Source organism: Pogoniulus pusillus, chromosome 36 (assembly GCF_015220805.1).
Source record: "Pogoniulus pusillus isolate bPogPus1 chromosome 36, bPogPus1.pri, whole genome shotgun sequence".
Taxonomy (NCBI): domain Eukaryota; kingdom Metazoa; phylum Chordata; class Aves; order Piciformes; family Lybiidae; genus Pogoniulus; species Pogoniulus pusillus.
The window spans coordinates 4,867,385-5,000,639 of NC_087299.1; the positions used below are offsets into that span (position 1 = coordinate 4,867,385).

The window sequence follows — 133,255 nt, forward strand, 5'->3', positions numbered from 1 at the left end:
GGGGCCTCAACCCCCTCCCTGGGCAACCCATTCCAGCCTCTCACCACTCTCCTGCTCAACAACTTCCTCCTCACCTCCAGCCTCACTCTCCCCACCTCCAGCTTTGCTCCATTCCCCCCAGTCCTGGCACTCTCTGACAGCCTCAAAAGTCTCTCCCCAGATGTTTTGTGGGGGAAGTCCCTCCCCAGATCCTGGCAGGCCACAAGAAGGTGCCCTGGGAGCCTCCTCTGCTCCAGCCTGCACAGCCCCAACTCTTTCACTCTGTGCTCACAGCAGAGCTGCTGCAGCCTCTGAGCATCCTCCTGGCCCTGCTCTGGACACTCTCCAGCATCTCCACATCCCTCTTGTAATGGGGGCTTCAGAACTGGATACAGAACCTTGGCTGGCACCAGGGACACATCCTTGCCACTGCTCTTTGGCCAAGATGCTACAAGGGAATCCAGAAATGGTCTCCCAGGAGATGAGAATCAGGCTCTGTGCTGGGCTCACTGGAGGCTGCTGTCCCCAGGCTGGCAGCTCCTCTGCAAGGCACCACAGCTGCCATGCCTCTGCTTTCCTCTCCTCAGCAGCCTGCCCAGGTGACAGCAAGCTGGCATCTTCCCACCAGGGTCAGGTCACTCTTGGCCCCCAGAAAGGTGTGGGAGCCCTTCCCCAGGTGGGACCCAGGCTCCTCCCCAGCTCCTGCACGCAGAGGGATTGGTTTTCCCAAGGCTCCCAGGGCTTTCCCAGCTGGAGCAGAACAAACCTTCCCCACTGCAGAAGAGGCTTCAAGCTGCTCAGGCTTTTCTACCCCTGCTTTAGGGGAAGCTTTATGAGGCCACTTGATGGATTTTCCAGTTAAGATAATTGGTGGTTTACACCACAGGCATCAATAAAACTGCAAACACCAACAGGAGAGGCAGAGGCAGCCTGGCATTTCCTGCCTGCTGCTCCCTGGGCTCGGCTGGCAGCTCCCTGCCTCCCCTAAGGAACAGTCACCATCAGTCCAGGCTTGCCTGGGCAGCTGCTCCTCCACCAAGCACCTCCCTGCCAAGCCCCTGCCAAGCGGCAGGGCAAGAGGAGATGGCCTGAAATTGTGCCAGGGGAGGCTTAGGTTGGAGAGGAGGAAAAACATCTCTGCTGCAAGGGATTGGCAGAGGCTGCCCAGGGAGGTGGTGGAGTCCTCATGGCTGGAGGTGTTCCAGGAACCTGTGGCCATGGCACTTGGGGCCAGGGTTTGATGGCCACGGTGGTGCTGGCTTGAAGGTTGAATTGGATGACCTCAGAAGGCTTCTCCAACCCAAACAACTCTCTGATTCTCTCAGCTCCCAGTCCCAATGCCACACCAGTGCCCAGCCCTCACCAGCATTGATGCATCCCTCCCTCCCTGGGCCAGCAGCCCAGCCCCAGGCTCTCCCTGGCAGCGGTGGAAGGAGGCACTCTGTGGTTTTCCACCCTCCCTCCTTCCATTCCCAAGGATTAATTGACCTTTAAAAATGTACCCAGCAAATAAACGACCTCATCAAATGAGTTCTCCTCTTCCACACAGTTGCTCCAAAGGCTCTGTGAGCAGAGAGCAGCCCTAATGAAAGCACTGCAGAAATGACTAATGAAGGAAATAAAGCTAATGAAGAATAATTGATTGGGCATCTGGGAGCATGGGGTGAGGTGTGGGGAGGGGAAGGGAAGGCTCAGCCTAGCCACAAGCTCAGGGAGGGGTTGGCTGGCCAGGAGACCCTGGGTCAGCTCACTGCACCTCAGGGCTTGGGTCAGCTCCAGCTCAGAGTAAAGCTGAAGCATCTCAAAGCCTTTCTGGAGAGGGTTCCTGCCCTGCCTCAGGAACACACTGCCCCTGTTGCCTGCCCACCCACCCACAGATGTCACCCACAGAATGGGAGTGGGACTGAGGAGAGCTGACCCTGAACGTGACCTCCCTGCTGGGTGCTGAGCTGGGCAGAAGGAGCTTCTGTGCTGCCTGCCCCAGCACAGCTTTTGGGAGGGCTTCTGCACTGCCCTGCTGCCACACTGTGCCCCCCACCCCAAGCTGCTCTGCCCAGATGGCTGCATCCCAGCCAGCTGCATCTGAATCCCTGCAGCCAGCCTGCTGCATCCTGAATGGCTGCACCTGAACCCCTGTATCCCAAATTTCTGCACCCAAAAGCACTGCATCCCAAATCCCTGCACCCAAACTGTGGAACCAGAGTCAAAGAAATGCCAGGGTGAGAAAGGGATCCCCTCCCCCAAGCTCACAGCTGTCCTCAAATGCCAGCACACATCCTCCTGACAGCCCCAGCTCTCAAGCACCAAGAGGGTTGCTGAAGGGCAAATTTCCACCTCCAGTGACCATAAAAGTGACATCTTGAATCTCCTCTGGGGCACAGTGACACCAACCCTGCCACAGCAGTGCCCTGCTGCCCCTCCAGTGAAGCCTGAGGGTTTGACCAGTGCAGAATGGTGAAGTTCCCAACCCTAGAGAGCTTTCAGAGCCGTGGAGAGGTGGCTCTGGGGGCCATGCTTTGGTGGTGACCTGGCAGGGTTGGGTTTGTGGCTGGACTGAGTGACCTGGAAGGTCTCTTCTAACCAAAACCATTCCATGAGCAAGAGCAAAACCCACCAAAATCTGCTGGCTTTGCCCCACTTCTGCCCCTCCAGCAGCTGGGTGGGAGGCAGAGAAGCCCCTGCCAAGGGACCTGCTCGCTGCCAGTGTGCTGCTCACTTCACATCTCCCTTCCTGGAGGGTTAGGGACAAGCTGGAGGAGGCAGCCGAGATTGCTGCTGCCTTTTTAATTGCACTTTACAAGAGGGCAGCAGCAAGGCTGGGTGCTGGAGGGCAGCATGTGTGAGGGCAGCAGCAAGGCTGTTGGGAGGAAGTTCTTTGCTGAGCAGGTGGTCAGGCACTGGCACAGGCTGCCCAGGGAGGTGGTGGAGTCACCATCCCTGGAGGTGTTTAAAAGGAGAGTGGCTGTGGTGCTTGAGGCTCTGGTCTGGTGATGAAGGCTGCTGGGATGAAGGTTGGACTGGCTGATCCTGGTGGTGCTTTGCAACCACAGCAACTCACAGTGCTAAGATGTGGTGCTGAGGGGCTTGGGTTTGCCAAGGGCTGGTCAGTGTGAAACTGATGGTTGGGCTCCAGGAGCTTGAAGGGCTTTGCCAATCTAAGCAATTCTGTGGCTGCTTGCAGGGGCTTTGTTGGCTGCATCGTTCACTGCATCACTCTGCACCCTCACTCGGGGGGCTCCAACAACACGGCCCAGCTGCTGACCCCCTCCTTTGCCCTGCAGCACACCAACAAGCTGGGGGGCATGAGCAGAGCAGTGAGCCCTGAGCTCAGCCCTGTTCCAAGCACAGTGCTGATCATCTCCTCAGCCTGCTCTTCTCCTCTCCCTAATCACCCTCCCTGCCTGCCAGATTAGCTGGAGGTGAAGAGAATATTAAAGCTCTAATAAAGTCATCAAGGCTGCTGCCAGGCTCTGATCTCTCCCCCTGCTTTAGCTCTGGGTGGAATTCAGCTCTTTCTAACAGCTCTGAGGTGGCCCAGGAGGAAGCAGACAGGCTCCTGGCAAGCTTTTGGTATCCCAAAGTGCAGAGGGATGCAGCTGTGTTCACCCAGGAATGCTGCCTGCAGAGCAAACCTCTCCTGGGATGCTTCACTGCAAGCAGAGCAAAGGCTCTGACCTCAAGCTGTGCCAGGGGAGGTCTAGGCTGGATGTTAGGAGGAAGTTGTTGTCAGAGAGAGTGATTGGCATTGGAATGGGCTGCCCAGGGAGGTGGTGGAGTTGCTGTGCCTGGAGGTGTTGAAGCCAAGCCTGGCTGGGGCACTTAGTGCCATGGTCTGGTTGATTGGGCAGGGCTGGGTGCTAGGTTGGACTGGATGAGCTTGGAGCTCTCTTCCAACCTGCCTGATTCTATGATTCTAAACCCATCTGCTGACTCCACACAGGGTCCAAATCCCCCAGCAGCAAGACCAGGGCAGCTCAGAGTCTTATAAATCACCCCAGATCTCCAGTTCCCTCCCCCCCAACCACCTCCTCTTTTAGCAAAACGTGGATTTATGAGCACAGGCACTGAGTTATGATCCCAAAAAGGCACATTAGGTAGTTTACAGCAGATTTCATTCTATATTTTTTTTTAACAGCATATTTCAGCAAGTTTCTCATCTCCAAAGAGGCAGACAGTCAGAGGAGGAGAAGAACAAACTGTTCCTCACTAATAAAGTGTCTCTGGAGATCATTGGCAATTTCCTTCCCCTGAACAGCCTGCCCATGGACACCACCACCCCCCAGCCCCCTGCCTCATCCCCACACACACACATCCCAGAGACAATCTCAGGGAGCAGCATTTCTGGGGGTACTTTCCCTTCCTCCTCAGCTCCTCCAGGGTGACAAAAATCTCTATTAAGTGCTGAGCAGAGCCTGCAGCCCACGGCTGTGCCCAGCACCACGAGCTAGCAAGAAACAGCTCCAAATCCACCCTTGCAGTCTGCAAGAGTAAGAGGATTAGGAGTGATGTGGAATTAAATGCCAGCTTCTCCAGGAGATGAGAGGAGCAGAGCTCTGCTGCTGCTTTTCCTGGCCCAGGGGTTGATGCTGAAGGAGGCTGGCTGCTAAAAATGTCTTTGATCAAACAAGGAGCCCAAGGTGATGCTCTGAAGTTTGCCCTTCCTGCCTTTTGGTCCATCCCTCGGCCAGGTCTCACCTCTCCTTCAGTCACAGCCCCAGCTCTTGGCATTGGCAGCCAGGCCAAAGCTGCTCCTGCAGCACAAGGCAACATCATTTGCCTAAAAACATGAGGCTGAGGAATAAAACTCCAAGTGAAGGTCTCCATCTGCTCTAAACCATGACTGACTCGGGACCCACTGAAGAGTTACGGCCTCTGTGGGGAGTCCTGGGGAGAGCAGAAGAGTTGGGCAGGTTGGTTGAGGCAACAGTAACGAGGATTTATGAGGTCTGCCAGCAGTAAGAGCGTCTTAGGACACTTACAGAGTGCTGCTGAGAGAGGGCCATGGATGGAGAAGTTGATGGGGTGGCAGAGAGGGCACTGAGCACAGCCAACAACCAAGCCTGGGAGCAGAAGCTGAACCGCCCATGATATGGAACGAACACCACCAGACTTCCCAGGAGCTTTCCCACTGGAAAGCCACTTGCTTTGGGATCCAGCACAGCAAAGCCCTTTCTGCCTCACGTGTGAAACCCACAGAGCTCCTGCTTGGGCTGCCTATTGCTGCCAGAGTCTCCATCATCGCCCCAGCAAACCAGCAGGGCTGGAAGCTGCCTCCCCGCATGCGGCGGCTGAGAGCATCCAATTAAAAGCAGGGGGAGAGGCTGCTCTGCCGTGGGTGCAGGGGGAAGGAAACAAATGTTTTCATATCCAGGAAGTTTACACCACATATAAATCCCAGTGCCAGCAGCTCTAATGCATGGTGGACAGAAGCTGCTCCATCATTCTGGGGCTATTAAATTTTTTAATCAAACGCTTTCGCTATTAAACTGCCTGAGGTTGGCACCGAGCTCCAGGGCGAAACCCATCACAGGCCAAACAAACACAGCATCCATTTCACGTGCCAGAGGAGCACAGGAGTCAATAACACACTCGGAGTTCCTGGGGGGCTTGGCTGTGCAGCTGCTGCTTCCATCCCATCTCCTGGGAGATGACCTGACACACCCACCCCACCCCCGCCCCAGCTTCAGATCCCTCTCCATGGCATAGCTCTGCAAAGCCCTGGGCTCTCCCATGCTGCCCCAAACACCAGCCTGGCACATCAGAGGGGTGACCTTGACCACAGCCTAGGCTGCCCTCATGTTTTAGCCCGGGCATTAGAGCAGGGAGGAGGAAAGGAGCTGTCACAGCTGCTGCTGCTGCTGGGGAAACTGGTCCCAGTGTGACTGCTGTCACCCACGAGCAGCAGCTCTGCTCTCAGAGCTGGATCCTCTATCAGCCACAGCCAAAATGCACCTCCAAGCACAGCTCCCTGTGCAGCCCCAGCCTGGCACCGAGCTCCAGCCAGCCCAGTGCTGCTGGAAGCCCCACTCCAGGCCCATCCATCACAGCTCTGCCTCCAGCCAGAGGTCCTCTGGCAGCACCCTCGTACATCACTGCTGAGGAGCTGCAGGACTGACAGGCTCTGATAGAAAGAACCAACACAGAGGAAGCAGTGGGAGGAAAATCTCCAAGCCTGGCAGCTCAGAGCTCTTCTGAAGGCTACAGAGAAGATTGGTGATGGGTTGGAGATGGAGAAACTCACTTTGATTAAGCAGCCTGGAATCCGGAGGCTCACTGTGCGCCGCAGCTCTGGCAGCTGGGGCTGAGCCTGATTCCTTCTGACACTGCCCACATTCCTGAGCCGAGGAGATGCTGGCAGCAGCTCTCCCACCTGGAGAGGAGCCTGCTGAGCGACACCACGGGGTAGCCAGGGCAGGAGAGCGCCCATCACATCCAGTGCCTGCTCTCCCAAAATAGCCCCAGGGTGCCGCTGGGGTTGCGGGGAAGGAGGCGGCAGCAGGTGGTGCCCAGCCCCAACTGAGCCTTGCCGCTGCCCTCACACACGCTGCCCTCCAGCACCCAGCCTTGCTGCCACCCTCACACACGCTGCCCTCCAGCACCCAGCCTTGCCGCCACCCTCACACACGCTGCCCTCCAGCACCCAGCCTCGCCGCCACCCTCACACATGCTGCCCTCAAGCACCCAGCCTTGCTGCCACCCTCGCACACGCTGCCCTCAAGCACCCAGCCTTGCTGCCACCCTCGCACACGCTGCCCTCAAGCACCCAGCCTTGCTGCCACCCTCGCACACGCTGCCCTCCAGCACCCAGCCTTACTGCCACCCTCGCACACGCTGCCCTCCAGCACCCAGCCTTGCTGCCACCCTCGCACACGCTGCCCTCCAGCACCCAGCCTTGCTGCCACCCTCGCACACGCTGCCCTCCAGCACCCAGCCTCGCCACCACCCTCACACATGCTGCCCTCCAGCACCCAGCCTCGCCACCACCCTCACACATGCTGCCCTCAAGCACCCAGCCTCGCTGCCACCCTCACGTGCCCAGCATCGTTGCTGCCCCCATGCATGCTGCCCTCACACACTCAGCCTCGACACCACCCTCAGCACCCAGCCTCACCACTGAACTCATGCATGCTGCCCTCACACACCCAGCCTCGACGCCACCCTTGGCACCCAGCCTCACCACTGACCTCATGCATGCTGCCCTCACACACCCAGCCTCGATGCCACCCTTGGCACCCAGCCTCACCACTGAACTCATGCATGCTGCCCTCACGCACCCAGCCTCGATGCCACCCTCGGCACCCAGCCTCACCACTGCCCTCATGCATGCTGCCCTCACACACCCAGCCTCGACACTGCCCTCGCCAGGTTTCCCCCCTGCAACCTTGGATTTGTTCTTTATCCCACTGAACCCCAAACTCTGTCACCCTTCCCAGGGGACCCCTCAAGAAGCACCAATGCCCCCACACTGCTCTCCCCACGTACCTGCTGCTCTGTGAAGCTTCCTCTGCACCAGCAGATGACAACTGGGCAATGCAGGACAGCAGGAGCTAGAAGAACCCTCTGGTGCTCTCCCAGCCCTACTGGGGGTGGTGGTTATGGGATGGACAGGACACACCTGCAGCCAACTCAGGGCAGCTGCTCTGAGTTTTGCTCCTCCCAGCTTCAGCTCCTGGCTAACTCCAAACAGCTGCTGGCCTGCAGGTCATGGCTGGCCTCTGTGTGCATCCCAGCAAAAGCAGGGCAATGGAGCATCCTGGTGAGCAGGAACTGCCTCCAGAAGCAGGACATGTCTCAGGAGCTCCTGAGCTTGGCCACGAGTGCAGCTGGAGGCTGCCTGCTCACCCCTGGAGCTGCCACTGAGGTTCAGGCTCTCACATCTCTGCTGGTTCTCAGCAGTGGCAGTGCCTTCAGCTCAGAGCTTCCTGATTTTCTGTGGAGCACTTAAAAAGTTGAAGGCTCAAACTGAAGCTGTTTTCACTCCTGAAGAGGGCAGAGAAGCTCCTCAATACACAGCCAGCCCTGCCTGGGACTTATTCTGCTCCTGAAGAGGCCAAATTGCATTTTCTATCCCTTATTACTGTTTCACTTTGGTCCAGAGCTGGAGGATGAGTTCCCTTTATGGAAGAGGTTGAGCATCCATCAAGTTGTTCCAACAGGTGAAGTGGAAACTGATGTATTCAAAGAGTAACTGTGAAGAAAATGTCTGTTACCTGGGCATTAAAACCTGCAGAGAGCTGCAGGGCAGCAAGGACTGGGTCTGACAAGAAAGGAGGCTTAGAGGAAGGCTGGGGAGGGACTGTTGACAAGGTCTTGTAATGACAGGATGAGGAGGAATGGGTTTGAACTGGCAGAGGGGAGATCAAAACTAGATGTTGGGAAAGAGTTCTTCACAGTGAGGGTGGTGAGACACTGGCACAGGTTGCCCAGGGAAGCTGTGGAGCACAGAATCACCCAATGTGATCTTTGATTCTGTGCTCCACAACCTCCCTGGAGATGTTCAAGGCCAGGTTGGATGAGGCCTTGAGCAACCTGTTCTAGTGGGAGGTGTCCTTGCCTATGGCAGGGGGTTGGAACTGGCTGAGCTTTGAGGTCACTTCCAAGCTAAACCATTCTATGACTGCAGGCTGAGGATGGGGGTTGCATGCAGCCCTCCCTCTCTTGTCACAGAGCCAGGGGTCAGGAACACCCTGCTCAGAAGAACTTCTTCCTTCCCAAGGAGGCATCTCCAGCAGCCTGGGAGGTGGAACCATTCCTTGCACAGCCCCCAGCACATTTTGCTAATCAGGATTACAAAGAGCAGAGGGAAAAGAGAAGCCTGTGACAACTGAGTCCTCTCAAGGCTGCATTTGCCCTTGGATACAAAGAACAAATTGATAATTATTGTTCTAATTCCTGTCCCTGCAGCTCTGGCTGCATAATTAAAGAAGTGAGCTGGCTCCAGACTCAGAACCTCACTGAGAGGTTGCTGCCTCCCAGAGCACCTTGGCCCCTGTGGCATTCTGCTGGCTCCAGCCCAGCCTGGGTGCTGCTCCCTCCTGCTCCTGTCCGTGGGGTCTCAGTTGCAGTTGCTCTGTGTTGTAACAAGAGAGTAAGTGGTCAGGTGGAGCTGGAGCCCGTGCAGACAGCACCCTCACAGCAGCAGGAGATGAGCTGGGGCTGGGGCACGGTGTAAGAATCAGAACCAGAGGATCTGCCTTCCCCACACCAGTTCCTGCCTGCCTTCAGTTCCTGAGCACTCCCAAGCAGGCTCACACCAGCCCTGCCCCTCTCCTGGCAAGGCTCAGGGTGGATTTTAAAGCATCGTTAGTGCCTTACGAGGCTTTCCATCAAATTGGACTCTGCATAGCTCTCAAATCTACTTTCTGTTAATACCCCTGATCGGGTTTTAGTGCCTGAGCCTACAGATTGATGGGGCTACCCCTGCCACAACTCAGCCATGGGTGGTTTGTGCTTCCAGCCTTTATGTTCCTGGGCTTTGAAGCAAGTTTTGCTCTAGGGCTTCCATTCGAACGTGAAAAGCAAACAGTTCATGAGCAGGGCTCCCTTTGTGCTGGCCTGGAGATGCACAACAGATGCCCAGCTCCTAATGCCCTGCCTGGCAATGGCCAAGTTCCCAGAGGTGCTTTGGGTTTGGCGTCACTCATCCCCTCCCTCACAAATCCCTTACCCCGTGAGGCTGCTCTGAAAACCCAAACCAGTGTCGCAGTGGCACCGCGGTGTCCTCCTGGCTGGGTTCTCAGGCTGGCAGTACCGTGTCCTTCTGCCAAGCCAAAGCTTCCCAGGGACCATCTGAACGTCCTCTGGGCTTCTGCTGCTGCTGCTGTGCCCATCGGCGCTGGGACGGAGCGACCTGGTTATTTATAGCCCGGGAAGGCTGCCGAGAGCCCGGCAGGAGAGGGGCACGGCTTGGGCATGAGAGGGGCACGGCTTGGGCATGAGAGCAATGCCAGCGCACTCTCTGACCTCCCTGACAGCCACAGCCGTCTTCCCTCTGGGTGCCCGAGAGCAGGAGCTCCTGGCTGCGCTCCGGCAGCGCCGTGCCCGCGGGTGCTGCCCGCCGGGCAGGGAGCGCAGCGCGGCCGCGGCACGGAGCCAGGCTGGCGGCTGTCAGCAGCCTCGGCACCGCCGCTCGCTCGTCACACCGTGGGCTGGAGATGGGAGATCTGTTTTTCCTGGTTAATAAGGTTTATTTTTGTTCCGAATGAATAATACATGATTAGTGTCAAAATAAATTACAGTCCCTCCATTATGAACCACTTTGCCGTGCCGGAGCCTCTCCTCGCCCTGTCTTTCTGCTCCTTTCAACTATCCTTCTTTCTCTTTGGCTTCTTCTCTGCCTTTCAAGCTCCTTCTTCCTCTTGTCACCGTCACCCCGCTCATTTCCAGCGCAGCAGAACAGAGAAGGAATGCGGTGCCTTGGGGCTCAGCAAAGCTAAGAGCTTGTTGCATTAGGCAGCCGCTGATTGGCCTGAATTATGTAAGAGCAAAGCGAAGCGGCCGGGAGCTGACTGCTCTGATACCAGCAGCAATCAGCTCCCCAGCTAAGCGCCTGCGGGTCCCATCCCCACTGGGTCCCAGGTTAGGGGTGGGGGGAGTAGGGATGGGTGCTTGGTCCCACCCACAGCCTGCCCTAGCACTGCGTCACGCATGGGTGGGAAGGTCACCGTGCTGCTGTGTTGGCATCTATGAAGCCTGCCCCAGCTTTGCTCTTCACCCACCCCTGCCACACACATCATCCCCATTGCTCTTGTGTGGGCTACAGAAAGCTTGCCCACGGAGGGAACCTCCCAGAGTGCCAGCTCAGCCTTGGCATGAGCAATGAGGAGTGTGGTTCTGCCAGTCTAGGTGATGAACCTTCTCCCTGGCCCACCACTGTCCACCACCAAGAAGTGCCCTCTGCCAATGGTCTCACCCTGCCTGGGCATTGGGGTCACCAGGGCAGGAGGGAGCTGCAGCATGAAGAACTTTGCTGTGAGGGTGGCAAAGCCCTGGAGAAAGCTGCCTAGAGAGACTGTGGAGTCTCCTTCTCTGGACACTTCCAAAACCCACCTGGGTGCCTTCCTGCCACAGGTGACCCTGCTCTGGCAGGGAGCTTGGACTGGATGACCTCCAGAGGTCCTTTCCAACCTTTCTATGGTTCTGTGATTCTGTGGTGATCTACAGCTCTGCTCTGGCAAGCAGCAATTCCAGCCTGGTGCACATGGAAAACCATGGGATGCAGCATAGTCACAGAATGGGTTGAGTTGGAAGCGAGCTCAAAGATCACTTACAGATCTGTGAGCTCAGACTGCCTGGGAGGTGAGAGGCTTTGCCTGCACTTTCCATCATCTCACCAAGGACTTTGGACTCACTCACAGATTCCCAGATTGCATCGGGTTGGAAGGGAGCCTTGAAGGTCATCTTGTCCAACCCCCCTGCAGTGGGACACCTCCAAACCAGATCAGGCTGCCCAGGGCCACAGCAAGTCTGATCTTGAATGATGTCTCCAGGGATGGGGTGTCTCAAGCAGATCCCTAAGCAGATCCCTGAGCAGCCTGTTCCAGTGGCTTACATCTCATCACCTCGGTGTTTGCTAAGCAGGGTAGTTCCCCTTGATCTCTTGTGCTCCGTAAAATAAGGTGGCCCATGACCTTCCCTGATGATCTGGCTTTGATCAATGCCAGGGAACAATGCACATCTCATTGGGTTTTATTGCCCTTCTCCTGCAGTGACAGAAATGCTGTCTCAGATCATTGCACTTAACCCACTGCCAGCCCGCGCAGTAAATTAGCAGCTCCTGCCTGGACCTTTCCACTTGGCAGGGGTCTGGGCAGGCAAGCTCCGTGTCCAGGCAGCCAGGTGAAAGCCAGGCTGGAGGACTCCACGATTGCTTTAACCTCAGCTTGTAATTTACCGCAGCAAATCTTCTCAGCAAGGGAACATCGCCGCGGCCGCCCCACGGCCTCTGCCTCCGCCAGGTACAAAGCCAGGCGGGGGGAAATCTCTCCTGGCTCTCTCCGTGCCAACAGCTGAGTCATTTCAGCGGTGAGATTTACACAGGCGGGCACAAATTGGACACCGGTGCTGAGAACGCTGAGTTGGAGCCAACAGAAAAATCAGCCCCCGATTGTTCCGCGGTGGCTCCGCGATTATGCATCAAGGGCATTGTCTTGGGTGAGACAATTCCTCCTCTGAGCTCATCCCCGAGATGCCATCAGAGAAAAGCAGCAAATTCTTGCCCATTGTTCGGGCTGGCGGCAGCGCACACAACAACCCTGCAGATTGTGGCGCCTCCCAGCTCGGCTGTTTGAGGACCTGAACAATGTGGTGAGAGACAAAGGCTGGGAGCGAGGCTGCTACCCGCACCGAGCCCTCGCCGAGTGCGGCTGCGGGCAGCCGAGCTGGAGCTGCAGATGGCTCTGGCCACCCTGGCTCTGACCGCTTTCAGGATGGCTGCTCTGGAGCTGGGGGATGCACCCCGGGCACAATCCCGTCCCTCCTGCCAGGCCCTCCTGCACTTGGCAGGATGCTGGGCACAGCAGCCGGCACCCTGGGAGGAGTTTTACAGGCAGCGCGATGCCCAGATGATGCTCAGAGGACTCATCTGCAGCGAGGGTGCTGGAGCTGAACTGGCACAAACCGGGAAGTGAGAGAAGCTGGGTCATGGTGCTGTGAATTCCTGAGTCTTCTGCCTGGGCTGCTCAGCAGAGGAGCTCTAATGCCAGAGTCTTGCTCACAAGAAATAAAACATGAGCGCAAAAAGCCCAGGCCAGGGGCACTGATGTGCCCTGCAGCAGTGATGGTGTGAGCAGGCTGCAGGGTCCCCCATGGGCCAGGGCTGGGGGTGCCCACAGACACTGATGTGCCCTGCAGCAGTGATGGTGTGAGCAGGCTGCAGGGTCCCCCATGGGCCAGGGCTGGGGGTGCCCACAGACACTGATGTGCCCTGCAGCAGTGATGGTGTGAGCAGGCTGCAGGGTCCCCTGTGGGGCAGGGCTGGGGGTGCCCACAGACACTGATGTGCCCTGCAGCAGTGATGGTGTGAGCAGGCTGCAGGGTCCCCTGTGGGGCAGGGCTGGGGGTGCCCACAGACACTGATGTGCCCTGCAGCAGTGATGGTGTGAGCAGGCTGCAGGGTCCCCTATGGGCCAGGGCTGGGGGTGCCCACAGACACTGATGTGCCCTGCAGCAGTGATGGTGTGAGCAGGCTGCAGGGTCCCCCATGGGGCAGGGCTGGGAGTGCCCCAGGAACCTGGTGTCTGCAGGGTCTTGTCCTTCCAACCCTCAACTGCTTTGCCCAGCTCTACTCCCCGCGCTCAACATCCTTCATTCCCTTTTCATCACACTTCAAAACCAAGGTAAAGACTTAAAAGCAAGCAGAGGAAGCAGCCAACAAAGACACAAGAGCTCTTTTGATCCTCCTCTGCGAGCAGATTAGGAACCAGTTCCTAATGGAAAACGTTCAGGGGACAACGCTGCAGGGAAAAGCTAGAGAAGAGCTGGGACCAGCAGCAGGAGAAGAGGAAATGGCCTCGAGTTCCACCAGGGGAGGTTTAGGTTGGACACGAGGAACAACTTCTGCCCCTTGAGGTGGTACTGCTGGGTTCATGGCTGAACTGAGTGATCTGAAACCTCTTCCACCCAAAACCATTCTCTGGATCTATGATTTCAGACAGGGAAATCTATGGGGATGGCCAGGAGGTGGAGTGGGGGCCATGCCCTCTGGCAGGCTGCCCACATCACTGTTACCTGTCTGAAGCTGCTTCAATGAGAGTTGAATCTGCATGGAGGAGGAGTAAGAGGAGAAGGAAGAAGGAGGAGAAAGGAGAAGGAGAAAGAGGAGAAGGAGGAGGAGAGGGAGGAGGTGGCACAAACTGACTCTCACACGCACACGGTGGGCACAGGGCTGGTGTGGGAGCAATGCAATCACTGCCAGCTGTCCTCAATGCCCCTTCCCCTTGAGAGCTACTCACCAGCTCTCCTATCTTCCCATCTCCACCACACACAAGCCCCAAGTGCCACCTGGGGTCATGCTTTTGAGCAGCAGGGTTTAGAAGAACCAAATGCAGAAGCTGGCAGGAGGAAGCTGCCCACAGCAGCAGCACTCCTGGGCAGCTGGATGGAGCCTGCCCCTCCAGAGCAGCAGGGCAGCAAACAACCCCAGGGTCTCCCTGCTGCTGGCCAGGCACAGCTCAGCACTCCCAAAGCACTCACAGATGGGAGCTTGCTCTACAGCCACAGAGCTGCAGCTGGCATGCCCAGGCCTGGCACTGGTGGCTTGATGCCACTGCACCTCACACTGAGTGCTGTCAGGGACATCTGAGTGGTGTCAGGGACATCATCTGCCCCTACCCCCCCTTCCCCTCCCCCATTCTGATTTGGCTTCCATCACAATGCTCTGCACAGTGACTCCAGCTTCTTCCAAAGCCACCCATGGTATCTGCAAGCTGCTTTTGGCCCAGGACCACTGTAGGGCTCGTGGTCCCAAGGCACATCCCAGCCCTGTGCTGCAGCTCCATGGAGTCTGTCCCTGTGCCACTCCCCCAGTGCCAACGCTTTCAGCAGTGCGGTGCTGGTTAGCCCCAGCATGCTGCTCCTCAGGCTTCACTCTGCTGGCAAACCCGGGCAGCAATCTTTGCCACCACGTGAGAGGCAGCAAAAGAGCAGAACAGGCTCAGCTGCCTCCTCCAAGCTGAGCCTGGGGCTGAGGAACATGGAAACCATGCAAGGAAAGCAGAGAGAGCTGGGGCTGGAGCTGGCAAAGCCACCCCGCAGGGTGGCGGCTGCTCGCTCAGCACCAAAGGAAGGGCTTTGCTCTGCTGGCAGCCTGGCAAAGGCACCGTCCCCATCACCATGTGCCAGCCTCAGCAGGGACACAGCCAGCAGCGTGCCCCAGCAGCAGGGAGAGGAGCTGCCGCTTCCCCCAGCCTCGCTGTGTGCCTCTGACACTTCACCTCGGCAGCTTGGATTCCAGCACTCACCCAGCAGGACGGGCTTGAACTGGGAGCATCCTGTGACGATTTGCTCAAAGCTGGCTCCCGGGAGGTCAGGACACGCAAATGCCAGCGGGCACCCAGCCAGCACCCAGCCAGCAGCTGCCCCTCCAGCAGCAAATGCATCCTCCCTAGGCAGGGTGAGTCAGCAGGGACTCCATCTAGCCACCGGGCTGCAAATCATCCCTGTCCTCTGCTGACCCTCGTCGAGGAATTACCAACCCCAACCCCCCCTCCCCACTCCTGCTCCAAAGAGAGCTCCCAGACAGACATAATGGCCCAGTTAGATCCATTCATTAGATTATTAATTAATACGTTTGATTGGTTTGGTTAGAGCCATCTCTGCTAATTTTAAGAGGAGGAGGCTTAGCAAAGAGCATTGCATTAAAGCAGCCTGGACCCGAGGGCTCGTTCTGCTGGCTGTGGATGTTACAGCTCTGCTGGGATGGCAGCAGGGAGGGGCGGGGAAGGCATTAATGGTCCCATTCCACAAATGGCATGGAGGGGACTTAATGACTTGGTGCAATAACGCTCTGAGAGCTGGCAAGGGTAAGATAATGGACTGGAAAAATCTCTGGTTATTGACACTTTTTTTTCCCCTCATTGTTTGCATTCCTGCAGGCTTGAAGCTCCTCGGCGTGCTGGGAGGCGCAGGATGAAGATTGAGGCTGTGGCCAGCCTGATCTAGGGTAGGGTGTCCCTGCCCACGGCAGAGGGGCTGGAACTGGCTGATCCTTGTGGTCCCTTCCAACCCTGACTGATTCTATGAGACCCTTCTCTGGTCGCCCACATGGCAAGGAGGGGACTTGGCTCTCACAGAATGGCATCGAGTCCAACGTGGGGTCACCCAGGGCAAGTCACACAGCAACACATTCAGACAGATCCTGAGAGCCTGAGGAGGAGGGGAGGGCTACAAAGATGCTGAGGGGCTTGGAACATCTCTGTGATGAGCTCCTGACCCTGCTTTCTGCTCCCTTGTGTGCCCAGGAGGCCTGTGGACAACCCACAGGCCTGTGCCTTGTGGACAGCCCAAAGCTGGCTCCTTCTGTGCCTGCCCAGGAGTGCTGGCTGAGCCCAAGGGCAGGCAGTATTCAGCAGAGTGTCCCAGCAGCCTCCCAGCACAGTGCCCAGGCTCTCAACACCAGCCTCTGGCAAGCAGAGGCTGCCAGCTCTGCCTGTCTGCAGGTCCTCAGAGCCATCTGATCATCTCCTGACAAAACATTGAGCCCTCCCAAAGACACACTGCTGCAGGCTAAGAAATAAAACCCCAGTAAAGATGCCACGATCTGGAGCTTCATCATCTCTCATTACACAAGGAGATGGCACAGATTTGTCCCCTGGAGCCCCAGATGCATTTCTCAGACCCATTCAGAGTGTGGCTTTATTGCCAGCACTTGTGCCCAGGCTGCATCCCCACAGAACCACCAGGCTCTGCTTCCAGGCTGCTCCTTGCCCAAGCTCCATCAGCAGAAGCAGGCAATCACCAAGCTGGATATCTCCTGCCTGTGCCACCCTGGTGCTCCTCATGCCTTCAGAAGATTAGCAAAGCTCCAGCATCACAGGGGTTATTTTCTAACACACCCTCCACCCAATCCCCCCAAAGGACTCCAACACCACCGAGATCCAGCAGCAGGCACAAACAGGGGCTTGGCTCTTTTCAGCTTCCAAGTGTGGGGTTATAAAGGAAAGAAATTGAAGCTTGAGGAGAGCAGATTGAGGCTGGAGATTAGGTTGAAATTCTTTAGAGTGAGTGTGAGGAGACACCGGCACAGGTTGTCCAGGGAGGCTGTGGATCACAGGATCACAGAATGTGATCAAAGATCCACAGCCTCCCTGGAGGTGCTCAGGGCCAGGCTGGATGAGGTCTTGAGCGACCTGGGCTGGTGGGAGGTGTCCCTGCCCATGACTGGGGGTTGGCACTGGCTGAGCTTTAAGGTTCCTTCCAACCCATTCTGTGAGCCCTTGGCTGCTTCCCTCAGCAGGTCAGTAGCAGCAGGGTCAGGAAATGCTTTCCCAGCCCTGTCTGGGATGGCTGTGGGCAGGAGGCTGTTGGAGCTGGAGCCACCCAGAGCTGTGTGAAAGCAAATGGAGGGGTGGGAGATGTCTGCAGAGCCCCAGAGCTGTTAGTGATATGGCACTTGTGGTAATTGTTCCTTTGGAATCTCATGCACTGGTAATTATTGCTCTGCTAATTTCCTTCCTCACTATTGTGATAGGTGGCTTCACCTCTCTCTGTCTCCTCCTCACACAAACCTCCCATTAGCATTCCCCTAATCCAATTATCCCCATCCTGCAGCTGAGACAAGCCAAGAGCAGCCCGGAGCACAAGATCACGGTGCCATGGCTGCCGTTCCACACCTCCTGCCTTTCACGCTGCTTATGCTGCCACGAGTGGTGGCACAGGAGGGTGGTGCAGGGACCTGGTGCAGCCTCCTGATAAGCTGCAGGACACAGCCAGGAGGAAGAGGAGGGCTTGGTGGGCACTGCTGGTGGGAAGAGTGAAGGAGCATCCTGCTGCCCACCAGAGTGGGCTGGAGGTGAGGCTGTGTGGGACTACATCCAGCTCAGAACGGGAGGTCCTGCGACCTTCTCCATCCAGCCCAACAAAGCCAGCAGCTCCCAGCCTCCCATCCCCTCAGCTTGTTTTGCCTGCTGGAAACTGGAGACAGGAGGAGTAAGGTGGGAGGAGGGAGGGGGCGTGTGGAAGACTAATTGCAGCTCCACCTCGGGACTGTGGGTGCTGCAGGCAGTCGAGATGGAGAGAAGTCATTTCCAACTGCAAATTGGTAAGCAGGTCCTTAATGTTAGCTGCGGAGCTCCAGAAAACAGAGCAGCCTGCCGGGACACCTCCTCACGGCGCTGGGATGCAGCCAGGCAGGGAGCAGGCTGAGCCCAGGTTGCAGCCAGCATGGTGATGCTGCTGACCCTGCCACGGCTCCTGCCACGATGCTCCTGAGATGGTGCCCACAGAGGGCTCCGCGGATGCTCGCAGAGGGTTTCATGCAACTGTTTAACAGCAGTGTTTAAAGAGGAGTTGCCATGGCAACTGCCACCCGGGAGGCTTTTGCGCATGGGTACAGGGAGATGCCTGTGCTCTGCGTGCCCAGCCGTGGCACTGCGGCCCTGCCACCATCCCGCGGTGCCCGCGCTCCGTCATGGGCATACCTCTGGTGGCTGCTGTTGGGGACCTGTGCCCCAGAGGGCTCTTTCAGCCAAGCTGGCAGTGAGGTGGCCACAAGTGACCCACAGCTCCAAGCATGCCCTGCTCTTGCCTGAGTAGTGCCTTCCTCTAGCAAACTCCTGCTTTCTCTCCAGCTGCCTGCGATGGGCAGAGCAGGCAGCAGCTTGCACTCTTCGTTAAGCAGGCACCTGGCTGTGCGTGGTCCAAGAGCATCCTGGTGTAAGGGTGACCTGGTGCAGGAGTGACCTGGTGCAAGGGTGACCTGGTGCAAGGGTGACCTGGTGCAGGAGTGACCTGGCACAGGAGTGACCTGGTGCAAGGGTGACCTGGTGTAAGGGTGACCTGGTGCAGAAGTGACCTGGTGCAGGAGTGATCTGGAGCAAGGGTGACCTGATGCAGAAGTGACCTGGTGCAAGGGTGACCTGGTGAGCAAGGGTGATCTGATGCAGGAGTGACCTGGCACAGGAATGACCTGGTGCAAGGGTGACCTGGTGTAAGGGTGACCTGGTGCAGGAGTGACCTGGAGCAAGGGTGACCTGGTGCAGGAGTGACCTGGAGCAAGGGTGACCTGGTGCAGGAGTGACCTGGTGCAAGGGTGACCTGGTGCAGAAGTGACCTGGTGCAGGAGTGATCTGGTGCAAGGGTGACCTGGTGCAGGAGTGACCTGGTGTAGAAGTGACCTGGTGCAAGGGTGACCTGGTGCAGCTACTCTGGGCACGGTGGCATCAGGTAGGGAAGCGCTGTGACCTCGTGTGCTGCCTCAGTAGCTGAGCTGCCAACCAAGAGGAGATCTGTGGCAGCACTAAAAGCAATCCCAGGGTTTTTTGGGGGGGCTTTTGGCATTTCATCTCCCTTCCAAAATGAATAATTTATCCCAGGCTTTATTGGAGCCCAGAGTTATACAATAAATGCTCCATGCAAACACGCTCACATATTTCAATGTTAATATCTCTCCAGTGAATTTCCCTGGCAGGCCCAGCCAGGCTGGGATTGCCACATTGCTTATTTACGTAAAATATCATAATCTCACTTTTATTTGCATTTCTGAAGTGCCATTAGGGTGATTTGGAGCATACGAACCCAGCCAGTTGATTGCAGCTGCAGCTACTGGTCCAGGCTAGGAAATGACTTTCAGGGCTCCGAGGCGAGAGGTGGCCAAGAGCCAGAAGGAGGAGTTGGCTCCGTGGGAGCACGGCAGGCACGGGGAGGCGGGTGGGGGGTGCAGGAGAGGAGCATCTGGGTGCTTGCGAGGGGCGGTGTGTGCGCGGGGGGCGGAGCAGATGGCGCTGGGAACAGGCTGCGTGGCACTGCCGGGAGCTGCCAGGCTGAGCCATCCTCCTGCCGTGCCCCGGGCAGCGGAGCCTTGCAGGAGCTGGAATCCGAGAGACAGCTCTTGCAAGGAGCAGGGCAGCAGCTTTCAGCAGCAACCTCCACCCCGTGCTCGGGAGTGATTTCTGCCCTTCCCAGCTAGGTGAAGCTGTACCCACCTGAAATGATTTCGCTGCTCAAACCCCACTCGCAGCCTCCCGAGACTAATTACCTTCTTCCTGCGCTCGCATCGTTTACATTCCAGTCAGTTTAGGGGCCCTGTGATGTTTTGGAAGGAGATGGAAAACGGAGAGGCAAAAATCTTCTAAGCAAATGGCTTGGAAGCAGGCTGTGAGAAGATGAGTGTGGTGAGCACAGCCTTTTGGGGCTGGCTTTGATCCTCCTTCCTGCCACGGTTAGGACAGGGAGGGGACAGAGGGCAAAGTGTCCCTCAGGTGGTTGCTTGGCACTGTTTCATCTGCAGAAGAGGAACAGAGGCTCCTCCAAAGCCCCTTTGGAGCCTCCAAAGAGCAGTGACAAGCACCAGCTCGGTGCTGCTGTGCCTGTCTGAGTCCAGCTGTCTGCTGCAGACAGATTTGTGCTCGCAGCAGAGGCAGCCTGAAGACAGGCACAAATGATTTCCAAGTTGTTGCTTTGTGCACTGCTGTCTTCATCCAGGCTGGCTGCTGCTGGGGCTTTCTGCTCTTGTCTCTGTGATTTGAGGCTCTCTTTAAAGCTCAGAGATTGTGCAGCCACAGGTCCTGGTGATGGAGAGGAGAGAAAGGGCTCCATACAGCCAGGATGCCCACTGGCAGGAATTCTGCTTTGCTCTGCTCCAAAGCAGGACATGGAAAGGGTTTTCCAGCATCTGTGCCTGCCACTCAGCCCTCCAGACTCCAGCATTTAAAGCAAGTTCTCATCTGCTTTTCTTCTCTCCCTGCTAACTCCATCTGGAGCCAACGATCCAGTTGGAAGCTTGCCTTGCTCATGTGGCCAGGAGTGACAGATCCACAGAGCAAAGGTGGTTGGGATGTCCCCTGTGCCATGGCTGGGTGGGCAGCAGCCCCCCTGGGCACATACAGTTGTGGGTACCACAGCTCTCTGGGGAGTAGGAACTTCAAATCTCTCAGGTGAGCTCAGCAGGAGGAATTGCAATGAGAAGCAGGAAAGCTTCTTGGAGAAAATTAACTGAATGTGGGAAACAGTTGCAGGTGTGGAGAGCCAAATGCATGGAGGGGAGGGGAGAGGAACTGCTTCAGAGCAGGCCTGGAGTGGCTGCTGCCAGTTGTGCTGCTCCTTCTTCCTGCTATTTTCACTTAAAACTGCTCTGAGTTGGAGAGCTTGTGAGGGAGGGCTTCAGCTCACCCAAAGGCAAGCTCAGAGCCACCTGGTGTGCTCTGGAAGACCTCAGCAGGCCTTGGTTGGCTGGGCAAACCTGGCACCTAGCTTGGTGAGCTGCTTTAATGGCAGTGCTGTGATTTCAGGAGAGCCACAAACTGCTGCTCCTCTGCAACTGTAGGAGCTGGGGCTGCTCCCAGAGCACAGGGCCAAGGTGCTGGCACAGGCAGGGCAGGGAATGTGGGGTCAGCTGGCATGCTTCGTGGGCTGAGCTGGATCACAGAGCCACAGAATCAACCGGGTTGGAAAAGATGTCTGAGATCATTGAGTCCAACCTATCATCTAACCCTTCTAATTAACTAACCCATGGCATCAAGTGTCTCATCCAGCTTCCTCTTAAACACCTCCAGGGACAGTGACTCCACCACCTCCCCAGGCAGCCCATTCCAGTGCCGATCACTCTTGCTGTGAAGAACTTCCTCCTAACAGCCAGCACAGACCTGCCCTGGCACAGCTTGAGGCTGTGTCCTCTTGTTCTGGTGCTGGCTGCCTGGCAGCAGAGCCCAACCCCATCTGGCTACAGCCTCCCTGCAGGCAGCTGCAGACAGCAATGAGCTCTGCCCTGAGCCTCCTCTTCTGCAGGCTGCACACCCCCAGCTCCCTCAGCCTCTCCTCACAGGTCTGTGCTTCAGCTTCCTCCCCAGCCTTGCTGCCCTTCCCTGGGCACCTTCAAGCACCTCAACATCTTTCTTCAATTGAGTGGCCCAGAACTGGACACAGCACTCAAGGTATGGCCTAACCAATGCTGAGCACAGGGGCAGAAGGACTGCTCTGGTCCTGCTGGCCACACTATTCCTGATCCAGGGATACTGAGCAGCATCAATGGATCAGAGGAGGGGCTTGCAACTCTCTTAAACCTCGGGAATGCCTCTCCTCTGCACACTGGGATTTGCAGGGACCCTCACATCAGCATTAAAGGGCTGTGGGAGCTGGGAGCAGCATTCACTGCACTGCAGTCCTCCTGCCTCTTGTCTGAGGGAAACGAGCTGCATTTCCCCCTTTTAATCTCAGGGTCATGCTGGCCATCACTGTCCTTGCACTGCAAAGCAGCTGCAGCCAGAGCCCTTCCTCGGGGGACCCTGCTCCATGCTGCCTTCAGAGCTCTGCTTTGCAAGAAGCACCTCAGAGAAGCCTCAGCTCCAGAAAAGCTCCTCCCACCCCATGGACAGGCAAAGGCAAGAGAGACCTTTGGTGCTGTGCTCACTGCTTGGCTTGGATCAGTGTTTTCAGGCCGTGGGAGAAGGTCCCCACTCTGAAGAGCCCTGCTCTGGGTGAGCTGGGTGGCCAGGGGAGCACTGGAGGTGCTACAGGCTGGGTGGCAGCAGGGCAGGGGAGAACTGCCAGCTGGAGACTTTGGGCAGTGCTTTGCAGCACCCGGGGCCAGGTTTCCTTAGCATTAACATGAGCTGTGTGCAGCTCTGGAGCAAATGAAGGACAGGCAGAGTTGGGGCTGTGCAGCCTGGAGAAGAGAAGTCTGCAAGGAGACCTTAGAGCAGCCTTCCATACCTGAAGGTGCTCCAGGAGATCTGGGGAGGAACTTTTGACCAGGGCTGGAAGTGCCAGGATGAGGGACAACGTTTTGAGACTGGAGCAGAGATGATTTAGGTTGGGCATCAGGAGAAAGTTCTGCACAATGAGAGTGGTGAGACACTGGAACAGGTTGCATTGAGGCTCCACTCCTGGAGACATTCAAGATCAAACTGGATGGGCTCCTGAGCAATGTGATCTAGTTGGAGGCATCCCTGCTGACTGCAGGGTTGGACAAGATGTCCTTTGATGCCCTCCAACCTGATGCCTTCTCTGACTCTATTTTGGCTGCTGCCTCTGCCAGAGCAGGAATGGTCCCGAAATCTTTATTGATGACCTGGACCAGGGGATTGAGTCCAGCATCAGTAAGTTTGCAGATGACACCAAGCTAGGAGCAGGTGTTGATCTGTTGGAATGTAGGAGAGCCCTGCAGAGGGACCTGGACAGGCTGGATGGGTGGGCAGAGGCCAATGGGATGATATTTAACAAGGCCAAGTGCAGGGTTCTGCACTTTGGTCACAACAACCCCAAGCAGTGCTACAAGCTGGGGACTGAGTGGCTGGAAAGCAGCCAAGAGGAAAGGGACCTGGGGGTACTGATAGATAGTAGCTGAAGATGAGCCAGCAGTGTGCCCAGGTGGCTAAGAGAGCCAATGGCATCCTGGGCTGGCTCAGGAGCAGTGTGGGCAGCAGGACAAGGGAGGTTCTTGTGCCCCTGTGCTCAGCACTGCTCAGGCCACCTCTGGAGTGCTGTGTCCAGTTCTGGGCTCCTCATGTCAAGAGAGATGTTGAGGTGCTGGAAGGTGTCCAGAGAAGGGCGACAAAGCTGGTGAGGGGCCTGGAGCACAAACCCTCTGAGGAGAGACTGAGGGAGCTGGGGGTGTGCAGACTGGAGAAGAGGAGGCTCAGGGCAGAGTTCATTGCTGTCTACAGCTACCTGAAGGGACATTGTAGCCAGGTAGGGGTTGGTCTCTTCTCCCAGGCAACCAGCAATAGAACAAGGGGACATAGTCTCAAGTTGTGCCAGGGAAAGTCTAGGCTGGATGTGAGGAGGAAGTTGTTGTCAGAGAGAGTGATTGGCATTGCAATGGGCTGCCCAGGGAGGTGGTGGAGGCACCGTCCCTGGAGGTGTTGAAGCCAAGGCTGGCTGGGGCACTTAGTGCCATGGTCTGGTTGATTGGCCAGGGCTGGGTGCTAGGTTGGACTGGATGATCTTCAAGGTCTCTTCCAACCTGCTTGATTCTATGATTCTATGAAAGTTGCTGCTGTAGTGGAATGAAAAGTTCTCTCCAATCCTGCAGGGATTTGGCAAAGATGCTGGCACAAAAATAGTTTGTAATGAGCTTTAAGACATCTTAATGAAGAGAAGTATAATTATTATTACCGAGTTCAATTACAGCCCTTGGATTACAAACATTCTCCCACAATCCCTCCAGCAAGAAATGCATCTGGGCTCTGCCATTCAATAACCTGCACGTCAAGGGGAGGGGAGAGGATTAAACCAGAGAAGAAAGAATTGCTTCAACTTGACTCTAGTGGCCCCCTCGCCTCCTCCTGCCCAGCTCCCCATGCTCTGAGGAGAAGAATCCCTGCTCAGCACAGTGCACTGGGGAGAACAATACTTGCTGGGAAACTGGTGCTTGGCTCCCTTCCAGCAGCAGTTGCCACGTTACTGGAATTTAATAAACTCCTTGCTGAAATATTGATGGAAGTGCACACCTGGACATTTCTCTTCCCCAAAGATGCAACCTAGGCACTTCTGAAGGGGTTTTTCCTTCCCTGGCTCCTGAGCAGAGGGATAGAAGTGAGGGGGTTGCATGTTTGCCTGCACAAGAGCGTGACGGAAAGCACGGAGCAGGGGGAGAGTGCAGCTGTGGATGTAGAGCTGAGCCAGGGGTCAGGGGCTGGGCAGGCTGCAGGCTGAGTGCAGGGAGCTTGGCCTTGGCCATGCAGGGGAGATGTCAGGCTGTGGTAACAACAGCCTTGCAGAGCAGCAAGGGCTGGTGGAGCTGGCCATGTGCCTCTGAGGAGGTTGCCTCTGGAGAGCTCAGAGGGAAGGGGATGCTGCGTGCTGAGCGATGGGGGCCCTGCATCTCCTCCACACCCGTTAAGGAGAGGACCAACCTGGCATGGATGCTGGAGCCACCCAGGGTCAGAGCAGCATTGCTGGTTTTGGCACCGCTGGAGAGGAGCCTGCTGGTGGCCAGGAGATGCTGCAGGGAGTCTGTGGCACAGCACTGCCACCTGGGCAAAAGGGGCTGCTCCCTGGGCTGCTCAAGGCCAGCCGGAGCAGGGAGTCCAGCACAGCTCTAACAAGGGATGAGGCACTGACTGGATGAGGCACTGACTGGATGAGGCACTGACTGGATGAGGCCCTAACTGGATGAGGCACTAACTGGGTGAGGCACTAACTGGGTGAGGCACTTAGTGCCATGGTCTAGTTGATTGGACAGGGTGCTAGGTTGGACTGGATGATCTCGGAGGTCTCTTCCAAGCTGGTTGATTCTATGCTTCTATGATTGCTGCTTTCAACCCTAACACCTGAAACCCTCCTGAGATCAAAGTGCACCCAGCTGAGCAGAGGAGCTCGGTGCCGTGGTGGTTGCTCCGCAGGGCGCAAGCCCAGGTGAGTGCACGGGCAGGGAGGCTGCGAGAGCAGCGCTGCTGGTACGGTGCCAGCTGCCTTTGCGAGCGCTGCCTGGCAGCTTGGCTCCTTTCTTCTGCCTGAAGCAGGCTGACAAAACCAGCCCCACGCTCATTGTAGCAGCTCCTTAAACATCCCCATTGTCTGCAGACAGCGGTTGTCTGCTGCTCCGGCTGTCTGCGGATGACAGAGCTGAGGGCTGTTTAACTTCCCTCAGAACCTGCTCTCTGAACGCAGCTCCTGGGCAGCCTCAACCTCCTCAAACCTCCCCTCCCTCGCTTGCTTTTACGCCGTTTCAGGGCCGCCTTTTGATCCCGCCGGCTGTAGGAAGCTTGTTCGTGCTGTGAACCCTGTCTCTTTGTTCCCGCGGCCGTGCTCCCCGTGGGGAAGCCTTTGTCCCAATAATCTGAGAGTCCCCGAAGAGCCGAGGGCTGCTGGCTTTGCTTTCTGCCTGCGGTGGCAGCGAGGGTCGTGGGTTTATTCCGCTGCTGGCTGCTGGCTTTCTATTCGTGTAGCCTCGCATCCAATCAAAGAGTCACAACACCACCCCTGGTGTGGCAGCCACAGCTCCTGGCCGCTGCGTGGACATCTGAGGCAGAGGTATTTTTAGTTGAAAGGGATACCCAGCGAGGGTTATTTTGTGAAGCAGGTCCAGCAGGCACGGAAAGAAGAAGCTAACACAGAAACTTCAGCCGGGATCTGACAGGGATGGAATCACAACAGCCCTGCCTCTGACTGCTGCATCTCTGCCCTGGGCCTGGGCTGTGCTGGCATCCCCAGAGCAGGCACAGAATGCCTGGTGCCAGCTCAGCTCCACAGCGCATGGCACAGTGCTGTGGCAAGCAGTGCCCAAGTCCAGAGAGCAGCCTGCACTACCACAGACTTGCCCTGGGTGCAGAAGGAGGTGAGGAGAGTGATAGGAAGAAGCAGCAGTCAAATTTCCAGCTCTATGGCAATGTTTGTGCTGCCAGGACACTGCTCAGCTCTCTCCTAGGGTTTATCTCACTCTGACTGTTCAGACTCTGAGCCCTGGCAGCACACAGATGAGCCCTAGAAACTTGCTGCTTGTGAAGGAGCTCTCAGGTGAAGCCTTTGTGCCCTCAGATGATGAATCAGGCTCTGAAGTGCAGCTGCTGCACACCAGGAGGGGTCTGGGCAGTCCCACCAGAGGCTCTTTGCAGCACGAAGCAGAGTGGGTGGCAAGCAGGCGGCTGACCCTGCGAAGATGATTTCAGCGCTGGGGAGTTGTGTAACGGAGCTGCTCCAGAGGAGGCAGCACACAGGAGATCCAGCCGCCAGCGGGGGCGGCGCCAGCTGCCATGCGGGAGCCCTCGGTCAGCCTGGCACATAGGAGCCCTTGGTCAGGCTGGCATGTGAGAACCCCTGGCCAGGCTGCTATATGGGAACCCTCGGTCAGGCTGGCATGTGGGAGCCCTTGGTCGGGCTAGCATGTGGGAACCCTCAGTCAGTCAGGCTGGCACATAGGAGCCCATGGCTAGGCTGGCATGTGGGAACCCTTGGTTAAGCTGGCATGTTGGAACCCTCAGCCAAGTTGGCATGTGGGAGCCTTCAGTCAGGCTGCCATGTTGGAACCCTCAGCCAAGCTGGCATGTGGGAGCCTTTGGCCAGGCTGGCATGTGGGAACCCTTGGTCAGGCTGGAATGTGGGAGCCCTCGGCCAGGCTGGTATGTGAGAACCCTTGGTCAGGCTGGAATGTGGGAACCCTTGGTCAGGCTGGAATGTGGGAGCCCTCGGCCAGGCTGGTATGTGAGAACCCTTGGTCAGGCTGGAATGTGGGAGCCCTCGGCCAGGCTGGTATGTGAGAACCCTTGGTCAGGCTGGAATGTGGGAGCCCTCGGCCAGGCTGGTATGTGAGAACCCTTGGTCAGGCTGGAATGTGGGAGCCTTCGGCCAGGCTGGCACACAGGAGCCCTCAGTCAGTCAGGCTGGCACATAGGAGCCCTCGGCGAGGCTGGCATGTGGGAACCCTTGCCCAGGCTGTGCCCGGAGCTGGCTGCGCTGCCGCCGCCTGGCGGGGCCGTGCGCGGAGCTGGTCCTGCCGCGCCGCGTTCCCAGGCGCAGCCCAGGCGCAAAGCGCAGCGCCGCAGGACCGCCCGGCGGTTGTCTGAGCGCCGATCCTGCCGCCGCTACAATATTGCTTGCTGTTGCATGAACGGAACATGGCTCCTCTGATTGTTTTTCCCTGCTCTTCGGAGGAGCCCCGCCGGTGGAAGGTGCCCTCCGAGGTACGCTTAGAGCTCTTTACAGGGAACCTCTGGCACCGGCGCTGGATGGTGAAAACAACCCAACAGCCCCGGGCTGTGCTTTTCTTGGCTGGAGCTTGCTGCTCTGATGGAAGGGCTTGGGGAGACTTGACAGGAGGCTGACCTCAGTGGCCTGTTTGTGGTCTTGCCCTAAGGGTTTTCAGCAGTAATCATCTTCTTGCTTGCTTGCTTTCTTGCTGCTTGCTTTCTTTCTCACTTGCTTTCTTGTTCTGTTTCTTTCTCTTTCTCTCTTTGTCCCTTTCTCTCTTTGTCCCTTTCTCTCTTCTCTTTCTCTCTCTTTTCCTCTTTCTTTCTTTCTTTCTTTCTTTCTTTCTTTCTTTCTTTCTTTCTTTCTTTCTTTCTTTCCTTCTTTCCTTCTTTCCTTCTTTCCTTCTTTCCTTCTTTCCTTCTTTCCTTCTTTCTTTCTTTCTTTCTTTCTTTCTTTCTTTCTTTCTTTCTTTCTTTCTTTCTTTCTTTCTTTCTTTCTTTCTTTCTTTCTTTCTTTCTTTCTTTCTTTTTCTTTCTTTCTTTCTTTCTTTCTTTCTTTCTTTCTTTCTTTCTTTCTTTCTTTCTTTCTTTCTTTCTTTCTTTCTCTCCCTCTTTCTTTTTCTCTTTCTTTTTTTCTTTCTTTCTCTCTCTCTCTTCCTCTTTCTTTCTTTCTTTCTTTCTTTCTTTCTTTCTTTCTTTCTTTCTTTCTTTCTTTCTTTCTCTCCCTCTTTCTCTTTTTCTCTTTCTTTTTTTTTCTTTCTTTCTCTCTTTCTCTCTCTCTTCCTCTCTTTCTCTCTTCCTCTTTCTTTCTTTCTTTCTTTCTTTCTTTCTTTCTTTCTTTCTTTCTTTCTTTATTTATTTCTCTTTCTCTCTCTCTTTCTCTTTTTCTCTTTCTTTTCTTCTCTCTTTCTCTCCTTCTCTCCTTCTCTCTCTCTTTCTTTCTCTCTCTCTTTTCCTTCCTTCCTTCCTTCCTTCCTTCCTTCCTTCCTTCCTTCCTTCCTTCCTTCCTTCCTTCCTTCCTTCCTTCCTTCCTTCCTTCCTTCCTTCCTTCCTTCCTAATTTAGAGAGCTACTGAGCTGTGGGAAGGTTCCTGGAGCGGCTCAGACTCTCATCCCTGCAGGAGATGCAGGGTAAAGGAGTCACTTCAGGAAGGTGCTGACAGGTTTACGCTCAGCTAAGAAGATGCTGCCTGCCACAGCTGCCCTCAGTACAGCTTGCCCAAGGAGGTTGTGGATACCTTCATAGAATGGCTCAGGATGGAAGTGAGCTCAGAGTTCATCTCCTCTAATCTCCCCACCATGGGCAAGGGCACCTCCCAACTAGACTCAGCTACTCAAGGCCTCATCCAGCATGGCCTTGAACAACCCCAGGGAGGAGGCATCCACAGCCTTCCTGGGCAGCTTGTGCCAGAGTCTCACCATGCTGAAGAACTTCTTCCTAAGATACATCATGTGCTGAGAGGCAGAAAGTCTCCAGAACCAAGAGTGGCCACCCTAAAGCCACCTCCTGCTTTGCTCCTGAGGATCATCCTGTGCTGGGGAGAAGTCTGTCACTCCACCACCATGTCCCCAAGCACCAGATCTGTATGGCTCTTGCACATGTCCAGGGGTCATGATTCAACTACCTCCCTGGGCAGCCCATTCCAGTGCCTGACATGAAGCTCAACAAGTCCTTGGTGGTTGAAACTGCCAACTGGAGCTTCACACCTCCCCAACAGCTTCAGAGCTGGCCTGCACTGCTAACAGGGAGTGCCTAATGTGGTGGGAGCAGAAAGGGGTTGAAACTCCTTATGGGGAGAGTGGTCAGGGACTGGAATAGGCTGCCTGGGGAGGTGATGGAGCCTCCATCCCTGGAGGTGCTCAATGGACAAGTAGATGTGGCCATGGTCTGGCAGGCATGGAAGGGCTGGGTAGAAAGTTGGACTTGATGGTCTCAGAGATCTCTTCCAACCTTAATGGTTCTGTGACCCCCACCCCACCCCAGAAGCAATCTCTGCAGGTGGGTTTTGAGACACCATTACAACCACCTCTCTCTGGAGCCCACCAGCAGGCTGTGAAGGAGCTTGGCTATTTTTAGCAGCAACACAACAGTGGTGGCAATGTAATAAACTTCTCCATCAAATATTTATCCCAGTACACTGCTTAAGTAATTGGAGCTGCTGCTGCAGTGGGCAGGGTGGGTTTATTTTTAATGAGCTTTGTGTAAAACAGCCTCTTCTGTCAGTGCCAGGCATGCCTAGCAGAGGGCTGGGTATGCTCCCAGCCTCTTATCTCCTGTGTCAGATGATGGACAGCAGTCACCAAAATATTGCCTGGCACTGAGCTTGGGCAAGCCTAAGATTTAGTGGCCTGAAGTTGTGCCAGGGCAGGTTTAGGTTGGATATGAGTAACAATTTCTTTGCTGCCAAGAGTGGTGAGGGATTGGAACAGGCTGCCCAGGGAGGTGGTGGAGTCCCCAACCCTGCAGGTGTTCAAGAAAGTTGGGGATGTGAGTTAGGGGCCATGGTGGTGTTGGTTGGTGGTTGGACTGGCTGATTCTGGAGGTCTCTTCCAACTGAACCTTCCAGCTCATAGAATCATGGAATGTCAGGGGCTGGAAGGGACCTCCAAAGCTCATCCAGTCCCAATCCCCCTGCCAGAGCAGGATCTCCTAGATCAGATCACACAGGAACACATCCAGGTGGGTTTGGAATACCTCCAGAGAGGGAGACTTCACAGCCCCCCTGGGCAGCCTGTGCCAGGGCTCTGTCACCCTCACAGGGAAAAAAATCCTCCTCCTGTTTAAATGAAGCTTCCTATGCCTCAGCTTCCACTCAGTGCCCCTTGTCCTGGCACTGGGCATCACCCAGCAGAGCCTGGCTCCAACTTCCTAGCATTCACATTTACATATCGATAACCATTGCTGAGGTCACCTCTCAGGCTGCTCCTCTCCCAGCAGCACAGCCCCAGCTGCCTCAGGCTCTCCTCCTAGCAGAGCTGTTCCATTCCCTTCAGCATCTTTGGGGCTCTGGGCTGGACACTCTCAAGCAGTTCCATGTCCCTCTTGAGCTGGGGGGGCTCAGAACTGAGCACAGAACAGCAGCTCTGCTGCTCCTGCTGCCTTAGGGCATGGCAGCACAACCACTGGTTTTGGCATCTGAGCGTTTGTCCCCCTGCAGGGAGCTCACCTCTACCCTGCCCCAAGGGTACAAGAATCCTCAGACCCCTGTGCAGAACCCAGTGCAAGGACACCCATTGGAATGGGCTGCCCAGGGAGGTGGTGGAGTTGCCATGGCTGGAGGTGTTGAAGCCAAGCCTGGCTGGGGCACTTAGTGCCATGGTCTGGTTGGTTGGCCAGGGCTGGGTGCTAGGTTGGGCTGGGTGAGCTTGGAGCTCTCTTTCAACCTGGCTGATTCTATGATTCTATGACACCCAGCCCTAAGCAAGCAGAATGGAAGAGGGATGAGGTCAGGCACAGGGGCTTGAGCTGCGGGGAGACACTGGCACAGGTTGCCCAGGGAGGCCGTGGATGCCCCTCTCTGGAGGTGTTCAAGGCTAGGCTGGATGAGGCCTTGAGCAACCTGTGCTGGTGGGAGGTGTCCCTACCTTGTATGACCCTTAAGGTCCCTTCCAGCCCAACCCATTCTGTGGTTGTGACTGTGGTTTGCTGGCACTCAGGTCAGAGTGAGGGCAGCAGGGACCTGATTTTTGTTTAGTTTTGAAGCTCAGCAGGCAAATGGAGCTAAGAGTACCCTGGGCTCACACTCTGGGGGCAGTTCAGCCTTGCTGAATGCACTGTGCCTACCTCATCCCACCCAGGCAGCCTGGCAATGCCAGGACAGGCAGATGAGCAACCAGGGAAGAGAAGGGGCAGGGATGGGCTGGAGGAAAAGGGAAGAAGCTGTTCATTGCCAAGATCCATGCCAGCTGAGAACAGCAGACTGCCAGAGCTGCTCCACATAACTGCTCTGGCTCCCTGTGAGGAAATCAAGGCCAAATAAAGGGCAAACTGTGCCACCCCCAGGGAGGGCAAGAAGGCTTGGCAGGGGCTAAGCCTGTCCTGTCATCACTGTGTTCACAGACCACGACAGGCTCCCCGAGCCCCACGCGTGGCTGTGGGCACCACATCGCTGGTCTAACACTGACCCCCAGTGTCTAGCAGCTGGGTAAACCAAGCTGTGCCCAGAGCTGTGCCCAGCTTCACTGCTGCCAGTCGCCGGAGGGGGTGCAAAGCCAAAGGGACGATGGAGCTAGCTGTAAATGAAACCATCGTGTGGGCAGCACAGAGGAAGGAGAGTGGTGGGAGGAGGGTGCCAGGCTGCAAGGCTGCAGTGAGAGCAGCTGCCAGGGAGCTCTACAGGCTGAACTCCTTCACAGCAAGGCTGAGCTGCCCTGTGCCACAGCAGCAGGTTCCTGGCAAGGTGTTGCTGTGGTCCTGGTGGGATGTTTCATGCTGGCAGTGACTGGGGTTGGTGAAGACCTTTAAACATCAACACAGTGAAGGTCCTTGGAAGTGGGGGACCCCTGGGCAAAGCCTAAGGCCGTTTGCAGAGTGCTTTGGATTGCTCTGGAAACTGGGAATTGGCATCAATGGTGAGGGGGATCAGATGGCCAGCAGCAGGCCCAGGGCAGGGCTCTGGCATCTCCAGCTGTACCAGGCACAGGTCAGTGTGGTGCAGCTCCCCAGCCAGGCAAGTATCACAGCAGCGAGAGCGGAGCTGAGCTCTCTATGTCCTGTCTCAGTGTCCCTTTAGCTCCCCACTAATGAATTCCATGTCCTCTCTGTTGCTCTTTCTCACACAGCTCATGGCCTCTGCCCAACTCCCTTAATTAATTTCCTCAGATCCTGCCTTTCCACACTTGGTTCTTGATAAGACAGTGAAAAAAAAAAACCACAAAAGAAGGCTCACAGAGATTTCCCACGTGGCAAGCTGAAAGTTTCCTTCTGTATCAGAAATTCCCCTTAAATCCTCTGCCAGGGCACTCCAGCTCCTGCTGGGAGCACTCCTCAGCCACGACAGTGAAGGGCTTGTTGGGTTTGAGTGGTGGGTGCAGAGACACTCCAGACAGCAGCCTTCAGCAGAGAGCTGCAGCCCCCTCGACTGTTTTGGTTCTAGCTGAGGCGTCAGCTCCTCAGGAGCTCGCCCAGCAGGCAGTGCCCCTGGGAGCTCAGAGCTGGCAGCTCGCTGTCATTACCTGCGTTGGCATGACAACGGCGTTTGACAGGGCACACAGCAGCTCCCAAAGTTGTCTCTTCAAATCCTGACTGAAAGACTAATTCCTGCTGCTGGCACTCATCTGCTGAGGAGGCAGAGGAGGCTGTGGGGAGGAAGGATGCTGCAGTGTGCTCCAGGCAGGGAGAGAGGCTTCCTCTGCCAGTGTTTGGGCAGAGAATCATGGGTTTGGGTTGGAAGGCACCTCCAAAGCTCATCCAGCCCAACCCCACTGCAGCCAGCAGGGACATCCTCCACTAGAGCAGGTTGCTCAGAGCCCTGCCCAGCCTCACCTTGAGTAGGTCCAGGGATGAGGCCACAACCACCTCCCTGGGCAGCTTATTGCAGTGTCCCAGCAGCCTCCTGGTGCTGAACTTGTTCCCCACATCCAATCTCCATCTGCTCTGCTCTCATTTCAAACCATTGCTCTCATCCTCAACCATTGCTCTCATCCTATCCCTGCAGGTGTTTAGAAGCAGTCTCTCTGCAGCCTTCCTATAGCCCACTTCATCTACTGATCCTCCTCCTGCTGTCCCCCCAGCTGCTGCTATGGTGAGGGTGGCAGAGCCCTGGAGCAGGCTGCCCAGGGAGGTTGTGGAGTCTCATTCTCAGGAGACTTTCCAAACCCACCTGGATGTGTTCCTGTGTGCCCTGCCCTGGGTGCCCCTGCTCTGGCCAGGGAGAGGGGATTGGACTCAGCGATCTCTGGAGGCCCCTTCCAACCCCTACCATTGTGTGATTCTGTGAAGAGGAATTTGGCCACCTCTACCAAAAGCAATTTGCCCACAGCAGGAGGAGCCCAGCAGGTGCTGCTGCTCGATGACCTTGCAGCTGACAGCCACGATCCTCACAGGCAGCATCTCCTCTGGCTGCTGTCCCTAGCACGTCACTAACGCTTAGCCAAAGGTGCTGGGGGGATTGCCACAACCAGGGACACTGGGGCAAGTGACAGGCAAGGAGAGGAGGGCTGCAAGGACCTCGTTCACAAGAGGAGCTTTACAGCCTCAGCCTCCCTCCCTGCTCAGGAAGCTCAGCAGCTGCTGCTTCAGCCCTGCCAGCTCGCAGCAGAGGCAGGCAGCTCACCACAGCTCTGGGTTGGTTTTTTTTGTCCCCTCCCTTTTGCCTGCTTAGACTAAAATCATAGACTCATAGAATCAAGAAGGCTGGAAGAGACCTCCAAGGTCATCCAGTCCAACCTATCCAATCAAGATCATCCAGTCCAGCCCTGTCCAATCAACCAGACCATGGCACTAAGTGCCCCAGACAGGCTTGGCTTCAACACCTCCAGCCACACAGGCTCCACCACCTCCCTGGGCAGCCCATTCCAATGCCAATCACTCTCTCTGACAACAACTTCCTAACAACATCCAGCCTAGACCTGCCCTGGCACAGCTTGAGGCTCTGTCCCCTTGTTCTGTTGCTCCTTGCCTGGCAGCAGAGCCCAACCCCACCTGGCCACAGCCTCCCTGCAGGGAGCTGCAGACAGCAATGAGCTCTGCCCTGAGCCTCCTCTGCTGCAGGCTGCACCCCCCCAGCTCCCTCAGCCTCTCCTCACAGGGCTGTGCTCCAGGCCCCTCCCCAGCCTTGCTGCCCTTCTCTGGGCATGTCCTCAACATCTCTCTTGACTTGAGGAGTCCAGAACTGGACACAGCACTCAAGGGGTGTCCTGAGCAGTGCTGAGCACAGGGACAGAAGAATCTCCCTTGTCCTGCTGCCCACACTGCTCCTGAGCCAGCCCAGGATGCCATTGGCTCTGCTGCCCACCTCGGCACACTGCTGCCTCCTCTGCAGCTTCTATCTCCCAGTACCCGCAGATCCCTTCCTGCCTGGCAAGATGCTAACAAAACAGATGCTAACAAAACCCACTCTTTAATATTGTTGGGAAGAAGTCCTCTTTTATGTGGAAATGTGGCTCTAATGTCAACAGTTTGTGCTGCTCTGATTGTCTCCAAGGGCTGCCTGGCTGTTGGCAGTCCCTGCGCAGCCTTTCAAGTGGCTCTGGAGCCGCTGCCTGCTGCTGAGGTGTGAGCTGGTCTCGGGGGGGGCCTCTCCTTGGGGTGCTCTCTCTGCCAGCTGCTTTCTCAGATGAGGAGCAGAAATAGCTCATAAAATGCAACAGCATCTGCTGCTGTGAAATTGTCACCAGCTCCCTGCCAAAGGCCCTGGTGACAGGGGAGAAAGAGAGGAGAGCAACAGGAGAGGTTTTCGTCAGGGTGTCCAGCGACAGGCCAAGGGGGAATGGTTTGAAGCTAAGGCAGAGCAGGGTTAGACTGGAGCTGAAGAAGAAGTTCTCCACTCTGAGGGTGGTGAGACTCTGGCAAAGCTGCCCAGGGAAGCTGTGGCTGCCTCCTGCCCTGGGGCTGTTCAAGTTCAGGTTGGATGAAGCCTTGAGCAGCCAAGCCTAGTTGAGAGGTGTCCCTGCCCATGGAACAGCTGAGCTCTGAAGTTCCTTCCAGCCTGAATCATTCCATGAGTCTGTGATTGTTCCACTCCTGGGTTTTAAGTAACTGAAATGCAAGTAGAGAGTATCTGCACAGAAGTACCAAGGTGGTCTGTGCCTTTTCCCCTCCCTTTTTTACCCACACAAACCCAGCCTGTGAACTCCAGTGGCACACAAAGCAGCTGAGCCCTCAGGCCCCTTCCAACCTAAGCTGTTCTGTGAAGAGCTTAAAAAAGCTGGGGAGGGACTTTTGAGGCTGTCAGGGAGTGACAGGACTGGGGGGAATGGAGCAAAGCTGGAGGTGGGGAGAGTGAGGCTGGAGGTGAGGAGGAAGTTGTTGAGCAGGAGAGTGGTGAGAGGCTGGAATGGGTTGCCCAGGGAGGGGGTTGAGGCCCCATGGCTGGAGGTGTTTGAGGCCAGGCTGGCTGAGGCTGTGTGCAGCCTGCTCTACAGTAAGGTGTCCCTGGGCATGGCAGGGGGCTTGGAACTGGCTGCTCCTTGTGGTCCCTTCCAACCCTGCCTGATTCTATTATTCCATTCTATGGTTCTAAGAGCTCTGCAAGGCAGCCTGGCTTCATCTGAGCAAGGTGCTTTGAAAGGCACCCAAGGCCACCTCACACCACGCCGGGTGCTGTGGTTGTATCCCTGCAGGCGCTGCTGCAGGCTCCGAGCCTACATCTGTGCTGGGTCAGTGCTGAGGGCTGAGTCGCCGCTGCCCTTTGCCCCCAGCACGCAGCCAACGCCAGCAGGCAGCACCAGGGCTGAGCAGCAGAGAAGAGCTGTGCAAAGCATTTGTCATCTCCCTGTGACATTGCTCTTGCTATTTTCAGTCACGTTGGGGAAATTAAAACAACCACCAAGCCTGGCTCCTGCAGAAGCCCTGCTCCTCAGCCAGCCCTAGCTCTGTTTACGAGACAGTGGAAGTTTTTCACAGCCTAATAAAAACAATCATCTGTATTCCATGGCTGCAAGCAACAACACTGGGAGAGCGTGGAGCAAGTGGAGAAGCTTTTGGAGGAGAATATGAATTATCTCAGCCAGAGAACAAAGCACAGAAGGACCCCTGAGCTGCCAGAGGAACTGCAGAAGGCTGAGGGCAGGGATTTACACTCTGACCATAACAACCCCAGGCAGCACTACAGGCTGGGGACAGAGTGGCTGAGAGCAGCCAGACAGAGAGGGATCTGGGGGTGCTGGCAGAGAGGAGCTGAAGAGGAGGCAGCAGTGCCCAGGTGGGCAGCAGAGCCAATGGCATCCTGGGCTGGCTCAGGAGCAGTGTGGCCAGCAGGACAAGGGAGGTTCTTCTGTCCCTGTGCTCAGCACTGCTCAGGCCACCCCTGGAGTGCTGTGTCCAGTTCTGGGCTCCTCCATTCAAGAGAGGTGTTGAGGACATGTCCAGAAAAGGGCAGCAAGGCTGTGGAAAGGCCTGGAGCACAGCCCTGTGAGGAGAGGCTGAGGGAGCTGGGGGGGTGCAGCCTGCAGAAGAGGAGGCTCAAGGCAGAGCTCATTGCTCTTTCCAGCCACATTCTGCGAGTCTATGATTCTCTGGTTCTGTGATATTGTGATTCTGTGATTCTCTGGTTCTGTGAGACCATCAGCTGCTGTGGCCTCAGCAGGACAGACTTATGGAGACCCCCCAGAGCATCCCCAGAGCACTGAAAGGAGCAGGAGGAGCTGCGGTTTAATGTGATGGATGCAGCCCTTGGGCTCCATCGCAGCGCCGCTGCCCACGACTCCTCAAAAGGGGCAATTGAGCTCCTTGGCCTCCCCCTGTGAAAGAAGTGATGATAATTACCTATTAAATCTAGGCGTGGGGCTGCTCTGCCACGCTGCAATTCACCTGCTGGCGTCAGAGCCCTTGAAGTTAAAGAGGGATTTGAGTTACTGACAGAATTCGTTCCCCGAGGACTGTGGAAATGAACTGAGCGAGTAATAACTCCCACACCTAACAGGAGCAAACCTTGCTCCAAAAGGAGCCACAAGGGGAGGGAGAAGATCTCAAACGTTCAGGACCTAGGCAGAGGTCGGGCAGGCTTAGTCTGGCTCCTTTCTCCCCCAAGGCAGTGCCCCAAGGGGCAAGCTCCTCCAGTTTCATTCTGCTAAAGCATATTAGAACCTAACTCTGTGTGGTGGTTTGGGAGTTACCTGACCCCCACACGTAAGAAAATCATTGAGGTGAGCTGGAAATTAAAGAATGAAGCCAATATTTACAGCTTAGCACAATAGACAAGCAGATAGGCAAGAACACAAGGGAGGTTCTTCTGCCCCTGTGCTCAGCACTGCTCAGGACACCTCTGGAGTGCTGTGTCCAGTTCTGGGCTCCTGAATTCAAGAGAGATGTGGAGGTGCTGGAAGGTGTCCAGAGAAGGGCAGCAAGGCTGGGGAGGGGCCTGGAGCAGAGCCCTGTGAGGAGAGGCTGAGGGAGCTGGGGGTGTGCAGCCTGCAGCAGAGGAGGCTCAGGGCAGAGCTCATTGCTGTCTGCAGCTGCCTGCAGGGAGGCTGTAGCCAGGTGGGGTTGGGCTCTGCTGCCAGGCAAGGAGCAACAGAAGAAGGGGACACAGCCTCAAGCTGTGCCAGGGCAGGTCTAGGCTGGATGTTGTTAGGAAGTTCCTGGCAGAGAGAGTGATTGGCATTGGAATGGGCTGCCCAGGGAGGTGGTGGAGTCTGTGTGCCTGGAGGTGTTGCAGCCAAGGCTGGCTGGGGCACTGAGTGCCATGGTCTGGTTGGTTGGGCAGGGCTGGGTGCTAGGCTGGGCTGGCTGAGCTTGGAGCTCTCTTCCAACCTGCCTGATTCTATGATTCTGATTCTTGAACACCTCCAGGCACACAGACTCCACCACCTCCCTGGGCAGCCCATTCCAATGCCAATCACTCTCTCTGACAACAACTTCCTAACAACATCCAGCCTCCTACTACTGCAGCCCAGGCAAGGAAGAGGAGCGCCTCCTCCGCCCGTCCTTTCGGCCCGGAGCTGCCGGGCAGCGCAGGGTGCCAGGGCTCGGCGCGGCGGTGCCAGGCGAGGGCCAGGAGGCTCCACAAGATGGCGCTGGCGACCCCGCGCCCGTGCCCAAGATGGCGGCGGGCGGCCAGGTGCGGCGGCCGCGCCGCGGGGCCGGGGCGCAGGGCCGGGGCCGCACCGACAGCCGCGGAGCGGCGTTCCCGCGGCGGCACCGGCGGCAGAAGCCTCCCGGGCGCTCTGCGAAGGACTGGCCGGAGGGAGAGCAGCCGCAAACCGCCGCCGCTGAGCCTGCGCGGGAAGAGCCGCCAGAGCCCAGCCGGCAGCAGAGGGGCGGCCCCGGAACGCCGAGCGGGGTAGGACGGCCGGGGCCGGGCGGTAGCGGCGTGTGGGTGGGTGGGGAGGGGAGAAGCGATTGTGAGCGGGTACCAGCTGAGCATCGCCGGCAGGGCACTGCCTGGGGTGCTGGAACCAGTTGGCAGTGCTGTGTGCAGGCGCAGAGGCTGATCGGGCACAGGCCGGGGCCTTGCTGCGGCGGTAACCGCAGATTGAATCACAGAATCGGGCAGGCTGGGAGAGAGCTCCAAGCTCAGCCAGCCCTGCCTGGCACCCAGCCCTGCCCCGCCAACCACACCATGGCACTCAGTGCCCCAGACAGGCTTGGCTGCAACATCTCCAGCCACACAGACTCCACCACCTCCCTGGGCAGCCCATTCCAATGCCAATCACTCTCTCTGGGAACAACTTCCTAACAACAGCCAGCCTAGACCTCCCCTGGCACAGCTTGAGGCTGTGTCCCCTTGTTCTGCTGCTGCTTGCCTGGCAGCAGAGCCCAACCCCACCTGGCTACAGCCTCCCTGCAGGCAGCTGCAGACAGCAATGAGCTCTGCCCTGAGCCTCCTCTGCTGCAGGCTGCACCCCCCCAGGTCCCTCAGCCTCTCCTCACAGGGCTGTGCTCCAGGCCCCTTCCCAGCCTTGCTGCCCTTCTCTCAACACCTTCCAGCACCTCAACATCTCTCTTGACATGAGGAGCCCAGAACTGGACACAGCACTCCAGAGGTGGCCTGAGCAGTGCTGAGCACAGGGGCACAAGAACCTCCCTTGTCCTGCTGCCCACACTGCTCCTGAGCCAGCCCAGGATGCCATTGGCTCTGCTGCCCACCTGGGCACTGCTGCCTCCTCTTCAGCTCCTCTCTGCCAGCACCCCCAGCTCCCTCTCTGCCTGGCTGCTCTCAGCTGCTCCAGCCCCAGCCTGTAGTGCTGCTTGGGGTTGTTACGGTCAATGTAGAACCCTGCACTTGTCTTTGTTCAATCTCATCCCCATTGGCCTCTGCCCATCCATCCTATCCAGTTCCCTCTGCAGCTTCATCACCATCATCACCAGCTTTGTCACCCTTTTCTGGACACGTTGCAGTACCTCAGCCACAGACAGGTTCTGGGTTATGCTTTGAGAGGAGGCTTTCTGCTGGTGCTGGTTGAGTGTAAGCTCTCTCATCCTTTGTCTTTCTTTTTCCACTTCCTAACCAATCACTTTTCCTTGGCCCATGGTGTTTGGACCCAGGTGCTGCTCTTTTGATGCAGCCCTTTGCTTCCAGGTCCAGCCAGGCAATTGAAGAGCTGTGGGGATTTGGATTCTCTTTATTTTGAGTAAGCTTTGAGATTTCTTACAATGTACTTTTTTCCTGCCTCTACCAGTGTTCTTCACGCAGGGCAGCTGGCAAACGACCCCCAAAGAGGCTAAAAAGTGAAAGACCTGCCCCAGTGAAAGCAGAACTAGAAGGGCCTACAGGTGGAGGTGAAAGCCTTGCTGCACTGGAGGATGCTCCTAAGCCATCTGCTGGGGACCAGCGCTCAGGAGGAGACTGCAGTTTGATGCGTTCAGAAGGAGACTGCACTTTAATTCAGCAGGAAGAAGTTGAAAGCATTGCAGAGCCTAACAAAGACAACCAGCAGAAGGAGCAGGATATGCCTCCTGAGCCCCACGCAGTGAAATCAGGCAGAGCTCCACCACAGCTGGGCACTGCTGAACATCTGCACATCTACAGTGAGGAGGAGAGAAGCTGTCAGAGCCTGCTCTCGGATGAGTCTAGCTTGGGGGATGCAGATGTGCCCAGGAAGCTGATGGAGCTGGACAGCAGCGCTCTGCTGAACGAGGACAGCAACCAGCCCATGCCTGTGGCTCGCTTCTTTGGAGATCTGGAGCTCTTAAGGGTAAGGGGATGCCAGCCTGGGCACTGTGTCACCAGCTCTGGCCCACTTTAGACTTCTTGCATCTTCAAAAGTCTCAAACTTGACCAACCCTGGTAGACAGTTATTCTCTAGGTAGAATGACTTGTCATAGAATCATAGAATCAAGCAGGTTGGAAGAGAGCTCCAAGCTCATCCAGACCAACCTAGCACCCAGCACTGGCCAATCAAACAGATCATGGCACTAAGTGCCCCAGCCAGGCTTGGCTTCAACACCTCCAGCCACAGAGACTCCACCACTTCCCTGGGCAGCCCATTCCCATGCCAGTCACTCTCTCTGCCAACAACTTCCTCCTAACATCCAGCCTCAACCTCCCCTGGCACAGCTTGAGACTGTGTCCCCTTGTTGTGTCTCAGGGATTAAATTCATTAGGGCAAGTTAATTTCAGAGGTAAGATGCAGAAGCAGTCCAGCAGGCTGCTGTGTGCTGGGCTGCAGCCAGAGAAGTGTGGGCAACAGGGCAAGAGAGGGGGATTCTGCCCCTTGACTCTGTTCTCCAGTATTGCCTCCAGCTCCAGTGTGCCCAGCATCAAAAAGGCACAGAACTATTGGAGTGAGGTCAGAGGAGGCCACGAGGATGATCCAAGGGCTGGAACTCCTCTGCTGTAAGCACAGGCTGGAGGACCTGGAGTTGTTCAGCCTGGAGAGGAGAAGACTCCAGGGGGATCTTAGAACTGTCTATTTTTGTCCCTGTGTGACCTGCCCTAGGTGCTCCTGCTCTGGCAGGGGAGTTGGACTGGATGAGCTTTTGAGGTCACTTCCAACCCTCCCATTCTGTGGTTCTGTGAGTACCAGCCCTTGTTTTGGCCAGGGGTCAGGCAGGCTCCCCTCAGAGCTCCTCTGCTTTAGCTGTGGGGTTAGATGAGGAATGTGAGGAGCTGTTGGTGCCTCACTGTCAGGTATGGAAGTCTATGAGCTGTAGGAGAGGTAGGAGGTCTGCCACTTGCTGCAACAGACTTTCCTTCATCAGTTTATCTTTTTCTTGAAGGATCTGCCAGCAGCTGCTCTCCCAAGCACAATGATGAGCAGGAGGGAATTCAGAAAGCTCCATATCATTGCAAAAGAAGAGGAGGAGGAGGAGGAAGAGGATGTTGTCTAACAACAAACCGTAAACAGACTCACCCTTTTCCCTGTGCAAGCACAGAGGGCTGGCTGGCAGTGCACCAACAGAAGGTGGCTGTGTTTGCCTGCTGTCAGAGGGAAGACAAGTGGCAGATGCCACCTCCAGGGAGGAGGCACCCACAACCCTCCCTGGGCAACCTGTCCCAGTGTCTCCCCACCCTCACTGTAGCTCCTGCCCAACATCCCTGAAGTGTTAGAGCCTGACCCAGGGGCCAGGACAGACACTGCTGAGAGTTGTTGTCCCTCCCAGGGTGCAGCATGCACCCCACACCTCCCACCCTGCCCTGCCTCCTGCAGCCCTACCGCTCCCTGCCCACTGCTCAGGAGTGCTTAGAAATCAACCAGCAACCTCAGCTGCTCCCAGGAGCTCTGAACTCACCCTTGTGTTTGTGCTAATAGTTTCTTTGAAAGCGTGGTGATGCAACCAGCACCCAGCTTTAGATGGCTATAAATAGTTTATTCCACATTTCTAAAAATAGAGAGGAAATGTTAGCAGCAGATGGGTTAAATAAATATTAATTCCTACAGCTAGAGCTTGGTAAACATCCCAAAGTTGTAAGGCAAACAACTTGTGTATGCATGACATGGAAATTTATTCCCATTTCCACTCCAGCTGAGGCATTGTTTCTGTCAATGAGGCTTCTTGGCTCCTTTTCACTCCCAACTCTAACACAGGGGGGAGAAAAAATGGACTATTTTAATGGCATATTCATGGTGTTCAGCACAACTCCAGCGTGGAGCAGCTCTCCCAGCTTTGCCTCGAGTGCCTGCTCTGCTCCCAGCTCTTTCTAGCAGCTCTTTTCACACGGCTTGGTTTCAGGGCTGGACAAAGTGCTGATTTGCAGTTGGTGGCAAGTGTGATGATGATGATGTTTGTCAGCTGAACCTTAGCTGTGATGCCTTACCCAGTGCCAGCAGCCTCTTGTGTGCTTCCAACTCGGTTCTGTAAACAGCCACGGACACAGAGCTGGCCCTGTCCTGCACGCATCCATGCACACAGAGCTGGCCCTGTCCTGCATGCAGCCACACACAGAGCTGGCCCTGTCCTGCACGCATCCATGCACACAGAGCTGGCCCTGTCCTGCATGCAGCCACACACAGAGCTGGCCCTGTCCTGCATGCAGCCACACACAGAGCTGGCCCTGTCCTGCATGCAGCCACACACAGAGCTGCCCTGTCCTGCATGCAGCCACACACAGAGCTGGCCCTGTCCTGCATGCAGCCACGCACACAGAGCTGGCCCTGTCCTGCATGCAGCCACACACAGAGCTGGCCCTGTCCTGCATGCAGCCACGCACACAGAGCTGGCCCTGTCCTGCATGCAGCCACGCACACAGAGCTGGCCCTGTCCTGCATGCAGCCACACACACAGAGCTGGCCCTGTCCTGCATGCAGCCACGCACACAGAGCTGGCCCTGTCCTGCATGCAGCCACACACACAGAGCTGGCCCTGTCCTGCATGCAGCCACGCACACAGAGCTGGCCCTGTCCTGCATGCAGCCACGCACACAGAGCTGGCCCTGTCCTGCACGCAGCCACACATCAGAGGCTGGAGAAGTTCTGCTGTAAAGGCAGGCTGAGAGTTGGGGCTGTTCAGCCTGGAGAAGGCTCCAGGGAGACGACCTGGATCAACTCAATGCACTGCTGCTAGGAATCCTGGATTTGAGGCACCTCCTTCCATGTATGCTTGGGTGTCAGGGGTGGGTATTGAGTTTGTGCAGAGTAAATCAGTGCTCTCTGTAGCAAAGCTTCCACATTTCCAGGACCTGGTGAGTTGTGGCTCACAGCAGCTCAGCATCCACAGCCTCCCTGGGCAACCAGTTCCAGTGTTTCCCCACCCTCACTGGCAAGAATTTCTCCCTAATCTCCAGTCTCAATCTGCTCTTCTCCAGCTTCAATCCATGAATTAACCTGATCCTGCATCTCTGCCTTCAGACACACATGAAGGTGGTGGCAATTCTTTATTTCACATCCTTTACACTGCTACTTCTCAACAGTTTCTATCAGCTGATATTAAAAAGGGATGTTTTGTTAGCTGAGGTAGGGAGTGTTGGACAGAAGCAATGTCCCCTCCAGCAGCACCCAAACATGATTGTACAGCACCACTGCTTGTTTGCTCCAAGCAAACACAAGCTGAAAAGGCAGAAGCTGTTTGGAAGGAGAGGGAGAGGAGAGGGAGAGCAGTGAGAGAGCTGAGAAAGGACAAAGGTGGGAAGAGCAAACCCATGGCTGTGCTCTTCCTTCCAGGGGATGCACAGGGTCGGGGAGTGCAGGTGTCTGGCAGAGCAGAGCCAGCAGCTCTGCCGCTGCATCACCCTCTGGATTCCCCTGGCTCTCTACCTGGGAAAGGCACAGAGGAAAGAATTATCCTCAAGAATTCTTTGTCTTAATGTGCAGAGAAACAGCAACCTGCAAGTGCCCTCAGCTCAGCTCTGAACTGTTTTGCCTGAGTTCCATTTCTGTCTGGTGAGGTCTGGGTCTAGAAGAGCCCACAGGATGAAGCCAGTATCAGCCTTTGGCCTCCTGTCTGTGCTCTGGTTCGCAGCACAGCCTGGACTGAGGCACACCTGTAGTAAGGGAGGAGGCAGGGGAGCACAGTTAGGCACAACCTGAATGGATCTGCTGAGACTACAGCCTTGGCAAGGCCTCAGCCAAGGCCTCCTCAGTCAGGGGTTGCCAGCTGGGGCTGTTTGGAGAGGATGCGGCGCGATGGCAGGCGGCCAGCAGCAGCTCTGGGGCACCTGGGCTCTGCCTGCTGCGTTCTGTAGATCCTGCTCTTGTCACAGCTCAAGTTGTGATTGGTTTTCTTATGGCAAGCAATATGTACCAGCTTTAAATTCTCCACTGTAAACAGCAGCTGATAGAAGTATTCCCAGTTCACTTCCCTTCTGCCTCGTGTTGTGACAGCCTCTGCCAGCGTGGGGACCACAGCACGTTTCTTCTCTATGCTGCAGTAGAGACAACAACAGTGGCAGAACACCTCCTGCCTGCACAGCACAGCTCCCCTGCCTCTGCAGCCTGCCACAACTTCACTTTCTGCAACAGGTTGATGGTTCTGTTTTTTTTTTTTCCCCCTGAGGAAATCAGTTCAGCAAAGCCTGCTTGCTTCACAAGTGCACAGAGCCAGAGACTGGGCCTGAGGGGTTGGCCAGAGAGCATAGAATCATAGAATCAAGAAGGCTGGAAGAGACCTCCAAGATCATCCAGTCCAACCTATCCATCCAGTGCAACCTATCCAGTCAAGATCATCCAGTCCAGGCCTATGCATTCAACCAGACCATGGCATTAAATGCCCCAGACAGGCTTGGCTTCAACACCTCCAGCCACACAGGCTCCACCACCTCCCTGGGCATCCCATTCGAATGCCAATCACTCTCTCTGGGAACAACTTCCTAACAACATCCAGCCTGGCACAGCTTGAGGCTGTGTCTCCTTGTTCTCTTGCTGCTTGCCTGGCAGCAGAGCCCAGCCCCACCTGGCTGCAGCCTCCCTTCAGGTAGCTGCAGACAGCAATGAGCTCTGCCCTGAGCCTCCTCTGCTGCAGGCTGCACTCCCCCAGCTCCCTCAGCCTCTCCTCACAGGGCTGTGCTCCAGGATTCTCCTCAGCTTTGCTGCCCTTCTCTGGACACCTTCCAGCACCTCAGCATCTCTCTTGACATGAGGAGCCCAGACCTAGACACAGCACTCAAGGGGTGGTCTGAGCAGTGCTGAGCACAGGGGCACAAGAACCTCCCTTGTCCTGCTGCCCACACTGCTCCTGAGCCAGCCCAGGATGCCATTGGCTCTGCTGCCCACCTGGGCACACTGCTGCCCCCTCTTCAGCTCCTCTCTACCAGCACCCCCAGGTCTCTCTCTGCCTGGCTGCTGTCCAGCCAGTCTGTCTCCATCCTGTAGTACTGCCTGGGGTCTGTTCCACACACAGAGTGTGGGCAGCAGGGCAGGAGAAGGGATTCTGCCCCTTGACTGTGCTCTGCTCAGACCCCACCTCAAATACTGCCTCCAGTTCTGGTGTCTCCATCATCAGAAGAGCACAGAGCTGTTGGAAGAGGAGGCCACCAAGGTGATCCAAGGGCTGGAGCACCTCTGCTGTGAGGACAGGCTGAGGGAACTGGGGGTGTGCAGCCTGGAGAGAAGACTCCAGGGGGACTCAGATGAGGCACTTAGTGCCATGTTTTAGTTAATTAGAAGGGCTTAGTGATAGTTTGGACTTGATGATCCTAAAGGTCTCTTCCAACCTGGTTAATTCTGTGATTCTGTAACCTTAGAGCTGCCTGCTAAGACCTGGAGGGATCCTCCAGGAAGGCATCCTCCAGGAAGGCTGCAGAGGGACTTGTCCTGAGGGTGTCTAGAGGCAGGACAATGGGGAATGGTTTGAAGCTGAGGCAGAGTAGAGACTGGAGCTGAGGAAGTTCTTTAGTTGGAGAATGATGAGACTCTGGAACAAGCTGCCCAAGGAGGCTGTGGCTGCCTCCTGCCTGGGGGTATTCAAAGCCAGGTTGGATGAGGCCTTGAGCAGCCAAGTCTACTTGAGACCTGTCCCTGCCCATGGTGGGGAGGTTGCAGGAGATGGTCTCTGAGGTCCCTTCCAACCTGAGCTATGATGACTGTATGAAGAGCAGCACAGCAGCTGCTGAGTGCTGCCTGGATCAGCTGTCACTGGAGTTTTGTGCTACCAGACACAGCAGCACTGCATGGGGGCCAAGCTCAGTGGCTGCCCCTTTCCTACCCAGGGTGAAGGGCATGAAATGGGTCAGTTGAGTAGTTTGTACCTACATGTGGTCGAGGTTCCAGGTGCTGAAGAAGATCCTGCTCTCCCTGTTGCTGTAGGGGTTGATGGAGTGCTTGCTGGGGCAGGCAGCGCAGTCAAAGGGACCCTGCAGAACAGGCTGGCTGTGAGGGGCTGCTGCTCCCCCACCCAGTGCCAGCCTTGCTGCTCCCAGTAACCAACCCACGAGGTCACACAGACTGTGACACTGCCCTGCCAAGCTTGGCACTGCGCTGTGCAAGCTCCCAGCATCGCTTTCCTCCCTCTGATGCCATGGAGCAGGGCCTGAGCTCACCTGGCAGGAGAACCACCCCTCCGTGGTACACAGGCGAGCTGCCTCCTCCTCCTCCCTCCTGTCAAAGTAGCTGCCGTTGTATTTCGCAGCCTTCAGCCTCTCTGCCATCAGGTCAATGATACTTCTGTAGGCTTCTCTTCCCGTGGGATGAACTTTGGGCAGAAAATTACTAACCTAGAGCAGGGGGAGAAGAAGCCACCCAAATCACTCCTGCAGCAGCCCACAACCAGCACAGTAAAAGGTATTTTATGGACCCCTGGCCAGAGAACTGCTCTTAGTAGAGGCTTGAGAGTCAGTCCCTGAGCAGAGCCTCACCTCCCTCAGGTAGCTCCGGATCCTGCTCTGGCAGCTGTACCTCATGTAGCTGGATTTGCTCTTAAAGCGAGACTCCACACCTAGGGGCAGTTGGGCTGGGTTGGGGCACTGCCAGTGCTGTGCTCCTGCCTGCCTGGGTCTTTGTCCCTGCTCTCCATGTGTGCACAAAACTGCTTTTCCCCCCCCCCCCCCATTTTTAGTCTTAACTGCTCTGAGACGACTAAAGTCTCACCACTTAAGCAGAGCTCACAGAGCATCCTGCTGGGAGAGCTGCAGCTGAGAGTGGAGTTAAAGTGTTTCTGGTTGATTTGCAGAGAGGGAACACTGAGAAACTGTGAGAAGGAAACAGAATTGTTCAGGAGGAGCTGGAAGGACCTGGGGAGGGGGAGCTGCAAAGGCAGGAGGTGGGAAGCAGAAGGAGAGGTTTGCTGGCTGATAGGTGCAAAGGATCAGTGCTGCACTGGCAGATGGCTCCCAAAGCCTCTGTGCACATCAGTGCTAGTGGGGGAAGAGGTCTTGGAGAGAGCAACAGGGGATATGGGGGGGTACAGGGGATACTGAGGGGGTACAGGGGATACTGGGTGGGTATAGGAGATATTGAGGGGGTTTCAGGGGATTTGGGAAGGGTTATAGGGTAGTTACAGAGGATATTTGGGTTACAGGGGATATTGGGGAGGGTCACAGGGGATACTGGGGAGGATCACAGGGGATACTGGGGAGGATCACAGGGGATACTGGGGAGGGGGTCACAGGGGATACTGGGGAGGATCATAGGGGATATTGATGAGGATCACAGGGGATATTGATGAGGATCACAGGGGATACTGATGAGGATCACAGGGGATACTGATGAGGATCACAGGGGATACTGATGAGGATCACAGGGGATATTGTGGGGGGGATCACAGGGGATATTGTGGGGGGGGATCACAGGGGATATTGTGGGGGGGAATCACAGGGGATATCAGCAGGGGTTAGAGGAGATACTGGGGGTGTCACAGGGGATTTTGGGGCTGATAGCGTTTTCTGGCACTAAATATGCACGTATCTTAAGGAATCTTCACCCACTCGTGCTGCTGTCAGCGGTAACTAACCCCCTGCCCGGGTACCCAACCCCACCAGCCAAAGGGACTCCCAAACCCCTCCAGCCCTTCTCCGTAGGGACGGAGGGAAGTGGCTCCTTGGGCAGCTCCCCGCGGGTGCCAGACCTACCTTCAAACCAGCTCTTGTCCTCCTCCCTGCCCTCGGCCAGGATGTTATGGCTCAGGTTGTGGATGAGATCCGCCAGCAGCTTCTGCCTGCGGGGCGCCCGCTCGTCCGCCAGCAGCCTCCGCGCCGCCGCCACCACCGCATCGCCCTGGCTGCAGAAGGCCACCAGAAACCGCTCGATGTCGCTGGCACCTGCGGCGTAAGCGGACCGGGAGACGCCGGTTGAGCTCCGCCACCGCCGGTTGTACCGGCCCGGGTCCTCCCCGTCCCGAGCACACTCACAGCCGCGCCAGCTCTCTCCGGGTCCCAGCAGCACCAGCTCCGTCTGCGGCGGCAGGGTGCGGAAATAGCTCTCGGTCAGCTCCGTGCCGTCTTCGTAGAGGCAGAGCCGGCTGCCTGACAAGGGAAGCTGCCCCCGGGGCGAGTAAGAGGCGGCCGTGCCCGCGGTTACCGACCCTTCTCGCCGGCCCCGGGCCGCACCTGCAGCAGCCTGCAGCCCTTCCGCAACAGCCCGCGCAAGCTCCCAGCCGCCACGCCGAACTTCTGCGGGCTGCCGCAGCCGCGCAAGCGGAACGGCCGCAGCAGCTCCGCCATGGCCGCGCCGGAGCCGGGGCCGGGGCCGTGTCGGGGCCCGCCGCGGGGGGCGCGCGTGCGCGCGGGCGGGGGGCGCGTGCGGGCATGCGCGGGGTTGCCAAGAGACCGGCGGAGGGGCCGCGCTGAGGCGAGTCCGGCCCTGGCGCCGCCGCTGCCCTTCTGCTACCCCCTCGCTGCCCTCCCTCCTGCCTGCCCTCCCTCCTGCCTGCCCTCCCTCCTGCCTGCTCTTCCTCCTACTTGCTCTTCCCCCTGCCTGCTCTTCCCTCTGCCCTCCCTCCTGCCTGCCCTCCCTCCCTCCTGCCTGCCTCTCCCTCCTGCTGACTGAGCCCGTCCGGGCCCCTGCCTATGGCGGCTCTGACCCGGCCTGGGGTTCCCCTATGCTCTGCATGGTGCAGCCTCGGCCTCGGCCTGGGCCTGCTGCCGCCTTTTGTAAGCGGGACTGGGACCGGGAGGGAGGAGGTGGAATTAGCTGTGAGCAGTCATTGCAGCAGCGGGGGAAGGGGAGCGGAAGGCTTTAGTGCTTCTGCCCGGCGTGGCTTCCCTTCCCCTTGTCACAGCCTGGCTGTGGAAAGAGGCTGTTAGCTGTGGTCTGTGCTGCTTGGGTTTTAACTCCTGGTTTGGGCACAGGACTCGCTCTTGGGTGTCCTCCAGAACTCAGCCTTGGCTGGGCAGGGTTAATGGTGTTTATTGGCAAACCAAACCCTCACTTCACTGAGCAGCACCGAGGCGCTCAGCTGGAGATTCCAGTGCGTTCTGTGGTGCCAGTGTGCGTTAAAGGAAAGTGAGCCAGGCTGGACGGGGCCTGGAGCAGCCTGGTCTGGCAGGAGCTGTCCGTGCCCGTGGGAGAAGGCTTGGAACTAGATGATCTTTGAGGTCACAGACTGGCAGGTCCCCTCCAACCCAAACATTCGACCATTCTGTGATCTGACCTTGTCATCTGGCGACGAGATGGACCGCAACGTTTCCTCCTTGGTAGTATCTCAATCTTCTTTTATTGTCCTTCTAGGCATTATCTTAAGCTTGGAACATTGCATTGCCCACGCCGGATGCAGGATGCCACACAAGATAGGCTTCATAGTTGTTAGCTCCTCGGGACATGAGGATGGTTTCAGTGCCAAAGAGCTGATGGTTCATGCACCGACGGTGAATGGATGGCGGTCACCCAGGTACTGCCTCACTTCTGGAGCACCAGGGGGGCTTTAGGGGAGTAGGAGATGGGCCATGAGGAGTCTACAGCATCCCAGACCAAACTGGGTGTAGAAAGAGTTAATTTACTCCCATGGACCCATTATCCTGGGGGAAAGAGCACCTTGGTTATCACCTAGAGAAGGAAAAGGGGATAAAAAGGAGATGTTGCTCTTCTTTTCAGTCATCACCTAAAGGGGGAAACAGTGGGAAAAAAGGAGCTGCTGCTCTTCAGTCATCACCTAAAGGGGGAAACAGTGGATAAAAAGGAGCTGCTGCTCTTCAGTCATCACCTAAAGGGAGAAACAGTGGATAAAAAGGAGCTGCTGCTCTTCTTTTTAGTCTTGGGATTTTGCAGCTGCTTTGGTTTGGTGTTGAAAAGCTGCTCTCTAGATCCGTGTGGGGCACCTTCGGCTGCATGCAGTTGAAGTGTTTCTGCTCTCTGTTTTCCTTCTGTAATGCTGAGTTAAACTGTAACAGTTCTGGGAAGTTAAAGCTGGGAGTGGATACACCTTTGCAAAGATGGCTGAGGGCTTGTGTGTGCTTCTAGGCTGTGTCAGTACCCCCAGGAGATCGTTCTGCAGCTGGTGGAGCGGTGCCGGATCCGCAAGCTGCAGCTGCTGGCTCACCAGTACATGATCTCCAGCAAGGTCGAGTTCTACATCAGTGAGAGCCTGCCTGAGTACTTTGCTCCCTATCAGGCAGAGAGGTTTCACAGACTGGGGTAAGTCCAGGAGCTCTGCATGGTTTTATTACCTGAATCAGAAAGGCCTCAGGAGTAAAAAAAAGCTGATTCTGTTCTGTGCAGCACTGACACACTGTGCTGCAAGCAGCACAGATTTGAGCCTGCACACATCTGGAACAGAGCTGAAGGTGTACCTGATGCACTACTTTCAACTCTGGAGCCCTCAGCACAGGAGGGATGTGGCCCTGATGAAGCAGGAGCAGAGCAAGGCTATGAAAATGATCGGGTTGGAGCACTTCCACTATAGGGACAGGCTGAGGGAGATGGAGCTGTTCAGCCTGGAGAGGAGAAGGCTCTGGGCAGGCCTGAGAACAGCCTGGCAGTACCTGAAGGGGGCTACAGGAAGGCTGCAGAGAGACTGTTTACAAAGACTTGTAGGGACAGGACGAGGGACAGTGGTTTGAAGTGAGAGCAGAGCAGATTTCGATTGAATGTGAGGATCAAGTTCTGCACCAGGAGGGTGCTGGAACCCTGCAACAGGTTGCCTAGGGAGGTGGTTGTGGCCCCATCCCTGGAGATATTCACGATGAGGCTGGAGAAGGCTCTGAGCAACCTGATCTGGAGGGGCACGCTGCAGGTGAGCAGCTTGCCGGTGGCAGCAGACTTTGTTTCAGTAATGAGGGAGGTTTGCACCTTGGCAGAGTCCCCAGCTGAGGAGCAGAGGTGGAGCTGGCTTTGTACATTTCCTTTGCTCACTCCCTGCGTTGTCCTCCTCAGCTATGTCCCTCTCTCAGACAATGAGAAGACTGACTTTGAAGCACGAGAGCTGAAGTCTGTGTATGTGGATGCAGTTGGCCAGTACCTGAAGCTGATTTTCCATAAAAATTATGTCAATAAGTACAACTTATATGATCAGGTGAGTTCAGAGTCCTTGCTTGGTAGGCTGGAAGCCATTTCAGTAGTACAGAACAGGCTCAGAAACCTGCTCCCTGGAGCTGTAGAAGCTAAAAGTATTGGTTGAAAAGTGGGTTTGGTTGCTTTCTAAACAAAAGGTACAAATAAGACATTCTAAGCAACCTAAAATCATGACCAAGTGCCTGCAGGTTCCATTAGTGCCTCTCACTGATGTCACACTGCAGACAAAGAGCTTCCCCTGGGAACAGCTTTGAGCTCCCTAAAAAGCCACTCGAAGCCTTTAGGATCTGCTGTGGCATAAAATGGAGCTTATGTAGAGCCAGGTTGCCACAGAAAGAGCCAGTGTCAGCCCCAGTGCTGCAGTGACTCTTCTCACTTCCACCCCAGAGCAGAAAAGGGACCAAGGAACGACCCCATGATGTGCTCTGTGGATCTGCTGAGCCATTTTGAATGCAGCTTGGTGTACATGTAGCACTTGGTGCCTGCCTTCCACCCACCCTGGAGAGCACAGATCCTGTTAGTCTTGTTCCACTTTGCTTTGTCTCAGTTTTCCTGAGCTATGGACAGAGGAGTGACCTTCTGCATTTGCATTTTTCTCTCCATCTTTGCCAGGTTGCTCTTGTAGCTGTGAACATTATTGGTGACCCAGCAGACTGCAGCCATGGCAGCAATCACACTGTGAGTGCAAAGCATCCCTGTCTCTCTGCTGCTGCTACACCTCCATGCTTCCTGAGCTAATGGAATGCATCTTTCTTCTGCTCCTCCTGTGCTGGGCCACAGCTGCCCTAGATTGTTTTGTTTTTTTTTTTAATGATGCTATTTTGTGTTCTCTTGAAGCAAGAAAGCTCTCAAAAAATGAGCTTAATGCCTGAGTACAAAAAGAAAATCAAACATCATCAGTTGGAGTAGTGCCATTTTCAGCCTCTCCAAGGTCCTCTGCTTCAGTCTGCTCCAAAGCAGAGCTGTTACAGGTTGTGTGGCTTGTGTTGGTGCAATCAGCACCAGAAGAGCATTGAACTGTTGGAGTGAGTGGCCAGAGTAGGCCACAAAGTTGATCCAAAGGCTGGAGCAGCTTTGCTGTGAGGACAGGCTGAGGGAGCTGGGGGTGTTCAGCCTGGAGAAGACTCCAGAGGGACCTTAGAGCTGCCTGGCAGGACCTGAAAGGATCCTACAGGAAGGCTGCAGAGGAATTTTTCCTGAGGGTGTCTAGAGACAGGCCAAGGGGGAGTGGTTTGAAGCTGAGGCAGAAGGGTGAGACAGGAGCTGAGGAAGAAGTTTGTTAGTAGGAGGTTAGTGAGACTGCAACAGGTTGCCCATGGAGGCTGTGGCTGCTTCCTGCCTGGGAGGTGTTCAGGGCTGGACTGTATGAGGCCTTGAGCAGCTGAGTCAGGGAGATGGAAGAGATAATCTCTGAGGTCCCTTCCAGCCCAAGGCCTTCTATGATCCTATGAATGTGTCCTGAACACAGGCTTAATGCTGGTAGCCCCAGCCCTGGAGACACTGAAGATCTGAGTGGCTGTGTCCTTGAGCCTGCTCTGGTTGGAAATGTCCCTGGCTGCAGCAGGGTTGCACAAGATGCTCTTTGAGGCTCCCTTCCAACCCGATGCAGTCTGTGGTCTGTGATTGTGCATTAAGATGTTATTTCTCCTCTCACAAAGCCTTCCAGAGAGAGGCTGATAGACCACTACTTGGGAGTTCGATCAGACGATCCTGCCCTGGATGGATCCTACCTCGGGTAAGGATGGGCTGTCCCCTGTGCTCTGCTCGGGCTGGAGCAGCTCCTGGCCCCTCTACTGCCTCAAGCCCCCTGCTGGCGCATAGAGCAGACAGGTAGTGTTGCAGAGTGACTGAGAGCTGCTTTTGTTCCTTTGATACCTTCAGAAAGTCTGACTCCATCTCCCCCTTGGACGATCTGGCCTTTGACATGTACCAGGACCCCGAGGTGGCACAGATCATCCGCAGGCTGGACGAGCGGAAGCGCGAAGCTGTGCACCGTGAGCGCTACGACCAGGCCAAGCAGCTCAAACAGGCAATTGCTGACCTGCAGAAGGTACTGCTCACACTTCCTGCCTCTCTCCAGCTGGGTGGGGGCCTTGCAGGGACCTGGGGAGTTGTGATGATTCCCAGGATGTTTTCAAAGCAGTCATTTAGAAAGCAAACAGTTCCAGCAGGAAGGAGTTCCAGAGGAGGCAGGGAGCAGAATCACTGCCCCCAAGCACTGGGGCCTTGCATGAGTCTGGAGTGGAGCAGAGGAGGAGGAGGAGTCACTAATGGTGTCCCCCAGGGATCAGTGCTGGGCCCGGTCCTGTTCAGTATCTTTATTGATGATCTGGTCCAGGGGATTGAGTCCAGCATCAGTAAGGTTGCAGATGACACCCAGCTAGGAGCAGGTGTGGATCTGTTGGAGGGCAGGAGAGCCTTGCAGAGGAAGACCTGGCCAGGCAGGATGGGTGGGTAGAATCCAATGGGATGAGACTGAACAAGGCCAAGTGCAAAGTTCTACACTTTGGCCAGAGTAACCCCAAGCAGTACTACAGGCTGGGGACAGAGTGGCTGAGAGCAGCCAGGCAGAGAGTGAGCTGGAGGTGCTGGGAGAGAGGAGCTGAAGAGGAGGCAGCAGTGTGCCCAGGTGGGCAGCAGAGCCAGTGGCATCCTGGGCTGGCTCAGGAGCAGTGTGGCCAGCAGGACAAGGGAGGTTCTTCTGCCCTCCTGCTCAGCACTGCTCAGGACACCCCTTGAGTGCTGTGTCCAGTTCTGGGCTCCTGAATTCAAGAGAGATGTTGAGGTGCTGGAAGGTGTCCAGAGAAGGGCAGCAAGGCTGAGGAGGGGCCTGGAGCAGAGCCCTGTGAGGAGAGGCTGAGGGAGCTGGGGGTGTGCAGCCTGCAGAAGAGGAGGCTCAGGGCAGAGCTCACTGCTGTCTACAGCTACCTGCAGGGAGGCTGTAGCCAGGTGGGGTTGAGCTCTGCTGCCAGGCAAGCAGCAACAGAAGAAGGGGACACAGCCTCAAGCTGTGCCAGGGGCGGTTCAGGTTGGCTGTTAGGAGGAAGTTGTTGTCAGAGAGAGTGGTTTGCATTGGAATGGGCTGCCCAGGGAGGTGATGGAGTTGCTGTGCCTGCAGGTGTTGAAGCCAAGGCTGGCTGGGGCACTTAGTGCCATGGTCTGGTTGGTTGGGCAGGGCTGGGTGCTAGGTTAGCCTGGATGAGCTTGGAGGTCTCTTCCAACTTGGTCGATTCTGTGCAAGGGAAGGAGGGCAGCCAGCTGGCCCCTCTGTCTAATAAAGTCTGTTAGGGGAGGTTTAGCTTGGGTATGGGGAAGAACTTCCCTACTGAAAGAGTGGTCAGGCACTGGGACAGACTGCCCAGGGGAGCTGCTGGAGTCAGCATCCCTGGAGGTGTTCTGCATAAGTAGGTGTGTCACTTGGGAATGTGGTCCAGTGCCCACGGTAGTCTTAGGTAGAAGGATGGACTCGATCCTAAAGGTCTTTTCCAGCCTTAAGGACTGTGTGGTTGCGGAGTTTGAGGCTGTGGCTGGCAGTGCTGTCACAGCCCTGTGCCCTGTGCCACAGGTGGGGGAGCGGCTGGGGCGCTATGAGGTGGAGAAGCGCTGCGCGGTGGAGAAGGAGGACTACGACCTGGCCAAAAGCAAGAAGCAGCAGATGGAGGCCTTCCGCCTGCAGGTGTACCAGCAGCTGCAGCTGCATGACCTGCTGGATGCAGAGCTGCTGGTGGGTGCTGCTCTGCACTGCTCACCTCCCAAGCAAACCATAGCACAAGCCTGAAGGCTTTGCATGCTCTCAGGGCTGCCCAATGCATGTTCCTAAGCCCCAGGTCCTAGCATGGTGGCCTTGGAAGGGACTTCTGGAGATCATCCAGTCCCAACACCCTTGCTCCAGCAGGGCACCCACAGCAGCTGCCCAAGGTCACAATGGCCAGGTGGGTTTGGAAGCTCTCTAGAGAGCCTTTCTAGGCAGCCTGCTCCAGGGCTCTAGCACCCTTACACCAAAGAAGTTTCTCCTCCTGCTCAGATGGAACCTCCTGGGTTCCAGCTTGTGCCCTTTGCCCCTTGTCCTGTCACTGGTCACCACTGAGAAGAGTCTGGCCCCATGCTATCACCCCCCAGCCTTTAGCTCTTTCTGAGCATTGGTCAGATCCCCTCTGGGGCTGCTCTTCAAGGAACTTTCATATATCTTGAAGAGGTGTCACAGGTCTGTGCTGGCATCAAGGCTGCCCAGGCAGGAGCTGTGTGATTAGACAGCCAGCTCTGCCCTGTTCTGAGTGGGAAGCTTTATCATCTCTGCAGCCATACACAATTATTTTCCAATTGCAGAAAGCTGCATCCAGTGAAAATGTTTCCACCCTGAGTGGAAAGCAACAGAGGTTTGGTGCTCACAGCTGCAGCTGCACTGCCTAAGCCTGGCACCTTCTCAGCCTTGCTCTTCAAATCCTTCCCTTCCTCAGGTTCGAAAGCCACCTGAGCTGCCCCTGGAGCCTCTGGTGCACTCTGACAGTCCTCAGCACTCAAAAGCTGCAGCTTCACCCCCTGCTGAGCACAGAGAACCATGCAGAGAAGAACCCTGGGCAGCAGAGCCTGTGCTGGAGGAGAAGCCAGCAGCTCCCACTGCTGCTCAGCCCCTTGTTGCCCATCAGTCCCCTCCTCCTCATCCCGAGACTCGTGCCACAACCCCCCAGGAAGGGCTACCCAGAGAAAAGGTAGGACTGCAGAAATTCAGAACAAAGTCTTGTGCTTGACCTTCCAGAGCAACAAAGTCCTTTGTGGTTGTTCCCATGGTTTGTGTAGCAGGGTCCCTCTCATCACTGGCATTGCTCTTCCCTGTTCCTAAATGATTTGGAGGCAAAAGGGACTTGTCCCTCGTTTATAGACAGGTGAATGGACACAAATAGCCATGAAATGACTAATTGAGGTCTCAGCCAGTGTGCTGGGAGCTGCATCCTGCTTATTCCTTTGCTGGCTTGATAAATCTCCCTCCAAGGGCTGAGGCTGGGCAAGTCCACAGCAGAGAGGGAGTCAGCTGGGCTGTGGCTGTAGGGTGACAGCCTGTCCTGTCTGAGGAGAGGATGGAAATCCGGAGGGTCTGGTTGCCTTGGGCTTTAGCTTTGCTGCTCCAGCCTCTGGAGGGGGCTTTGTGTTGGTGCTCTCTTTGGCTTTGAATAGTTTCTGGGGTCAGGGTTTGTGCCTTGCTGGTTTGCCATCAGCAGACCATCTCCTCTGGAGCTGTGTGCAGAAGCTCTCTCCGTGTTTGCATTCTGGGCAAGCAGTGAGGGCTCTCCACAGTCACTGCTTCCACCTTCAGGGTACCTGTGGGAACGCCATCATTTGCACTTCTTGTGAGGAGAAACTCCTTAGATGGGGCAAAAAATGCTCCAATCAGTGATGCAGCAACTTCCCACCCAGGGCCCTTCTGGACAGAAAATGTTCTCTGCCCTTCCAGGTGGAGCTTCTGCCCTACGACGAGAGACCACTGCCAGCCGCCTGCAAGCAGCCCCAGGCAGTCACCTACCTGGAGCCAGAGAGGGCTGAAGAGGCTGCCAGTGCCAGCCCAGTAAGTGGCATTGCAGGGGAACCAGAGCCACTCAGTGAGAAGGCCCTGAGGGAGGCCAGCCCTGCTGTCGAAGTGTTCGGAGAAGCTTTGGTAAGAGCAGCACAATGAGCACAGGCTGTTGGGGTCTGGGTGGGCTGTCAAATGCTCTGCCAGCACAGGCCCACACTGAAGTCTTTCCCCTGCCTCTCTGGGTGCTGTTTTCCACCTCTGTAGGATGCTGTAGGTTTTAGAGGTGATTACTTGATGAAATAAGAAGTGTCTGGTAGACTGCTTTAGGGTGCAGACCCTGCCAGAAGAGTCGTAGCCTGTCTCTGGAAGGGAGAGGAACCATCACTGCCTGCACTGGTTCCTAGAGTCTAACCTGTTCAGTTGTTTTGCTCTGTTCTGCAATCTGGGCTTTTAATAACAGCTTCCTGCTGGCAGCCTCTGGGGTTTTGCTGCTGAAGTTCAGCTTCTCTGAGGCTGTCCCTGGACAGAAATGCTGAACAAATATTGAAATATCAGCACTGACCTTTCAAAAGAGAAACTTGTCCTGTGCTCAGGTTTCAGGAGCATATTCCAAGACCTGGTCCTACCGAGAGGATGCTCTGCTGGCTGTGTACAAGAGGCTGATGGAAATGTCAGTAAACACTCCCAAGGATGATCTGAAGAACATGCTGAGAGCTGCCATCTTCCTTGTCAGGAGAGCCATCAAAGACATCGTGTCTTCAGTGAGTTCAGTCACAGGATGGCAGGGGTTGGAAGGGGCCTCTGGAGATCATCCAGTCCAGCCCCACCCCTTGCCAGAGCAGGGCACATAGGAACACATCCAGGTGGGTTTGGAATGCCTTCAGAGAAGGAGACTCCACAACCTCTCTGGGCAGCCTGCTCCAGGGCTCTGAACCCTCACAGTGAAGAACTTTGGCCTGGTGTTGTTGTGGAACCTCCTCTGCTCCAGCCTGCACCCATGGGCCCTTGTCCTGTCACTGGGCACCACTGGAAAGAGCTGGAGAGCTTCCAACCCCACCTGGCCATTGGGATCCGGGGCAAGCTGCTGTGGGTGCCCCTGCTTTAGCCAGCAGGGCTGGACTGGATGATCTCCAGAGGTCTCTTCCAACACAGTCCAGACTGGGATTTGGAGGCTCCTGCTGCTGAGAAAAGGTTTTGCACCACTGGCTGAAAGCAGGCATCTGATGCTGGGTTTGTACAGTGTTTCCTTTTCCTTTTTCACTCAGGTTTTTCAGGCTTCCCTGAAACTTCTGAAGATGATCATTACCCAGTATATCCCAAAACACAAACTGGGCAAAGTGGAAACTTCTCACTGTGTAGAAAGAACACTTCCCAATTTGCTGGCCAGAACAGGAGACTCCTCAGCCCGGCTTCGCCAGCTGGCTTCTGACTTCATTCAGGTTGGTGCTGCCTCCCCAGGCCAGCAGCTGCTGCTCAGGGAAGGCAAATCCATTCCCCTTCATTTGAATACCTCAGGATCACTCCTTGCATCCAGCACCCCTGCAGGCCCCTGACTCTCTGTGCATTTGCAGGAACTGGCACTGTGTGCTGAGGTGAAGCCTCTGCAGGTGGTTCCAGCTCACTTGGTTCAGCCACTGAAGCCCAACTGCCCCCCACACCTGGCAATGAGTCAGGTGGAGTTAGTGGAAAGACTCTTGAAAGAGATGGGGACTGCAAACTCTGGGTTTGCCATCAGCAGTGTCATGGAGGTAGGATCCTGAGTGGGCAGCATCTGAAGCTCTTTCTGTTGCTGTTATGTTGGGGCTTGTCTGGTTTGGAGTGCTTTAGAAGTTGTGAGGTGACAACACACAACCTTCTGAGGAAGGGAGATGGAAATAATGGCTGTGAGAGAGAATCACTGGGCCAAAAAGTGGCAGTGTGGAGATTGTGAAGGGGTGATCAGAGGCTGTGAGGACAGGCTGGGAGAGTTGGGGCTGTTCAGTCTGGAGAAGAGAAGGCTCCACAGAAACCTCAGAGCAGCCTTCCAGTACCTGAAGGAGCTACAGGAGAGCTGGGGAGGGACTTTTGACCAGGGCTGGGAGTGACAGGATATGAAGAGCAATGGTTTGAGACTGGAGCAAGAGAGATTTAGATTGGACACCAGGAGGAAGTTCTGCACAGTGAGGGTGGTGAGACCCTGGAACAGGCTGCTCAAGGGTGTGGTTGAGGCTCCATCCCTGCAGACATTCAAGGTCAAACTTGCTGTGTCCCTGTGCAGCCTGCTCTAGCTGGAGGGTCCCTGCTGAGTGCAGGGGGTAGACAAGATGACCTTTGTGGGGGGTCCCTTCCAACCCGATGCAATCTGTGACTGTGATTTCTCCCACTGCAGTGAAATAGTTCCCTTAGACTGATGAGTCCTTGAGAGGCAGATGTGGGAGTTCTAATTGCTGCTTTCAGTTTGCCACAGGAGCTTTGGAGCACAGGGTGCACGAGGTGCGGGACGCGGCGCTGAGGATCATCTTTGCTCTGTACAGGAAGCACAGGGCTGCTGTGCTGCAGTTCCTGCCCCCAGCCCATGCCAGCACCCGCAGGAGCCTGCTCTACAAAACCCTCTTTGATGGATTTACCAAGATTGATGGCAAAGGCTCTGAAGCTGAGGTGAGGGTATGTAGAGAGAGGACACAGCACAGGGAGCTGCTCCAGACACTGCCTTCTGCAGAGCCCTGTTGGATGCTGGCACAGAGCAGGGGGTCTGGGAGCGTGGCTGAGTGCAGGAAGCTGGTGCTGTATCCCTTTGAGCAGCACAGGGAACTTGAGGGGAGGGAGGTGGCACTGTCCCAGCACACTGACCCAGGAGGGTGCTGCCCCTGTGGCCCATGCTGTGAGCTTTGCAGTCCCTCCTGTATTTGTAACTGCAAGTGGGGTTTTGACAGGCAGGGAGAAAGGCAACAACAGGAGAGGCAGAGAAACAGAAGAAGGAGGAAATTAAAGTTCTGCAAGATCAGCTGGCAGCTCCCAAGGAGATCCAAGCGGAAGTTCAAGCTGGAAAGGTTTGATTTTGATATTTTTTTATTGTTTTCCCCTTGGATTAGGTCAGGAACAGCACTGAGAGCTCACTGGAACCAGGCAGACTCCATCCCACACCTGACTGACTCCTCATAGATCCACTTTGCAGCCTGGGTTGCTTTTTTCTCCTAACACAGTATAAAATCCAGAGTCTCTTTGGCAGCAGCTTTGTCCCTCTGGTGAACCTGAGAGTGTTTCCCTGAGAGTGTTTCCCCAAGCAGAGCATAGGGACTGTCCTGGGAGTGTCAGGGCCTTCCAGCAGCAGGCTGTGCTGCACAGCTCTTAGAATCAGTCAGAGTTGGAAAGGACCACAAGGAGCAGCCAGTTCCAACCCCCCTGCCATGCCCAGGGACACCCTACCCTTGAGCAGGCTGCCCACAGCCTCAGTCAGCCTGGCCTTAAACACCTCCAGGCATGGGGCCTCAACCACCTCTCTGGGTAACCTGTTCCAGCCTCTCACCACTCTAATGGTGAAGAACTTCCTCCTCACGGACAGGCTGAATCTCCCTACCTTCAGCTTTGCTCCATTCCCCCCAGTTCTGGCACTCCCTCACAGCCTAAAAAGTCCCTCCCCAGCTTTTTTGTAGGCCCCTTCAGATACTGAAAGGCCACAAGGAGGTCACCTGGGAGCCTCCTCTGCTCCAGCCTGCACAGCCCCAACTCTTTCAGTCTGTCCTCATAGCAGAGCTGCTCCAGCCCTTTGATCATCCCCGTGGCCCTTCTCTGGACACACTCCAGCATCTCCAATCCTTCTTGTAATGGGGGCTCCAGAACTAGATGTAGTTTGCTACCTGACTCTTGAAAGGGTTCTCAGGAAGCTTTCCCAGGAGACTGCTGCCTAGAGATCTGCTGTAGGAGCAGAAGCAGTGCAGAGCATTGGCTGTGCTTGGCAGCTTTGAATTGCAGAGAAGCATCAGAGTGTCCTCTTCTCTGCCTGACCAGCATCCCAGGTGCTGAGCAAACCTATGAACTCCATCTCTTTTTTTTTTTTTCCCCAATAGGAGCCAGAATTTGATTTGCAGAAGCCAAGGAATCAAGGTAGGTAGCTGCTAGCAGTCCTGAGGAATGCAGAGAGGTTTCAGGATGTCTGAGGTTTAATGGTTCCTTTTCCCACAGGATACCAGAGCAGCAGAAGCCCACAGCCTGCAGCAGCACCAGGGCTGCCAGATGACCACTCCTCTGTTGCCAGTTACTTGGACAAGTAAGTAGCTGAGCACTTCCTTCAGCACTCAGCAAGCTAACAACATCAGCAACGTTTTCCAGTAGATCTAAGCTAATAGCTTCAGCACCGAGACATGGGAAAAGCAAATTCATTCTAACTTGGAGTTATCAGTAGGCAGTTGGAGGGATTTATCCTAGGGTCACTACTAGGCAGGGCAGAGCAGCAGCAGCAGCAAGGTGTCAGCTGTTTCTCAGGACAGTTTCTACCAGAACAGAACTCCTTCCTTCATTGCAACTCTCTTGATTGTGGTTTTTTTTCCCTTCAGCTTATGCATTTTCTGTGGTGAAAGGGATGAATCCTTCACAGAGGATGGGCTGGATCTGCACTACTGGAAGCACTGCCCCATGTTAACAAGATGTGAGCACTGCAAGCAGGTCAGGAATAAACTTTCTGGAGCATTAATGCTGCTCTCTTGGTTTTAAGGTGCTGTAAGATAGTGAATGCAGGGGCACATGAATTCCAAACACAAACTTTTTGAGCTTGACGAGGGTAGATGGAGACTGGAGATGAGGGAAAAATTCTTGGCAGTGAGGGTGGTGAGACCCTGGAACAGGTTTCCCAAGTTGGTGTTCAAAGCCAGGCTGGATGAGGCCTTGAGCAACCTGAGCTGGTGTGAAGTGTCCCCCTGCCCATGGCTGGGGGGTTGGAACTGGCTGATCTTGAAGGTCCCTTCCAACCCAACCCATTCAGTGAGCTTGAGGAGTGATTCTGGGCAGAGCTACACTGTGAGCTGAAGGAACGACTGTGCTCAAATGTCCTTTTGGAGAGGGACATTTACAGGCTCATAGACTCACAGGATGTCAGGGGTTGGAAGGGACCCAACGAGATCATCGAACCCAACCCCCCTGCCAGGGCAGGACAATGCTATCTAACCCAGATCACAGAGGAACACATCCAGACAGGCCTGGAAAGGCTCCAGAGAAGGAGACTCCACAACCTCTCTGGGCAGCCTGTGCCAGTGCTCTGGGACCCTTACAGGAAAGAAGTTCCCCCTTGTGTTGAGCTGGAACCTCCTGTGTTGCAACTTAAACCCATTGCTCCTTGTCCTGTCCCAGGGAGCAGTGAGCAGAGCCTGTCCCCACCTCCTGACCCCCAGCCCTCAGATATTTATAGACATTTCTCAAATCCCCTCGAGGTCTTCTAGTCTCCAGACTAAGCAGCCCCAGGTCCCTCAGCCTCTCCTCATAAGCCATGCCCTCCAGTCCCCTCATCATTCTAGTAGCTCTCTGCTGGACTCTCTCCAGCAGATCCCTGTCCCTCTTAAACTGAGGAGCCCAAAACTGAACACAGTATTCAAGATGAGGTCTCACCAGGGCAGAGTAGAGGGGCAGGAGAGCATCCCTTGATCTGCTGGACACACTCTTCCTAATACACCCCAGCATCCTATTTGCCTTCTTGGCCACCAGGGCCCATTGCTGTGCCATGGTTAACTTGTTACCCTCCAGGACTCCCAGATCCCTCTCCACAGGACTGCTTTCCAGCAGATCACTTCCCAGCCTGTGCTGGTGGAGTTTATTACTCCTCCTCAGATGTGCAGGACTCTGCACTTGTGCTTCCCCAGATCACCTCAGCAGGTTTGTAAGCAGCCTGCTCAGTTGCTCAGCCTGCTGCAGAGCCTGTCAGGTGCCTGTGTGTGTGTTGCAGACGGTGGAGATCGCAGGGCTGACAGAGCACCTGCTGGCTGACTGCCACAGGAGGGACAGCTTTGGCAGGTGTCCCCGCTGCAGCGAGGCCATCCCAGCAGAGGCCTTGTCCAGGCATCTGAGGAGCAAGACCTGCAACCGTGAGTAGCTTCTAACAGGAGGGTTGAATTTCAAAGGCCAAGCCAGTCACACTCTGCAGTACTCTTTGGAAGTCAGCCCAGACACCTCTGGTTAGGTGGGGGTTAGAAATCTGGAGTGGCTCCTCAGGGAGCAAGTGCCTGAGGCTCCCAGCCCTTGGCCGGCTTCCCTTCTCAGGGGGCAGGAGGAGGCAGGGAGCAGGAAGCCTCCTGGGGATTGAGCCTCCTTGCTCCTTTTGGTCTGGTTTTGCTGTAGGTGATTGAATGTGGGAGTGCTTTGGGAGCAGCTGATATAGAGGGCAGGAGCTGTCCTAGCCCTGGGGTGGGTTTTCTCCTCTGTTGTGACCCTGCCTTTGCCTCTCTCACCTCCTCCTTCTCATCACTTCAGCTGCCAAACCAGAGGCTGTGGCAAACCACTGCCCACTGTGCCACGACAACTTTGCTCCAGGAGAGGAGGTGAGGCTGCCCCAGCCTGCTCTGAGGCTGTGTCACTGCCACTGCATTTGTGTCCTTACCCAGCAACTTAACAACTCTCCTGGGGTCTCTGATGGCTGCTTTTAACTGCCCTTAGGCCTGGAAATCTCACCTGATGGGCAGGGATGGCTGCAGGATGAACAAGCGGAGGGTGGCCCCGATGAACAAAACTCTTCTACTGCAGCCTGGTGAGAGAACTCTTTTGTGACCCTTACAGCCATGCTTTTAAAGAAACATACCTCCTCCTCGAGGGCAAGCTGCCTCTTCCTTCCTTATTCAACATGTCCCCTGCATTGATGTGCCCTAAGGGGCAGTTTCTCTGCTCACACAGCTCACTGCACAGGGAGGCAGCAGATTCTCCACAGGCATATTTGCTCATTTAACCAGTTCAGGGTTTTTCTTTTCTCCTGCATGACAGCATGACTAGGAGCAGAACAACCAGCAGCTAACCTTCTGGAAAGCTCCCTAGTGCTGACACAGAGAACACAGAGCCTGATTTAGCTTTTAATGCCCAATCAGGGGATGCTAATCTGATGCTAATTACAAGCTGAAGGGAATTGTTAGTGCTGTGTGCTGCGTTTCCTTTGCAGTGCAGAGCCAGCAGCCTGGCAGAATTTATGACTCTGCATCTTCTCACCCAACAAAGAGGAAGTGCTGCTGTTGTCAGGTGGTTGAGTTTGTAACAGTCCTCTGTAGCTGTGAGGCGCAGGCTAAATGGGACCTGAATGCAGAATGAAATCATGAAATGGCTCAGGTTGGAAGGGACCTCAGAGCTCATCTCCTTCAACCTCCCCACCATGCCCAGGGACACCTCTCAACTCATCCTGCAACCTCCCTGCTATGCCCGGGGACACCTCTCAACTGGACTTGGCTGCTCAAGCCCTCATACAGTCTGGCCTTGAACCCCCCTAGGCAGGAGGCAGCCACAGCCTCCCTGGGCAGACTGTGCCAGAGTCTTGCCACCCTCCTACGGAAGAACTTCTTCCTCAGCTCCAGTCTCACCCTGCTCTGCCTCAGTTCCAAACTATTCCCCCTTGGCCTGTCTCCAGACACTCAGGAAAAGTTCCTCTGCAGCCTTCCTGCAGGATCCCTTCAGGCACTGAAATAAGATCAAATTTTCAGACTTTCTATCTGGAGGAGCAGCCAAATGTGAGACAAAATTGCAGCGTGGGGCTGGAGCTGCTTGTGCTGACGAGCTGCATTTTCTTCTCACAGGCAGAGCAGCTGGGAGGAAGCCTGGTGCTGCAGGAGCAAAACTTCAGCCTCCAGCTCTAGCAAGCAAGATCCCAACCCCAAGAGGGGGCCCAAATAAAAGCAGTGGCAAAACCTATTCAAAGCAGTGTCAGGAGAAGTATTTTTGTCTTAAAAACTTGTGAAGCTTTTCTGCTTGGCTGTGTGGGGTAGCACTGCCCAGGTTGCTGCCTCCTCTGCCTTAGCTCTATGCAGCACTGCCCAGGCTGCTGCCTGTTCTGTCAGCTCTGTGCAGCACTGCCCAGGCTGCTGCCTCCTCTGCCTTAGCTCTGTGCAGCACTGCCCAGGCTGCTGCCTCCTCTGCCTTAGCTCTGTGCAGCACTGCCCAGGCTGCTGCCTCCTCTGCCTTAGCTCTGTGCAGCACTGCCCAGGTTGCTGCCTTCTGCCTTAGCTCTGTGCAGCAGTGCCCAGGCTGATGCCTCCTCTGCCTTAGCTCTGTGCAGCACTGCCCAGGCTGCTGCCTGTTCTGTCAGCTCTGTGCAGCACTGCCCAGGTTGCTGCCTTCTGCCTTAGCTCTGTGCAGCGCTGCCCAGGCTGCTGCCTGTTCTATCAGCTCTGTGCAGCACTGCCCAGGTTGCTGCCTTCTGTCAGCTCTGTGCAGCACTGACCAGGTTGCTGCCTTAGCTCAGTGCAGCAGTGCCCAGGCAGCTGCCCTCTGCCTTAGCTCTGTGCAGCACTGGCTTCTCTCTCCTCCATGGTATTAGCAATAACCACATGTCCTGGGACAGGACCCAGAGCACTCCTTAAACACCAACAACTGGCACCAAATGAAGAAGCTGAAGGGCTGGCCCTTGCCAGAGGAGCAGTAACCCAAATTAACACTAAGTGCCTTAGCAGCCCTCTTGACAGGAGGGTTGAGCTGAACCCCGAGAAGTCCCCTTTACAACGTAGTAGTTGTGTGAGTGGCTTCAGCTCCTGCAACAATTCAAGCTCTGCTTTAAAATTGCCTTTAATTCTGAAACAGCTCTCCAGGAAAACAAAAACATCTTAGTGGGGCTCTTGCTGTGCTTAATTGAATTAATAAATGTAGGCTGCTTTTTTTTTTTGCTGCTGCTGTAGTTTGCTTTCTTTCTGCTCCTTCTACATCCAGCTCTGGATTTTTCCTGATCAACCATCCATAGGTGACAGCATCTCACCACTGAACAGCTTCCAAGAGCAGGACAGGAGGTGTGGAGCTCCATAGGTGACAGTGTCCCACCACTGAACAGCTTCCAAGAGCAGGACAGGAGCTGTGGAGCTCCTTAGGTGACAGTGTCTCACCACTGAACAGCTTCCAAGAGCAGGACAGGAGCTGTGGAGCTTTGTGCACAAAGCAGCAATGCCAGCATTTCTCCTTGGGCCACTCGAGCAGTGGCTTTCCAAGATGGAATGAATTGGTTTCATGTCCAGCACAGCTACAAGAATGAATGAGCCCTGGTAAAGAAGCTTTGAGGTTGGCAACAACTCAGAAGTGAGGAAATGGATATGTTTGTTTGCTGTAGGAGGATCTTTGCATGCAGCAGCACTGTGACTGCTGAGGCCAGTGTCCCTGGGCTGCTCTCTTGCCCTGTTTTCTGCTAGGGCACAAGATTCTCTGGGGTGAAACCCACAGTGAGCTTTGCTCCTGTCCATGGCACCTGGAGCAGAAATGTTGCTGAGGGCAGACAGTTGGACTGCAGAGCTTCAGGCTACGGTGCTGGTGACTCCCTACCAAAGAGGAGCAGACTCTGGACCTTGCCTCTTGGGCTCTTTGTGACCTCTTTCTCCATGCTGTCCCTGAAGGTCAGCTGAGTTCTCTTCATCCATCCAAACTGCAGAGCCAGCTGGAGAGCAGCCAGAGTCCCTGCCTGTGGAATTCAGCTCACCTGCACTGACCCATCCAGCCTGGCCAGGTCCCTCTGCAGGGCTCTGCTGCCCTCCACCACCTGCACACCTGCTCCTAGCTTGGTGTCATCTGCAAACTTACTGATGCTGGACTCTGTTGATGATCTGGACCAGGAGATAAAGATGCTGAACAGGCAGGAGGGGACTCTCGCTGCAGAGGCAGCACCTCGGGGTTCCGGTACCGGCCGGCTCCTCGCTCGTTCCCCGGCAGCCGAGCTGCTGCTGCCGCTCCTGCGGGCCGTGGCGCCGCGCGGTGGCGGTACGGGGCAGGCGCGGCCGTGCGCTGCCCGCCGGGGCGGGGCCTTCCCGCGGAGCCATGGCGGCGGCGGCGGCGGCGGCGGCTGCCTGGCCCGAGCTGGAGGCGGCGGCGCGGGAGCGGCGGAGGGAGCTGGCGCTGCCCGGGCCGGCGGTGGCTGAGCGGGTGGCGGCGGGCGGCGGGCGGCTGCCGGCCCAGCTGCTGGCGCTGCCGCTGCTACAGTCGCTGGAGCTGAGCGGCTGCCCGGCGCTGCGGGAGCTGGGCCCGGGGCTGGCCGCCGCCCTGCCCGCCCTGCACACGCTGGTGCTGCGCGGTAACGCGCTGGGCCCCGCCGGGCTAGGAGCGGGGCTGGGCGGGCAGCTGCCGGCCCTCCGCATCCTCGATCTCTCCGGTAACGGCCTGGAGGAGCTGCCCGCGGCGCTCGGCGGGACGGCTGAGCCGGCGGCGGGAGCCCCGGCGGGACCTGCGGCCTTCCCGCAGCTTCGCAGCCTAAACCTCAGCGGGAACAGGCTGCGGGAGCTGGGCCCGGGGCTGGCCGGCGCCGCGCCGCAGCTGCAGTCGCTGCTGCTCTCCGGTAACCGGCTGCGAGCGTTGCCCGGCGGGCTGCTGCCCTCCGGTACCGCCGGGCTCTTCCCGCTGCTCAGCCAGCTGGAGGCGGCCGACAACGAGGTGGAGGAGCTGGGTGCGGACATCGCTGCTCTGCCGGCCCTCAAGGTAGGAGCTCGCTCCGGTCCCTGCCACCACCCCGGTCCCCGGTGCTACCTCGGGTCCCTGCTGCCGGCCCCGGGCCCCGTCTCCGCGGCTGAGTTCCCCATCTCCATCTCTTGCAGAGCCTGGATGTGGCCAACAACCAGCTGCGGGAGCTGCCTGCGGCGCTGGCCGACTGCCCCCGGCTGAAGGAGGCCAACTTCAGGGGCAACCAGCTGAAGGACAAGCGGCTGGAGAAGATGGTCAACGGCTGCCAGACGAAGGCCATCCTGGAGTACCTGCGGGCGGGCGGGCGCGGGAAGGGGAAGGGCGAGAGCTCCCGTGAGGAAGCCAGGAAGAAGAAGAGGGAGAAGCAGCAGCAGAAGGATGGCAGGGATGGGGAGCAGGATGAGCTGGAGGAGGCCAGCAAGCTGCTGGTGAAGGTTCTGCACATCACTGAGAACCCTGCACCCCTGGTGGTGAAGGCGACCCCGGGCGTCAGGGACGTTCGAGCCTTCATCGTGTGCTGCGTGCTGCGGGGAGTCAACCTCAGGCCGGGCAACGCGATGAGGAGGTTCCTGTCCCTGCAGGTAACTCCTGAGCCGAGCTGGCACCCCGAGGGCACGGTGGGCACATACAGCTGTGCTGCCTCAGCAGCTTCTTAGTGCTGTGGAACCTCTTTGAGAACGTGGCAGAGATGCCCTGGCTCGGCTCCAGGTTCCCTGAGCTGTGCTAAAACTGTCACCCACCAAACCTTCCAGCAGAGGTTCCCACCTGGCACACTGCTCAGCTCCCCGTTAGGTGCTGAGTGCCAGCCTCTTCCTGGGCAGCGTTCTGATTTCAGACTCTTGATGGCCCAGCTGAGAAGTGCCATCGGCTGTGCTGCCCCTCCTTTGGGTGGTGATGCAGATGGAATCGCTCTGCAGCTGGTGGGGAGGGCTCCGTGCGACACGGGAAGGGCCAAAGTGCTACAGACAGTAAACAGCAGAGCCCTGGGAGGAGAGCCTCAGGGTGGCCTTGGCAGATGCTGATGGATCCTTTGTGTTTTAGACTAAGCTGCACGAAGACCTCTGTGAAAAGCGAACGGCAGCCACGATTGCCACCCACGACCTGCAGCTGGTCAAGGCTCCTCTGACCTACGATGTTCAGCCTCCTGACCAGCTGAAGGTAGGGCACCAGGAGGCCTTTGCCTCTTCTTTTGTTCTCTGGGACTGTGTAGAATGGGAAGAACTTTTTTCTTGCCCTGCAGACCCTAGAAAGCTCACTCCAGGGTCTTTACTTTAGAAGCTGCCCTGATTTCCTCCCTGCCCTGCTGTAACAAAGCCTGCTTCAGGTGGCCTCACAGAGCTGCCTGCTGTGGCTGCAGCAGTGCCTCTGTCACAGAGTCACGGAATGGGTTGGAAGGGACCTTAAAGATCATCTAGTTCCAACCTCCCTGCCATAGGCAGGGACACTTCCCACTAGCCCAGGTTGCTCCTCATCCAGCCTGGCCTTGAACACCTCCAGGGAGGGGGCATCCATGACCTCCCTGGGCACCCTGTTCCAGTGTTCACCACCCTCACTGTAAAGAACTTCTTCCTAATATCCAGTCTAAATCTCACCTCAAGCTTCAAACCATCCCTTCTCAGCCTGTCACTATAAGACCCTGTAAAAAGTCCCTCCCTAGCTTTCCTGTAGCCCCCTTCTGGTGGTGGAAAGCTGCTATAAGGTCTCCCTGGAGCCTTCTTTCCTCCCCTGTGCTCATGTAGGAGGTGCTCCAGCCCCCTGATCATCTTGTCATGGCAAAAGGGTTAAGGTTTGGTGTTCACACAGATATCCAGGTAACACTTTCCCAGGCCTTGCAGATGCAGCAGGTTCTGTGCTGCTCAGTGATGGCAGAGAAGGAACTGGATAAACTTCACACCTAGGCTAGTACCTGAGCCTGGTTCTCAGGTGGGTGTAGCTCACACGAGGTTTAAACTTGGTGTGGTCACAATATTGAAGCAGAAAGGCTGTCCCCACCCTGGGAAAGGGGTCAGGAGTGGTGGTGTCCAGACGTGGTTGCTCCTAAAGTCATAGAATCATAGAATCAACCAGGTTGGAAGAGACCTCCAAGATCATCCAGTCCAACCTATCACCCAGCCCTATCCAATCAACCAGACCATGGCACTAAGTGCCTCATCCAGTCTTTTCTTGAAGACCCCCAGGGATGGTGCCTCCACCACCTCCCTGGGCAGCCCATTCCAATGCCAATCACTCTCTCTGTGAAGAACTTCCTCCTAACATCCAGCCTAGACCTACCCTGGCACAACTTGAGACTGTGTCCCCTTGTTCTATTGTCAAGTGTTTGCTTCCTGGTGTGTGCAGATAACCCCCCTGGGGCGAAAGGAGATCAAGGCAAAGGACCTTCTCCGGCAGCTGCAGCTGGAGGCAGAGGAGCAGAGGAAGCAGAAGAAGCGTCAGAACATTTCTGGACTGCACAGGTCACTGCTTGAGCTCCTCTGCTTATGTCCCTTGGGGCTGGGTAACTCAGATGGGGAAAATGTGCTTGGCTGTGTTTGGGAGCTGTGCTGGGCAGATCAGGAGCACACTGGCTGGCTTTTGTGCCCTGTCAGTTGCTCACTTTGTGCTTCTCTGTTCCTCCTGGCAGGTATCTGCAGCTCCTGGATGGCAAAGACAACTACCCCTGCCTGCTGGATGCTGAGGGTGCTGTCATCTCCTTCCCACCAATAACCAACAGTGAGAAAACCAAGGTCAGGGGATGGATGCTCAGGGTTCAGCAGGGCTCTGCAGCTGCAGTGATGGGCACGGTCCTGTTAGACCTGTGCTTGTGTCCAGAGGGAAGCCTTCACAGCCTGCCTCTGCTCTGCTGTACTCTCAAAGATGGGTCCTGAAGTTGGCTTCTTGCCTCTCTAAATCTGCCAGGCTCTGCCAGGCTGTTACAAAGGCCCCAGGCTGCAGAGCTGGCTCTAGAGAAGAGCAAGAACATGGTTTGTGACTCGTGAATGCTGTGCCTCTCAGGGCACTCAGTGAAGGCCTCTCAGGTGGTGAAGGGTGCTGGGTGGGCTCTGATTCCTCACTCTTGGGCTCTGATTCCTCACCTGCTTTGCCTGGGAAACTCTTACAGATCAGAAAAGACACTCAGGACCTGTTCCTGGAAGTGACAAGTGACAGCAGCCTGCAGATCTGCAAGGATGTGATGGACACACTCATCCTGGTGAGCAGCTCAGGGAGAGGATCCTGCCTGTGCTTGGGCTGCCGAGCAGGTCTCAGCACTCAGAGAGAACAGTAGGGGCAGATGTTTACTGTACCACTGTGTCCAGCTCTGCTGTCCCCAGCTGCTGGAGAGAGTCCAGGGGAGGCCACAGAGATGATCCCAGGGCTGGAGCTCCTAAGGACGAGCTGGGGGTGTTCAGCCTGGAGAAGACTGGGGGGACCTTAAAGCCATTTCAGGCTGCTCTCTAACTAAACCTTTCTTACTGAGGGGCAAGCAGAGGACAGTCTGGCTTTGGGATTTTGGAAGGGGAATGTATTTTTTCTTGCCCAGCTAACATGACCTTTGGAGCAGCAGTGAAGGCTGAGAGGCTGGTGAAGGTCACAGGACAAGTTGAAAATGTGCCACCAGCAGACTCCTCGGCAGTGATCCTACAGCAGGCTCCTGCTGCTTAGCATCAGCCCTTTAACAAACCCCAAACCGTGTGCTTTTGACATAAAAAAATCAAGGTGGATCTCCTGGGGAGCACAGTTGGTGATAGAGCAGAAGCCCCTTCACTACTGAAGAGTGTTTGCATGCAGAGGTTGCTCCAGAAGCTGATCAGAGCCACGCTTTGGAGCCAGCTTGGAGTTGCTGTGAGGCCTTAGCCACAGAACTCATTTTGGTTTCTCTGTTTTAACAGAAAATTGCAGAACTGAACAGGTCTACCCTAGAGAACAAGGAGCACTCAGGCTCAGATGATGACTCCCATGCTCATCATGGACCAGTGAGTCTGAGCCCCCCGGCAGTGACCCCTCCCTTGGTGGTGGAGCAGGTTCGAGTGGTGGACACAGATGGAAACTTAAAGGTGCTTTATCCTTCCAAGACTGACCTGGCCATGGTGTCCTCTCTGCTGACTGTGCTACGTTAGCAGTGCCAGAGCTGAGGACAGGAGCCCTCTGCTTTGTTTTCTCTGCCTCCCGCTCTGCACCTGGCATGCAGGGAGGTGCTTTGGGGGCTCCAAAGGAAAGAGCTGGCAGCTGCAGTGAGGAATCCAGCAGATGCCATGCACCAGGCCTGGGGAGATGCTGCAAAGCTCCTTCACCACCCTCTCTTTCTGTGCCTGGAGTAACTGTGGGAACTTAACTGCTGCCAGGACTTGAAGCTGAGCTGGACAGTGCTGGTTTCTGTCTTCAGACACAGACACAGCTCCTGTTTTTTTAAGTGAAGTCAGTTGACTGCAGGACTTTGTGCCTCCTGGTGTGTTCCAGAGTCATTCTCCATCCTAGTGGAAGTGCTGCTTGTGGTGACCTTGTCGTGTGCCTCTTTAGTCACTGCTGGTGGAGCACAGCATTTATTGTTGCTTCTTGAGTTCCCTTTTGAGGGCTGCTCCTGCCTTACCCCAGCACCACCAGAGCTCCCTGGCTCCTCAGAGTGACCCTCCTGGAGCTTTGTGTTGCCCCCCTACATGGTGAGTGCTGGGAACACCTCTCCTACTACACAGGCAGTGCAAGTGGCTCTGATCTCTGCAGTCTGTGGCTGACTTTTGCATCCAGGCTACAGCCTGGGTGAACACAAACCACTCCATAAGCTGAGGGGACTCACTCTGAGCACTACAGACCTCTCCATAAGCTGAGGTGACTCGCTCTGAGCACTACAGACCTCTCCATTAGCTGAGGTGACTCCCCTGGCACTACCTGGGTGAACAGAAACCTCTCCATAAGCTGAGGTGACCTCCAGATGGGTTTTTGTCAGTTAAAAGTGTTGTAAAGCTGGAGCTGAACTTGCAGATCCTGTGTCAAATCCATCCACCTGCTGGGACCTAGGCTGCTGAGTGGAAAATAAAGCAGTTCTTGCAGTCGTGGTCACTTGTTTGGGCCCTGGTGGCTTTTCCAGTCATGTAACTCTGCAAACCTGCCAGAGCAGCTCATGTGTGCTGCACAGATGGGAAATGAACCCTTCCTAGCCACTGGGTAGCAGCCCTTGGTGATGCTTCAGGTTTCTTTGTGAGGCCTGAATATGTGCTACAGGTCAGTGGCTTGCAGTGAGATGAGAAGTGATTGAAACATACTCCACAGAACTTGAGTAAAGAGAGTTTAATTGGCCAGAGCCAGGCAGCAGGAGCCTGCTGCTGCTGATGATATCAGGGCTGCTGTCCAGGCCTTGAAAGCTGCTACTTTACAGAACTCTTTCTCCTGCTCTTGGCATGGGTGGGAGTGGATGTGTCGGTGCTGTGCAGTGAGGGGACCTTGGCACCATTCTGTGTCAGCAGCTGCTGGGACTCCACCCACTCATTAATGATCTTCTGTGGAGAGGAGGAAAGGGGTTAGGTGGGGAGCAGCACTGCAAGCTAAGCTCTTACCGAGTCCTTGCTGGCTGATAGAGGCAGGCTCTGGAGCAGCCCTGGTACCTGCATCGCCTCCAGCACGTCCTGGTCAGAGAGCTCTGCCTGGGGAGCTTTGCTGCCTGCTGTGCTGAAGGTAGCCTGCAGGATTCTGCTTCTGAATCTGTCAAACTTGTGGTAAAAGAGCAGAGTTGGAGTGTTTGGGTCATTGCAAGGTCCTCCTGTGTTTCTGGGTGGGCTGAGCCCCTTAGCCAGGAGTTGGGCTCTGTGCTCGCTGCTGGCATGGAGCTTAGAGGACACAGCTTGAAGGTGTTGGAGCCTGGAAGGGTGTTGGAAGTGTGGTGCTGTAACTGTGCTGAACTCGAGGGCTTCTGCTGAGGCCTGTTTGCTTTGTGGGTGACATGAGAGCTGCACTCTAAACAGCTGGGAAGGGAATCGCCTGAGCTGCTGCTTTGGCAGCTGCAAAGGGAGACTGGCTCCAAGAGCAAAGGGCTGCAGTGCCCTGGGGCACCTCCTACTGTGTTTCTGCCCGAAGCTGTCACTAAGCTTCTGGGCTCTCTGCTTGAAGTGGCTGAAGTGTCTCCCGGGGGGGTGGTGGGAGCCTGAGGTGAGGAGGCCTTCACTCACCCTGCTGGCGACCTGCTCCAGTGCCACTCTTGCCTGCAGCTCCCTGTGCTGCAGCGTCTCAGCCTGGCTCTGCAGCACCTCTTGCGCTTGCTGCTGCCTCTGGAGATGGCGTTGGCTGGCCAGAACCTCTGCCTGCAGCTGGCTGACTGTGCCCTGCAGCTCACCCAGCAGCTGCTTCTGTTCAGCCAGTTGGGATTCTTGTTCTGTAACAAGCTGAGAAGAGAGACCTCCTTATGGCTGTGAGCAGAAAGTGAGCTGCAGGCTGCCAGCACTGCCAACTGCTTTGCCTTGGCATTTTCTCTACTATTACTGCACTGAGTGAGGGAGTTCAATGTGGCAGACTTCCCCAAGCCCAGCACAGCTAAGCAGTTCACCCAAGGACTCACCTGCTGAAGGCTGCAGTTCTCCTCCTGCATGGCCACCAGCATCTCCTCGTGTTTCCTTTCTTCTCTCAGGCTGCAGAACTCCAGAGAAAATATTTTACACTTGAGTTCTGCAGTTCACAGGTGGGCAAGGGGTTGGTGATGTGCACAGAGCCTGAGCTGCCAGCTGTCCCCACAGCCATGGGCAGCTCCTGGGGGGGGGGGGGGGGGGGGTACCTTGCTGGACATGGCTTGGAGCTGCTTCTCCCTCTCTCTGAGCTGCTTTTGGAGCATCTCCTTCTCAGCCGTGGCTCTGCGGAGCTGGGATCCTTGGATCTCCAGCTGCCTTTGCAAGGAGCAGATGGCACCTGGGGGGGTTGAAGTGCTGCTGTGAGCAGACCCAGTCTCAGGAGCTCCCTGGCTCTGTTTTTGGAGGTAAGCAGGAGCAGAGCTGCTGTTGTAGCTGCCCGAGCACAGCCTGGGGTGAAGTTAACGCTCCAGCCACAGTGCCCGTGGCCGGTAAGTGGTGCCCCTGGTGATGCTGCGGGCAGGAGTGTCTGTAGCCAGGATGCTGAAGCCCTGCTGGATGCCCCAGGGCAGTGCTCAGAGCTTTCTCTGCCCTCCACTTCGAGAGTGGCTCCAGACCCAGGGGCACTTCAGCAGCAGGTTTTGCCCTCGGGAGAAGCTCTGCTTGGGCCTTCTGTAGGTAAAAGGAGAAGGATCCCAAGCTGGGACGCGTTCCCCGGGTACCTGTGGCCATGTTGTACTCCTCCTTTGCTCTCCGCAGCTCCTCACGCAGCTCCCGGTCGCTTTGCTGGCTCTCGGGGAGCTCTGCCACCGGCGCCTCTTGCGAGGTCCCTTGAGCATCCTCCTCTCTGCCACCGGCACCGGCGGCTGCTTCCCCTGTGCCCTCCGCGTCCATCCCCGCGCTGGAGAGGGGACAGCGCTCGGGTGGACTCAGGGCTGGGGGTTGCGGGCCGGTGCCCGGAGTCCGATCCGGTCACAGCAGCGGAGGGGACAGGTGCGAGGCTGGGACGGGCACAGGACTGCGAGTGGGACCGCACTGATGGATGGATTCGGGCTCAGGACTCGGACTGGGAGTGAAACCGGAGCGGTAGTGAGGCAGGACCGAGCCTCGGACGCGTCGCTGCCGGTTGCCAGGCAACGGCGGCATCACCGTGGCGGCGCTTCCGCTTCCGTCGGGGCGGGAGGGGCGCACCGGGGCCGCCGCCATGGGGCGGAAGAAGAAGACTCTGCACGACTACGCGGCCGAGTTCTCGGAGCTGGCGGTGAAGCGGCACCTGCTGGAGCGCGGCGCGGCCGGGGAGGCGGCGGTGGTGGAGACTCTGTACTGCACCTCCTGCCAGCTGCCCATGCGCGTCCGCCGCGACCGCATCCTCGAGCACCTCTCCTCCGGCCGCCACTACCGCAACCGCCGCCTGCTCCGCCAGCACGGCCTGCGAGCCCCGCTCCTGCTGTGAGTGCCCTGCCCGGGACCCCTGCCCGCCGCCCCCGCCCGCCGCCCCTGCCCGCTGCCCCTGCCCGGGATCCCTGCCCGCCGCCCCTGCCCACTGCCCCTGCCCGGGACCCCTGCCCGGGACCCCTGCCCGGGACCCCTGCCCGCCGCCCCTGCCCGGGATCCCTGCCCGGGACCCCTGCCCGCCGCCCCTGCCCGCCGCCCCTGCCCGCCGCCCCTGCCCGCTGCCCCTGCCCGGGATCCCTGCCCGCCGCCCCTGCCCGCCGCCCCTGCCCGGGATCCCTGCCCGCCGCCCCTGCCCGGGACCCCTGCCCGGGACCCCTGCCCGGGACCCCTGCCCGCTGCCCCTGCCCGGGATCCCTGCCCGGGACCCCTGCCCGCCGCTCCTGCCCGCCCGCTGCCCCCGCTCTCCCCGCTGAGCTCTCCACTCCGCGGCTCCCGGGAGCCTGGAGCCGCCTGGCCCCGCGGAGGTCTCACCTCGACCCTCCCCCTTCCAGTCTCCCCCTCAGCTCTGCGGGTCCAGGCGCTGGCACTCACCTCTTACTGCTCCCGGTGCTGGGCCAGGCTGGAACCGGGGGTCTCGCCGTACCGAGGCTGACCCCAAACCCTCTTCTCTCTCGCTCAGCTCTGCAGGTCCGGAGGTCGGTGCCAGCCACCCGCTGCAGCTGGACCCCCCCTCGCTGCTCTCCCAGCCCTCCTTCCTCCTGGCCGCCAGCGCCGGCAGCAGCACCGGCTACGGCACGGCCCCTTCGCCGCCCTCCTGCCACAAGCCGCCGGTCCCCCAGCAGCCGCTCCCCGCCTCTAGCTCCCCCGCCGCCGCCGTGGCCGTGCCCAGGGAAGACCCCGCGCCCTCCACCTCCGCCAGCCGCCCCGCGGCGCTCTCCACCTTCCACATGAGGCTGGCTGCCGGCCCCTCGCAGCAGGCTGCCCACCGCGGGGCTGCCCCCGAGGCTTCCCGCAGCCCGGCGCCCGCCCCGCGGCACTGCGGCAGCGTCGGCTTGGCCCTCTTCGGCGTCGGACTCCTTCAGAAAGCCTCCTTGCGGAGCCTGGTGGAGGAGAGCGGCTGCTGCCTGCTTTACATCGTGGAGGAGCAGCTGGAGGAGGTGCAGCGAGCCTTCGACTGCCAGTTCCTGGCTGGCACCAGGGTGCTGCGGCAGCAGGACGCCGATGTGGCGCTCAACGACCAGCGGTACTGAGCGCAGCTAGCTCCGGGGCAGGGGCCGGGCTCTGTGTGCCAGGCTGGCTTGTCACAGACCCGCAGAACGGTAGGGGGTTGGAAGGATCCTCTGGAGATAGCAGTCAGTCTGACCCCCGCCCCCCAGGGGTCACCCAGGGACACATCCAGGTGGGCCTTGAAAGTCTCCAGAGAAGGAGGGTAGAGGTTTCCCCTCTGGACAGTGCTGCTGTGCAGCCCCAGACCATGCTTGGTTCCATGGAAGGGAACAGTGAGGCCAAAGGGCTGTTAGGGGCTGAGCCTCACATGGTTGAGGTGCTGGAAGGTGTCCAGAGAAGGGCAACAAAGCTGGTGAGAGGCCTGGAGCACAGCCCTGTGAGGAGAGGCTGAGGGAGCTGGGGGTGTGCAGCCTGCAGCAGAGGAGGCTCAGGGCAGAGCTCATTGCTGTCTGCAGCTGCCTGCAGGGAGGCTGTAGCCAGGTGGGGTTGGGCTCTGCTCCCAGGCAGCCAGCAACAGAAGAAGGGGACACAGCCTCAAGTTGTGCCAGGGCAGGTCTAGGCTGGATGTTAGGAGGAAGTTGTTGTCACAGAGAGTGATTGGCATTGGAATGGGCTGCCCAGGGAGGTGGTGGAGTGCCTGGAGGTGTTGAAGCCAAGGCTGGCTGGGGCACTTAGTGCCATGGTCTGGTTGATTGGGCAGGGCTGGGTGCTAGGTTGGGCTGGATGTGCTTGGAGGTCTCTTCCAACCTGCTTGATTCTATGATCACCTACCCTTAGTGCCTCAGGAGCCTCTTCCCTTGACTCTCATAATCGATGGAAGCTCAGAGAGAGGCTCCAGTCTGGTTTTCTCCCTGCCCCTTATTGTTCTCCACAGCCTGCCCTTCCCTGCTGCCTGCCAAGCTGTGTGCCCCAGAGCAGTGCCTGGCTTTGGTGGTGGTGGCTCTTTGAAGCTGAGGTCAGGGAGGAGGTCTGTGAGCAGGACAGGCTGTGGTGGCTTGCTTTGGAGCTGCCACATCAGTGATGTGGCTGCAGGCAGCTCTCCAGCTGGGAGTTTTGGATCTCCAAAGTGGAAGGCAGAGCTTTTAAGAGGGGTGGGATTGATGTTGGAAGCTAAAGTATGGTGATGAAGTAAGACAGAGCCAGCTCTTGGCCAGCAGCTCTGCCACAGCAGCCACTGAGAGGTCATTGCAGCAGGGTTCAAGGGGCACCTAAAGGCTTTCTCCCTCAAGCTGCAGGAGAATCAATGCAGCTCTCTTGTGCCAATTGTGCCTTTGCCCTGTGTGTGTCATAGAATCAGTAAGGCTGGAAAAGCCCTCCCAGGACTGAGTCCAGGCTCTAAATCCATCATGCCACGTTTCATCCTTGCATGCAGGTACCCTGTTTCCTGTAGACCAGAACCTGCTCCTCCAGAGCAAGGAGTTTCTGCCTTCTTTTACCCCTTCCTCCAAGTTTAAGGTGACTGTTGTAAAATAAGTGCAGCTGAAAGCAGCTCCTGAGCCTTGTGACTGCAGCAGGACCTCTGCCTCCCCTGAAGAGCTTTCCTTTTGCCTTCTGCAGAGTCTCTGGAGCCATCATTTGCTCACCACCTGAGGAAGCCTCTGAGATCGTCATCGATGCTCTGCGAGCAGGTGAGAGGAGCAGCAGCAGAGGCAGCACACAGTGAGGCAGGCTCTGGGAGCTTGCTGAATGCTTGAGTCTTAGAACCCTGAAGTGGGACCTCAGAGCTCAGCTACTCCATGGGCAGGGGCACCTCTCAGCTGGACATGGCTGCTCAAGGCCAAATCCAGCCTGGCCTTGAACACCCCTGGGGAGGAGGCAGCCACAACCTGCCTGTTCTAGAATCCCATCACCCTCAGACTGAAGAACTTCTTCCTCAGCTGCAGTCTTATCCTGCTCTCCCTCATCTTCCAACCATTCCCCCTTGTCCTATCTCTGCACACCCTCAGGGAAAGTCCTTCTGCAGCCTGCTTGTAGCCCCTTTTAGGTCCTGGCAGGCAGCATTAAGGTCGTCGTGGAGCCTTCTCTTCTCCAGACTGGGCACCCCCAGCTCCCTCAGCCTGTCCTCAGAGCCCTTGGATCATCTTTGTGGCCTCCTCTGGTTGAACTGTGCCTTTCGTGTCCTTTCAGGCTGTCTGGGTAAAGAGGAACTGGTGACCCTGCTGCTCATGGCTTACCAGCAGCGCACTTTGTGCTGGTCCCAGTGTGGCTCTGTGGAGTGGTTTGTCCTAAGAATTCCAGCAGGACTCACAGTCCCACTGCTTGGAGTCCCTCAGCAGCTGGGAAATCCACAGCTGGAGGCCAGGAGGGGGCCAGCAGCATCAAGACAGGAGAAGCCCCAGCTGAGCTCCATCAGCCATGCTTGCAGGTCCCTGGCCTCAGGCCTCTCTCTACTCTGTTGTGCACAGGCAAAGGGGTGCTCTGTGAGAGGCTGCCCAGCGTGGACAGGCAGAGGGCAGAAGCTTGCTTTGCTGAAGCTGAGAGATGTGGCAGACCCTTGGTGTGTGGCTTCTACAAGTAAGAGCAGCCCCTGGGGAGGAGGGCGCAGGGCACCTGGGTCCTCCGTGCTGGCTCCGTCCTCCAGCGGCCTTAGCTTTGCTGCTGCTTGGGAAGGCTGGAGCCAGGAGCTACCTGGATGAAGCTCAGCTGAGGTTGTGGCTAACACTCAGCTGAACCCAAACCTGACTTACTCCTTTTCCAAGCATCTTCCTCCTCTCTCCAGGCGTTTTGACCCAGCACTGCAGTTCCTGTACAAGAAGGTCCGTGAGGGCCAGGCGCTGGGCAGGATCCACCGCATCTCCACCACCAGCAGCATCTACCCAGCAGCATCCCTCAGCTCCCTGAAGGCATCAGGTACTGGGCAGCTTCCTTCAGAGGGCTTCTCAGAGGGCTGCACATGTCTTCCCCTCCACGTTCTGGTTGCAAGGCCCTGTGTTTATGTGGCCCTCAGACCCAGGGGGGAGGTCTCTATCGAGGAGCATTTTCCTTGCCCAGCTTTATTTTGGTTGTGTTTTCCTGTTTGCTTTTTGTGTCAGCTGCTTTGAAGGAGCTTTTTGTAGCAGCTCAGTGCAGGCCAGAAACCTGCCTTGGCTGTGGGCTGAGTGTGGGGACCTCAGTGCCTGCTTTTGCTTCTCCCAGGTGGGATCTTCTACAACGCTGCCGTGCACGATATCGACATCACCAGTTTGTTACTGGGAGAGAGGGCACCAGACACAGTGTTCTCACTGGGGCATGCCTTCTGTGAAGGTGAGGCTCCACCTCTGGGTGCTTTGCTCTATACCTCTGGACTTCAGCACTAAAACTGTGAGGCAGATGTGCACGGGAAGCACAGGAACCGCAGCAGCTGTCCTGCTGCTGAACAGCTGGGGGTGAAATAATGAACTGAGGGGGAAACAGGAGGCTGCAGCAGCTGCAGGCAGTGAGTTCTGAACTCTCCCAGTCCCCTATAGAATACAAGAATCAGTCAGGGTAGGAAGGGACCACAAGGAGCAGCCATTCTCAACCCCCCTGCCATCAACAGGGACACCCTACCCTAGAGCAGGCTGCCCACAGCCTCAGCCAGCCTGGCCTCAAACACCTCCAGCCATGGGGCCTCAACCACCTCCCTGGGCAACCCATTCCAGCCTCTCATCACTCTCCTGCTCAACAACTTCCTCCTCACCTCCAGCCTCACTCTCCCCACCTCCACCTTTGCTCCATTCCCCCCACTCCTGGCACTCCCTGACAGCCTCAAAAGTCCCTCCCCAGCTTTTTTGTAGCCCCCTTCAGATCCTGGCAGGCCACAAGAAGGTCCCCTGGGAGCCTCCTCTGCTCCAGCCTGCACAGCCCCAACTCTTTCAGTCTGTGCTCACAGCAGAGCTGCTGCAGCCTCTGAGCATCCTCCTGGCCCTGCTCTGGACACTCTCCAGCATCTCCACATCCCTCTTGTCCCAGGGCCTCCAGAGCTGGATGCAGTACTCCAGGTGGGGTCTCAGCAGAGCAGAGCAGAGGGGGAGAATCACCTCCCTGGCCCTGCTGGCCACACTTCTGCTGCTGCAGCCCAGGCTCTGCTTGGCTTTCTGGGCTGCAGATGCACACTGCTGGCTCCTGTTGAGCTTCTCCTCTAGCAGCATCCCCAAGTCCCTCTCTTCAGGGCTGCTCTCCAGCCACTCACTGCCCAGCCTGCATTTGTGATTGGGATTGCCTCGACCTAGCTGTAGGACCTTGCCCTTGGTCTTGTTGAACCTCCTGAGGTTGGCTTGGCAAGAAGTTTGCTGCAGAGGCTGCTGACAAGAAGGTTGCTGCAGAGGCATGGCTGAGCTATGCTCTCTGCAGCCACTGAGGATTTGCTGTTTGAAATCCTTGGTGCCAGAAAGGAGGAGCAGAGCTCTGTGCTTGCAGAAGCAGCAGAGCTGTCTCGGTCACTTCTCTGCCTGCTCTGCTCTCTGGTGCTTCCTTGCTGGCCTCAGCACAGGTAGAGATGTGGATTCACTCTGGATTGTGCCAGGCTGCTGGGCATGCTTGGAGTTACCAGGCTTCGTTTTGCCCAACCAGGGAGCTGGGAGCTGCCCTTGTTGAAATGGAAATGCAAAGTTGTAATTAGGGTAATTGCAGCTGCTGCTAGGAGGTGCAGAGTGCAGCGTTACCGTCTGTGGTAAATGCCACAGACCAGGTGCCCCAGGGAGGGTTTGCTGCCCTGCTGGAAGGTGCCTGGTCCTGGCTGTAGCAGGCTGCAGAGGCAAAAGTGCCTGGGAGGAGGAGTGGAAGCCTTCGGGGAGAGCCAAGGGCCGGGAAGGTGGAGCTGAGCCCCGGGGCTGTTTCTGCAGGGCTGGTTCTGGTGGCACTGCAGGTGCAGGAGCGGCGGTGCCTGGCAGGAAACACTGTGCTGGGGAGGGGGCTGCTTCCTGCTGGCAGGAATCGTGGAGCTGGTGTCAGCTGCGGAAGGGCAGAGCTCTGTGGAGCTGCAGAGCTTGCTGCCTGCTGCCCCTGCCATCAGTGGGTGCCTTTCTTGTCGCTCAGAGGTGGCCCAGGTGCAGGACGCAGACACGGCCGCGGTCAGCATGCAGTTCCCTAGCGGAGCCATTGCCACCCTGGACATCAGCCAGCACTGCACCAGGACCTGCGAGCACAGGCTGGAGGTGAGTCCCTGGCCCCCAGCCCAGCCTGCCCCCTACCAGCCGCCAGCAGAGCCCCACCCCTGCCCCTTCACACGGACAGTCGGTGCCTTGCAAGGGGCACTGCCCAGCTCTGCAGCAGCAGGTCTGTGCTGCTTACATCTGCAGCCTCCTTTCACCTTTGTCACCCAGAGTCTGCCTCTCTTCACACCTCTTCTGCGTGCCAGCCTGCATGCCAACCTGCCAGAGCAGGGGCAGCTCTCCCGAGGCTGAAGCACTGGTGCACAGCTCATCTCTGCTCCCTGCAGGGTGACTTTAGTGGCAGAGCAGGAGTTAAGGCTGCCGGACAGGATGGGCTGTGGCTGGCAGCTCCTCGGGAAGCTCTCTCTGGGCTGTGCAAAGCAGAGCTGCTGCTGCTGGCCTGGTGCTGGAGATACAAAGCAAGGTGACTTGAGGCTGCTGCTGTCTCTCGCTGCAGGTCCAGGGGTCTCAGGGAGCCTTACGGGTGGACAATTGGAATCCCCTGGGGATCACGGAGCGCGGCACCACGGCCCCCATCTGCTCCCAGACGCAGGCTGATCGCTACAGGGATGCTCACAGGGAACTCTTCCGACACTTCCTGAGAACCCTGCAAGGTGGGGCAGGGGCACCTTGGTGCCTGGGGCCGCTCTGGGAGGGTGCTGTCAGCAGCTGCGAGGGTCGTGGGGGCCCAGCCCAGGTGGTGCTGTGCCGGGGCCGAGCTCGCTCAGGCGGTGCCGTGCAGGGGCCGGGGGGAGCTCGGGCGGGAGCTCAGGCGGTGCCGTGCAGGGGCCGGGGGGGCTCGGGCGGTGCCGTGCAGGGGTCGAGCTCGCCCAGGTGGTGCCGTGCAGGGGCCAGGGGAGCTCAGGCGGTGCCGTGCAGGGACCGGGGGGAGCTCAGGCGGTGCCGCGCAGGGGCCAGGGGTGCTCAGGCGGTGCCGCGCAGGGGCCAGGGGAGCTCAGGCGGTGCCGCGCAGGGGCCAGGGGAGCTCAGGCGGTGCCGTGCAGGGACCAGGGGAGCTCAGGCGGTGCCGTGCAGGGGCCAGGGGAGCTCAGGCGGTGCCGTGCAGGGGCCAGGGGAGCCCAGGCGGTGCCGTGCAGGGGCCGAGCTCGCTCAGGCGGTGCCGTGCAGGGGCCAGGGGAGCTCAGGCGGTGCCGTGCAGGGACCAGGGGAGCTCAGGCGGTGCCGTGCAGGGGCCGAGGGGAGCTCAGGCGGTGCCGTGCAGGGGCCGAGGGGAGCTCAGGCGGTGCCGTGCAGGGGCCAGGGGAGCTCAGGCGGTGCCGTGCAGGGGCCGAGGGGAGCTCAGGCGGTGCCGTGCAGGGGCCAGGGGAGCTCAGGCGGTGCCGTGCAGGGACCAGGGGAGCTCAGGCGGTGCCGTGCAGGGACCAGGGGAGCTCAGGCGGTGCCGTGCAGGGGTCGAGGGGAGCTCAGGCGGTGCCGTGCAGGGACCAGGGGAGCTCAGGCGGTGCCGTGCAGGGGCCAGGGGGGCTCGGGCGGTGCCGTGCAGGGGCCGAGGGGAGCTCAGGTGGTGCCGTGCAGGGGCCGAGGGGAGCTCAGGCGGTGCCGTGCAGGGGCCAGGGGAGCTCAGGCGGTGCCGTGCAGGGGCCAGGGGAGCTCAGGCGGTGCCGTGCAGGGGCCGGGGGGGCTCGGGCGGTGCCGTGCAGGGGTCGAGCTCGCCCAGGTGGTGCCGTGCAGGGGCCAGGGGAGCTCGGGCGGTGCCGTGCAGGGGCCAGGGGGGCTCAGGCGGTGCCGTGCAGGGGCCAGGGGAGCTCAGGCGGTGCCGTGCAGGGACCAGGGGGGCTCAGGCGGTGCCGTGCAGGGGTCGAGGGGAGCTCAGGCGGTGCCGCGCAGGGGTCGAGGGGAGCTCAGGCGGTGCCGCGCAGGGGCCGAGGGAGCTCAGGCGGTGCCGTGCAGGGCCCGGGGGAGCTCGGGCAGTGCCGTGTAGGGGCCAGGGGAGCTCGGGCGGTGCCGTGCAGGGGCCAGGGGAGCTCAGGCGGTGCCGCGCAGGGGCCGAGGGAGCTTCCAGTGAGCAGCCAGGGCAGGGCTGTGGCTGCTTTGCTGCCCTGGCCGGAGCCGGTGGATGTGTGGGGCACAGCAGTGCTTGTGGCTTGCTAAAAGCCTCTGAAGGAGCTGCTGGCACAGCCAGCTGGTGGCTTGGCCTGGCATGGGCAGCTGCTTCTGTCACTGCCAGGTCAGTGAGATGGGCAAGGGCTGCAGTGTGGCCTGAAGCTGTCCTGAGAGGGAAAACTGCGTTGCCCTTGTGGAGCAAGCAGCTGGCTGGAACAGCAAGGAGGCCTCAGCCAGTGTCCCACCTGCCCAGCAGGAACAGGACATCTGCTGGCTGCTTTGGGCACGCCGCAGGAGGTTTGGCACAAGGCAGGAGAGAGAAGGAGGCTGAAGCTCTGCATTTGGATCCTGGGCTCTCAGCTCTGGATGCCCTGGTGGGTGGCAGTGTAGGTTTCACCCAGCCCTTCTTTCCCGTCCCCGCAGGCAAGGAGCCCCCCGTGGTCACCAAAGAGCAGTTCCTCTGGACCCTGCAGGTGGCTGCAGCTGCTGAGCAGTCCTGGAGGAGCGGAGCTGCTGTCGCCCTGCGCGGCGAAGCCATCGCCCCAGCGGCCGTCAAGACTGAGGCTGTGTGACAGCTCCTGCGTCCCGAGGGGAGGGACAGGGTGAGCCCTGCCCACCCAGCCACGGCTCCACTGTGACCTTGCCACAGGACTTGTGGTTTTGGCCTTCCTGCTGGGAATGCCCAGAAGATGAGGGGGGGGTTGGCACTTCTGGACCAGAAGCAGTTGGCACTGAGGGTTTGTAGTGCACCAGACAGAGCCCCCGGGGGAGTCTAGGCAGCTCTTCCTGCTGGGCAGCTCTGCTGCCCTGGCTGAAGGTGATGCTCCTCAGGCTGTGGTGGGATGGTGCAGACCACCACCAGAGCATGCCTGGTCCATGCCTGCTTCCCTTTGGTGCAGGCAGTGGCCTCTATCCCGAGCTCACCTCTGGCCTTCTCTTTATTGTTTGGGTTGCTGTTTTGGCCGAGGGTTTTGAGTCTTTTAGAACAGAAGTCAGGGTCTTGAGTTTCTTCAAGGTGGGGAGAGGCCATGCTAAAAGCAGGGGAGGAGAGGGCCACCCAGCCTGGCACGACAGAGACTTGGCAGGGAGGCTGTGATCTGGGCTGTTCCTGGAGCTGCAGCACGCTCAGGAATGAGCTCTATGTGGTCACAGAGCTGCCAGGTGTGGCTGAACAGGGCTGTGCAACATCTGGCACCAGCAGAGGTGCCTGCTGAGGGGGTTACCTGGTCAGAGCATGGCTGCATCACCCCCCTGCAGCAGCTGGGCAGCTGCCTGCAGCCTGCTGCTTCCCTCTCTTAAATGCTGCTCACATTTTGGTGAGGGAACTGAACTAATATCCAGGGAAGGGCTTGGAATGGTGGAATGGGTTGGGTTGGAAGGGACCTCAAAGCACATTCTGGTCCAACCCCCTCTGCCTTGGGTAGGGACACCTCCCACCAGCCCAGCTCGCTCAAGACCTCATCCAGCCTGGCCTTGAACACCTGCAGGGAGGGGGCAGCCACAGCCTTCCTGGGCAGCCTGTTGCCTGAGCTAGGTGCAGGAAGGGCAGCTGAAGAGTATTTTAAAGGTGATTTTTACATCCCAGCAGATCAGAAATGAACCCCACAGAGGTGGTCTGGTGCCTTCCACAGCAGGCAGCCTGCTCCTCACCCCCAGGAGCTTTGCACCTTTGCATTCCTGCCTGCAGCCGGCAGAGCCGTGGCTTTGTTTTGCTCTGATCCTCCTGCTGGGGTTCAGGATCTTTCTGAAAGCTTTTGTTGTGTTACTGTACTCAAAAGAACCTCCCTGCCCTGGGTGGCAGCTCACAGACAGCACTTCCACAGCATCCTGTAGCTCAGCTTCCAGTTCCTACCTATGGAATTCGTGTGACTCAAGCAGAGCCAGCAGTGGCATTTGTACCCAGGACAATTCCCTCATGGAAACTGCTTTTTAAGGTGTGGGTTTTCAGACTCCCAAGAGCTGTGTCTTCACCAGGATAGATTGCTCTCAGGTACATTCAGGTTTTGGGTCATTTCTTACAAAAACAAAGAAGTTTGCCTGTCTTTAGGCAGTTTATTAACAGTGAGCAGGTTCCTGTTTGTTTTGGTGGGGGTTCAGGGCTGGATTGGGGGGGATCTGACCTCTGTGGGATGGAGATCTGACCTCTTGTGGGCTGCTTGTGCCCTTCAGTAGAGCTCTGGCAACAGAAAGCAGCACTGAGGTTGGTGTAGGAGGACACTGCCCCTAAGACAGGAGCAAGGCTTGAGCTGCCTGATGCTGTCATTCCCAGATGTGCTTTTATTGTGTTACCAGAAGAAAGCAGAGCTGTAGGAAAGCCCCAGAGCCAGCCCTGCAACCCCCTGGCAGCCTGGCTGCAGCTGGCAGCCCTGCCAGGGGAAGCCCTGGCCCACTGGGAACACCACCAGTGATTGTCTCAGAGCCTTGGAAGCACCAAAGTGCTTTACTGAGCCAGGAGCTTGGGATCAGCTTCCTGTCTCGGCCAGGAGGTTCCTGCTGGGTGCAGAGGGCTGTGGTGGCCTCGCAGGGCCATGGGCAGCTCACCCTGGTGGGAGAGCAGAGCCCAGCACTGGAGGGAGGGAGAGGAGCTGCAGGCTCAGAGCTGCTATTGGACACCAAGCCAGAGGTGGTGGAGGGAGAGCTGTGGCTGCTGGTGTCCCCCTGTGAGTGGGGACAGACTGGCCTGGGAGGAGGGGTAGGTGCAGCTTTGGGGCCAGCTCTGGACCTAGAGGTGGGACTGCAGCTCAGTCTTCGTATGAGGGCCCAGAGCTTTGTGAAAGGTCTTCTGGCTCCTTCTCCAGCTTGGCCTTGATGGGAAGTGGTAGAGATGTCCCTTTTGGAGGCCTCCAGCACAGAAGGGATGCAGGGAGGGAGTGCAGCACTGGGACTGTGCAGGGCAGCAGCGTTTCTGTCTGGATGCCCTCGGGCTGCCCAGACCCTCCAGCAGCCCAAGGATGAGGAGGCAGATCCAGCAGCTCCCTGCCCTCCCACCCACCTCTGCTTCTGAGGGTGGCTGTGGGATGTCACCTTCAAACCAGGCAGTGCAGGGAGGGACAGAGGCAGCAGCCCTGCTTTGGGGCCTGCTTTCTGCTGGGCTGCTTTTTCCTGGCCTGAATCCACAAATCAACACCTGGAAAAATGGACCAGAAGCAGCAGACAGGAGTGGAATAGACCTCACTGATCACCAAGTCCATCTCCTCGCTCCAGAGTCAGATCTCATTCACACCCCCAGGTCCCTGCTCACCACAACCCCTGCTGGAGCAGGGAGGGATGATGTAGACCTCCACCTTCCCGGGAGGATTCGCTGCTCTGCCCACTCTGGAAGGTACCGAGAGGAGGAAGAAAGGTGGAACTTCAGCTAGCTGAGGCTGGAGCCAGGATCTGCTGCAGGTTCACAGGCTGGGATGTGAAATGCGTTTCGGTGACCCTCTGGCGGCTCCGGAGCAGGGAGCAATGTGTGCAGCTCACAGGGAAACAAATCCTTTCTCTTGCCAGCAGCAGCAGCAGCAGGCTGCCAGCCCGCGCAGGGCAGCTGGACACACAGACACGGGCACGGCAGGACTGACGGACAGCTGCTGCTCGGCAGGGGGCTGAAGGGAAGGGGCTCTGTGGCAGACCCCTGCAGAGCCATGGTTTGGCTTTGCCTCAGGCAAAGGGAACAGGTCAGGGCTGAGTCCTCCTGGCAGTGCCGCAGACCTGGCGCGTTGGGCAGCAGGGAGGGCACAGGGTGGGTCAGCACCAGCCGGGGTCGGGCTCACCAGGCGCTCTTCACGCCACGTCTGTGGGCTGCGGGGACCCTCCAGCCTGAAGCAGCCGGCAGGAGCCTCCCCCTGGCGCAGGTGGGCACAAACCCCACCCTGCCCTCATCCCAAGCCGCCGCAGTTGTCCTCTCGGGGTGCGGAGGGGCAGGCAGCTCCCGTGAGAGGGGCTCGCAGCCAGGCATCACCCGCGGCACCCAGTCCCCCTCCGCGGCACCCCAGAGTCACCGCTCGGCAGCCCCGCGGGGGCTGCGGGAAGCTTGTCCCGGGAAGGCTCCGCTCCCGCCCCGGCCTCTCGCCGCCGCCTCCCGCAGCCGCTCAGTTGACGTCGCCCTCCGTGAACTCCTCCTTGATGGGCTGCTTGCGAGCCTTGCAGTCGGGCAGGTCGAAGCCGAAGTCGGCCCAGTCGTCGTGAGCGGCACGGCTGGCACCGGGGATGGTGATGGTGTGGCGGACGCGGAAGTGCACAGCCTCCATCACCCTCTGCCGCTGCAGCTCCCCGGGGCCGCCGCCCGCCGCCGCCGCCCCGCACCGCAGCATCGCCTGCCCGCCGTACTCCGCGCCCTGCTTCAGCTCCTGCAGCCCTCTCCAGATCACCATCCGGTACTGCTCCGGGATCTTCAGCGCGCCGAGGTCCTGCCAGGGCAAGGTGCGGGGGTCGGTGGCTGGGTGGGGGTGGGTTGCAGGGGTGATAGGGTGGAGGGGCGATGGAAGTGGAGCAGGTTGGGCGTCGGGAGGAAGCTCTGCACCGTGAGGGTGGTGAGATAGGACCGGGGTGAGGGGATGCTGCCGAAGCTCCGTCGTGCAATTGGAAGTATAGAATAGGTTAGGTTGGAAGGGACCTCAAAGCTCAGCCGGTTCCAACCCCTGGCAGGGACACCTCACACTTAGAACAGGTCACTCAAGGCCTTGTCTAGCCTAGTCCTGAACACCAGGCAACAAGGGGACACAGTCTCAAGTTGTGCCAGGGTAGGTATAGGCTGGATGTTAGGAGGAAGTTCTTCACAGAGAGAGTGATTGGCATTGGAATGGGCTGGCCAGGGAGGTGGTGGAGGCACCATCCCTGGAGGTGTTCAAGAAAAGCCTGGCTGAGGCACTTAGTGCCATGGTCTGGTTGACTGGATAGGGCTGGGTGCTAGGTTGGACTGGCTGAGCTTGGAAGTCTCTTCCAACCTGGTTGATTCTATGATTCTATGACCTCCAGGGAAGTTGTGGAGCACAGAATCACATTTGTCCCAGCCAGATACTAGCTCTGGGGCTGCAGGGCTTGCTGTGGCCCAAATGGCTGAGCTAAGGGGCTCAGGACCATGAGTAACTGAGCTGAGGGACTCAAGACTGTGAGTGGTTGAGCTGAGGGACTCGGGAACCATAAGTGGCTGATCTGAGGAGCTCAGGAACCATGAGTGGCTGAGCTGAGAGGCTCAGGACTGTGAGTGGTTGAGCTGAGGAGCTCAGGAACCATGAGTGGCTGAGCTGAGAGGCTCAGGACTGTGAGTGGTTGAGCTGAGGAGCTCAGGAACCATGAGTGGCTGAGCTGAGAGGCTCAGGACTGTGAGTGGTTGAGCTGAGTTGCTCAGGACTACGAGTGCTAGATATGCAGCACCAGAGGGATAAATAATGGGAAGGCAAAGTCCTGGGGTTTGTGTGCTGTGGTAGGGTGGTGCAGAGTTCCCTTCCCTTGTCCTTACTGCTCAGGATAGGAGCTGATGGAGACAGGGGGCAAGAAGAGATCTTCCCCTAAAGCATTTACCTCTATGGACAGGTTCTGCAGGTGGTAAATGTTCTGTAGCCCCTGGGAGGTGAAGTAGTCGATGCAGTTGGGACACCCCAGTCCTGTCAAAAAGCTGCAGGAAGAATTGGGACAAGAAAGGGGAATTAACTTCTGCCCAGCCAAAGCTCACTCTGACTACTCAAAGTTAGCTCTCATCAGCCAGAGCTGTGCTCACACCCCTGGCAAAGCCACACTCAGGTCACTGAGGAGACCAAGGGCTGTGGTGAGCTCCTGTCCATGGCAGCAGTGAGGGGGCTCTGGGGTGCTTGGGCTGTGGCTATCCCAAGAGTGACCTTGGTTGCCACTGGTGTCAGTCCAGCACTGCCCAAACCAGGTCTTTTCACCTCCTAATCAGTAGAGGTTTGGGCTTAGAGACTCACTCAGAGCTGGAGCTGCTGGGCAGGGAGATGGGACTGGATGATCTTGGAGGTCTCTTCCAACCTGGTTGATTCTATGGGGACTTGCCATGGTCTGGGTGGTGAGCCTGGGCTATCCCAGGTGCTGCTGGGCTGCAACCATGCACCTCTCCTTCCACTGCACCTCCAGCTCCTCCCTGACCTTCCCCAGGGTCATCTGGGCAAACCTCTGGGGGCTTCTGCAAACTTAAGCAGTGGCTGCAGAGCTGTGAATCCATCCCTGGTAGAAAGGAGCCACCTGGAGCCCTTTCCAGAAGCTGGTGGGAAGGAAGGGAAAGGAGGGAGGAGGTGCTAGTGGGAAGGGTTCTCCCTGGGATAAGTGTTTGATGGAGCAGGGATGGATTAACCTGAAGAGAGCTCCACAGCTGGGCTGTGTCCTGAGCAGAGTGCTCTGTGTGATCTCTGGTGGGCAGCTGGGCAGGTGCTGGGCAGCTCTGAAGGTCAGAGTGAGAGACAACAGCCAGAAGGGTCAGAGGACAAGACAGACAGAGCATGGACACCTTCCCTACCTGACGAGGCTGGGGTCGGGGTTGTAGGGCGGAGGGGGGGTGCAGTGTGACCCAGAGACCATGGGCTGGGAGGAGTGGCCCCCATTCATCTCCCCGTTGGGTGGCAGGGGGTGGCTGTTCAGCATCCCAGCTCCTAGGAACGCAAGGAAGGCATCCATTGGACACCACCCACCCCTGGGCTGCTGGGCAGGAGGGGCACTGAGTGTGGGCTGCTGCCCACCCGGGCGAGGACCTTACCCATGGGGCCCAGGCTGGGCGTGGAACCGGAGCTGTGCTGTGCTGGCTGTGCCACCAGCTGGTTGACTGAGGGCAGCTTGTTGATCCCTCCACTGTGGACTTTGCTGATGGGTGACAGGACAGGGCCATAGGAGGAAGGAGTCTGCAGCTGGCTCCTGCTTGGGGAGAGCAAGCACGGGGCCAGGCTGCAGCAGCTGGGGGGCAGCTGCCCTGCCCCATCCCGAAGTGCCCCCCTGGCCCAGCAGGTCTTGCTGCTGGTGCAGGGTCTAGAACACAAGGGCTGTGAGGAGCAGCTGAGGGAACTGGGGTTCAGCCTGCAGAGAAGGAGGCTGAGGGGAGACCTTCTGGCACTCTACACCTCCCTGCAAGGAGGCTGGAGCCAGGTGGGGGTTGGGCTCTTCTCCCATGGAACAAAAGACAGGACAAGAGGAAATGGCCTCAAGTTTTGCTAGGGGAGGTTTAGGTTGGACATGAGGAACAACTTTTTGCCTTTGAGGGTTGTCCAGGCCTGGCCCAGGCTGCTCAGGGCACTGGTGAAGTCTCCACGCTTGGAGGAGTCTCAAAGCTGTGGAGATGTGGTGCTGAGGACCATGGTTTGGTGGTGCCCTGGCACTGCTGGGGTAAGGGTTGGGCTGGACAAGCTGAAAGGTCTCTTCCAGCCCAAACCATTCTGTGCTGCTATGACCTGGGCAGCTGCAGCAGCACAGAGCACAGCAGAGCCCCTTTGCAGCCACAGTGACACTGCAGAGGTTGTCAGCCCTTGCTGTGACCTGCCACAAGCCAGCGACCAGCCCCAGCCTGGAGCTGCTTGGGGTCCCCGCGGGCATGCAGCCAGGGCTGCCGCTGCCCTGCTGGCACTCACTGTCTCTGCAGGAGCTGCTGCTGCTGCTGCCGGTAGGAGTCCACCAGCTGCTGCGGGACCAGCTCCACCAGCTCCAGGCTCTCCTTTATCTTCATCAGGATCTCGAAGTTCTCCCGGCCTCGAACCTAGAGCAGGGAACAAGCTCAGGGCTCCCCTCTGTGCCTGTCCCACCCTGGTCCAGAGCATCCCTCTGTGCCTGTCCCACCCTGGTCCAGGGCATCCCTCTGTGCCTGTCCCCACCCTGGCCCGTGGCTCCCCTCTGTGCCTGTCCCCACCCTGGTCCAGGGCATCCCTCTGTGCCTGCCCCATCTTGGCCCAGGGCATCCCTCTGTGCCTGTCCCACCCTGGCCCAGGGCTTCTCCCTTCCCACTCAGCCACATCACTGTGGCCAGGCACTGCTCAGGGCCCAGGGCTCCCTTGGACTTCCAAAGGTGCCTTTGCTCTGCTCTCCGGGTCTCTGCTCAACCCCCATGCCAGGAGGAGATGACCAGCATCCCATCCCTAAGGTGTTTCTTGCAGAGGGCACAATGCCACCAGTGTCCCAGGCCACACTTACAGGCACATAGTACAGCTCCTCCTCGCCCTGCCGCCGCTTCTTCACGCCCGTGCCCAGCGCTGGGATGCCCTGGGGGCTCTGCTTGAAGGCTGCAAAGGACAGAGGGTGAGCCTTGGCATGGTGTCCTTGGGTGGGCAGGACACCTGTGGCTGCTTGAAGGCTGCAAAGGACAGAGGGTGAGCCCTGGCATGGTGTCCCTGGGTGGGCAGGACACAGCTGGGGGTACCTGGGCTCCATTTAATCCGGAGCCATGCGTCTGCCACCGCAACTGTCCCTTTGCTAGTGACAGTAAGGGACACAAATGCCCTGGGGGTGAGGGCCCTGCCCAGCAGCTCTGTGCTCTGCAGGCAGAAGCAGCAGAGCCTGCTCAGGAGGCTTCGGATGCAGCTGGGCAGAGTCCCATCGCGGTGCCTGGCTGCGGGGATCCCCGGGCAGGAGCCCAGGCAGAAGCACCCGGTGGGCTTTGAGCCGCGGCGGGGTGCGGGCGCTGGGGGTGCCCTGCGCCGGTGCCCTGCGCCCTGCCCAGGGTCGCTCACCCCTCTTGCTGGCGGCGCCGTTCTTGGCCGCGCTCTCGCTCAGCGCCTGCTGCTCGCGGAAATGGTCCTCGTCCGCCTTGCGGTCCCGGCCCGGGCAGGCACAGATGCGACCCTCGAACGACCTCCGGCCCAGCACCTGCCCGCTGCCGGCGGAGCCGTGAGACCGAGCCCTGAGCTGCTGCTGCCGCAGCCCAGCGCCTCCTGCCCCAGCCCAGCACCCAGCCCAGCGCCTCCTGCCCCAGCCCAGCGACTCCTGCCCCAGCCCAGCGCCTCCTGCCCCAGCCCAGCGCCTCCTGCCCCAGCCCAGCGCCTCCTGCCCCAGCCCAGCGCCTCCTGCCGCAGCCCAGCGCCTCCTGCCCAGCGCCTCCTGCCCCAGCCCAGCACCTCCTGCCCCAGCCCAGCACCCAGCCCAGCGCCCCCTGCCGCAGCCCAGAAACCATCCCAACACCTCCTGCTCTAGCCCAGCACCACCTGCTCCTGCTCCATCCCAGCAACCAGCCCAGCACCTCCTGCTCCAGCCCAGCAACTAGCTCAGCACCACCTGCTCCAGCCCAGAAACCAGCCCAGCACCACCTGCTCCAGCTCAGCACCTCCTGCTCCTGCTCCAGCCCAGCAAAGAGCCCAGCACCTCCTGACCCAACCCAGGAACCATCCCAGCACCTCCTGACCCAACCCGGGAACCATCCCAGCACCTCCTGCTCCTGCTCCAGCCCAGCAAACAGCTCAGCACCTCCTGCTCCTGCTCCAGCCCAGCAGCCAGCCCAGCTAGGTGCCCTGCCCTCTCCCCGTGGGTGAGCTCAGGGGCAGGAGCTGCCGTGTGCCCTCCCCTCGGCAGTGCTCCCTGCAGGGCCCATCCCTTCCCGAGGGCCCCAGCAGCAGGAGGGTCCCGGTCGCTGCCCCCAGGCACTCACTCCCTGGTCTCCAGGGTGATGATGATGAGGATGGGTCTCCTGTTCATGCCTCCCACGCAGCTGCTGTTGCACATGAAGTTGTAGAGGATAGTGGTGAACTCGGTCCCCACCTGCCCGGGAGGGGAGAGCGGGCACTGAGCAGGGGGTGATGGGGGGGACACAGGCTGGGACCCCCACCCGGAGAGAGAAGATGGAAGGAGACAGGCTGGGACTCCCTGGCATGGGGCTGGCACCCTGGCAGGACAAGCTGGGGAGCACCAGGGATGGTTTCAGCCGGGAAGAGAGGAGTCTATGAGGACTAGGGGGGCTCTGGGGGGCTCTGGGGCAGGAATGGAGGGGGTTTCCCTCTGCACCACACTTCCCAGGAAGGGGCCACTCTGGGATGCTTCACAGGGTTGAGAGCTGCAGGTACTCAAACAGCTGCCACCAGCGTCAGGGCAAGCAGCAGGTGGCCTTCAGGGTGCCCGGTCCAGCAGGATGCTCCCACCCTGTCCCCAGCGGGACTCATTCAGCACCACAGGACCTCAGCTGGCTGTGCCCACACAGCCCCTCAGGACCCCAGCTGGCTGCAGGGGCTGGCTGTGCCCACTCAGCACCACAGGACCCCAGCTGGCTGTGCCCTCTCAGCACCACAGGACCCCAGCTGGCTGTGCCCACTCAGCACCATAGGACCTCATCTGGCTGTGCCCACTCAGCCCCTCAGGACCCCATCTGGCTGCAGGGGCTGGCTGTGCCCTCTCAGCACCACAGGACGTCAGCTGGCTGTGCCCACTCAGCCCCTCAGGACCCCATCTGGCTGTGCCCACTCAGCACCACAGGACCCCAGCTGGCTGTGCCCACTCAGCACCACAGGACCTCAGCTGGCTGTGCCCACTCAACCCCTCAGGACCCCATCTGGCCGTGCCCACTCAGCACCACAGGACCCCAGCCGGCTGCAGGGGGGCTGGCTATACCCTCCCCCGCCCCCCCCGCCCCACCCCAGGAGCCGCCGGGTACCTGTGGGGGCTCGTAGGGCACCATCACGCTCTGCCTGCCCGTCACGGGGTCGTCCACGTACTGGGAGAGGTTGTTGCCCTCCACCCTGATGAGGTGGCTGGCAGGGGCTGCCTGGCCTGCAAGGCAAGAGCCGGGGGGTGAGGCGAGGTGGCACCCCCCCGCCCCGGGCAGGCAGGCGGTGCCGGCAGGCAGGCAGTGCCCGCCGGGCAGGCAGGCGGTGCCGGCAGGCAGTGCCCCCCGGGCAGGCAGGCGGTGCCGGCGGTGGGCACTCACCGTCGTTGAAGTCTCGTCCCAGCTCGTGGTTGGGGCAGCGTTTGACCACCTCTGTGACGTGTTCTGCCTTCTTGTAGACTGGCATGGCTCGGATGATGGTGCCCGGCGGGGGAGGGCTGGAGACTTTGATCTGGATGGGGCATGTCTTAGCGATCTGGCAGTAAAGCTTCTTCAGCAGCGGGGAGTACTAAGAGTGGGGGGGGGGGGGAGGGGGGAAGGGAAAAAGGGCATGGATCTGGTTGGCAGCATGGGGAGGCACTGATGTGCCCGGGGAAGCTGTGGCAGTGAGGGTGAGGATGCACTGGCACAGGTTGCCCAGGGAGGTTGTGGAGCACAGAATCACCCAACGTGATCTTTGATCACGTTGGGTGATTCTGTGCTCCACAACCTCCCTGGAGGTGCTGAGTGCCAGGCTGGATGAGGCCTCGAGCAACCTGGGCTGGTTGGAGGTGTCCCTGCCCATGGTTCCCCTGCCCACCCTCACCCCACAGCTCCCATCACAACCCAGACCAGTGGCAGAGACCCCCCAGGCTGTGCCTGCAGCAGCTGCCTGCTCTCTAGGCTCAGTCCTTGGCTTCCCCTGGAGATCCTCAGCTAGGACCAGACTTGCCCACATCTGCTGCCCACACACAGCCACCTGCTGGCACCCAGGGCTGGGTGCTGTGGGAAGGCTTTCCCAGCTGGCTAAAGCCCTGCTCCATGCCCCACTCTGCCCATTGCAAGCCATTCCCCTGAGCCTGCTCCATGGGCACCAAACCCTGCCCCCCTCCAAGTGCCATGGGCCACAGGGCCCCCTTGGCAGGGGGTCTTGAACCCTTCCAGGGATGGGGACTCCACCACCTCCCTGGGCAGCCTGTGCCAATCCCTGAGCACTCTTGCAGCAAAGAAATTGCTCCTCCAACCAAACCCTCCTCTGGCACAATTCCAGGCCATGGCCTCTCCTATCACCCTTCCTTTGCAGCTGCTCACAGTGGCAGCAGCAGCTCACCAGGGGCACCAAGGTGGGCACCACTTTCAGCCTGGCCAGGGCAGGAGGATGCTGCTCAGGAGTATTTCACTGTTACCAGAAAGTGGTTGGTGGCCACTGAGCACTCCTGGCGTGGGCACCCCACAGGAGCCACTCCTCCTGCAAGGACCACGGCTGAGAGTCCCCCAGGCCAGAGGGTGGCTTCTGGGTGGCACTGAGAATGCCAACTGCAGCATGCCATGCCAGGCAGTTCTGCTCAGAGCAGGGAGCCAGCACTGCTGCCAGGACCAACCTGACCAGAAGCGACCGTGCTGGTGGTGGGCACAGGGCAGGACGATGCTGCCCACCTCCAGGAGAGAGGTGGGGAAGGCTGAGCCTGCCCCCTCGCCCCGGGGGTGGGCTGAGCAGTTCGCTGCCAGCCCGGCAGTGCCATGCTGTTTTCCATCTCCCGAGGAATGTGTTTGCTCCGCAGGAGCCCGCCCCTGCCGCGCCGAGGAGCCAGTCCCTGCATGGCAGGGCATGTTCCTGCCCACAGCATCTTATCTGTGCCCGCAGCACCGCGCCCGCTGCCAGCAAAATACCACCGGGTGCTGCTGAGGAGCTGCAGGCTTGTCCTGAGCCAGCCCAGCACAGGTGGGCAGAGCCCAGCCAGGCTCCCACCGCTCTGCTCTCCTGGACTGGGGGCAGTCTGAGTCAGGGCTGCTCGAAGCTGAGGGGCAGCAAGGACTGGGATGGCATCAAAGGGCTGGCATGGATGGCTCAGCCCTGTCTCCCCACTGCCGGGAGCCCAGTTGGGTGCACCCACGCATGACAGTGGGTTTGCAGGAGGGGTCTGTGTCCCCCCCACCCACTGCCCTTTCTGTAGGAATGGACCCACCCCTGCACTGAGCAAGGATCTCCAGCCCATGCAGCTCCCACCTGGCCTGGATGAGCTTCTGCATGCCAGGAGCTGCTAAGGAGGCCAGAGAGATAAACCAACTTCAGGTTGGCATCTCAGGGGAGGTGCCAGGAAGATCGACAGGGCAGAGGCTGCTGCCCAGCAGGCTGCAGAGCTCTCCGGTGAGGCTGTGCTGAGCTCAAGCAGCAGCAGGTGTGAGCTCCTAGGGGAGCACAGCAGAGGGCTTTGGGCTGCCTCCTGGGCTCAGAGCCTGCTCCGGGCTAAGAGCAGGAGGATGCTGCGAGCAGCAGGTGTGAAGCTGGCAGCAAGATCTGATCCTCAGTGCTGGAGGTACTTGGACTTGCCCTGAGACAGGACACTCAGAAAGACATCTGCCTGAGATCCCTCACTGAGCACAGCTGAGCCTCCTGGGTGCCATCCTGCACCTCCAGCTGCGGGCACAGGCTCTGCCTGGAGCCCAGCTACTGCCCAGCTGGCAGAGGAAGCTCTCCCGCAGCCATGGCCTTGGTTTTGAGGCGACAGTGTGGCAAAAGAAGGGTTATTTAGAGGCGGGGTGGGGGGAGGGAGGAGGAGGAGGAGGCTCTTCCTTGCCAGGTGTTAAAATCCTGACAGCTCCTGTCAAAGGAACCTTTCATGTAGACATTCCCGGGCAGCCCTCGACATGCCTGGGAAGCAGAAGAGCTGTGGCAGGGCCGAGGTGCACGGTGGCAGGCTCTTGGGTGAGCTCTGCTCTCATTACCGCCCCCCCCCCCCCCCATCCCCACCCCCCGTTATGACATGGATAAAGCTCTGGTAAATAGCAGAGCGAGTGCCCGGGGGCAGAGCGGCTCTGCGGGCGGGCATGCGGCACCCACGGCCCCGGCGTGTCCCGACAGCTCCAGCCTTGCCTTCAAAGGCATCAGAGCAGGCCAGCTCCAGCCTTGCCTTCTGCCACCAGAGCAGGCCAGCCTGCTGAGAGCCTCCATGCTCAGAGCCCTGGGCAAGGAAAGGCAGAGCTGTGTGCCCTGCGTGCCCACGCTGCCCGCTTGGCTGTCCTGCAGCCGCATCTCCGGTAGGCTGCTGTGGGTCAAGTGCTGCTGCTCGCAGCTTGCTTGTGGCTGTGGGGTGAGAGAGGGTTAGGTCCTTAGAGTGCCACCCACAGCTGGGTTTGCCACCCAGGAGAAGTCACTTTTCTCACTGAATCACAGAACAGGTTGAGTTGGAAGGGATCTTAAAGCTCGTCCAGTGCCAACCCCTTGCTGTGGGCAGGGACACCTCCCACCAGCTCAGGCTGCTCGAGGACTCATCCATCCTGGCCTTGAACACCTCCAGGGAGGTTGTGGAGCACAGAATCACCCAATGTGATCTTTGATCACATTGGGTGATTCTGTGCTCCACAATCTCCCTGGGCAACCTGTGCCAGTGTCTCACCACCCTCAACCTGTGCCAGTGTCTCACCATCCCCACTGGAACAGGTTGCCCAGGGAGGTTGTGCATGCAATGGATGCTCTGTGCTGGGCACAGTGCAGTGTCCATCTTGTGGGGTGCCAAACCGAGGGGTGCCATTGCTGCTGTATCTACCTAAGCTGATGCCCCACACAGCACTAACTCAGCACTGGTAAGGCCACACCTTGAGTGCTGTGTCCAGTTCTGGGCTCCTCAATTCAAGAGAGATGTTGAGGTGCTGGAAGGTGTTGAGAGAAGGACAGCAAGGCTGGGGAGGGGCCTGGAGCACAGCCCTGTGAGGAGAGGCTGAGGGAGCTGGGGGTGTGCAGCCTGCAGCAGAGGAGGCTCAGGGCAGAGCTCATTGCTGTCTGCAGCTGCCTGCAGGGAGGCTGTAGCCAGGTGGGGTTGGGCTCTGCTGCCAGGCAAGCAGCAACAGAAGAAGGGGACACAGCCTCAAGTTGTGCCAGGAGAGGTCTAGGCTGGATGTTGTTAGGAAGTTGTTGTCAGAGAGAGTGATTGGCATTGGAATGGGCTGCCCAGGGAGGTGGTGGAGTGCCTGGAGGTGCTGAAGCCAAGCCTGGCTGGGGCACTTAGTGCCATGGTCTGGTGGATTGGGCAGGGCTGGGTGCTAGGTTGAGCTGGCTGAGCTTGGAGCTCTCTTCCAACCTGCCTGATTCTATGATTCTATGATTCTCTGAACCTCACCCTGACCAAGCACCCCAGGACCTGCTTTGGAAGAGGTCACCACAATGCCCGCACCCATCGCAGGGAGAAAGAAGGTTTCCCCCTAAGGATGCTGACAGCCTGGCACAAAGCATGACCTGATTCTTGGCTGGGGAAGGACCTGCAGCAAGAGTCCATCTCCTGCCAGGCCTCCCTGGGCAGCAGAACCGCTAGGAGGATGTGTCCCAACAGATTGGGAGCTGATAAAATCTTATTTATCTTCAGCTGTTGACACCGAAGCGTCTGGACTTGCCTGCTCCAGGAGGGCTGCAGCCAAGGCCTCCTTTCCCTCTTGAAGGAAATGATTTGCTCAACAATTACTTTTTTCCACAAATCCTTCCCCCCCCCCCCCCCCCCCAATCCAGCCTCCTCCTCTCCTACATTCCACTCTCCTCATTAGCTCTACTCAAGACGTGTCCAGGACTGCAGTCAGTGGATCCCAATAAAGCCACTAGGCTGGCAAGGGAGAGAGAAGAAAAAGTGCTGCCTCCGGCTGCTAATTTCCTTCTGCTCCCCAGCAAGCAGCTGCAGAGCTGCATCCTGGGGCAGGTTTGGGCAGATCTGAGTGGAGAGGTGATAATAATGTGTCTGTCATCTTCCTCAGACGTGTAGCATCTTGCAAACCGCAAATACCGTTAACCGGCTCGGCCGAATCTGTTAGGACAGCTCCTGGCAGCCCTGCTGCCTGCACTCCTCAGCTCTGCAGCAGCTCTGAGGTTTGTTTTTTTTTCCCCCCCCCTTGCTTTCTAATTTCTTTTTAATAACCATTTTTTAGCCACCAGCCTCTGCAGCTTCTCACTGAGCTGGAAATTCCTCCCAAAGCCACTCGGGTTGCTCCTTAACTCTAAGCCGGGGTTGGGTTTGTCCAGCGCATCGCTGATGCCCGAGAGCAAAGCAGCAGCTGTGGCACACACAGTGAGCTGGGCAGCAGAGATGCTGCCCTGAGGGTGGTTGTGATGCCCCAAAGCCTTCCTCCCTGTGCCTGCAGCCTCTGCTCCATGGTGGGGTTGATGGCCAGCTGTGCCCAGGATGGGAGGGTTCCCAAGATGCTTCTGTCTACCTTGGATGGTTGTGATACCCCAAAGCCTTCCTCCCTGTGCCTGCAGCCCCTGCTCCACAGTGGGGGTGATGCCTTGGGGTGATGGCCAGCTGTGCCCAGGATGGGAAGGTTCCCAAGGTGCTACTGTCCACTTTGGATGGTTGTGATACCCCCAAAGCCTTCCTCCCTGTGCCTGCAGCCCCTGCTCCACAGTGGGGGTGATGCCTTGGGGTGATGGCCAGCTGGGCCCAGGATGGGAAGGTTCCCAAGGTGCTACTGTCCACTTTGGATGGTTGTGATACCCCCAAAGCCTTCCTCCCTGTGCCTGCAGCCCCTGCTCCACAGTGGGGGTGATGCCTTGGGGTGATGGCCAGCTGTGCCCAGGATGGGAAGGTTCCCAAGGTGCTACTGTCCACTTTGGATGGTTGTGATACCCCCAAAGCCTTCCTCCCTGTGCCTGCAGCCCCTGCTCCATGGTGGGGGTGATGCCTTGGGGTGATGGCCAGCTGTGCCCAGGATGGGAAGGTTCCCAAGGTGCTACTGTCCACTTTGGATGGTTGTGATACCCCCAAAGCCTTCCTCCCTGTGCCTGCAGCCCCTGCTCCATGGTGGGGGTGATGCCTTGGGGTAATGGCCAGCTGTGCCCAGGATGGGAAGGTTCCCAAGGTGCTACTGTCCACTTTGGATGGTTGTGATACCCCCAAAGCCTTCCTCCCTGCACCTGCAGCCCCTGCACCCTGGTGGTGGGGATGCCCTGAGGTGATGGCCAGCCATGCCAGGGTGCTTGGCACAGCCCCTTTGCCCATCGTCAGCACCCAGCCATCAGCAGCTGCAGGGTCCACGAGCACTGGGCCAGTGGTGATGTCTCAGGGCCAGGGCTGCTCCTGCAGCAGATGCAGCACAGAGGCTGTGTGCTGCAGCCTGCACTCCTCTCCTTCCATTATTGTGCCATTACAGCTAACTAAAATCCCTTGGTTCACCCCCAGTGGAGTCCTCTCCCTTCCTTCTCCTGTACCTAAATAGCTGCCAGCCAGGAGTGCAGCTGCTCAGAGCCAGGCTCAGCCTGCCCACGCTGGCATATGCCAGGGCTCCTCTTCCCTGGGGAGTCTGAGTCCTCCTGTGTGTCTGGATGCTCAAGGCCTGTGACCATGCCAGTGGGCAGCTTCAGCTCCCTCTCTTCCTGCCAGCTAAAAATGCAGCCAGGCAGCTCTTCGGTGCTGCATTAGCAAGACTGGATACAGGGAGCAAGCTGAGGGGGAAAGGAGGAAGAGGCTGAGCTGGATCTTGGGCATCACTGCCCAAGTAAGTGGTGAGAGGCTGGAATGAGTTGTCCAGGGAGGTGGTTGAGGCCCCATGGCTGGAGGTGTTTAAGGCCAGGCTGGCTGAGGCTGTGGGCAGCCTGCTCTAGGGTAGGGCATCCCTGCCCATGGCAGAGGGGTTGGCACTGTCACTGTCTGATCCTTGTGGTCCCTTCCAACCCTGACTGATTCTATGATCACTGCTGGAAATGAAATGCAGCAAGACCCGGATGTGGAGACCACCACCTCTCACATCATCCCTCTGCCTTCTTACAGCCACTGCCTGGGGTGGGCAGGGGCAGAGGATGTGGTCTGCCAAGGGCACACCCAGCATCCCCCTCCCTGCTCCTGGGCTCCAAGGGAAGCTCTCAGCCGCACTTCTGCTGAAGGCTGCAGCCTCACCTTGTCCTTAAAAGCCTCTGGCCCCACTCCCAAAGGACGTGGCAGCTGAGGTGGGAAATGCTGCTGGCTCACCCAAGGGTGCTGAAGCCACCTCCTGAGGTGGCTGCCGGGCCAGGGCAATGTGCAGCACTTCCTCCTGCAGCCTCCATGGTCTGAGCTCCTCCGGGACTCCCTCGGTCCACCTTTGTGTTTCGGATGGCAAGGCAGAGCAGCCGGCTAGAGCAGCCTGCTTCCCCGGGGCTGTCCCACTCCAGCAGCAATCCCAGCGGGACAGCTTTGCCTTCCCGCCGGGACAGCGGCTCCCGGGCAGCCGTTCCCTGACCCGTGCATACCCCGCGGCGCGCAGATAGCGCAGCCGATAGCGGGATCGTGTTGGAACACCTCGCCCCGAATTCCTGACCCTTGTTTTTTTTTTTCCTTAATTCCATTGTGTCTGGAGCTCCTGGAGCCTGCTCTACACCCTGCCAAGGCTGGTGGAAAGCCTCCAATGGGCTGGTTACAATGGCCTCTGGAGCAGCCTGCTGCTGAGATTGCTCTCCTGCTCCTGGCACACTGAAATGCCCAGCTCTGCCCAGCCTCTGGGATGAACACATTGGCTGTGGGCAGCCTGCTCTAGGGTAGGGTGTCCCTGCCCATGGCAGGGGGGTTGGAACTGGCTGATCCTTGTGGTCCCTTCCAACCCTGACTGATTCTATGTGTTTGTGGCTCAGAGCTAGAGCTGTTAGTGTCCCCTGCACACCTCCAGGCCACTGCTAGGGCACAGATACCTCCCTAAAACATGGTCAGGTGCTAGGGAGGGTTTGAAGAAAGGGCTCCTGTTCAGTGATTCTGTCCCTCTGCTCTCATCAGACCTCACCTGGAGTTCTGTGTGCAGTTCTGGAGCCCCTAACACAAGAAGGACATGGAAGTGTTGGAGCCAGTCCAGAGGAGGGTCACAAAGATGCTCAAGGGGGCTGCAGCAGCTCTGCTATGAGGACAGGCTGAGAGAGTTAGGGCTCTGCAGCCTGGAGAGGAGAAGGCTTCAAGGAAACCTTGGAGTGACCTTCCAGGATCTGAAGTAGGCTACAGGAAGGCTGGGGAGGGACTATTGACAAGGTCTTGTAATGACAGGACAAGGGTTGATGGGCTTGAACTGGCAGAGGGGAGATTGAAGCTGGATGTTAGGAAGAAGTTCTTCACAGTGAGGGTGGTGAGACACTGGCACAGGTTGCCCAGGGCGGTTATGGAGCTTCTGTGCTCCACAACCTTCCTGGAGGTGTTCAAGGCCAGGCTGGATAAGGCCTTGAGCAACCTGTTCTAGTGGGAGGTGTCCCTACCTATGGCAGGGGTTTGGAACTGGCTGAGCTTTGAGGTCCCTTCCAACCTAAACCACAGCCACCTCTACCCTATCCAGCTTCAGACAGTGACCAGCAAGGGAGAACCCACCTTGGCCATAACTATTTCCACCCTACTCATTCAGTTAGTGTCAGACAAACCATTCCAGCTCCTCATGTTCATAGATGCAAGGTCTATGGAGCAACTGGAGCCAGTTCAATGTGGCAGTGTGCCACAGGCTGAGCCCAGCTTGCTGTGGATCACTGCTGGGTGGTGCCCACCACAGCAGGAGCATCTCACCTTGGTTCTAAACATGTCCAGCCCTTCCATCTCAGTTTTTTTGCTCCCTGAAGCAGCAGGCATGCCCCTGGGCATGGCTCAGCCCTGCAATGTCTGAGTTGACATAGAATCATGGAATGTCAGGGGCTGGAAGGGACCTCCAAAGCTCATCCAGTCCCAATCCCCCTGCCAGAGCAGGATCTCCTAGATCAGATCACACAGGAACACATCCAGGTTAGTTTGGAATATCTCTAGAGAGGGAGACTCCACACCCCAGCCTGGGCAGCCTGTGCCAGGGTTCTGCCACCCTCACAGGGAAATAATTCCTCCTCATGTTTGAATGAAGCTTCCTATGCCTCAGCTTCCACCCAGTGCCCCTTGTGCTGTCCTTGGGCATCACCCAGCAGAGCCTGGCTCCAGCCTCCTGGCACTCACCTGCACATCTTTATAACCACTGCTGAGGTCACCTCTCAGGCTGCTCCTCTCCCAGCAGCACAGCCCCAGCTGCCTCAGGCTCTCCTCCTAGCAGAGCTGTTCCATTTCCCTTCAGCATCTTTGTGGCTCTGAGCTGGACTCTCTCAAGCAACTCCATGTCCCTCCCGAACTGTGTCCCACACCTGCTTAGCTCAAAGATCTTCCACCTCCCCCAGCTCAGGAGCTCCGTGCGAGCTCGGGCAGCTGCCCCACGCCGCGGGCTGCAGCCCCCACGCTGCTCGCAGCGGGGCCGCGGGACGCCAAGGACCCCATTAACGCTTCCGCCGGCTCCGGCACCTGCAGCGGCACTTGGGGGTGGGGTGGGAGGGAGGGAAGAGGCAGCGATCTGCTACAGACCCGACCTGAGAACAATCCTCATTATCTCCCCGTTACCAGCTGGCCGGCGAGGGGCTGCGGGGAGAGCAGCGCCAGCAGCCCGCGGCTCCGGCGTGCCGGGACAGCGCCGCGGAGCACGGAGCGCTGCCGGCTCCCGACACGCAGGCAGGCTGCTGGCGTGCCCTGTCTTGCAGCATCTCAGCTCCTGGGCCTCCTCCAGCCCTGTCCAAACAGCCTGCCAGAGAGGGGGGGGGGGGGGGGGGGGGGTTCCGACCTGCTGGGAAAAAACCTTATTTGCAGCATCTGGCCTCTTGCTCTCTGCGGGTGAGATTCAGGGATTCGTGGAACAGGTTGGAAGGGACCTTAAAGTTCATCGAGCTCTAACCCCATGCCATGGGCAGGGACACCTCCTGCCAGCCCAGGCTGCTCAAGGCCTCATTCAGCCTGGCCTTGAACACCTCCAGGGAGGTCGTGGATCAAAGAATCACAAAATCACATTCTGTGATTCTGTGATTCTGTGATTCTGTGATTCTGTGATCCATGACCTCCCTGGAGGTGTCCATTCTGTGATTCTGTGATCCATGACCTCCCTGGAAGTGTCCATTCTGTGATTCTATGATCCATGACCTCCCTGGAAGTGTCCATTCTGTGATTCTGTGATCCATGACCTCCCTGGAGGTGTCCATTCTGTAATTTTGTGATCCATGACCTCCCTGGAGGTGTCCATTCTGTGATTCTATGATCCATGACCTCCCTGGAGGTGTCCATTCTGTGATTCTATGATCCATGACCTCCCTGGAGGTGTCCACTCTGTGATCCACAGCCTCCCTGGGCAGGGAGGGGACACCCACAACCTTCCTGGGCAACCCATGCCAGGTGGCATGAAAAATGCATAGGTTGGACCAGATGATCCTTGGGGTCCCTTCCAAGCTGGCACGCAGTGGTTCTGTGGTGGCAGCCCAGTGTGGGCATTTTGATTCTGAGCTTGTGGCAAGGTGCTCAGAGCCCAACCTGGGAGTTAGAATTGTGGAATCATGGAATAGTTTGGGTTGGAAAAGCCCTCTCAGGTCACTGAGTCCAACCAGCAACCCAACACTACCATGGCCACTAAGCCATGTCCCCAATGCCATGGCCACACATTGCTTGAGCAGCTTCAGGGATGTCACCAGCCCTCTGGAGGAGCAAACTGGGTTCTGGTAACCCAAACCCAAACCCTTGTCCCAGGTCTTCAGACTTTCTCCATTCACCCATTTCCTAGAAGCAGAAACCCATCATTTTGAGGTGATGATGCTCTGGCTGCATCAAGACCTCTGCCTGCTCACCCTGCCTGGAGCCAGCCATGCCTGCTTGCACCACAGCTTATCTCTGCCTGCAGAGATATGCAGGCTCCTCATTTGAATCCTTGAGGAGTTGGAGAATCCACCACATTCCTTGGGAAATTGTTCCTATGGCTTAATTATCCTCACCCTTCAAAAACTTCCACCTTGGTTCCAGCCTGCATTTGCCTGGCTTCAGCTTCCAAGCACTGCAGCTCGTTAGGGTGCTCCTGTGAGATTAAAGAGCTGACTGCTATCAGAAACCATCTCCTGTGCCAGCAGCCACCCTTCCTCCCCTGCTCCCAGAGACCTCTCATGCAGAACCTCTCTCTGCTATCACCCTAGAGGGTATCTGTTCAGATCTTTCATCTTTGTTTCTCCTTCTCAAGCCTTTGCTGGTTTGTCACAGAGGGTTTGAGGTGTGGAGCAGTGGGCTGGGTGATCCCTCCTGCCCCAGCCAGGGGATGGTCTCCTGCCTCATCCCTGCAGAGCAAGGCAGCACACCCTGCAGACAGCTGTCTCCAAACGCTGCCTGGCCAGGAGCCAAGGGCTAGGTGGGAACCTCCTTTCCTAAGCATGGGAGAAGGGATCCCACCGTGGTTATCCCCCCAGAGGAGCAGCCCTCCAAGTCCAGGAGTCCACAGGGCTGCACTCTTCCACCAAGCAAAGCTTGTGCCTGCTCAAGGAGCGATGCCACCTCGTTTGACAGGACAGCTGGCACTGAACTGTTTGGTTTGGCATTGCTTCTGTGCCAGCTGTCAGCATCTCCTTGGCCAGCTCTCCATGATCCAACCCCAGACTGCAGAATGCCTCTGGAGCTGCTGGTCCAGCAGAGCCTTCCCAAGGGCAGAGGGCTCCTCGCCGCCCCAAATGCTGCCTGACTCCACCAGATTCATGGTCAGTGCCTGCCATGCTCCTGGCCTAAACTATTTGCTGTGGTTAATCCTAAAGCACTGACAAGCTGTAAGGCTTCCCAGACGTGGGTGAAGCAGGAGATGTCTTCTACTGCTGATTCTTTCCAAGAGCTGAATCAAACCTCCCACATCCTCCAGCACACTCAGGTGGTTAGCTGAGGTGCCCTTGGCTGAACCACCTCTGAGCTGTCAGATGTCACTGTCCCCAGCCCTGCTGACCTCACCTTTAGCTTTCCTTCCCAAGCACCAGCACTTCCTGCCCGCTTTCCTGGTGTCTCTTGTTGGCTGCTGCATCCAGATTCCCACATCCACATTCCCAGCTGATGCAGAGAACCAGGCTGTGTGGGGATCATCGTCCACTGACTGGCCCCCAGACTAGGGGTTGCTTATTCCTGTCCCCTCTGAACCAGGACAGATCCTCAGCTACGGCAGTGGCAATGAAGAGCTCAAAGTGAGCGGGAGGAAGGCAGCAGCTCCACCTGCCAGCACAAACCATGCAGCTGCGGGGCTGTGACAGCCACCAGCCAGGAGGAGACGGAGCCAGGCAGGCAGTCGCTGCAGGACTGCTCCTCCAGCGGCAGCGACGCGGCCAGGCAGGCTGCACCCAGGGCAGTGCTCTGCACAGCTCGAAACACCTCCCATGCGCTCCAAGGTGGGAGGTGCTGCTGACCCATCTCTGTTCTCCACGAGGCTCATATTCAGCAGGGCTGGTGGGCATCACTCCTGCAGCCAGCCTGCTTTGGGGATGTGCAGTGCCCCCAGCAGTGTGGCTCAGAGGTCCATACCACCCTCCTGACTGCCCTGTCAGCTATCCAAGCTGTTTTTATCTCCTCCACTCTGCCCCTTTTGCAGCCTCAGCTCCCAGTCCTGGCTGAAGCATCTCCTAGAGGTGCTGGCACGGCCCATGGCATGTTCACTGGGCATCTCTCATGTCCAGCTGCTCCTTCAAGGCTAGGAGTGCTCCTAAAGCATTTGTGTGGCACTGGCTGCTCAACCTTAACACCAAGGCTCGGTCATGAGCAATCCTGTCTTGGTCAGCACAGCTTCTGGTGGCACAGGACAGCTAGAGGAGCATGAGGTGATGCTGGGACAACCTGGGCTGGTCCAAGCCCCACTGCAGCTCAACTCATCAGTGAAGCTCACAAGCATCAGCTCCCTGCTGGTCTGCCCACTCCACCTGCCCAGGAGACAGACCTGGTCACAGCCTGTCCCTTCCTGCCTGCAGGCACTGTGCCATGGTCCACAGCGAGTGGAGCAGCACTCACCAGCCACAGCCTGGCCTCTGCCTGCACCACAGCATCCTTAGGTGCTCTCTGTCCACACAGGAGGACTCTCTTGGCAGTGAAACCCATCAGCTTCCAAAAATCCAGGTCATTGCCACCCCTCAGGCTGATCCGTTGCTCCTGCTCTGCTCTGCCTGCTCCACGCTGCTGTCAAACCCCAGTCCTGAAGGAAACTCCATCACTCCCTCCTCATGTCACTTGTTTGGTCCCAGCCTTTTCACTCTGCTAATGTTTCCCTGAGGAGAAAACCTGCCTGGCTCCAGCATGCTGCTGAGCAGCTCTCCCAGGTGCTCCAGGAGGAACCCGTGGCAAAAATACTCCAAAAGCAACCACAAGTGCCACTTGCTCTTAAAAACAGAGACAGTGCCACACTCAGCCAGGAGCCAGGCTGTGAATCGAGGACCTTGTGTCCTTTCTCTAGTCCCAGCTTTTCTGCTCTGCTAATGTTCCCCCCCAAGGAGGGGACCTGCCTGGCTCCAGCTCTCCCGGGAGAAGCCGCTGCAGAAAAGCTCCGACGCCACCACGAGTGTCATCAGCTCCCACAAACGCAGACAGTGCCACGCTCAGCCGGGAGCCAGGCTGGGAGCTGAGGACCGTTTGCCCCAAAGGCCAAAGCAGCCCTCTCATGCCCTGTCCCGTTGCTGGGTCCCTGAGCTGCAGAGGGCTCCTGCGCTGCGCTGCCCGTGCGGGGTCAGACCGGTGGGGACCGAAAGCCGCATCCGCAGGCTGCCGCGGCCGGCGCGATGCCGTGCAGCGACCCCTCTGAGGTGTGCAGCGACCCCTCTGAGGTGTGCAGCGACCGCTCTGAGGTGTGCAGCGACCCCTCTGAGGTGTGCAGCGACCCCTCTGAGGTGTGCAGCGACCCCTCTGAGGTGTGCAGCGACCCCTCTGAGGTGTGCAGCGACCGCTCTGAGGTGTGCAGCGACCCCTCTGAGGTGTGCAGCGACCCCTCTGAGGTGCGCAGCGACCGCTCTGAGGTGTGCAGCGACCGCTCTGAGGTGTGCAGCGACCGCTCTGAGGTGTGCAGCGACCCCTCTGAGGTGTGCAGCGACCGCTCTGAGGTGTGCAGCGACCCCTCTGAGGTGTGCAGCGACCGCTCTGAGGTGTGCAGCGACCCCTCTGAGGTGTGCAGCGACCGCTCTGAGGTGTGCAGCGACCCCTCTGAGGTGTGCAGCGACCCCTCTGAGGTGCGCAGCGACCGCTCTGAGGTGTGCAGCGACCCCTCTGAGGTGCGCAGCGACCGCTCTGAGGTGTGCAGCGACCCCTCTGAGGTGCGCAGCGACCGCTCTGAGGTGCGCAGCGACCCCTCTGAGGTGTGCAGCGACCCCTCTGAGGTGTGCAGCGACCCCTCTGAGGTGCGCAGCGACCGCTCTGAGGTGTGCAGCGACCGCTCTGAGGTGTGCAGCGACCCCTCTGAGGTGTGCAGCGACCCCTCTGAGGTGTGCAGCGATCGCTCTGAGGTGTGCAGCGACCCCTCTGAGGTGTGCAGCGACCCCTCTGAGGTGCGCAGCGACCGCTCTGAGGTGCGCAGCGACCGCTCTGAGGTGCGCAGCGACCCCTCTGAGGTGTGCAGCGACCGCTCTGAGGTGTGCAACCTCTCCTGCCTCTCCTCTCCAAACATTTAGAGACCCTTCTGATGGAGGCGAGAAAGGATCCTGAGTGATCGGCAAGAATCCGTGGAGAAGATGAGAACAGCCCCGGCAGAGGCGAGCCAGGGGCTTGCCAGAGCTCGGTGGCAAACACTCTGGGGCTTGCCACGGGAACGGGCACCTGCCCGGGACACTTCAGCTTTCTGAGGACATCCTACCCCCAGTTTAGGAACTGCTGTGAGAGAAGCAACATTCCAACCGCTCTGCTTTAGCAGCAGAGCCCTGAAAAGCAAGCACTGACATTACCCCTGCACGTTTTGCTCTCCAGGACCACCTGGAGAAGTCCCCATCAGGTCTCCACACGTTCCCTCTGCATCCCACAGCGAAGCACCCGTTGGGACATCGAAGTGCTCCCAGGCAGCAAGCCAAACCCAGGCGGCAGCAGCAGCAGCAGCAGCAAGCATCTCCAGAGGGGAGGCAAGAAGAAGGTACAACTTACTGTCCAGGTGGCCGATTTGGCGGTGCTGGATTGCTGGAAGGTCACCTCGAAGTGATGTGGCCCGGGGTAGTCGGTGTTGGAGGGGATGACGGGGGCCGGGGACATGGCGTCGAAGGTAGAGCTGGGCTGGGAGTAGGGCGAATGCGTGGGGACATTGGAGGTGTGCTCGGAGCTGTAGGGGCTGGTGGAGGCTGCTCTGCTGCCGATGCTCTGATCCATGCTGCTGTTCAACAAATTGAACTGGGACTGGAGGAAGGGAAAAGGGGAGGAGGGAAAAAAGAAAACACCAGCCAGTTTAGAGACATGGAATCCTCAGCCACGCTTCTGCGGGGCTCCAGGTGTCCTGTTACAGCCTCCTTAAAGGGCCAGCATGTGGGAAGAGCAGCCAGGAGAGCGGGTCTGGGTCTGGGTCACTGCTTGCGCAGGGGCTGAGGTCCCGGCGCTGGGAGCAGTCCCCTCGGTGCCGCTCTGCGGACTGCGCCCTGCCGCCAGTCCTGCGGCTCCTACTCGCCCAGCGCTCTCCCTGCGACTGGCAGGGGCTTCCCAGGTGGGGGACATGTCCCACTGGGGGACAGGGAGCGACAGCCCCATCCTAAGCCCCTAGGGTTCTGCTCAGCGGTGGTCCTTCCAGCGGAGGAGGGCTTGGGGAAGCTGCCCCGGTACAAAGCGCCAGCGTGCGGTGGCCACCAGCCCTCTGCCACCACCTCTCTGAACACTCTTCTCCAGCCACTTCCATTCACTCCCCTCGCTTCTGGAAGCCTTCCCCAAGGAGAGGCAGCTCTGAATGGTGGTTTGTGGAATTCACTTCCCAGCGTGGCTGGTTGCTGTCAGCAGCCTGTGCTGGTGCAGGGCTAATTTGGGGGAAACCTCAAACCTCCAAAGCGTGGGGCTGGGGTGCAGTGCACGGCAGGGTGGGCACAGAGCAAAGGGACCTATGGACACCTGTGCTGGGTCTGGTTCCAGGCATGAAACCGAACCCAGCTCCTGACTTTTCACACTATTTGTGCTCATTCTGAACCATTCCAGCCAGGCACTTCCCAGTGAAGAGCTGGCAGGCAGAGCAGGCTACCAGCAGGCATAGCCTAGGCAAAGTGACCTGCTCAAAAGCCACAGGCTAGGGCAGCCTTAATCCTTCATCTCAAACTCAAACCAACCTCCCCCCTCCCCCTCCAGTTTTTTTCCACAGTAGAGAAATAAACTAATATTAACCCCCCAGAAATCCCAACCATGACTGTTCCAAACACAACTCCTTCTCCAAGCAGACAGGAAGGGCTTTACCCCAAAATCTGCCACTCCCGAGCTGCTCAAGGGCTGTTCTAAATGCCCTTTGCAAGCCAGCAGCACCCTGCCAGCACCAGAGGTGGGTGCTGCTGGTGGCTTGGCACTGGTGACCACACTGTGGCCATTCATGGTCGCTCAGCACCTCCATCAGTGCAGAATGGGACCACCTACCTGTGCTCCCCACTTTGCCCAACCCCAGCTCCCCCCTGTGCCTCAGCAGGGACCTTCCCTCCAGCCACCAGCTCCAGCTGGGAAACCAGGAGCTGCTGGAAGGTGGCTGTGGGACAGGAGCAGGCTCAGCCATCTGCCTGCTCCTCGGAAGGGCTGCAAGGCTCACGGCTCAGGAATCAGAGACGTGTTTTGACTTGGGATCCCAACCTCACCCAAACGGCTGCGATCTCCAATGGTTTAGAGGCAATCAGCCTTCTCCAGGGAAGTTCTCCTCTTGTCTGCATCTCTCACAAGGTCGTTGGAGCCTGTGACTAACTGGAGGAATGCTGAACAAGCCCTGGCTTGCTTTCACACATACAGCCATGTTCTCCCCTAAAATATGTGCACAAACCCCTCTATTTCTTCTTGCTGCTCTATAAATAGCCCAGGCAAAGACGACCCACCCCTGCCTGAGCCTTCCACAGTCCCAGGCTTCACCTGGAGGAAAAGCCAGGAGAAGCTTCAGCAAAATGGATGCATGGAAAGCCCTTGGCCATGCTGGGGAACTGCCCAGCTGCTGGGGGCCCTGCAGGGAAGGGCAGCCTTGGTAGCAAGTGGCAATGGCACAGCCGCTTTTGGGGAGCCAAGCTGAGGTATTGAGGAGAAGAGCGGTGAGGGGAAAGGGGACTGCTGCCTGTCAGGGCTGATCTGCAGCCCAGGGCTGTCACAACTGAGCTCTTTTGCTCTCCTGAGACAAGAGAAAGACCCTGAAAAACAGGCTGCACGTGGCCAGAACCCAGCCATGTGCCTGACTTAGGAATGAGTGAGGAGTAAATGCTTGAGGAGCAACCCAGGTGGTCTGCAGAGCTACCTTGCACTCCTCCCTGTGCACCCAGGAGAGAGGCTGCAGCCAGGGCAGTCAGCAGCAGCTACTGCTGGCAGCCACGAGCCTGGCAGCTGCAGGATGGGCTGGGGCTGAGGTGGCCTTTGGAAATGACCAGACAAAAGACTCCACAAAAGTCATCCCCAGATGACAGTGTGACCCCAGACCCAGGAGGGGAGAAGCTGAAGCCTGTGTTTGCAAAGCTCAACAGGCAGGGAAATTGAGAGTGCCCCTCAGTGGAAAGCATCCCAACCCCTGCATGGAGAGAGCCTTAGGAATAAACAACAGCCTCTTCCCACAGGGACATGTGAGGTGCAAGGCATCAGCTCTGTGAGCTGGGCTGGCCACCCCGAGCTGGGATCTCCTGGCAGCACCCTGAGTGCCAGAGCTCTGCAAATCCACTGGCAGAGAAACCCCAAACAGGTGCAGGGGGAAAACGTTTCTTAAAACTGAATACATTTTGGAAACATTCCCTGGAGAGGGAAAGGGAAGGTCTGGGGGTTTGCCTGGGTGTGTTCACCTGTGTGTGCCTGTAACCAGCACCCCCCCCCCCCCCCGGCCACCCACGCTCATGTTTATCCACACAGTAAGGCAAATACCCACAAGCAGAGCAGCCACCACCTTCCAGGGGACAGCTCTGCACACTCCCCCCCCCACCCCCAGCAAACCCAGCACATCCCTGCTTTGTCCCAACACACCTGGGAAAAACAGGAAGGAGGGAATTTCTGGTTGGGAAGCCCAGCACTGCACCTTTCCATCTCCACAGCATCCAGAGAATCACAGAATGGTTTGGGTTGGAGAAGCCCTCTGAGATCATTGAGTCCAACCACTGACCCAACACCACCGTGGCCACCAAGCCAGGTTCCAAAGTGCCACGTCCATGCCTGCATCCAACATTTCCAAGTGCCACAAGGCAGCCACAAGCCCCTTCTGACCAAGAAAACAGTCCCAAAGAACAGGGTTGAAAAGCAATCACCTGCAGCACAGGCTCCATCTCATCTGCTCTACCCTTCCAGGGAGGAAAACCTGCCGGGGGCTGCTGCACACACTGAGAGCTTGCCTCAGGAGGTCCCCAGTGGACAGCAAACCGGTGCTGGTGATGCCCAGAGCACCTCAGAAGGATGCTCGAGTTGACAGCCCTCCCACCTGCACATCCAGAGGTGAGGGAGCCTGTGCTCCAGAGCCTTCCATCACCCCTTGTGCTCTGCAAGCAGCACAGCAGGCAAAGCAAGAGAGAAACAGCGCCCGAGGCTGCAGCATCCATGGCTCACGGATGGGGCTGGAGCAGCCGTGGGACGGGGAAAGACTGCACCACAAGAAGCCCCTGGCACATCCTGGGCAGCAGCAGGCACGAAGGCTCAGCTGGCAGAGGAGAGCCCACAGCCAGCTGCTGTCCAGCAGCAGAGGACGGGTGCAGCGCTGGGGGGAAGCAGTGGCACCTACCGTGGGGTACTGCTGCATCGGGTCGCTGATGTACAGCATTTTAGTCGTCTCGGGGGTCACGGCGAGCTGGGAAGGGTCCCACCAAGAGAGGCATGGGGTCGGGGTGGCAGCAGGGGCGGTGGGCAGGGAGGGCAGGTGGCAGGAAGCAGCGCCGGGGATGCTGCGCCGGGCACCTGTCTGCCGCCCGCCGCCGCCTCTTTGGCTTTTTGCATCTCCCCGAGTTCTGTCAACAGGCTGCATCCAACAACAAAACGGGGCCCACCCCCTCTGTCCCTCATGACTATGCAGCACGGCTCAGGGCAGGCCCCAGCTTGCCCAGCCATGGACTGGGCGATACCAACCCTTCCCACTGCAGGGAGAGCAGGGGTCCGGCTGCACCAGCCAGGCTGCAGAGGGTTGGGAGCCCTTCTGGCCAGCAGCAGGCCCAGGGGAGGGTGGTGGCAGCAGCCAGAGCCTGCAGTGGCTCTGGGACAGCTCTGCAGCTGGGAGGTGTGGACAGTCCCTGTCTGCGTGGGGAGATGTGGGGCGCTGTGGATGGGTGGGTGTGGAGATGGAGAGATGTGGAGAGATAGGGATAGGCAAGGAGAGATAGGGAGAGATGGATAGACAGATGTGTCAGTGGCCAGACACAGATAGGTGGGTGTCTAGATGGAGAGATAGGGATAGACAAGGAGAGATAGGGAGAGATGGATAGATAAATGTGTCAGTGGCCAGACACACATAGATGGGTGTCTAGGTGGAGAGATAGGGATAGACAAGGAGAGATAGGGAGAGATGGATAGACAGATGTGTCAGTGGCCAGACACAGATAGATGGGTGTCTAGATGGAGAGACAGGGAGAGATAGGCATAGACAAGAAGAGATAGGGACAGAGATACAGAGAGATAGGGATAGAAGGCTGGAGAGACATGCTGAGGGACAACTATGGATAGATATCTGGAGGAATAGCCATGGATAGATGTGGATGGATGGATGGATGGATGGATGGATGGATGGATGGATGAACGAACATCTAGGTTGATGGAGAGATAGGGAGATATAGAGATAGATAGGGATAGACAGGGATATACAGGGAAAGATAGGGATAGAAGGCTGGAGAGACATGCTGAGGGGCAACTATGGATAGATATCTGGAGGAATAGCCATGGATAGATGTGGGTGGATGGATGGATGGATGGATGGATGGATGGATGGATGGATATCTAGATTGATGGAGAGATAGAGAGATAGATAGGGATAGACAGGGATAGAAGGCTGGAGAGACATGCTGAGGGACAACTATGGATACCTCTCTGGATGAACAGCCATGGATAGGTGTGGATGGATGGATGGATGGATGGGTAGATAGATAATCTAGATGGATGGAGAGATAGGGATAGATAGGGATAGATGGCCAGAAAGAGCAGTCCAGGCCCAGGAGCTGGCTCTGCCCTGCCCCTGTCCAGCAGCCCGAGCTGCACAAGGCTCAGCTTCAGGCACAAGAGAGGTGACAGCAAAGCTCAGCGAGAGGCAGCTCCCCAATTAGCACCTGATTCCTCTGCCAGCCTCCTGCCCGCAGACAAAAGGCTGGGAGGGAGGGAAAGGAGAGAAAAGAGAGGGAAAAGGGAGCTGGGGGAGGGGCCGCAAGCTGGCGTGGAGGGAAACGGCAGCTTTCCGGAGGGAGATGCTGGAGCTGCAGCTGCTGCAGGGATGCTCCTGGGAGGACACCCTGCTCTGGGCAGGGAACACGCACAGGTGGCCTGGCTGTGCTTTGGGTTTGGATGGAAGCACAGCAGCCTGGGCTGGTGGGAGGTGTCCCTGCCCACGGCAGGGAGTTGGAACTCAATGGTCTTTAAGGTCTTTTCCAACCCAAACCCTTCTAGGAGACTTGGAGCAAAGGGCATAAACCCTCAGGGGCAGTGGAAGGAGCAGAGCTGGACCCTGTGAGCTCAGAGTCCTTCCAGCAGCTCCAGCAGCTTACAAAGAGCTTCTGCTCCTTAGTGCTTTTGTACAGAGCAGCTTCTCCTCACTCCTGTGTGGGCACTCAGCTTGTCAGAGCTCCTGCTGCTGTGTGCCAGTCACAGCCTGCTCTGGGTGTGCAGGGACCTTTCCAGCTCATCTGGTTCAGCTCTAAGCCACTGCAACGAGCAGGAACATTTTGACCTAGAGCAGCCCCATCCAAGCTGACCTGCAATGGTTCTGAGGATGGGACATCTCCCACCTCTCTGGACAGCCTGGGCCAGGCTCTGCCCACCTTCAGCATACCAAATGTGTTCCTTCTCTCTATTCTGGATGCTCCTCTCTCAGCTGAGGAGCTGCCTGAGCAGACTCACCATGACTGAGTCGTTCATGCTTCTCATCTGGAAGACATCCATGGTCACCTCTGTGCGGTCGGAGGCCTCATTGCTGCTCGTGTGGCTGGGTGCAGGCAGGTCAAAGTAGGTGCTGTCAGGCTCCCTGTGGGCAAGGTGACAGCACAGTCATCCTTCCTGCTCCCCAGCACCACCTGCACCCCCAGCAGCTCCCCATTCCCTTGAGCCCTGACCCCTTCCCAACTTCTCCCTCTGCTTTTATTGTCAGAGGGCAGAGCAGGCTCTGCTCGGGCATGAGCCCAGCTGGGGGAAGCAGCACAGATGGGAAGTTTTAGATCCCCCCAGCTGCTCTGGGCTGTCACTTTGGGATGGCTTTAGGTGAGAGGGAGGAAGAGGATGAGCTGAAGCACAGACCTTCTGCCTGCTTGCTGAGCCTGAGCCTCAAAGGCCAGAAGGCTGCCCAAAGTCTTAGTGTGCCTGGGAGCTGGTTAAGTGCAGACTACAGCTAGTAGCCAGCAAGCCTTTGAGCTCAGGAGTAAGAAAGCATCCTCCCAGGCCTGGGGCCAGCACCTCCTGCCATAGCTCAGCTCAAGGTGTGACAGAAAGGTTCCAGAAACAGCTGGGGACAAGGTCTGTGGGGCTCTGTGTCCAGCGTGTCCATACTCCATGGCCTCTGAGCTGCCCAGAGTCACCAGGGCAGAGTGCTCTGGCCAAAGAAATGGGCTGAGCACAGAGATCAGAGGCTGGAAGCAGAATTCCCACTGTGGAAAAGGAATACATGAGAAAACTGGAACTTGTGTCCCTTTAGGCCAGAGCAGTGACGTGTGCTGGCAGGGCAAAGGCCACCTCTGCCTCAGAAAGACAACAGAATCATAGCATCATAGAATCAAGCAGGCTGGAGGAGAGCTCCAAGCTCAGCCAGCCCAACCTAGCACCCAGCCCTGGCCAATCCACCAGACCATGGCACTAAGTGCCCCAGCCAGGCTTGGCTTCAACACCTCCAGGCACAGAGACTCCACCACCTCCCTGGGCAGCCCATTCCAGTGCCAACCACTCTCTGCCAACAGCTTCTTCCTATCTTCCACCACTTACAGCGTGCTCCAGAGGTGCTCAAAGGTTGTGCCTTCATCAGCTGGAGAGGACTGGGACATCTTCACGGAGGGGGAGTCTGACAAAGGGCAAATCACTCTGGGGACAAAGAGAAACATCAAGGTCACCGTTGCCAGAGGCCACCTCATGGCACCAAAGTGCCCAGCGAAGGGCAGGAGCTTCCCATCTCATTCCTGGTGGCACAGCAGGGATCAGAGCCCCAGAGGGCACATGGTGAGGGCTCTGCAGCCGAGGGCTGATGTGCAGGGACACACACCCAGCTTGGCCTGCCCCAGAGGCTGCTGCACCAGAAGGAAGCTTGCACAGGACAGTGTGGAAGCAGATTCCCTACAGAGCAGCACTGCAGACAGCAGAGGAACCCCAGAAGCTTCCCTGCAGGATGGCGTTGCTGGGGATGGCAGCACAGGCCCTGGAGCAGCAGGGTGTGGGGATGCCAACCCATTCCTGCTCAGCACTGATCCCAGGGCTCCCATTCCAGATGTCCTTGGGGTGCTCCAGCCTAGCTGAGCTCCCGCTGCGGTCCCAGCACCTCTGCAAGCCCAGCAGCAGCAGCAGCACATTTCACAGAGCCATCTTGAGCCCCACGCTGCCTTCCTTGCACTGGCAGCCTCTCCTCCTCCTCCTCCTCCTCCTCCTCCTCCTCCTCCTCCTTCACTCTCTCCCTGGAAGCAGCAGCACCGCTCCCCCGCCCATGGACAGTCCCCAGGTACCACCTGGCTGCTCCTGCCCCCCCCAGCAGCACCAGCAGCTCGATTCAGCTCGGCACCAACATCTCATAGTGAAAGCCTGAGAACTTCCTGCTCTGAGGCTCACTCTGCCCTGCACGAGGCAGCCCCTTGCTACCCGACAGATGCTGGGGGGCACCCAGGCCCCTCTGAGCCACCTGGGGACCCCGACGACTGCAGGGACCAGGAGTGAAAACGAAAGCAGGATGGTGTCCCCCGACAGCTCATCCCCGGGGGCTGCCTCCTGCCCCCGCCAGGCACAGCACCCACGGATACTGTTCAGAGGGAGGAGGAAGGCTCCTTCCCCTCAGCTCTCATCACACAGCAGCCAGCAGCCAAAGCCTGGGATCCTCCCATCCCTCCTCATCCCACGCAGAGAAAGGAAAAGGACGCAGGTGACAGCCTGGAGAAGAGACAGAGCCTGGAGCTGCGGTGGGTGACTGCTGGTGGCCTTACCCTGCTCCCACGCTGCTTTCCCTGGCGCAGGGCAGCTTCAGGAAGGAGCTTCAGGAAGGCCCTTCCCTGGGCAGCAGGCAGCACCTCTGCAGCGCCCTGGCCTGTGCCCTGCTGGGTGCCACCAGCTGTGCCCACGTGGCTCTGCGCTCCTCGAGAGGAGAGGACTCTGGGCAGCGTTCAGGGCGGTGCAGAAGTTCCCCCAGCAGAGCTCACAGAGCCAGGCCAGCAGCTGCCAGCAGCTCCCTGCGGCAGGAGGAGCAGCTGGGCTGTGGGGGCTGTTAGCACAGCCCTGCTGCAGTGCTCTCTGCACAGCCTGGCAGCTGGGGTGGCAGGAAGGCTCTGCAAGCAGGGCTAACCCCAGGCTGGCAGCAGTGCCAACAGCAGCACCATTTACTCTAAAACGAAGTGCCAGTTAGAGCCTCGGGATGTGAGGAGAGCTCAGGGGGACCAGGAAGGAGCTCTGATGGTGAGCCCCAGCAGAAGGGGGGTCAGGAAGGTGCTCTGATGGTGAGCCCCAGCAGAAGGGGGGTCAGGAAGGTGCTCTGATGGTGAGCCCCAGCAGAAAGGGCGTCAGGAAGGTGCTCTGATGGTGAGCCCCAGCAGAAAGGGTGTCAGGAAGGTGCTCTGATGGTGAGCCCCAGCAGAAAGGGCGTCAGGAAGGTGCTCTGATGGTGAGCCCCAGCAGAAAGGGCGTCAGGAAGGTGCTCTGATGGTGAGCCCCAGCAGAAGGAAGCAGTGGGGGCTGTAGCACAGCTAAATTAAAGCTGAAGTCAGAAGAGCTCCAGGGACTCATTCCACACTGCTAGAGAAGCCTTACCAGATGGCTTGAATGTGATCACCTTCCCTGTGCCCATGGGCTATGTAAAGGGCACTGGGAGACAACTAACCTGGGGCTGATCAGCGGGGGCTGATCCAGAGCTGGAGAGCTGCCACTGCCCAGGTTCGACTTCTCTGCCACTTCCAGCCCCCCATGTCTGTTTGGAGGCTGTTTCAGCTCTGCCTGAACTGTGTCAGCTTCCCAGCACCAAAGACCTGAGCCACCACGCCAGCCTCTGCCAGAAAGAGCTCTCTAGCCAAGCCCCCACCGGGAGGATTTAACTCCCTCCAGAGCCTCAAACCTGCTTACTGAACAAAAGGTCTCTTTGCCCAGGGAAGGGCTCCACAAGGGCTCCTCCATCCCTCCTGCCTCAGCTCAGAGGGGAGGTGATGAAGTCCAAGGGGCTGGCCGGTACGGTGGGCACCCAGAGAGCCTATGGCAGGATGAGCACCACACATATGGCAGCCTTCTGGAGGCAGAAAGATCCAGAGAGGTGAAGCAGGGGCTTAGGTGCTGGGTGCTGAACTGCTGCTGTGATTTGCTTGGTTTAGTCTGGGAGAGCTGCTCTGCCCCTGCTCCTGTTCCCTGGATTGCTGCTTCCCTCTGTTGCTGGCCAGGGCATTGCAGGGGAACTGCACACGGAACAAACCTGGCAGGAGCATGGAGGGGAAGCCTGCACAGAGGGCACCTGCACCTACACCTCTGCTGGGGCTCAGCCCAGCCTGCTGCCCAGAGCGCCGAGCTGGGGGATGCCACCTCCCTGGGGACGTGGGAGTGAGCTGGGGGGGCTCTGGGGGCCCTCTCACTGAAATGATTCCCAAAGCTGAGGATGAAAATGGAAGGTCCTCAGTCCCTTCCCCACCACTGTGGCTTTGGCTCTATGCAAAAGGCCCCAGCTCAGCTGAAGCAGCAGCTCCAGGGACACGAGGAGAACCAAACCACACAGAAAGGTCCACTGCAGACACCCTGAGATGGGAGAACAACTGTCTGGAGGGGCAGAGCAGATGAACCTGCAGCATCCAGACATGCTTCATGCAGTGCAGGGGCTGAGTTCTGACCACAAAAGGCTCCTAGAACGATCACAAACTCAACTCCCTCCTTCCACCCATACCAGGAAGGTGAGGTGGTGCCACACGTGCAAGGGGGGCTGAGAGTAATGCCCAGCAGCCAACTTGCTCTAGTCTCCAGGAGGAACATCTTTGATCTCATCTTTGATCTCAGCATTACTTTAAGCCCCAGTCTGAGGCCCTGAGAAAGACCTCTTGCAATGTTTCAGCCAGCAGTGACACCTCCATGTCTGTCTTGCTGCTCTGACAGCCCAGAAGGGAGCCTGACAACGATCTGCAGCCACCTCAAAGGGAGATCAATCAATGCACAAAACCTTCTCCTCTCCCTTCCTCTGCACAACAAGAACTTTTGGGCTCGCTAAAATTAATGCTTGCAGGCTGCTGACAGACCCCAAGGTGCCAGCACCACTGCTCAGCTCTCTCAGATGGCTAAACTCACACCTCCAAAATCAGGCTTGCAACCAAAAGCAAGGGAGCTTTCCTGCAGTCCAGGAGTCTATGAACTCTTTTTCTGATGAGGAGGAGGCAGATGCAGAAGAAATCCTCTCTGATGGACAGAGACATCAACAGGCAGCTCATGATGGAGCAAGAAGCTAAACCAGCCAACTGCCCCTGCTGCCCTCTCCGGCAGCCAAGCTCCAGCCCTGCCTCAAGACGCGGTGGCAGGAGCCAGGCTCAGCACCCTGCTGGTCCCCAGCCCCACCACTGCTTTCCCCATCCAAGGCTTGGCCAGTTTGACCTCCACAAGAGCTTTACCTCCGGATTTAAGGCACTTGGGAGCAAACTTTCCAAGAGGCTTTGCCATTGTGTCACTAAGCCTGCAAAGCAACCGGGACGCAAATCATCTTCCAGCTGCTTTACCGAGCCCTGGAGAGGGAGTGGTGCTGGGTCACTCACACACACACACACACACACAGAGAGCAAAGACTTTCCTACCTGCTCTGCGTCTCCAAAGTGTTGCAGGTCCCTCCGGAGGTCTGCCCTGGGCAGGAGTGGCCTGGGGCTGAGGATCTCTGTTCCTCACTGCACTACAACCAAGTAGCGTCCCTGTCGCCTAGGCGATGACATTGGAGCTGCTGAAAGCTATGTGAAAAGTGAGGCAAAAGCTCCTGTGCTCCTTCCTGGAATAGGAGGCAGTTGCAAGGGGGTGGGGAATGCTCAGCCAAGCGTGGCAGGGAATTAAGCTGATCACCGGTGCCAAAGGGGCTCGGGGCAAGCTGGTCTGTGGGGCTCTGGCAGCGGCGGGCACCCTGCAGAGATGAGCCTGAGGGGGCTGCAGGGGTCAGTCGCCATGGGGAGGAGAATCATAGAGTCATAGAATCAGCCAGGCTGGAAGAGAGCTCCAAGCTCATCCAGCCCAACCTAGCACCCAGCCCTGGCCAACCAACCAGACCATGGCACTAAGTGCCCCAGCCAGGCTTGGCTTCAACACCTCCAGCCACACAGACTCCACCACCTCCCTGGGCAGCCCATTCCAATGCCAATCACTCTCTCTGACAACAACTTCCTAACAACAGCCAGCCTAGACCTGCCCTGGCACAGCTTGAGACTGTGTCCCCTTCTTCTGTCCCTGGCTGCTTGGCAGCAGAGCCCAACCCCACCTGGCTACAGCCTCCCTTCAGGTAGCTGCAGACAGCAATGAGCTCTGCCCTGAGCCTCCTCTGCTGCAGGCTGCACACCCCCAGCTCCCTCAGCCTCTCCTCACAGGGCTGTGCTCCAGGCCCCTCCCCAGCTCCAGTGCTGCAGCCCCCTGCCTGCATTCAGAGACTGAGCAGTGCTCTGCCCACAGGCACCCACAGGTTGCTCCAAAGGGCAGACAGTGGCTGTGGAGCAGCTGTCAGAGTCTGTCCCTTTGCTATGGGCAGGGTGGATGCATTTTCTAGCCCCTACACACAACCAAGATGCCACCACTGGTCTTGAGAGCCCAAATGCCTAAGCCAGAAGGAAAACAAGACTGGAATCTTTGCTCGGATCACAAGGGTTATTTTTCAGATGGCAGTGAATGCATTCCCTAAACAAGGAGGGGATCCCCACTCAGAGCACAGCTCTGCTCACTGCTCCCTGGGATAGGACAAGGAGCAATGGATGGAAGCTGCAGCACAGCAGGTTCCAGCTCAACACAAGGGGGAACTTCTTTAAGGGTCCCAGAGCCCTGGCACAGGCTGCCCAGAGAGGTTGTGGAGTCTCCTTCTCTGGAACCTTTCAAGGCCTGTCTGGATGTGTTCCTGTGTGACGTGAGCTAGATTGTGTGGTCCTGCTCTGGCAGGGGGGTTGGACTGGATGAGCTCTTTGGGTCTCTTCCAACCCCTGACATCCTGTGAGCCTGTGATCTCTCTGGGCACAGGAGCTCAGCTTGCACCCACAAAGGGGCTCACTGCCCACCCTCGAATGCAAGGGACATGAGCTGGTAGGACCAATGGTAGGATCTGTGCACCCCCTTCCACTGCTGGGTGGCACTTGAGCAGAAAGGGACACAGAGGGGTGCTCAGCTTCGGTGCTGAGCATCTGAAGGGCTGCATGGGCTTGGGACAATGATGTCTCATCAGGATCCCACAGTCTCAAGCTGTGCCAGGGGAGGTCCAGGCTGGATGTTGTTAGGAAGTTGTTGTCAGAGAGAGTGATTGGCATTGGAATGGGCTGCCCAGGGAGGTGGTGGTGTGGCTGTGGCTGGAGGTGTTGCAGCCAAGCCTGGCTGGGGCACTTAGTGCCATGGTCTGGTTGGTTGGGCAGGGCTGGGTGCTAGGATGGGCTGGCTGAGCTTGGAGCTCTCTTCCAACCTGCTTGACTCTATGATTCCATCCCGGTGCTTCTGCTCCATGGCAGGTGGCTGTTCCAGCCCGCCCGTGTCCCGAGGTAACTTTTACCCTGGGAGGGGTGACCCAGGCTGGGCTTCTCCTAACTCCCGCTCCTCGCTTAGTTTTCCCCGCTTAGTTTTCCCCGCTTCTCCCTCAAGCGTCACTCATTCACTCTAGCCTCAGCAGCCCGGCGGCTGCCGGTGAGCTCACACCGCCGCCGGGAGCCGCGCAGGACACCGCTCCCGCGGCTGGCGATTAGCCAGGAGCAGTAATTAGCCGGAATGAAGGCCGGGCGCGGGACGCTGCCCGCGGAACGGCGTCCAACGGGGGAACTCTGCGGCTGCGCCTCCTTCAGCGCCTCCTTCAGCGCCTCCTTCAGCGCCTCCTTAAGCGCCTCCTTAAGCGCCTCCTTAAGCGCCTCCTTAAGCGCCTCATCTGCATACCAATCGCGGCCGCAGCCAGCTCCGCTCCCGCCCCTCCCGCGCTCCCATTGGCCGCGCTGCCAGCTCCCTCCCGCCCCCTCCTGCCGTTTCCGCCGCGGGCCGCGCCGGTGGCTGCGGGCGGAGCGGAGCGGGCGGGTTTGAATGGCGGTGCCTTCGTTCTCCCCTTCCCAGCCCTGCCATGAACTTCTCGGAGCTATTTAAGCTCTCCGGCTTGCTCGGCCGCTTCTCTCCCGACGGTAAATGCCTGGTGAGTAGGCGCCGGTGGGGGAAGGGTGAAGCGCCGCACCGGGGCCGCTGCCGACCGCGGCCTGAGGGGGTCGTTGGGCCAAGCGGCATGGCGGAGGCCCGGCGCGGGGCCGAGTGACGACGGGGAAATGGCTTCTCCCTGCTGTGGTAGTTAGTGAAGCCAGCCCGGTGCGTTGGGCGCCGCGGCATCCACCGGCCGCCTCCGTACCGGCGCCGCGGGGCAGCCGCCATCGAGTGTGGCAGCGGCTGGGCCCTCGGTGCCCTCCTCCAGAGCCGAGGACTGGAGAGGCAGCGATTGAGCCGCACTCAAGTGTGTCTGAGCACCGCCTTGCTTGCCAGGGGGCATTTACGGCTGGGAGCTGGTTGAGGTTACTCGAATCAAACGCGAGCTGTAGAGTCGCAGTCCGGTTGGGTTGGAAGGGACCTTTAAAGGTCTCCCGGTCCGACCGTCAGAGACCAAGCATGAGACAAAGACTAACGTTTGTTGGGGTAGGATCAATTGCCCGGCAGCAGGAGGGTGCTGTGCTTTAGCCTCCCCCCTGCTGCTGTGCTGTGGCTTGCAGCGGAGCACAGCCCAGCTCAAGCCTCTCTGCAGGTGAGATCCTGAGTCTGAATGGTGCCGACCCAGCGAGAGCACCGAGCTTTGTCCCTGCCCCGGGGCCAGCCTGCTGCCCCGGCTCTCCCTGCTGCCCCGGCTCTCCCTGCTGCCCCGGCTCTCCCTGCTGCCCCGGCTCTCCCTGCTGCCCCGCAGCTCCCTGCTGCCCCGCAGCTCCCTGCTGCCCCGGCTCTCCCCGCTGCCCCGCAGCTCCCCGCTGCCCCGCAGCTCACTGCTGCCTCTGCCCCCTGCCCAGGCGTCGTGTGTCCAGTACCGGCTGGTGGTTCGAGATGCCAGCAGCCTCCAGATCCTCCAGCTCTACACCTGCCTGGACCAGATCCAGCACATAGAGTGGTCGTCAGACTCCCTCTTCATCCTGTGTGCCATGTACAAGCGTGGGATTGTGCAGGTGAGGACAAACCCAGGGGCATGCTTCCTGCTGGGCACTGCTGTGTGCTGGGAGGGACAGCTCTGGGGCAGGGCTTTCGCTGAAGGCACTTGATGGCACTGGCACTGTGTGGTCTGGGGACAGCCCAGCCTGCCAGCAGTTCCAAAGCCATGAACAAAGAACCACTTTTAAAGCCATTTGCAAGGAAACAAACACCCTGAGGGTGCAAACGCTCTTGGAAGCCAATCCAAGCTGGGGACCCGCCCTGCAGTTTCTCCCTTCAGCGAGAAAACAAACCCATGCAAACTTCCTAAATGGACTCAAATTTGGTCTGCAAAGCCCTTGGATGGTCGGAATGTGTGGCACAGCAATAAAGCAAGCCCTCAGCTGATGGTCTGTGTGAAGGGGCAGAGGGGCCAGGACTTACTTGTGGAGCGGGATCCAGCGCCAGTCCTTCATGGCTTTGGGCTTTCCTGCAGGAGCCTTCCCTCAGCTGTGCTGCTGTTTGCTGCCCTCCTTGGTCTCCTCTCTGCCCTAGGTGTGGTCCTTGGAGCAGCCAGGCTGGCACTGTAAGATCGACGAGGGGTCGGCAGGGCTGGTGGCCTCCTGCTGGAGTCCGGATGGGCGTCACATTCTCAACACCACCGAGTTCCATGTAAGTGTGAGGTCGTCGCTGCTCCTGCTGCCAGCAGATGTTGCTGTCTGCCCTTTGCCTCCTAAAATAACCCTAAAGCCCTTAAAGCTGCAGTGGGGTTAAAGAACGTGGGTGTGCAGCCCTCTTCTCCCTGCGCCTGTTCCAGTTTAGAGTTGTGGAATGGTTTCGGCTGGAAGGGGCCACAAAGCTCAGCCAGTGCCAACTCCCTGCTGTAGGCAGGGACCCCTCCCACTAGAACAGGTCACTCAAGGCTTCATCCAGCCTGGCCTGGGACACTTCCCACTAGAACAGGTCACTCAAGGCTTCATCCAACCTGGCCTGGGACACTTCCCACTAGAACAGGTCACTCAAGGCTTCATCCAACCTGGCCTGGGACACTTCCCACTAGAACAGGTCACTCAAGGCTTCATCCAGCCTGGCCTGGGACACTTCCCACTAGAACAGGTCACTCAAGGCTTCATCCAGCCTGGCCTTGAACACCTCCAGGGAGGTTGTGGAGCCCAGAAGCACCCAATGTGATCGAAGCAGTGTGTGAGCAGGGCTCAGGAAATCACTTGGACATTTGGGGCAGTAGGGAAAGTAGAGGAATTCATTCCCAGGTCATAGATCTGTGGAGAGAGTTGGGCTGGAAGGGACTTTGGAAGGCTCCAAACCCCTGCCATAGGCAAGGATACCTCTCACCAGCCCAGGTTGTTCAAGGCCTCATCCAGCCTGGCCTTGAACACCTCCAGGGAGGTTGTGGAGCACAGAATGTGAATCTTTGGATCACATTCAGTGCTTCTGTGCTCCACAACCTCCCTGGGCAACCTGTGCCAGTGTCTCACCACCCTCACTGTGAAGAACTTCTTCCTAACATCCAGTTTCCATCTCTCCTCTGCCAGTTTAAACCCATTACCCTTTGTCCTGTCATGACAAGACCTTGTCAATAGTCCCTCCCCAGCCTTCCTGTAGAGCCCTTCAGATCCTGGAAGGCTACTTACAAGGTCTCCTCCAAGCCTTCTCATCCTGGCTGCAGACCCCAAACTCACTCATAGCAGAGCTGCTGCAGCCCTCTGAGCATCTTTGTACCCTCCTCTAGACTGGCTCCAACAATTCCATGTGCTTCTTGTGCTGGGGGGCTCCAGAACTGCACACAGTAGAGTTTAGGTGTAAGTTCTTTTGTTAATGTCTTCAACTCTTCTGGAGATAAGGTGGGAAATGGATAACTGGCTTGGGAGGTAAAAATGAGCTGAGAGCTGCCTTGGGGGTAAGTGGCACTCATCAGAGCAGCTCTGGAGATCAGCTGTGGTGTCTGGAGCTCAAACCCCAAACTGTAAGCATTGAGGATTGCAAGTGTGGCCCTGCCAAAACTGGACCCAGTGTGGTCCCCACTGACCTTTGAGATAAGATTGAGATCCATATCCTGGCAATGCTTCCATGATTGATTATTTTACACCCAGATGTCTGAGATGCCTCTGAGAGAACCACTTGGTGGAGGTTTCCTGCCTGTCCCAGCAGCCTCTTCCCATTCCCTTTCCCCTCTAGGCAGTGGGTTATGAGGAGTGGTGAATGGTTTGCAATGAGAGCAGGTTTAGATTGGATGTGAGGAGCAACTTCTGCACCAGGAGGCTGCTGGAACACTGCAGCAGGTTGCCCAGGGAGGTGGTTGAGACATTCAGGTTGAAGCTGGAGAAGGCTCTGCCCTAGTGGAGAATGTTCCCCAAGGATCAGTGCTGGGCCCAGTCCTGTTCAATATCTTTATTGATGACCTGGACGAGGGGATTGAGTCCAGCATCAGTAAGTTTGCAGATGGCACCAAGCTGGGAGCAGGTGTTGATCTGTTGGAAGGTAGGAGAGCCCTGCAGAGGGACCTGGACAGGCTGGATGGGTGGGCAGAGGCCAATGGGATGAGATTTAACAAGGCCAAGTGCAGGGTTCTGCACTTTGGCCACAACAACCCCAAGCAGTGCTATAGGCTGGGGACTGAGTGGCTGGAGAGCAGTCAGGAGGAAAGGGACCTGGGGGTACTGATAGATGGTAGCTGAAGATGAGCCAGCAGTGTGCCCAGGTGGCCAAGAGAGCCAATGGCATCCTGGCCTGCATCAGGAACAGTGTGGCCAGTAGGACAAGGGAGGTTATTCTTCCCCTGTACTCAGCACTGCTTAGACCACACCTTGAGTGCTGTGTCCAGTTCTGGGCACCTCAATTCAAGAAGGATGTTGAGGTGCTGGAACATGTCCAGAGAAGGGCAACGAAGCTGGTGAGGGGCCTGGAACACAAATCCTATGAGGAGAGGCTGAGAGACCTGGGCCTGTTTAGCCTGGAGAAGAGGAGGCTCAGGGGTGATCTTATTACTGTCTACAGCTACCTGAAGGGGCATTGTAGCCAGGTGGGGTTGGCCTCTTCTCCAGCAATAGAACAAGGGGACACAGCCTCAAGTTGTGCCAGGGTAGGTATAGGCTGGATGTTAGGAAGAAGTTCTTCACAGAGAGAGTGATTGGCATTGGAATGGGCTGCCCAGGGAGGTGGTGGAGGCACCATTCCTGGGGGTCTTCAAGAAAAGCCTGGCTGAGGCACTTAGTGCCATGGTCTGGTTGATTGGTTAGGGCTGGGTGCTAGGTTGGACTGGATGAGCTTGGAGGTCTCTTCCAACCTGGTTGATTCTATGATTGATTCTATGATTCTATGTCCCTGCTGGCTGGGTGAGCTTTGGACATCCCTTCCAACCCATCCTAGGATTCTGTGACTTCAGGACTGAATCATCCTGGTGCTGATGGAAACAACACCAAAAAATGAGCCCAGAGCTTCAGCTTTCAGTCACTACAAACATTTCTGCTCCTCAGGAAGCCCCCTGAGGGCTGGGTGCTGGCAGTGAGGCTCTGGTGGCATGCGTGGGGGTGGCCCAGCAGGTATTTATTGCCTCCCAGCAGAACTTGCTTTGACCTTAGAGGATTTCATTAAGCCTCTGCCAAGCTGGCATCTGCCTGGGGATAGGTTTCCTCTCCTGCTTGTAAACAGGCTGCTAAATTAGCTGTTGTCAGACAGCTGCCTGGGCTGTGCTGCTGGCTGAGCTGTGTTTACTCTCTGCTAAATCCAGGGGCTGCTGGGGCAGGCCTGAGTGCTGCTCACAGTATCAGGAGCTTCCTCTTGCTGTCTTAGCTCTATTAGCAACTTCTGAGGTTGCTTTGGGGGGAGCCTTCAGGGCTTCCCTGCCCACCATTGCAGCCTGCCTTTGCTAGCCTGGCATTTCCAAAGAGCACCAACTGATTCCTGCTGCTGGGAACTCCTCAGCTCACTGTGGTGCCCCACACCAGTGACTGATTATTCCTAGGAGCTCCTCTGAGAGGTGCTTTGCTGATCTCTTGCCAGCAATCCACACTCAGTGCCTCTGAGTCATAGAGTCAACCATGTTGGAAGAGACCTCCAAGCTCATCCAGCTCAACCTATCCCCCAGCCCTATCCAGTCAACCAGACCATGGCACTAAGTGCCCCATCCAGTCTTGTCTTGAACACCTGCAGGGATGGTGCCTCCACCACCTCCCTGGGCAGCCCATTCCAATGGCAAATCACTGAGAAGTGCTTCATCAGCTGCTTTCCAGTCAGGCAGTCCAGGTGCTTGTGCCCAATGCTTGTGCCCAGCACTGCAGTGCTGGTTGTGGCTACCTCCTCCCTGAGAGTGTCCAAGGCCAGGCTGGATGAGGCCTTGAGCAGCTGAACCTGGCTGAGAGGTGTCCCTGCCCAGGGTGGGGAGGTTGGAGAAGATGAGCTCTGAGGTCTCATCCAACCTGAGCCATTCCCTGACTCAGCTGGAATGAGGAGCAGCTTGAAGAGGAGCAGCACTGCTGCTCTTGAGTGCTTCTTTAGGAGCTTAGATCTTCCTAAACTTGCTGCCCTCCTTCCCTCGGGCTCCTGCTGCTCTCCCTCCCTCCCTCCCTCCATCCCTCTCTCCCTCCCTCCCTCCCTCCTTCCCTCGGGCTCCTGCTGCCCTCCCTCCCTCCTTCCCTCGGGCTCCTGCTGCCCTCCCTCCCTCCCTCGGGCTCCTGCTGCCCTCCCTCCCTCCCTCCCTCGGGCTCCTGCTGCCCTCCCTCCCTCCCTCGGGCTCCTGCTGCCCTCCCTCCCTCCCTCCCTCGGGCTCCTGCTGCCCTCCCTCCCTCCCTCTCCCTCGGGCTCCTGCTGCCCTCCCTCCCTCCCTCCCTCCCTCCCTCCCTCGGGCTCCTGCTGCCCTCCCTCCCTCCCTCCCTCCCTCGGGCTCCTGCTGCCCTCCCTCCCTCCCTCCCTCCCTCGGGCTCCTGCTGCCCTCCCTCCCTCCCTCGGGCTCCTGCTGCCCTCCCTCCCTCCCTCGGGCTCCTGCTGCCCTCCCTCCCTCCCTCGGGCTCCTGCTGCCCTCCCTCCCTCCCTCGGGCTCCTGCTGCCCTCCCTCCCTCCCTCGGGCTCCTGCTGCCCTCCCTCCCTCCCTCGGGCTCCTGCTGCCCTCCCTCCCGTCTCAGTTTAGGCTCTTTGAAGCCTTGGGGAGTCTTGGGCTGCAGCAGCAAGCAGGAAAAGTTTGTATCTGTGTGGCTCTTGGAGCTCATCCTTGGTGACTGCAAATGATCACCCAAAAAAAAAGCTTCCTGTCCAGGAATGTGCTCTGAATAATCTCCTGCAAAGCCACTGCTGACAGACGCTGCTGTGTGAGGAGCTTTGTGACCCAGTCAAGTCTGGGACAGAAGTTGACAGTCATTTGAGCTGTGAGCTTGTTTCAAAGTTGGGTGTGGGTTGGTTTTTTTTCCCCCTCTATCTGCTGGAAATCAGCAGCCTGACACCTGCCTGGAGCTGTCAGCAGCAGGGCAGGGTCCTGCACCCAGCCCTGCAGGCTCTTGCTCACGTTACCATCCACAGAGTTTTTTGTTTCTCAGCTGTTTTTTAGGCTATTTGAAAAATGCTCCTGCTTTGGGACTTGCTTTCCTCCTGCAAAACAACAGCTGAAAACTTCCCAGACACCATTATCAGGAGGATCAGAGGTTGACAGCTCCACGCAGAGGCATCTGCTGCACCGCAGAGGAGGCACCTCCCAAAAGGAGCAGAGTGCTTGCTGCAGGCCTCCTGGGCCAGGAGCTGTTCTCCTGCCCTGAAAGGAGTTGTTCAGCCCCCACAGGCTGTCAGAAAGCAGAGCAAGGCAGGGACACAGCATCACAGAATGTCAGGGGCTGGAAGGGACCTCTAAAGCTCATCCAGTCCCAACCTTCCTGCCAGAGCAGGATCTCTTAGACCAGATCACACTGGAACACATCCAGGGAGGTTTTGAATATCTCCAGAGAGGGAGACTCCCCCTGGGCAGCCTGTGCCAGGGATCTGTCACCCACACAGGGAAAAAATTCCTCCTCATGTTTGAATGAAACTTCCTATGCCTCAATATCATAGAATCAGGCAGGCTGGAAGAGAGCTCCAAGCTCAGCCAGCCCAACCTAGCACCCAGCCCTGCCCAACCAACCAGACCATGGCACTAAGTGCCCCAGCCAGGCTTGGCTGCAACACCTCCAGCCACAGCCACACCACCACCTCCCTGGGCAACCCATTCCAATGCCAATCACTCTCTCTGCCAACAACTTCCTAACAACATCCAGCCTGAACCTCCCCTGGCACAGGTTGAGGCTGTGTCCTCTTGTTCTGTTGCTGCTTGCCTGGCAGCAGAGCCCAACCCCACCTGGCTACAGCCTCCCTGCAGGCAGCTGCAGACAGCAATGAGCTCTGCCCTGAGCCTCCTCTGCTGCAGGCTGCACCCCCCCAGCTCCCTCAGCCTCTCCTCACAGAGCTGCTCCAGGCCCCTCAGCACCTTCACAGTCCTTTGCTGCCTCCTCTCCAGCAGTTCTCTGTCCTTCTTGAACTGGGGACCCCAGAACTGGACCCAGAACTCCAGATGTGACCCCACCAAGGCACAGTGGATGGGTAGGAGAATCTCCCTTGACCTGCTGGCTGTACTCTTGGTGCCCCCCAGGGTGCTCTTGGCCATGAGGGTACCTCAGTGGCTCATGGTCAGCCTGGTCACTGCCTCACCTCTTCAGGATGCAGAAGCTGCTCACCTCTCCTCCAGATCTGAGCTCAAACTGCTTTGCCAATTGGAAGTTGTCTCTGTGCTGTCCTTTGGACATCCTGTAGCTGTATCCTGCTGGCATCCATAACTCCAGTGCCACTGCAGAGCCCCTCTGGTTGGTGTCCAGGTGGTCCCCTCTGCAGTCCTGGCTGTGCCTGTGACATCCATGTGGGATGAGGAACCTTGGGCTGAGGGCAGAGAGCTCCTCACAGGGCACTTCTCAGGGCTCTGTGTTTTTGCTGCCAGGTTCAGCCAAGCCCAGGAGGTGTCTCCATGCCCTGTGTGCTGCTGCTGGAGGCTCAGGGCTTTGCTTTTTGTCTCCCAAGCCAACCAAAGCTTCCTGCTCTCCCTGACAGCTGCAGATCACAGATTGCTCCTCACAGGCACTTCTCAGGGCTCTGTGTTTTTGCTGCCAGGTTCAGCCAAGCCCAGGAGGTGTCTCCATGCCCTGTGTGCTGCTGCTGGAGGCTCAGGGCTTTACTTTTTGTCTCCCAAGCTAACCAAAGCTTCCTGCTCTCCCTGACAGCTGCGGATCACAGTCTGGTCCCTCTGCACCAAATCTGTGTCCTACATCAAGTACCCCAAGGCTTGCCAGCAGGGTAAGTGGCACAGACTGACCCCCAGCAGTGGTGGTTTTAGCCTGGCAAGGGGGCTAGGTGACTGCTGGGCAGTGAGGGGACACATAGCCCAGCTCAGGCTCTGGCACTCGCTCTGCTGAGTGCTTTGCTCAGCCTCAGGGTGCAGGTTTGCAGATCAGCATCTGGGTGCCAGCTGTTGCAGTGCCCTGAGGTGGTCAGAAATGAGAGGTGGCATCTGGTTCTGTGGCTCTTCTTGCCATAGAACTCTTGTGCTTGGCTTTAAGCCTGAGGAGGGCAGAATGAGGCTGGAGATGAGGAAGAAATTGTTGCCAGTGAGGGATGTGGAGACACTGGCACAGGTTGAGGGTGGTGAGACACAGGCACAGGTTGCCCAGGGAGGTTGTGGAGCACAGAATCACCCAATGTGATCAAAGATCACATTGGGTGATTCTGTGCTCCACAACCTCCCTGGAGGTGTTCAAGGCCAGGCTGGATGAGGCCTTGAGCAACCTGGGCTGGTGGGAGGTGTCCCTGCCCACAACAGGGAGTTGGAACTGCTCTTCAAGGTCCCTTCCAGCCCACTCTAGGACCTTCTTGAACCCTGAAGTCCAGGCATTGTCCCAGCAGCTCTTTGTGGTGTTGACCTCTGAAGGGTCCTTGGGGCCATGCACTGCTGCTGGCAAACACTAATGCAAAGTGGCTTTTGTCATCTTCTACACATGAGGAGATCTGGAAGGGAAGCTCCTGCCAGGAGCTGCTGAGCAGGGGTCTTTGGTGCTCCAAGAAGCCACTTGCAGCCTTGGTGGCCCCAGAGGAGGTCCAGGTTGGAAGGGACCTTCGAAGGGCATCTTGTCCAACCCCTCCTGCACTCAGCAGAGACACTTCCAATGTGGCTCAGGGCCACACCAAGGCTGATCTTGAATGTCTTCAGGGGTGTTAGGAAGAAGTTCTTTGCAGTGAGGGTGAGGAGACACTGAAACAGGTTCCTCAGGGAGGTTGTGGAGCACAGAATTCTGTGCTCCACAACCTCCTTGGAGGTGTTCAAGGCCATACTGGATGAGGCCATGAGCAACCTGGGCTGGTGAGAGGTGTCCCTACCCACATCAGGGAGTTGGAATTGATCTTCAAGGACCCTTCCAGCTGCCTGGGGCTTGTGTGTTGGTCACAGCCCTCGTGTGACAGGGACAGTTCTGCCTTACATCTCCAGCAGGAGTGGCTGGGGAAGCCAGGCTGTGCAGCACCAGTGCTTGCAGAGCTAATCCAGCCAGCAGCACACGGGAACTGTGGCCTTTAGGGCAGCTGTGAGGCACCAGAGGTGGCTTCTGAAGTGGCACCTCCAGTTCTGTGGGAGCTGCGATGCTCTGTCTGTGGTGCCCTGGCAGTGTGACAGCTGCTGGCAGTGCCACCCTGCATCGCCTCGGTTCAGGGGGCATTCAGTGGAGAGCTTTTGCTTTGAACGTGGAGGAGCTGCCCTGCCCTGGGGGCTCAGCAGCTCTGCCCTCTCTGTCCCCCCTTGCAGGCATCGCCTTCAGCAGGGACGGGCACTACGTGGCGGTGGCGGAGAGGAGGGACTGCAGGGACTGCATCAGCCTCTTTGTCTGCAGCGACTGGCAGCTGCTGAGGGTGAGACCACAGCGCCTCAGCTGGGAGGGGACCTCACAGCTCATCTCCTCCAACCTTCCCCACCATGGGCAGGGACACCTCCCAGCAGCCCAAGTTGCTCAAGGCTTCATCCGACCTGGCCTTGAACACCCCCAGGCAGGAGGCAGCCACAGCCTCCCAGGGCAGCCTGCTCCAGAGTCTCACCACCCTCCTACCTTAGCTCTGCTCTAACCCTGCTCAGCCTCAGCTTCAAACCATTCCCCCTTGGCCTGTCTCTAGACACCCTCGTGAGGAGTTCCTCTGCAGCCTTCCTGCAAGATCCCTTCAGGCACTGGCAGGCATCTCTAAGGTCCCCCCTGAGCCTTCTGCAGGCTGCACACCCCCAGCTCCCTCAGCCTGTCCTCAGAGCAGAGCTGCTGCAGCCCTTGGATCACCTTTGTGTTCTCTTCTGGGCCTGCTCCAGCAGCTCTGTGTCCTTCCACAGCTCCATGCGAGCTGCCAGCCTGTG

At 57.9% G+C, this 133,255-nt stretch overlaps 8 protein-coding genes across 16 annotated transcripts in view; 5 read left to right on the top strand and 3 right to left on the bottom strand.

The window, feature by feature from the left end:
- The first annotated feature begins 37,962 nt into the window (after nt 1–37,962).
- Nucleotides 37,963–41,827, top strand: C36H1orf174 (chromosome 36 C1orf174 homolog). Its single transcript, XM_064171758.1, has 3 exons — nt 37,963–38,202; nt 39,542–40,057; nt 41,082–41,827. The coding sequence occupies exons 1-3, from the start codon at nt 37,963–37,965 to the stop codon at nt 41,190–41,192; spliced, it is 867 nt and encodes a 288-aa protein (XP_064027828.1). The 3' UTR covers nt 41,193–41,827.
- A 1,330-nt stretch (nt 41,828–43,157) lies between these two features.
- Nucleotides 43,158–48,415, bottom strand: DFFB (DNA fragmentation factor subunit beta). 3 transcript variants are annotated; one of them, XM_064172229.1, is made up of 8 exons: nt 48,280–48,415; nt 48,082–48,208; nt 47,803–47,991; nt 46,591–46,670; nt 46,276–46,449; nt 45,989–46,089; nt 44,043–44,163; nt 43,158–43,782 (listed from the first exon to the last, which is right to left on the bottom strand). In XM_064172229.1, exons 1-8 carry the CDS (start codon nt 48,391–48,393, stop codon nt 43,642–43,644), a joined length of 1,047 nt encoding a protein of 348 aa, XP_064028299.1. In that variant the 5' UTR covers nt 48,394–48,415; the 3' UTR covers nt 43,158–43,641. The 3 variants fall into 3 exon arrangements, with proteins under 3 accessions (XP_064028299.1, XP_064028298.1, XP_064028297.1); XM_064172228.1 differs by having other exon boundaries at nt 43,689–44,163; XM_064172227.1 differs by having other exon boundaries at nt 43,689–44,163; nt 47,803–48,208.
- A 269-nt stretch (nt 48,416–48,684) lies between these two features.
- On the top strand, nt 48,685–65,346 carry CEP104 (centrosomal protein 104). Of its 4 annotated transcripts, none has more exons than XM_064172225.1 (22): nt 48,685–48,822; nt 49,400–49,559; nt 50,129–50,302; nt 51,041–51,179; nt 51,791–51,856; nt 52,837–52,913; nt 53,060–53,228; nt 54,744–54,902; nt 55,636–55,887; nt 56,628–56,828; nt 57,281–57,448; nt 57,953–58,126; nt 58,259–58,435; nt 59,124–59,330; nt 59,600–59,716; nt 60,734–60,770; nt 60,849–60,933; nt 61,220–61,328; nt 62,599–62,737; nt 63,123–63,190; nt 63,306–63,396; nt 64,424–65,346. In XM_064172225.1, exons 1-22 carry the CDS (start codon nt 48,771–48,773, stop codon nt 64,582–64,584), a joined length of 2,982 nt encoding a protein of 993 aa, XP_064028295.1. In that variant the 5' UTR covers nt 48,685–48,770; the 3' UTR covers nt 64,585–65,346. The 4 variants fall into 4 exon arrangements, 3 of the variants coding, with proteins under 3 accessions (XP_064028295.1, XP_064028296.1, XP_064028294.1); XR_010308584.1 differs by lacking the exon at nt 48,685–48,822 and having other exon boundaries at nt 49,058–49,559; nt 64,424–64,830; nt 64,871–65,346; XM_064172224.1 differs by lacking the exon at nt 48,685–48,822 and having other exon boundaries at nt 49,059–49,559; nt 59,124–59,324.
- A 1,292-nt stretch (nt 65,347–66,638) lies between these two features.
- LRRC47 (leucine rich repeat containing 47) lies at nt 66,639–72,298 on the top strand. Its single transcript, XM_064172293.1, has 7 exons — nt 66,639–67,292; nt 67,409–67,855; nt 68,316–68,432; nt 69,612–69,727; nt 69,895–69,997; nt 70,372–70,461; nt 71,141–72,298. Exons 1-7 carry the CDS (start codon nt 66,639–66,641, stop codon nt 71,366–71,368), a joined length of 1,755 nt encoding a protein of 584 aa, XP_064028363.1. The 3' UTR covers nt 71,369–72,298.
- Nucleotides 72,299–72,492: 194 nt separating this feature from the next.
- Nucleotides 72,493–75,223, bottom strand: CCDC27 (coiled-coil domain containing 27). Its single transcript, XM_064172300.1, has 6 exons — nt 74,521–75,223; nt 74,008–74,138; nt 73,795–73,872; nt 73,409–73,621; nt 72,848–72,952; nt 72,493–72,742 (listed from the first exon to the last, which is right to left on the bottom strand). The coding sequence occupies exons 1-6, from the start codon at nt 74,690–74,692 to the stop codon at nt 72,611–72,613; spliced, it is 831 nt and encodes a 276-aa protein (XP_064028370.1). The 5' UTR covers nt 74,693–75,223; the 3' UTR covers nt 72,493–72,610.
- LOC135190666 (myo-inositol 2-dehydrogenase-like) lies at nt 74,902–84,817 on the top strand. Its single transcript, XM_064172294.1, has 9 exons — nt 74,902–75,247; nt 75,873–76,436; nt 77,978–78,048; nt 78,826–78,934; nt 79,140–79,270; nt 79,556–79,663; nt 81,416–81,534; nt 81,989–82,145; nt 84,019–84,817. Exons 1-9 carry the CDS (start codon nt 75,003–75,005, stop codon nt 84,165–84,167), a joined length of 1,653 nt encoding a protein of 550 aa, XP_064028364.1. The 5' UTR covers nt 74,902–75,002; the 3' UTR covers nt 84,168–84,817.
- A 2,778-nt stretch (nt 84,818–87,595) lies between these two features.
- TP73 (tumor protein p73) lies at nt 87,596–109,407 on the bottom strand. 4 transcript variants are annotated; one of them, XM_064172296.1, is made up of 11 exons: nt 109,174–109,407; nt 94,418–94,604; nt 94,145–94,260; nt 93,149–93,258; nt 92,238–92,380; nt 91,702–91,790; nt 91,146–91,270; nt 90,284–90,438; nt 90,047–90,179; nt 89,101–89,194; nt 87,596–87,986 (listed from the first exon to the last, which is right to left on the bottom strand). In XM_064172296.1, the coding sequence occupies exons 1-11, from the start codon at nt 109,390–109,392 to the stop codon at nt 87,669–87,671; spliced, it is 1,689 nt and encodes a 562-aa protein (XP_064028366.1). In that variant the 5' UTR covers nt 109,393–109,407; the 3' UTR covers nt 87,596–87,668. The 4 variants fall into 4 exon arrangements, with proteins under 4 accessions (XP_064028366.1, XP_064028365.1, XP_064028369.1 ...); XM_064172295.1 differs by having other exon boundaries at nt 90,284–90,441; XM_064172299.1 differs by lacking the exons at nt 90,047–90,179; nt 90,284–90,438.
- Nucleotides 109,408–122,757: 13,350 nt separating this feature from the next.
- WRAP73 (WD repeat containing, antisense to TP73) overlaps nt 122,758–133,255 on the top strand; it is a 15,865-nt gene continuing 5,367 nt past the window's right edge. Inside the window, exons 1-5 of the mRNA XM_064172065.1 lie at nt 122,758–122,881; nt 123,732–123,884; nt 124,402–124,518; nt 131,094–131,166; nt 132,665–132,768. Coding sequence (XP_064028135.1) covers nt 122,813–122,881; nt 123,732–123,884; nt 124,402–124,518; nt 131,094–131,166; nt 132,665–132,768 — 516 coding nt within the window. The 5' untranslated portion in view covers nt 122,758–122,812. The remainder of the gene's footprint in view (nt 122,882–123,731; nt 123,885–124,401; nt 124,519–131,093; nt 131,167–132,664; nt 132,769–133,255) is intronic.

Bases quoted from the DNA above. Each gene is read 5' to 3' on its own strand.
- LOC135190666 (XM_064172294.1), top strand. From the start codon at position 75,003: ATGGGGCGGAAGAAGAAGACTCTGCACGACTACGCGGCCGAGTTCTCG. The intron at 78,935-79,139 runs GTAAGAGCAGCC...TCCTCTCTCCAG, and splicing joins TTGGTGTGTGGCTTCTACAA to GCGTTTTGACCCAGCACTGC. The intron at 79,271-79,555 runs GTACTGGGCAGC...TGCTTCTCCCAG, and splicing joins CAGCTCCCTGAAGGCATCAG to GTGGGATCTTCTACAACGCT.
- CCDC27 (XM_064172300.1), bottom strand. From the start codon at position 74,692: ATGGACGCGGAGGGCACAGGGGAAGCAGCCGCCGGTGCCGGTGGCAGA. The intron at 73,873-74,007 runs GTACCCCCCCCC...TTTTCTCTGGAG, and splicing joins TCCAAGCCATGTCCAGCAAG to TTCTGCAGCCTGAGAGAAGA. The intron at 73,622-73,794 runs GTGAGTCCTTGG...CTCTCTTCTCAG, and splicing joins AGAACTGCAGCCTTCAGCAG to CTTGTTACAGAACAAGAATC.
- TP73 (XM_064172295.1), bottom strand. From the start codon at position 109,392: ATGGATCAGAGCATCGGCAGCAGAGCAGCCTCCACCAGCCCCTACAGC. The intron at 94,605-109,173 runs GTAAGTTGTACC...CCCCACTCTTAG, and splicing joins CCAAATCGGCCACCTGGACA to TACTCCCCGCTGCTGAAGAA. The intron at 89,195-90,046 runs GTAGGGAAGGTG...TTCTTCCTGCAG, and splicing joins CCCGACCCCAGCCTCGTCAG to CTTTTTGACAGGACTGGGGT.
- DFFB (XM_064172227.1), bottom strand. From the start codon at position 48,393: ATGGCGGAGCTGCTGCGGCCGTTCCGCTTGCGCGGCTGCGGCAGCCCG. The intron at 48,209-48,279 runs GTGCGGCCCGGG...CCCCGGGGGCAG, and splicing joins AGGGCTGCAGGCTGCTGCAG to CTTCCCTTGTCAGGCAGCCG. The intron at 44,164-45,988 runs GTAGGTACAAAC...TCTCTACTGCAG, and splicing joins ACCTGGAACCTCGACCACAT to CATAGAGAAGAAACGTGCTG.
- CEP104 (XM_064172224.1), top strand. From the start codon at position 49,255: ATGATCTTTGAGGTCACAGACTGGCAGGTCCCCTCCAACCCAAACATT. The intron at 52,914-53,059 runs GTAAGGATGGGC...TGATACCTTCAG, and splicing joins CTGGATGGATCCTACCTCGG to AAAGTCTGACTCCATCTCCC. The intron at 56,829-57,280 runs GTAAGAGCAGCA...TCCTGTGCTCAG, and splicing joins AAGTGTTCGGAGAAGCTTTG to GTTTCAGGAGCATATTCCAA.
- LRRC47 (XM_064172293.1), top strand. From the start codon at position 66,639: ATGGCGGCGGCGGCGGCGGCGGCGGCTGCCTGGCCCGAGCTGGAGGCG. The intron at 67,856-68,315 runs GTAACTCCTGAG...TTTGTGTTTTAG, and splicing joins GGAGGTTCCTGTCCCTGCAG to ACTAAGCTGCACGAAGACCT. The intron at 68,433-69,611 runs GTAGGGCACCAG...TGGTGTGTGCAG, and splicing joins AGCCTCCTGACCAGCTGAAG to ATAACCCCCCTGGGGCGAAA.
- C36H1orf174 (XM_064171758.1), top strand. From the start codon at position 37,963: ATGGCGGCGGGCGGCCAGGTGCGGCGGCCGCGCCGCGGGGCCGGGGCG. The intron at 38,203-39,541 runs GTAGGACGGCCG...TGCCTCTACCAG, and splicing joins GCCCCGGAACGCCGAGCGGG to TGTTCTTCACGCAGGGCAGC. The intron at 40,058-41,081 runs GTAAGGGGATGC...TTTTTCTTGAAG, and splicing joins GAGATCTGGAGCTCTTAAGG to GATCTGCCAGCAGCTGCTCT.